This window comes from Amblyraja radiata, chromosome 4, assembly GCF_010909765.2.
Source record: "Amblyraja radiata isolate CabotCenter1 chromosome 4, sAmbRad1.1.pri, whole genome shotgun sequence".
Taxonomy (NCBI): domain Eukaryota; kingdom Metazoa; phylum Chordata; class Chondrichthyes; order Rajiformes; family Rajidae; genus Amblyraja; species Amblyraja radiata.
This window is the reverse complement of record NC_045959.1, coordinates 84,041,051-84,185,229: the sequence shown is the minus strand read 5'-3', so window position 1 is coordinate 84,185,229 and position 144,179 is coordinate 84,041,051. Positions and strand designations below refer to the sequence as shown.

General features: G+C 43.3%; 2 protein-coding genes and 1 long non-coding RNA gene across 3 annotated transcripts; 1 reads left to right on the top strand and 2 right to left on the bottom strand.

Annotated features, from left to right (window-relative positions):
* Nucleotides 1-25,378: 25,378 nt before the first annotated feature.
* On the top strand, nt 25,379-107,731 carry ago2 (argonaute RISC catalytic component 2). The gene is made up of 19 exons (XM_033019880.1): nt 25,379-25,672; nt 51,647-51,836; nt 52,620-52,740; nt 54,248-54,429; nt 55,198-55,334; nt 60,452-60,586; nt 64,957-65,044; nt 65,995-66,142; nt 68,555-68,674; nt 78,758-78,880; nt 79,516-79,649; nt 81,484-81,668; nt 83,796-83,955; nt 89,066-89,156; nt 90,021-90,215; nt 93,878-94,012; nt 94,704-94,805; nt 103,947-104,146; nt 106,986-107,731. The coding sequence occupies exons 1-19, from the start codon at nt 25,651-25,653 to the stop codon at nt 107,092-107,094; spliced, it is 2,577 nt and encodes an 858-aa protein (XP_032875771.1). The 5' UTR covers nt 25,379-25,650; the 3' UTR covers nt 107,095-107,731.
* LOC116972345 lies at nt 95,501-105,746 on the bottom strand. Its single transcript, XR_004411780.1, has 3 exons — nt 105,639-105,746; nt 98,687-98,691; nt 95,501-95,512 (listed from the first exon to the last, which is right to left on the bottom strand). It is a non-coding gene; the product is annotated as an uncharacterized LOC116972345 (long non-coding RNA).
* A 15,769-nt stretch (nt 107,732-123,500) lies between the features above and the next one.
* Nucleotides 123,501-128,336, bottom strand: chrac1 (chromatin accessibility complex subunit 1). Its single transcript, XM_033019879.1, has 3 exons — nt 128,148-128,336; nt 125,090-125,213; nt 123,501-123,974 (listed from the first exon to the last, which is right to left on the bottom strand). Exons 1-3 carry the CDS (start codon nt 128,313-128,315, stop codon nt 123,823-123,825), a joined length of 444 nt encoding a protein of 147 aa, XP_032875770.1. The 5' UTR covers nt 128,316-128,336; the 3' UTR covers nt 123,501-123,822.
* Between the last annotated feature and the right edge of the window lie 15,843 nt (nt 128,337-144,179).

Sequence of the window (144,179 nt, the reverse complement as noted above, 5' to 3'; positions counted from 1 at the left end):
CTATCCCTCAGTACATCAACATCGTTCTTCTGGCAGTGGTACAAAGGTAGCTGGGTTTATAGCAGGCGATTGCTGATACAGTAAGTACAGTTTGGGTGTGATAAAAGGATAACTTCATATCCTTCTAGCAGCTGTGAAATGCTGTTTGGCTGCAGTTCAATAATAACATCACTGCATAGGAACAGTCACTATCTGATCACACAGGTGATCAAAAACGATGGAGATTGATTTTTCTATCATCGTAGCTGTTGCCGCTACAGCTCGCAAGCAGGCTGGCATGCCATTTACTACAGCTGGGAAAGCCACGGAATAATAGGCTACCAGTCTTTTTCCCCCTCCATGTTCTTGAGCTAGGACCCCAGTTGCAAACCCCTTTGATTCTAAGGGGGCGATAGGGATCACTATTTTGTTAATAGCTCTCAGGTCCTGGACAAAACGCCATTCACTACGTCTTCCCACTTTCAGGATTGGCATAATAGTATTATTACATGGACTTTGTGTTTTCACTAATACTCCTTGTTGTAATAAAGACATGATGACTATACTAGCTATCCCTTCTTCAGCCTCCGGGGTCAGTCAATACTGTTTTAAACATGGCAACGCAGCACCCTTTTTTAAAGTCACTCTCCCCACATGATTCTTATGCTTTGCCCATAGCTCAGGGGGTACTTGGACCAGAGCCATTGGTAACCTTGGTGGATCTTCAGTAGGCGGCTGTTGCTTTTCACAAATAGCGTCTCATTTCTCTCTGAAGCATGTGATATTTCCTTCCATGTCATATTGTGCAGTAAACAACTTTGCAGTATATGCAGTTATACTGTGCAGTAAAAAAGCTTTTGACTATCTGCCCTATCTATACCTCACATAATTTTATATACCTCCGTCAGGTCTCCCTGTAACCTCCAGCGTTCTAGAGACAAAAATTCAAGTCTCTCCACTCACTCCGTGTGGTTAAAACCCCCTAATCCAGGCGTCATTCTGCCAAACCTCCTCTGCACCCATTACAGGAAGCCCCACATTCTTCCTGTAATGGGGCAACCAGAATTATGTGTAATATACCAAATACTGCACGCAATACTCCAAATAATGACCAGGGATAAACCATAAATTCTTTCTGTCCAATTCTAATTGAAAAGTGAATAGTAGGTTTTTGATCTGAATTACATAGGAGCGCTTCAGAACAGCATTCTAGGTCCCATAGCCTCTATGATGAGAAAATAATTTTAGAAACTGCTTCTGCAAATTATACAATTTTTGGCAATGCTGAACCTGAACAAAAGTTTATCTGTCCTGACCAACTGAAATGTGAAGATTGGGTTTACACTCACTAGTTTCTGTTCCCTCCGTGTTTTCAATCAGGTCAGTCTAACCACTCCCTGCAGCTAATACCCCCTCATCCAAACATAATTCTGGTGCCTTCAACCTGCAACTTGATTTCTCTTTCCACAGATACTGCCTGACCTGCAGAGTGTTGCCACCATTTTCTGCTTTTATTTCTTTACAAGCCCATCCTTCTTAGTTTTAGTTTAGTTTCAGCATGGAAACAGGCCCTTCAGCCCAGTGTCAGCCCACCGACCATCTATCAACCGTACACTAGTTCTATGTTATCCCGCTTTCACATCCACTCCCAACATACTTGGGGCAATTTTACAGAGGCCAATTAACCTACAAACCCACATGTCTTTGGAATATGGGAGGACAGCGGGGCACCTGGGGGTCACTGGGAGAACGTGCAAACATCACACAGAAAGCACCCGAGGTCAGGATCAAACCCAGGTCTCCGGCACGGTGAGGCAGCAGTTCTACCAGCTGGGCCACTCAAGTGGTTTCTGACTCAAGAAATTTGAATCGTATGTTAAAGTGATCTTAAAAGGCTTTATTGTGTTACGCAATATGGAAGATGGTAATTTATGCGGAAGATGGTAACCTGTGACTCTTATGTCTAAACTGTGTTCATCAACCTGCCTTGTGGAACCACCCATTGGCTTAATCTGGGTTTTAGTGTGTTATCATGATTAGGTGGGTTTTCATGAGTTGATTTCAAAGTCAACTGATGTGGAATCCACTTGAACCAAGTGCAATGGAGTTGGTGTTTGCCACCACAACCTCCAATTAATCATATATAGGTATTGAACATAACTGATTGTGCAACCCATGCCTCTGGTCAGCAAGGGTCCATACCATGACAGCATCCTCTACAATGGAGAAACAAAGCGTACTTTAGACAACTGTTTTGTGGAGCACCTGCTTTCTCTTTGCAACAGCCATCTTGTGCTTCTAGGTGCACGTCATTTTAACTCACCTTCACATTTCCATACTGACTTATCTGTACTTAGCCTATTCCATGCCCTGGTGAGGCCAAACATGAATTAGAAGAACATGTCATCTTGCTCTTGGGTGGCTTACAACCCTTTAATTTCCAATTTCAGGTAATGCAGTTCCAGTTTCCTCCCACACTCATTCACCTGTTCAGCTTGGTTTCTTTGCCCTTTTGATGCAGTGTTGTGACGTAAAACATTGACACACATCTTTTGCCTCCATAGATGCTGTTTAACCTCCTGAGTTCATCCAGTATTCTGCTTTTTGTACAAGGCTCTGTAATGCTGAGGCTTAATGAGGCACTGGTATGGCCACATTTGAAGTATTGTGAGCAGTTTTGGGACCCATATCTGAGGTTGGATGTGCTGGCTTTGGAGAGGGTCTAGGCTTACAACAATTATCTCAGGGGTGATTGATTTCATGTATAAGGAGCATTTGAATGCTCTGGGCCTGTGTTTGCTGGAGTTTATAAGGATGAGGGAGGATCTACCGAATAATGAAAGGCCTAGATACTGTGGACGTGGAAAGGATATTCCCAGTAATGAGCGAGTCCAGAACCAGAGGGCACAGCCTCAGAATAAAAGGACGTGCCTTCAAAAAGGAGGAATTTCATTAACCAGAAGGTGGTGAATCTGTGTAATTCATTGCCACAAACAGCTGTGGAAGCCAAAACATTAGGTATTTTTAAGGCGGAGATTGATGGGTTATTGATTAGGAAGGGTGCCAAAGGTTACAGGGAGAAGGCAGGAGAATGGGAAGAGGGAAAATAGATCAGCCGTGATTGTGTCAAAATAGACTTGAATATCCTAATTCTGCTCCTATGTCATATGGTAACACATCGAAAGAACTTCATATCTTAATAAAACTTCATATAAGGGTATCCAAGTTACTGCTTCTGTTTTGTAAGTCATCAGGTAGTAAATTATTATTTAGCTACCTGTTCGGTTAATTGTTAATTAATAAGAACATTGTTCCTTCTTGATAATATATTTTGTTGTGATGAAACTGTGAAGAATTCATCATGTTAAAATGAAGACTTTAGAATGACGGTTATACCCGGAAAAGAAAAAAAAATTGATGGAAAAATAATTTTGGTGGTTAAATGTATATGTTTACATAATATGTTGTAGTTACTGTATTCCTATTGTTGATAACAAGTAGAAAACTATGGGGTAATTTAATATTCATACTAATTTTCAGAGTTTAGTATACAATGAACATTCTTTGCTTTCTTCTAGTGCTCAACGTCGTGTCTCCAATGTCAAAATAATTACTTGCATTGTATTTTACAGGAAACCAATCCAATAGTGCAGAAACACCTGTTCACTGTTTGGACATAGTTACCATGACACAGCTATAAGTCGATTTCCTGTTACAGATATTGAAAGCATTTCATAGCAATGAAAAGGAATAATATGGCGTAATAAGGGTCAGACCAGTCCTTTTAAGCAAATTTTAGAAGACACTAGACCAAGTGCAGAAGGTTGGGTCTGCTCCCCCAAAGCAATATTCCAGCACTTACCCGTTCGCCCAACGCAACGCGTGGTGTGTGTGTGGGGTGTGTGGGCGGGGGGTTGGACGACAACAACTTTATGGCTTTGCAATGTTGGTCCTTCTCTTGCTCAGAGCAAATTTCTGAATTATGTGCATTGAAGTCACTATGGTTTCTGAGCTGTTGTCAGGAATGTGAAGTTGGAGAATGACCTTGCTAACTTTATCAGCAGCTGGTCTGTAAGTAGGATTGAATTCCTTTGCCACGGTGTTGAGAGTTGGCCGTATTACTTTCAAGGCATATTTGGTGGGAAGTGTGTGGGAGGGAGGGGTGGTGAGGAGGGAGCGCCGCGTGTGGGAGGGATAGGCGGTGACGAAGTGCCGCGTTGTGGGAGGGAGGCGGTGAGAATGGAGCACTGCGCTGTTGGAAGGAGAGAGGCAGAGGCCACGGACGGCGACCCGAGCGAGGCCGCGAGCAGGCGTGGACCTGAGCGAGGCTGCGGGCAGGCGTGGACCCGAGCGAGGCCGCGGGCTGGCCTGGACCCGAGGACCCAAGCGAGGCCGCGGGCGTGGACCCGAGCGAGGCAGCAGACTGGCGCCGACCCGAGCAAGGCCGTGGGCTGACCCGAGCGAGGCCACATCTTCAGTGCCACCAGGCGGGCCAGGCAAAGGAGCGGGGGGGGGGGGGGGGTTCCAGAACATTCCAGCGTGGCGTCCCCCACCCTCCCCTTGCGAAGAATCAGTGGTTTATGAAGTTAAAAAACCTTGGGGAGATGGAGAGGGCGGCCACTCTCTCCCCTTGTGCGGGCATTGTGATGTCATTCGAAATTGCTTGAAGAATCTGTGGCTGTTTTGGCTTTTTTTCAAACTTTAATGATGAACTAGACCAAGTGCAGACCCGTTAGGTCTGTTCCCCCAATGTGTGGTTGCGGGGGAGGGGAGGGTACAGCATTGATTCCTATGTATATATATCTAAGCTAAGATAAGATACCGTTTACTGTCATTTGAACCTAAGTTCAAACAAAATTACGTTTCTGCAGTCATACAAACAAGAAAAAAAACCAAGACACAATTAACTTAAACATCCATCACAGTGAATCTCCAAACACCTTCTCACTGTGATGGAAGGCAAAGTCTTGTCTCTCCCCTGTTCCTTATTCTTCTCCCGATGTTACCGCCGGACGATGTAAGGCCCAGCTCCGGGTCTTGATGTTGGAGCCCCCGGCAGGCGATGGTAAGTCCCGCGGCCGTTAAAGCCGCGCCGGGCGATGTAAGGCCCCGCTCCGGGTCGTTTTTAACCCCGCAATTCGGGCGGGAGATGTTGCCGTTGGGGGAGCTCTGAAAAGCGGTCTCCTACCAGGGACCCGCAAGCTCCCGATGTTACCATCCACAGGGCCTGCAGCTGGTTATGGGCTTCCAATCTCAAAAGTGACGCACAATCATCGCCCTCTGTCTCCTATTACCAAGCAGAATTTGGATCAATTTGTCAACTTATACTAGATCCCCGTGCTCTAAACCTTTGACCAGTCTCCCATGTGGAACCTGGTCAAAGGTCCCTCCATATAGGCGGCATCACTCACACGGTTCTTATCAATGTATTTCGTTAACTTTGGAAAAGTTCATTCAAATATATCAGACAGGTTCTCGCCCTAATAAAATCATGCTGACAATATTTGATTTGTCCCTACCTTTCTAAATGCAGATTATTCCTAAGAACATTTTCCAATAACTTACCTATCACAACATGTTAAGACTCACAACCCTTCTTGGTGAAGGAACCACATTGCTATTCTCCAGTCACCTGGTACTACACCTGTGGTAAGCAAAGGTACATAAATGTTAAGAAACTGCAGATGCTGGAACCTCGAACAAAAACTACTGGAGGAACTCAGTGGGCAGGTAACATCAGTGGGGGGAAATGGACAGATGACGTTGATTTGGGACCCATCTTCAAGACCATAAGAATTTCTGCCAGAGCCCCGAGAATCCCCTCTCAAATGGTAGCCAATATTCCCTTGAGAATTATCCACCTTTAAGTCGACTAAGGCTACAGGCTCCTTCTTTTAGGTATGTTACAAAACTTACCTTCAGCGGCGCTGCAGTTCTGTCACTGGCCATGTGCGCGACTTTGGCGCCTTTGAGTGGGGGGGGGGGGCGGGTTTAAAATGCCGTTTTTCTCCAGCCTGTTGAAATCGATCTTTGTCAGGTTGTTTGGCTGCTGAAGAATAATCGCTCCGACATCCGTTTTATCAAGTTTATTAAAAATAGCGCTGGATAATTTAATAGCAGGAGTAAAATATAAATTGTCTTCTAATGCCTTCAATGCCGACAACGTGACGATATGCCGTTTATTTTTACATATAAGCGTACTTCTTAGGATGCCTTTAATCAAAATTTCACGTTGTGAAAAGGTGATTTAGGCCCCATACGAACCAGCAGTGTTTTTCCTGCCGATATCTATATACTTTTAAAACTGTGTGTGTGTGTGTGTGTGTGTGGGTGTATGTCATTATTTTTGTCTTTGATTCGTTACTCCGTGAAAACTAGACGCAAAAACGCTGAGATTTTTACCATTTCGCTAGCGATTTTACTTTTACATTCGCTCATCCACTCCTCATTAAATTTAGTCATTTATCTGCACATTTTTAATAAAATCCTTTCCCCCCCACCCACTCATTTTTTTGCCTCACGCTGGCCACCTTCTCATCGCGTCTCCCGCGCGACCATAACGGCTGCTGCCACCCGGCTCTCCTCCACTACACTGCACTTGGTCTAGTGGGGTTTAAATCACCCCAAATGCAACGTTCCAATCGATCGCATTCCACAAAATCTCACTCGCAAGATGATTTAATTGGCCATTAATTAACAGGAATTAAACACTAAATTCCTTCCATTTTGCCTATAAATTAATGACAATGAGATTTAAAAATAATGTTATAGTGTGAATTCTTGTTTGAATGTTATTTGGACACTTAGGCTATTTAAAAATGTTAACCTTTTCTTAAGAAATGGATAGATGTTTAGATCTCGTAATTAAATTTTGTAATTGGCTACAATTAGGTAATTAACTAATTATATGCTTTAATTTCAGGTTATCCAAGTAAGATTGTTTCATATTTGTTTCAGAATGCTTCAATCTATAATAACTGAAATTTTCATTCAGTTCTCTTAATTTTTAAGAAAGTTATGGGCTTTTGACTGTCCTTGATCACAGCTTTTGAGTTAAGTCAATGGAAAAGCAATAGGGAACAAGATGCTAATTTCCGAGTATGAAAATGGCCATAGCCTTTTTAATACTGAAGATATGAAAGTGAATTAGGTGTCAAATTACATTTTTTATGCTTTATCTGATGGGATAAATTGCAGACTTGATTTTTAAATTCTCAAAATTTTGTAACATTGCTACTTCTTTATAACAATAACATGCTCTAGAATTTAACTATCCTCTCCTCTGAATTATTCAACAATTACGCTCCCATCTTAGTAAATACAAATTGCATCCTCACTTATGTGCCCTGGCACCAGATTGCCATTTTTGTCCCGAGTGTCCCTGATGCGAGGTTGGCTGATCTGCAGTTCCCCATTCCCCTCACCATCCTTTCTTAATGATGAAGTACTATTCCAGTGTGTGGGAACAAATGTAGAACTTACGAAATGACAACCTAACTCTACACATCAAACATTCAAACCTTTGTTTGGGACACAGGTTCAGCGACCTGCAGATTTATCCGCCTTCGCTCCCAGTAATTTATCTATCAGTGTAATTAAAAAAAACCCTGATGCATTTAGCGTAGTTTCTGGGAGTTTTTCTGTCTTGGTAAAGACAGACAACACAGAGACGTCCACATGTGCGCTCAACCCCTTTGCCATTCTAACCACCATTAGCCCGAGCACAACCTACGCCTCCGAACGCATGCGCAAATCCGACAACCCCTCATCTGTGCTCTCACCGCACGTGCGTATATCCTTCCGCATGCGCATATCCTTCCACCCCCGCCGCCTCCGCGTTCCCACCACGCATGCGCATATCCTTCCACCCCCGCCGCGTTCCCACCACGCATGCGTATATCCTTCCACCCCCGCCGCCTCCGCGTTCCCACCACGCATGCGCATATCCTTCCACCCCCGCCATGCATGCGTATGTCCTTCCCCATGCCTTCCCCAACACGCATACGTATGTCCTTCCCCTCTCTCTCCCCTCGCCGCCTCCGCCATGCATGCGAATATCTTTTCACACGCCTGCACCCTCGTCGCATTCGCAAATCCTCTCTTTCCCCGGGCCCCCGCCGCCTCCATCATGCGTAAACCTTTCCACCTCCCCCCTCAGCCCCCGCCCCCGCACATGCGTACATCTCTCTTTCCCACCCCGCCGTTTGGTCTCTGCGTCCCGGCCTATCAACGGAAATGCGTGGTCCCTATCTTTCCATCCCGCCTCCGCGTCACCATAGCACTCCTTTCTCCGCTCCTTCCTCCTCCACCGAGTAACGCCAGCTCTCCCTCCTTCCCTTCCCCACCAACCTATACCTACACCTAAGATAGACACGAAATGCTGATCTCACTCAGTGGGACAGGCAACATCTCTGGAGAGAAGGAATGGGTGACGTTTAAGGTCGAGACTTTTCTTCAGACTGAGTCAGGCGAAAGGGAAACCAGAGATACGGAAGGGCACAGCGAGCATGTAAGGTGTGAAAAGCAGTCGTTGATCAAGCAAATGTACAATGGTTCATTGTTGACTGAGTGGAAGGTGACAACGAGATCCATACCGACCAGTGAGACCATGGGGCTTTTGGCTCTCAGTCTGAGGAAGGGTCTTGATCCGAAATGTCACCCATTCCATTTCTCCAGAGATGCTGCATGACCCGCTAAGCTACTCCACATGTTGTGTCTATGTGTAGGAAGGAATTGCAGATACTGCTTTGCACTGAAGATAGACACAACATGCTGGAGTAACTCAGCGGGACAGGCAGTATCTCTGGATAGAAGAAATGGGTGACGTTTCGGGTCGAGACCCTTCTTCACTCATTTCTATTGAGGTTAGAGTGGGTAATGGGAGTAGGAAAGTTGAGATGGGTGATGTCACACCGGCAGTTAGAAATATGGTCTAAAGAGGGTCGAAGGCTGTCCGAGGGAGTCCAAGAGGAGGGGGACCGATGTAGACAAGAGAAGGGGTCATGGTGGCACAGCAGTACAGTTGCTGCCTTACAGAGCCAGAGACTTGGGTTCGATCCTGACCACGGGAGCTGTCTCCTAGTGTGTGGAGGATGGCCTACAGACTTTGGAAGCCGCAGACTCCGGTAGGAGGGGGCCGACTCTGGTGTCCACGCCGCTGAAGGACATCCCGCAGCCCCGACGTCGGACTTGTATCACCCCGGCGAGCGGTCCTGGACATCGGGCCGCCCGTAGCTGCAACTGCGGTGAAAACAGGGAGTTATAGGCCAGTTAACCTGACATCGGTGGTGGGGAAGGTGCTGGAGTCAATCATAAAAGATGAAATAGCGGCACATTTGGATAGCAGTAACAGGATTGGTCCGAGTCAGCATGGATTTACGAAAGGGAAATCATGATGACTAATCTTCTGGAATTTTTGGAGGATGTAACTAGGAAAATGGTCAAGGGAGAGCCAGTGGATGTAGTGTACCTGACCTTTCAGAAAGCATTTGATAAGGTCCCACAAAGGAGATTAGTGGGCAAAATTAGGGCACATGGTATTGGGGGAAGAGTACTGACATGGATAGAAAACTGGTTGGCAGACAGGAAAACAAAGTGCAGGGATCCCTTTCAGAATGGCAGGCAGTGACTAGTGGGGTACCGCAAGTCTCAGTGCTGGGACCGCAGCTATTTACAATATATGTTAATGATTTAGAGGAAGGGATTACAAGTAACATTAGCAAATTTGCAGATGACACAAAGCTGGGTGGCAGTGTGAACTGTGAGGAGGATGCTGTGAGAATGCAGGGTGACTTGGACAGGTTGGGTGAGTGGGCAGATCCATGGCAGATGCAGTTTAATGTGGATAAATGTAAGGTTATCCACTTTGGTAGCAAAAACAGGAAAGAAGATTATTATCTAAATTATTATCTAAAAGGGGAAGTACAACGGGATCTGGGGGGGGGTCCTTCATCAGTCAATGAAAGTAAGCTTGCAGGTACAGCAGGCAGTGAAGAAAGCGAATGGCATGTTGGCCTTCATAACAAGAGGAGTTGAGTATGGAAGCAAAGAGGTCCTTCTGCAATTGTACAGGGGCCAAGTGAGACCACACCTGGAGTATTGTGTGCAGTTTTGGTCTAATTTGAGGAAGGACATTCTTGCTATTGAGGGAGTGCAGCGTAGGTTCACAAGGTAAATTTCCAGGATGGCGAGACTGTCATATGCTGAGAGAATGGAGCGGCTGGGCGGCTTGCATACTCTGGAATTTAGAAGGATGAGGGGATCTTATTGAAACATAAAAGATTATTAACGTAACGGTCTGGACACGCTAGAGGCAGGAAACATGTTCCCGATGTTGGGGGAGTCCAGAACTAGGGGCCACAGTTTAAGAATAAGGTGTAAGTCATTTAGAATGGCGCCGACGGACGAGAAGCCGAAGCAAAGAAGTCGAAGCCAAAGAACCGAATGGAAACGAGGCCGAAACGCTAATAAACCGAAAGAGTACGAAGACGAAATGCCAACTAACCGAACGGATGGGATGCCTAAATGGAAACTAACCGAAAGGGCGGGACGCCTAAAAGCCAACTAACCGAAAAGCTGCGTTGCCTCAAAGCAAACTCACCGAATGGCCGCTTCATCGAAACGCCATCTACCTGAAAGGCGGGGTCGCCTACAAGCCAACGAACTGACTGCCGCTCAACACAAAAGTCCAATAACGGACATAACTTGCTGGGGGGCGGGACTTGTCAGCAGTTGGTCCAGACCCCCGCGTCCATCACATCACTGTGGAGGGATGAACATTGTCCCACACCTCCGCTCCACCCGACCCACAGCCCGCTGAAGGTGGCCGTGGGAGTGTGGGGGCTGTCCCGAGGGATGCGCACCTTCGGCCGCTTTCAACTTAATGCTTGGGTTCAGATTGCCCAGTCACCTATGGCTTGTGTGGAAAATTGACCCCCACACTCCAGTCTCCCCCTTCTCTCCACTCTTCGCTCTCCTCCTCTCTCTCCCCTTCTCTCTCTCCTATCTCTCTGCCTCTCTCCCTTCTCTCTCTCCCTTCTCTCTCCCTTCTCCCTCTTCTCCTCTCTCTTCCCCTCCTCTCTCTCTCCCCCTTCTCTCTCTCCCCCTTCTCCCATTCTCTCTCCCCCCCTCCGCTCTCTCTCTCCCCTTCTCTTGCCTTCTCTCTCCCCCATCTCTCTCTCCTCCACTGTCTCCCCCCTCTCTCTCCCCTCTCTTTCTCTCCCCCTTCTCTCTCCCCCTTCTCTCTCTCTTCCGCCTCTGAAAATATAGTACCTACCAACAATGAAGGCACTGTGAAACCAGCTGCCGCAAGCCCTTCCCACGGGACGGGGTTTTAACTCGGCATTAAAAATCAAAACAGAGCTACATTAATTTAAAACCAAAAATGTTACATGAATAAATCGTTCTTACATTCGGGAACCTGGTTAATTAACTATTTCCCTGTCCTAACGGCCTTTGCTTTAGCCGGTGGTCACATCCATTCCACCCCTCCCTTGCAAAGATGTGAGATTTCAATTTGAGCACACTTGTTTGAATAGATGCAAGCGGCATGTAAAGCGTCTCTTCTAAGCGCGCATTACACAAAGCTGATGAAATGAGACAACTGTCACACCAAAGGGACACAAAATGCTGGAGTAACTCAGCTGAACAGGCAGCATCTCTGGAGAGAAGGATTGGGTAGCGTTTCGGGTCGAGACTCTTCAGACTCATTCATCAGGTCTGAAGAATGGTGTCGGCACGAAACGTCACCCATTCCTTCTCTCCAGAGATGCTACCTGTTTTGTGCGTGGGAGCTGGTGTGCGTTCCGCAAGCAACGAGACAGTAATAAATAAAACAAGCTTCTTGTTGTCGGGGGGGGGGGGGGTGGGGGTGGAGACGGAGGAGAGAGAGAAGGGGGAGGAGGGGAGGGAGAGGAGGAGGGAGAGGGGAGAGAGAAGAGGGAGAGAAGGAGAGAGAGAAGGGAGAGAGGAGAAAATAGAAGGGGGAGAGAAAGAGAGAAGGGGAAGAGGAGGAGGAGAGAGAAGGGGAGAGAGAGAGAGGAGGGAGAGAATGAGAGGGGAGAGGGGAGAGAGAAAGAGAGAAGGGGGAGAGAGAAGGGGAAGAGAGGAGGAGAGAAGGGGAGAGAGAAGTGAGAGAGAGAAGGGCGAGAGAGGAGGGGAGAGAGGAGAGAGAAGAGGGGAGAGGAGGTGAGAGAAGTGGAGGGAGAGAAGGGAGAGAGGGAGGGGGGAGAGAGAGAAGAGGGGAGTGAGAAGGGGGAGATGGGAGCGTGGGGATCATTTTCCCACACAAGCCATAGGTGACTGGACAATTTGAACCCAAGCACCAAGTTGAAAGCGGCCGAAGGTGCGCATTCCTCGGGACAGCCCCCACTCTCTCACGGCCTCCCTCCGCGGGCTCCGGGTTGGGTGGAGCAGAGGTGTGGGACAATGTTCATCCCTCCACAGTGATGTGATGGACGCGGGGGTCTGGACCAACCACTGACAAGTCCTGCACCCCGGCAACGTCCTGTCCGTTATTGGACTTTTCTGTTGAGCGGCCGTCGGCTCGTTGGCTTGTAGGCGACACCGCTTTTTGGGTAGGTGGCGTTTCGACAGAGCGGCCATTCGGTGAGTTTGCTTTTAGGCGACGCAGCTTTTCGGTTAGTTGGCTATTAGGCGTCCCGCCCTTTCGGTTAGTTTGCATTTAGGCGTCCCATCCTTTCGGTTAGTTGGCGTTTTGTCTTCATACTCTTTCGGTTTATTAGCGTTTCGGTCTCGTTTACATTTGGTTCTTTGGCTTTGACTTCTCGTCCATCGGCGCCACATCCACACACGATTTCGAGCGGAAATGAGGAAACACTTTTTCAAACAGAGAGTTGTGAGTCTGGAATTCTCTGCCTCAGAGAGCGGTGAAGGCCGAGTCTCTGGATACTTTCAAGAGAGAGCTAGATAGGTGTGACAATATCCCTGTAATTTATGCCTATGAGCTCTGCTCATTCTCGCACATGCTCAGTAAATGTCAGTGACCTTTGACGGAAATAAATCATTCCTGTTTTTGATTCCAACATGAGTGTGTGTGCAGCCATCTCTCTCTGTACATTATGTACAAGTTGACTTATTAAACAGATATCAAAACATGGCGGCAGCGGTGAAAGTGAACATTTGTGAATCAAATGGACACTATGATGATGCTTTGAAAAGCTTTCAGGAATCAATGTTTCAACGCTCAGCGACCGGCCTAGCTGCATGCATGAATGAACGCAGGTCAGTGAACACACAAAGATAAGACGCTGTGTGTAAATCAGCGCTGTGGGAGTCGAAGTTTAAACAATGTGCTGTGGGAGTCTACTTAAAGATAAACTAAGCTAGTAAGAGCGAGGGAAAACGCTGATATTTCAAAATGGCGCAGACCAGTCCATCTTTCCACGTGGTTCCACCACCCAATCTAAAGCTCAAAGAGAACAGGGTGGAAGAGTGGAAAATGTTTAAACAAATGTATGAAAATTATGCAGTGATAACAGAACTGGAGAAGGAGAAACAGTATCAAAAAGCAGTATTCCTGCATGCTGTTGGACCGGAGGGCGTGCAAATCTACAATACCCTGACGTTTGAGACGGTAGCAGATGAGACAGATGTGAAAGTCATCATCGACAAGATGTCTACCATCATCATAGGAGAGACGAATGAAACCAATGAAAGATTAGTTTTCAATAAACGAGACCTGAAATCAGGGGAAAGCAACCTCTGTGAGTGCCTGAGAGAAAGCCTCATTCAAAATCGCATCGTCATTGGTATTGCAGACCGGTCAACTTGGAAGACAGTCCTTCAAAAGAGGAATGTATGAAAATTATGCATAATTTTGTGCAGGGAACTGTGGACATATGTAGATCCTCGGAGGTAACAGCGGCAAGAATGCAGGTCATCGGCGAAGAGCCGACAATACTCATGGTGGAACGATTCAAACCAAGGGAACAGATGGTTGATTTTCCTTCGCAGAGGAAGAATCAGGGACTAGTAAAGTGCAAGTTCTGTGCAAGGACGCACAAGCGTAGGAAGGAGGAATGCCCAGCGTATGGGAAGGACTGCAACAGATGCGGACAACAAAACCACTTTGCCTGCTGCTGCAAGCAGAGGAAGGAGAGCATGCAGAAACAGGGTCTGCACAAAGTCGTAGAGACATCTGACACAACATCCATTTCCGACACAGGGTCTGTGAGTTGCATTGAGATCAATGCAGCCGGAAACAATTACTCTCCAGGCCTATTCGCTGAGATGCAGGTCGGCACAGCAGCCATCAAGTTTCAGTTTGACTCTGGTGCCAGTGTTAATGTGATTCCCAAGCATCTTGTGCCCCACAAAGAGGACATTAGACGAGAGAAAATCACCTTAAAGATGTACAACGGATCCAACCTGCTGGCGGAAGGTAGGGCGAAAGTCGTACTCCGGAACGAGACAAACACCAAGAAGTACCGTGTTCACTGCATAGTGGTAGAGGAAGGCTGGCTCACACCGCTCCTGAGCAGCAAAGCTGCACAACGGATGGAACTCATCACGGTTCACTACGAGAACTTAAAGAGCCTGAATGCTGTTAGCGAGGCTGGCTCATTACTCAAGAAAGACAAAGATGTCTTTGACGACGAAAGACCTGGGAGACTGCGTGGCAAGGTCAAGTTGGTAACTAGAACGGAGGATGTGACCCCATCACAGTGTTCTGCAAAGCCATGAAAGAGAAGGTCATGAATGTTATCATGAAGCTGGTCGAGCAGGACATCTTGACTAAAGTCGAAGAACCAACTGAATGGTGTAGCAGGCTTCGTCATTACGGAGAAAAAGGACAGCACAGAGTTGAGGTTCTGCATAGATCCTAGAACCCTCAACAAAGTCCTGAAAAGGGCGAACCACAGACTACCAGTCATACCGTAACTTTTAACACATCTTCACCCTGGTACACACCTGCACTTCGTAAGCTGAAACAGACTGGTCGCCGACTTGAATGACTCACGAAGAAATCATCTCTCACAGTCCACCATGAAGCTTACAAACTCCACCTCATTGCCTACAAAGATGCCCTCATTGCTGCAAAATCTGCCTACCTCTCCTCCATATTCACCGACCCCTGCCTAAACCACAGAACCCTCTTCTCCACAGTGGGCAACCTCCTCAAGGCTCGAGCCAACACTCTCCCAACCTCTACTCCGGATTTCTGCAACTCATTCCTCCACTTTTTCGCTGATAAAATCAGCACCATCTATCAATCTTTATCCCCTGTACCCGACTCACCAGCATCTACTCCGCCACCTACCAAGGCCCCTCCTTTCAACATCTCCACTGACCTCCTTACCCCTCCTCCACACTGCTTCCTCTCCCAGTTTGACCTGGTCACCCCTACTGAAATCTCCAAACTCATCAGCTCTTCCAAACACACTACCTGCTCCCTCGACCCTCTCCCCACTCCCCTGCTGAAGTCCTGCCTCCCCGTTCTCTGCCCCTACCTCACTAATCTCTTCAACTCCTCATTGTCCCAAGGAATTGTCCCCTCCGCTTTCAAAACTGCTGCTGGCACTCTTAAAGAAACCTGGTCTTGATCCCTCCTCTCTCATTAACTACCGCCCAATCTCAAACCTCCCCTTTCTTTCAAAAACCCTGGAGTGTATCGTTGCGGCACAACTTCATTCCCACCTCCTTGCGTATAACCTATTCGAACCCCTCCAATCTGGCTTTCGCCCCCTCCATAGCACAGAAACTGCTCTCCTCAAAGTCCTCAACGACCTCCTCACCTCTGCTGACACTGGTTCCCTCAACATCCTCATCCTCCTCGACCTGAGTGCAGCCTTCAATACAGTGAACCATAACATCCTGCTTACCAGACTTGGGGACCTTGGCATTGAAGGTTCTGCACTCAGCTGGCTCTGTTCCTACCTTTCCAACAGATCCCACTTCATCTCTCTCCATAACCACACCTCTGCTACAGCCACAGTCACTCAAGGCGTTCCCCAAGGCTCCGTACTCGGCCCCCTCCTCTTCATCATCTACATCCTCCCCCTTGGTCAGATACTCTGCCACTTCAACCTGGACTTCCACTGTTACGCTGATGACACCCAGATCTACCTCAGCACCAAATCCCCCCACAACCCCCCCTCTCCCATATCAACTGCTGTTTGTCAGTTATAAAAACCTGGATGCAACATAACTTCCTCAAACTCAACAGCGATAAAACAGAATTCCTCCTCATAGGCTCCAAATCCACACTCAGCAAAATCAATAACCCCACTCTCACCATCGACGGCACCACTGTCTCCCCATCTCCCCAGGCCCGCAACCTTGGCGTGATCTTTGATTCCACCCTCTCCCTTGAGCCTCACATCCGCCATGTCATTAAAACCTCCTTCTTTCACCTCCGCAACATCGCCAAAATCAGGCCCTCTCTCACACCTCCCGCTGCTGAAAGACTCATCCATGCCATCTCCTCCCGACTGGACTACTGCAACTCACTTCTCCTTGGCATCAGCTCCACCTACATCAACCGACTCCAACTGGTCCAGAACGCAGCCGCCCGACTCATCACCCACACCAAATCCTGGCATCACATCACTCCAGTCCTCAAACAACTTCACTGGCTTCCCATCTCCCACCGGATCACCTACAAAATCCTGGTCCTCACCTACAAAGCCCTCCACCATCTGGCCCCCCCATATCTCACTGACCTCCTCTCCCCCTACCAACCCTCACGGTCCCTCAGATCCACATCAGCCGGTCTCCTCTCCATCCACAAATCCAACCTCCGCAGTTTTGGGGACAGAGCCTTCTCCAGTGCAGCTCCCAGGCTCTGGAACTCCCTCCCCCAACTGATCCGCAATTCCGTGTCCCTCACCATCTTCCAGTCCCGCCTCAAGACCCATCTCTTCACCTCTGCCTATCCTTAGCCCCACGTCCCCCTCCCTTTTCATCTGTGCTTGAACTGCCTCATATTGTGTTTTGAATTGAATTCTGTCTTTAATTTGTGTATTAGTCATGTCTCTACTATTTATTTCATCCCGCATACATGTTTTTCCTCTACTTGCTAAATTTTTGAAAGGTGTCCTTGAGACTCTTGAAAGGCACCCATAAATAAAATTTATTATTATTGTTATTATTATTATAGAAGATGTACTCCCTGAGCTGTCCAAGGCAAAGATTTTCTCCAAATTCAATCTGAAGTCAGGATATCTCCACTTCGAACTAGATGAGGAGAGCAGTTTCTTAACAACCATGAACACCCCTTTTGGGAGATATTGCTGGAAGAGGTTGCCATTTGGACTGAAAGTAAGTGCAGAGATCTTCCAGAAGAAGCTGCAACAAGCCCTAGAAGGATTAAAGGGAGTGGAATATGTTGCAGATAACATCGTCCTATACGGAGTAGGGGACACCAGAGAAGATGCAGAAAGAAATCACGATGCAAGATTGCAAGATCTTCTTCAGCGATGCAGAGACAGAGGCATCAAGCTGAACCGGAAGAAGTCGGCAGTAAAAACTACGTGTATCACATTTCAAGGACATATAATTGCAGATTGTAGCCTGAAACCAGATCCGAAGAAGATCCAAGCTATCCTAGAGATGCCCAACCCTACCAATCCAACAGAAATCCAAAGATTACAAGGCAGTGTGAACTACTTGTGTTCAAAAGGGAACTGCAGATGCTGGAATATCGAAGGTACACAAAATTGCTGGGGAAACTCAGCGGGTGCAGCAGCATCTATGGAGCGAAGGAAATAGGCGACGTTTTGGGCCAAAACCCTTCTTCAGACTGATGGGGGGTGGGAGAAATAAGGAAAAGGGGAGGAGGGGGAGGAGCCCGAGGGCGGGCGGATGGGAGGGTGGGAGGAGACAGCTAGAGGGTTAAGGAAGGGGAGGAGACAGCAAGGGCTAGCAAAATTGGGAGAAGTCAATGTTAATGCCATAAGGACGCAAGGTCCCCAGACGGAATATGAGGTGCTGTTCCTCCAATTTCCGCTGTTGCTCACTCTGGCAATGGAGGAGACCCAGGACAGAGAGGTCGGATTGGGAATGGGAGGGGGAGTTGAAGTGCTGAGCCACCGGGAGTTCAGGTAGGTTATTGCGGACTGAGCGGAGGTGTTCGGCGAAACGATCGCCCAACCTACGCTTGGTCTCCCCGATGTAAATCAGCTGACATCTAGAGCAGCGGATGCAGTAGACATCCTGCCTTTGAGGAGATTGACCCACAAAGAAGTAAAGTGGGAATGGTCATCAGAACATAACATGGCAATGTCAAAGATCAAGGAGCTGTTGACAACGGCACCTATCCTGGCATACTACCCACCAGACGAACAGCTGACCATACAATGTGATGCAAGCATGGTAGGTCTAGGTGCAACACTTATGCAGAAGGGACAACCACTGTTCTATGTGAGTCGAGCATTGACGCCAACCGAGCAGAGATATGCTCAGGTTGAAAAGGAGGCACTAGCTATAGTGTTTACCCTCGAGCGCTTCCATCAGTGCACCTACGGACAGAGAGTTATCGTTGAGAGTGATTACGAGCCATTGGAAGTCATAGTCAAAAAGCCTTTGCACAGAGCACCAAGACGTCTCCAGGGCATGATGATGAGGATGCTACACTACGACCTCGAGATCAAGTGCGTAAAGGGAAAAGACATGCATCTAGTAGCAATGTTACACAATTTTGAGATTTTAAAAATCAAGTCTGCAATTTATCCCATCAGATAAAGCACAAAAAGAAGTTTAATTTGAAACCTAATTCACTTTCATATCTTCAATATTAAAAAAGCTATGGCCATTTTCATACTCTGAAATTAGCATCTTGTTCCCAATTGCTTTTCCATTGACTTAACTCAAAAGCTGTGATCAAGGACAGCCAAAAGCCCATAACACTCTTAAAAATTAAGAGAACTGAATGAAATTTTCAGTTATTATAGATTGAAGCATTCTGAAACAAATATGAAACAATCTTACTTGGATTACCTGAAATTAAAGCATATAATTAGTTAGTTACCCAATTGTAGCTAATTACAAAATTCAATGACTAGATCTAAACATCTATCCATTTCTTAAGAAAAAGTTAACATTTTTAAATAGCCTAAGTGTCCAAATAACATTCACACAAGAATTCACAATATAACATGATTTTTAAATCTCATTGTCATTAATTTATAGGCCAAATGGAAGGAATTTAGTGTTTAATTCCCGTAAATTAATGGCCATTTAAATCATCTTGCGAGTGGGATTTTGTGGAACGCGCTGGTTTGGAACGTTGCGGTTGCGGTGAATTTAAACCCCATATTGGCAGGAAAAATACTGCCGGTTCATATATTTACATAATTACATTTTCGCAACGTGAAATTTTGATTAAAGGAATCCTAAGAAGCAAGTTTATATGTAAAATAAACGACTACGTTATGTTTTGTTCCCTACCTGAGATCCGTCCCGTCGTTGGCGTTGACGGCGTTAGAAGTAGCTTTATTATTTTACTCCAGCGATTTAATTGTCCCGTGGTCTTTTTTAAAAACTTCCGAAAACGGCAGTCGGAACGATTTTTTAGCATCAGGTAGTAGCCCGAGAAAATATATCTCGGACAGGCAGGAGAAAACGGCATTTTAATCCCGCCCCCCCCCCCCACCCCCTCAAAGGCGCCAAAGTCGCGCACATGGGCAGTGACAGATCTGCAGCACCGCTGAAGGTAAGTTTTGTAACATACGTACATCTAGCAGATATGCTTTCCCGAGCATACCTCCCTGACACCACAGGATCAACCAGATTCAATGATGTCAACGTAGTTGAGTCCTTGAGCATGGGACAGGACAAGGTCAAACACATCCAAGCCCACACAAGGGAAGACGAAACATTACAAACAGTTAAGAGAGTAATTCAAAATGGATGGCCAGATCACAAGGCAGACGTTCCAGAGGCAGCACAACCGTACTTCAACGTCAGAGACGAGTTGAGTGTGCAAGACGGACTCATTTTCAGAGGAGAGAAAGTTGTGATCCCTGTCACTCTATGTAGAGATATGAAGGAGACCCTCCACACCTCTCACCTGGGAGTGGAAGGAACCCTCAGACGTGCTAGAGGATGCATTTTCTGGCCCGGAATGAACTCTGATGTGAAACAGTTCATTTCAAACTGTGAAGCCTGCAGGACGTACGAACAACAGAATCAGAAAGAAACTCTGATGCCCCATGACCTCCTAGATCGGAGAAAGTGGGAACCAATATGTTTTGAGGGAAAGCACTATTTAATCACAGTGGACTACCTATCTAATTTCTGGGAGATAGACAGAATGTACGACCTGAGCAGCAGGACAATCATTGTAAAACTCAAGAGCCACTTTGCACGATATACGGAATTCCCAGCACTGTGGTAGGCGACAACAGGGCACAGTTCTCATCAAAGGATTTCACCAAATTTGCCAGGAAATGGGCATTTGACCACTACACAATTTCACCAAGGCATAGCCAAGCTAACGGAAAGGTGGAATCGGCAGTCAAGGCAGCTACGTGAGTGTTGATGAAAACTAATCACTCTAAGACAGATGTTTACTTGGCAATACTGGAATTACGCAATACCCCTGCGCAAGGAGTGAACAGTAGTCCTGCACAAAGACTACATGGAAGGAGAACAAGGACGACACTTCCAACGGCATCTAACCTCAAACCATGTGGTGCTGAGATACTCACAGAAGAGAGGATAAAGATGAAGGATTTGCAAGGAAAACAGTCAAAAATCTACAACTGACATGCCAAGGATCTGCCAATCCTGGAAGAAGGTGATGTCTTAAGACTCAAACCCTACAAACTAGGAGATACCAGATGGCAGAGAGCAACAGTTCAGAGACGACTGGATGAGAGATACAAAGTCAAAACAGAGTCAGGACTTCTAATCCGACATAACCGAGTAGATCTGAAGAAGACCAGAAAACTACCTCCACACATAACTCCAGAGAAACCACGAGATGTGGAGAAGACTGGGACACCTTTGCAACCTCAGCTGACATGGAAAAGACCAACACAACATGCATCACCGGAAAAAGAGGCAACTCGTGAAACTCTTAACACAGAGAAATCAAAACAAAAACAAAGTGACACAAGAGAAGAAACTAGAAGTGATGCACAGAATGTACTTACTGAAAAGAAAGACATTTCTGAAAGAAACACCATCACAAAGACTAGGGCAGGTAGAGCTGTCAGACCGCCGGAAAGGTACGGCCAGTATGTCATGAAGTAATGTGTTTTGCTGTGATGGACCTACCTGCTTCTGAGAAGAAAGCATGTTAACATTAGTTTGTGTTATTGAAATGTCACAAGTGTGACTATGATTGAAATTGTGAAATAAGACAGAACAGTTGTTTTACTCTGTTAAGTTAAACCATATTACTACGGTGTGATATTATGAAAAATGTTTAAGTTTACTTTGTTTTGGGATCGTCGGAAATGCAATTGCAAAATGTAAAAAACGATGTGACAATATCCCTGTAATTTATGCATGTGAGCTGAGCTCATTCTCGCACGTGCTCAGTAATTCAGTCGGTGATCTTTGACTTGGAAATAAATCATTCCTGTTTTTGATTCCAACATGAGTGTGTAGCCATTTTTCTCTGTACATTATGTACTAGTTTACTTATTTTATAAGCAGACAGATATCAAAACAAAAGGGCTCTTAAAGATAGCAGAGTCAGGGGATGTGGGGAGAAGGCAGGAACGGGGTAATGATTATGGATGATCAGCCATGATCACATTGAATGGCGGTACTGGCGGTACTGGCTCGAAGGATCGAATAACCTACTCATGCACCTATTGTCTGTTATCTCTAACCTAAACTACACTGGGTGGTGAGGACTTCTTCCATAAAAAAAGGCGAGGAGGCTGAAGCGACAGACGAAAAGGAGTTTGAAACATGGAAAGATAGAAAATAGGTGCAGGAGGAGGCCATTCGGCCCTTCGAGCCAACACCGCCATTCATTGTGATCATGGCTGATCGCTCCCAATCAATAACCCGTGCCTGCCTTCTCCCCATATCCCTTGATTCCACTAGCCCCTAGAGCTCTATCTAAGGGTCTCGACCAGTGATGGAAATGGGGGGGTACGCAGGGGTACGGCGTTCCTCTAGTTTTCAATTTCCAGCTCGGGTTACTGCAGAAAAATTCGAGCCGTTTCTCACTTTATTCAACTCAGACGAAAACGATTTGTTAACTGCCACTGTTAGCACTAGTTAACAGCCAGTAGTTAACAGTAGTTATACAATGTGTCATCAATACATCGATCCACATTCCTCAGTAAATGTAATTGTGTTTTAAGACGCGTTCCTTTGAATAAAATTCAAGGGAGAATTTCTTGAACTGTCAGGGCTCGTTAGTCACGTTATTTTATTATTCCATATTATTTTATCTGCCTCCCTGCCTCTCCCCCGCTCTCCGTGCCTCTCCCCCGCTCTCTCCCCCGCTCTCTGCTCTCTCCCCGCTCTCTTCTCCGCCCGCGCTCCCCCCTGCTCTCCGCTCTCTGCCCCGCTCTCCATTCTCTCCCCCGCTCTGCCCGCTCTCGAAAACTCGATGATGTATTTTGGGATGTATTTTGGAGAAAGGAGGCATAAAATGTGCACATTTAAAAAATCAGGGTTCAGATATACAAACCTTCAAAAGCAAATATGCTACATTTTCAAATGGGAAATAATGCTTAAGAAGTTAATATAAAACTTGGATAAATCATTGGTTGTGCCATAGTTAGAATATTGTGTTCAATTTTTCAGGAACGATATTTTCTTCAGCTAACAAAAATAATGAATAATTAGTCTGACTTAGTCAATTAGTTAATGGTGCAGTAACGCTTGGCTAGCAGTCACCGTTGAATGGTATGCGATATACTAGTTAAGAGGGAGAAGGATGAGTCAGAAAACAAGGCTCTAAATTTAAGTAAACTTTGGGAAAGTGAGGCAGAAGAGTAGACAATGCAGATGATTGACAAACAATGTGAAATGTTCCAAGATCTTCTTGGTAATAGACCTGTGCATTTTGAATTGAATTGAAATTATTTGTCATTCAAAAATGAATGAAAAGAAATTAATGTTATCCCTAACAACTAAGTTCAGGTAGACAGTAACATGGATAAGGGAGAGCCAGTGGATGTAGTGTACCTGGACTTTCAGAAAGCCTTTGATAAGGTCCCACACAGGCAAAATCAGAGCACATGGTATTGGGGGTAGGGCATTGACATGGATAGAAAATTGGTTGGCAGACAGGAAACAAAGAGTAGGAATTAACAGTTCCCTTTCAGAATGGCAGGTACTGACTAGTGGGGTGCCTCAAGTCTCGGTGCTGGAACCGCAGCTATTCGCAATATATATTAATGATTTAGATGAAGGAATTAAAAGTAACATTAGCAAATTTGCAGATGACACTAAGCTGGATGGCAGTGTGAACTGTGAAGAGGATGCTATGAGAATGCAGGGTGACTTGGATAGGTTGGGTGAGTGGGAAGATGAATGGCAGATGCAGTATAATGTGGATAAATGTGAGGTTAACCACTTTAGTGGCAAGAACAAGAGACAGATTATCATCTGAATGGCAGGTAGACACAATGCTGGAGTAACTCAGCGGGTCAGGCAGCATCTCACGAGCAAAGGAATGGGTGACGTTTCGGGTCGAGACCCTTCTTCTGTATGGTGTCAGATTAGGAAAAAGGGAAGTGCAACGAGACCTGGATGTACTTGTACATCAGTTACTGAAAGTAAGCATGCAAGAAACAGCAGACAGTGAAGAAAACTAATGGCCTTCATAATGATTAAGGGATTGGAAAGAGGAACAAGAGATATAGACGGTACTAAGGACAAATGAATAGGGGGGTTGCACGTAAGGTCACTGGGTCAGAGGGCTTGACGCACGGAGCCACTCAATCCATCTGGAGGACATCTGTCACTTCCGGTATATGTTATTAATACAAGAAACGTGTACTTTCCTACCTGTTAAAAACAGCCAAAATGTTGAATTTTTGCGCTGAAAAAAATTGTGGGAGTCGGGGTAAGTGTGAGAGACATGTACCCAACTTTAGAATTCCAAAAGTGAAGCGAAATGAAGGTAAAGAGAAGCGAGAACTGAAGGGACAACAACAGCTAAAGTGCTTGGCAAACATTGGCCGTGCAGATATCGGAATTGAAAATATTGGAAATTATTGCGTTTGCTCACTGCATTTCATCAACAGTAAGGCATTATTTGTGTTTTTTCTTGATTCCTTTGGTATCTAAAAAGTCTCAGAAGTGATAAATCTGGCTGTAATTTTTTCTTCAGATGCATTTTCATTTTGTATGTAAAAACCCACTTGGGAACCATGGGCGATTTAAAAAAAATTACAGCCAGATTTATCACTTCTGAAACTTTTTAGATGCCAAAGGAATCAAGAAAAAACACAAATAATGCCTTAGTTGATGAAATGCAGTGAGCAAACGGCCAATGTTCGCCAAGCACTCTGGCTGCTGTTGTCCCGTCAGCTCTCGCGTCTATCTAACGTCATTTCTCCTCACTTTTGGAATTCTGAAGTAGGCTAAATGTCTCACACGCTTATCCCGATTTCCATAATTATTTACAGCGCCAAAATTGTCAATTTCGGCGGGTTTTAACGGGCCCGCTACGCTGGAAACAATGGTAAGTGCCTACCTGCAGTTCATCGCGTGTACTCCATTTTGAGTAGCGTAGCAACAGTACGGGTCATGGGTCGTGACCCGACTGCCGTGAAACCTCCCTGTAAAAGATATGCCTATATCTCCCGTTTCACTTGACTGTCAGTCTGAAGATGGGTCTCGACCCGAAATGTCATCTATTCCACTCTATGATCATTGCTTTCGTCTGTCTGAGAGAGAGTTGCAAGAAAGCAGCTATGACATATAATACACAATAAACTATATTATAAATACGCAATAAACAAGTTATGCATTCTTGTACACTTACATGGGTATGACCGCGCATAAAAAATCCCACCCCCCCTTCCTACCCAACCTCAGCCTCACGGACCTTAGAGTACCCCTAGTTCCTAAAACCCATTCCCATCACTAGTCTCGACCCAAAATGTCACCACCCATTCCTTCTCTCCAGAGATGCTGCTAGTCCTTTACAGTACCAATTAGTTTATTGTCACTTGTACCAAGGTAGAGTGAAAAGCTATGGTGGCGTGCCATCTAGCCAGCAGAAAGACAATACATAATCCCCCAGAGTTACTCCAGCATTTTGTGTCCATCCTCGGTGTAAAGCTGCATTTGCAGTTCCTTCCAACTACACCAACATCCGCACCCACACACGCCTCCTCTCCCGCCCCCCTCAGTGCGCACGCGCGGCCCGCTCCCCGCCTCAGCGCCCGCGCTGGCTCCCAGTGGCGGGCGCTGGAGGCGCGAGGCCCGGGCGGCGCGATGACGTCGGCGCGCAGGCAGGCCTGTCTCCCCGCCTGTGTGTGTCGGGCAGGCGAGCGGCCAGTTTCGGGCTGTCTGCCTCTGTCTCCCCCCCCGTCCGCCTGTCCCCTTCTCTTCCCCTCTACCTCCGGACGCCTATTCATGTTGGGGGTTTTCCCTGCTTCTTTTTCTTCTCCTCCTCCTCCTCTCCCTTCCGTAGTCTTCTCATGCGTCTCATGTTTTCGCTCCCGTCAGTAATATAATTTCACACCCTAGCTCCTCGGACGGTTCCCCAGCCGCCTCCAACCGATCATGTTTTCAACAGCGGAGCCCGGTGAGTGACTGAGCGCTTGCTTCCACGACGCTTTCTATCGCCTTTTGCTTGGGTGGTTTAAGGTAGAGGGACGGAGGGAGGTGGTGACGGCGGCGGTGATGATAGCAGTGGTTTCCCTTCGGTCTCCTGGCCGGTTTTGTACTAGGCCTCACAAAAGCCTCGGACTTGGGCAACGTGTAGATGGCCAAAAGAGAGGAGGGTGTGTGTAAACCCTATTATGGCCTCTACCCGGAGGTATGCCGAAGTTTTTTCCCCAGTTTTTATGTAGAATCTAGAAGGGGTTTAAATTCATGGCTTTATTTCCCGGGGATTTAAATTATTTTTTTGTTTTCCAAAGGAGTATTGTGGGGTGGAGAGGTTCTGTTGTTTTCCATCAAAGAGTGCGGCGTGGGTTACTCAAGTGTTGCTATGATGATGTCTCTGCGCGTAAACTCTGCTGTTTACTGAATATATACAATTGGAAGAGTTGATATGAAAGTGAACAATTTTTCGCTCCCCCTGGTTAATTTAAGTATGAATGAGGAGAGGTTATGGCTGTATTGTATTGTGTTCTCGTGTGAGGGAGAGGAAAACGAGGAAGCGATGGTATTGAATTCACATCACTAAACGCTAATTTGACATTTAGTGAAAGAACGTTTAGAAAAAGGAAATTCGGTAGCATATAAGGATCCAATTAAATTAACCGTGTTTTTCAACGATGCCAGAGAGATTTTTCAGAATTTTTTTTACTGACCCCATTCAGAGGCAGTTTATTTAGATTATTATATCTGTAGCCCTCTAATTTTTACTTCAATATTCCTTTAAAGTAGGCTACTTAACGTTTAGTGTCATACACTATATCCATTTCCCTTTATAAATGCACATATACTTTGCCTAAACCATTGTTTCCAGAATAGTGTATTGAAACTAAAAGTTGTGGAACATTATTTGCTAGAAACATGGGTAATAGGAACAGACGGCCATTCATCACTTTAGTACTGCTCCGCCATTCAACACAATTATCCCTGATCATCCACTTCAGTACTCTGCTCGTGTCACCTTCCCATAGCCTTGATCCCTTGACATGAAGACATTATCTGCCTTCTATGATAGAGAATTCCTCGGGTACAGTACTCTCGAAGTGCAAAAATTTCCCCTAATCCTGATTCAAAATTCCTCACCTTGTATCTTGAGGCTGTGACCGATTGTAAATAGATGAGTTGGTTGGCTGTAATTGGGCACTGTAAATTGACCGTACACAAAATTGACCGTACTGAAGAAGGGTTACGGCCCGAAACGTTGCCTATTTCCTTCGCTCCATAGATGCTGCTGCACCCGCTGAGTTTCTCCAGCATTTTTGTGTACCTTCGATTTTCCAGCATCTGCAGTTCCTTCTTAAACACTGTAAATTGACCTCTGTGTAGACGAGCGGGGACAACTGATGAGAACGTGGGGGAGAATTTGTAAAATATGAGATTAAAGTGGGTGGGTGCCTGATGGGTGGCCCCAAATTAGCTGGATGTTTCCATGCTGTTAACTATTGTTCTTTTATTATTCAATCACTGAAATAGGTTATTGGTTACAAGCTACTGCTTTTGAACATCTGATAATGTTTGTTAAATATTCTGTAATAGCTGCTCAACTAAATGCTCAACTAACTGAAATATGCTTCCAGTTAACCTAAACCCGCATGGCTTTCCCATCTTTTAAAATATGCTGCCAAAACGGCAAAAGTTGAAAATCTTTAGAAAGCAATATTTGCTGCATGTTTCCTTTTACATTCTTTGTCTCCATTTGCAAAACCAATGATTTGGGGTCTTTTTGATTGCATTCATCGGAATCTGATCGACACCACTTTATGAGTGAAGATTTGTATCTGGATCCTTAATCATTTTTATTCAATATTGCCTACCTCCATAAATGTACTACTTCCATTGAATTGTTAAAGCACTTACAATATTTGTCAGCTGCAATTCTCGATTTTGTTCAGCCAACATCATAAATATTCGGGCAGATGGGGCTTGTCAGCCTGGGAAGGCAGTCCATCTAGGAGAGGAAAAACTGATTTAAAACCTCCACTGCCTTGTGGCTATATCCAGTCATGGAAAAGGCTCCAGGAGTAAACCTCACGAAAATCCGGAGTCGGAGCCCCTAATGCAGTTCGTCGTTGTCTACAACCTCGCTCTGCCAGCTCCTGCGACAGCGCTGGCGTCAAACTGTAACGGCCCTGCTGTTTCTTTGGATCGATCAGCGACGTGGAGAGGGGGGGACATGCTGCATGGGCAACAGCCTGTCCTCACTATGACATCGCCCAAGCTTGCACCCGACCACACATCACCTGAACTAGGATGCATCACCCATGGTCAGTCATGACCGAGGGGGGCCAACAACTACGTATGAAAAGAAAGGGCTTGCATCTTTTTGTTTTAACTTTCGAGGGATGTTCCACTAGTCGAATGCCATTAATTGCTTTTGAAGAATAATGAAGATGTACATGGGCTGTGTCCTGTCCACCAATCGGTTCTCATCTCACTCCAGTGCAACAAAACTAAAATCTCACATTTGTACTCCAATCTCTTCATGGCTTTAACCTCCCCCCCCCCCCCCCCCCCCCCCCCCCCCCCCCCCCCCATCCCTTGCTAAAATTCCTTCCACAATAGCCTTTTCTGCATCTGCTACTTGGTCCTGTGTAATATCCACTTATTTCTATTTTGTTGCAATAAGAAAATTTGACAGGTATGACCTGCCTTGAACAAATTTATGCTTGCTCATCTTAATTTAAGTCTTTCTAAGTGAGTATTTATCAAGATCCAGTAATTTTAACTCCTGCCAATACAGGCTGAATGTTTACCTGTTTTATCCTATAACATTTTTGGACCGTATATTAGATTAGTATAACTTCAATCCTTCGGTAATTTACACCTCCATGGACAATTGAACAATTGTCAATCACTACTTTCTATGTTGCCTTTTCTCAGTATGCTAGGATTGTTGCTTTTTCCACTGATGAGTTCCAATTTTTCTAGGTAACATTTCCTTAAGAATGGTAAAGCTAATTGCTTGCATTTTTCATTTTCACAATTTTTTAAATAATAATCAAGGTAACGTATTCATATATTTTTGATAAGATTTGCTGTTTTTCCCAAATCAGCATTGCTCCTTAGTTATTATTTCATTGGTCACTCAGCTTTGATTTATCTGGAACTATGAGCAGAGTTGATATATCCAGTACCCAAAAAGTTTTCATTGCCTGCTGTAGTGGAATTTCATGTGCAAAATGTCTCACAGTGGAATGTGTATGGCATACTTTAGTTAGCAGTCAATGTATTGGATGTATTAACCCACATAAAATGGATTGCAGTTATTCATATAAATAAGACTGTGCTATTTGGCATTCACTTTTAAAAAGAGCCAGAGACCTTGAAGAAGGGTCTTGACCCTAAACGTCATCTATTCCTTTTCTCCAGAGATGCTGTCTAACCCACTGAGTTACTCCAGCTTTTTGTGTCAACCCCAATCATACACTCTTTTCCCATTTTCCTTTCATCGATCCATTTTAGCCTGAATGTTCATGTAGTTTCCGACTTGGTCATTAATTTCACAAATCACTTGCGCTGCATCACACCCTCGAGGTTTATTTTGCTCTCTATGGAAAGTGATACATGTCTGTACTTGATCGACAGTGTACAGAAACTAATAGCAATGAGGAAAGTAAATTAGATGTTGATACATTCTGTGGTCAATAATGAGCTGAAATTGTGGAATAATCCTGCCACGTTATAAATCATTGTTTAAATACAAAATAGTATGTACAGGGTAGACACAAAATGCTGGAGTAAATCAGCGGAACAGGCAGCATCTCTGGAGAGAAGGAATGGGTGATGTTTCTGGTTGAGACCCTTCTTCAGGCTGATTCAGTCGGATGAAACGGTTCTGTCTGAAGAAGGGTCTCAACCCGAACGTCACCCATTCCTTCTCTCCAGAGATGCGGCCTGTCCCGCTGAGTTACTCCAGAATTTAGTGTCTACCTACGATTTAAACCAGCATCTGCAGTTCCTTCCTACATAATGTGTACAGGTCTGGTTACTAGTACAAATAAAATCCAGAGGAGAACACATGCAACTTTTAGAATTTAGACTTGCAGGATGGAAACGGGCCCTTGTGCACTCAGAGTCCACACCGATCATTGCTCACCCATTCCCACTAGTTCTATGTCATTCCACTTTCTCACCCACTCACTGCACACTTGGAGACAATTTACAAAGGCTAACTAACCAACAAACCTGCATGTCTTTGGGATATGGGATGAAATGGGAGAACCCGGAGGAAACCTACGTGGTCACGCTGAAAATGTGCAAACTCCACCCAGCAGTCAAGGTTACGATTGTACCCGGGTGTCTGGCATTGAGTCAGCAACTCTACCAGCTGTGCCACCCTGTGACGTGTTAGAAGGCTCAATTAATGGGAGTGATTTACTTTTCGATTACTTAAATTGGCATGATCTAATGGAAAAATAAAGGTTGAGGAGTGCCATGACTGCAGTTTTCCTTGGTCTAAAAAGTTTTCGTAATATATGCCATGGCAAGAGCAATAGGAATCAAAGCATACTGCCTGCGCTGAAACGTGCTAAATTCAAAACTAGTCCAGAGAGAAACTATTTTGTTGTGGGAGTGGTAAAAGTGGGTCCTAAGGGAGTTGTTAATAAAGCCACCTAATACACAATAGGACTCTTGGAAGTACTGGAAAACAAGGATCCCTGTAATCAGCAGTGGAGATAAATTGATTCAGAAGGTATACAGGGTACTTAGAATAAGTGAGCAGGGAAGTTATGGTTAAACTATATAAAATATTTGGTAGATTACATGTGGAAGAGTGTATTTCTGCTTGAAAGCACCAGTAAAAAGGAAGGAATGTATTTTTGTAGCTGTGCAAAACATTGTTGGGCTGCACTTGGAGCATTATATACGGTTCTGGTTGTCATGCTACAGGAAGGTATTGATGTTGTTTATTATTGTCATGTGTATTGAGGAACAGTTAAACTTTGTTTTGTTCTATCCAGGCAGATCATACCATACATAAGTACAAGAAAAATAAACAGAATATGATGTTACAGCTACAGAGAGAGTGCAGATATTTGAAGTGCGAGTGCCATAAAGAGGGAGATTGGAAGATGGGGGATATAACTAGCATATGAGAGATTTGCTTAAAACGCTAACAGCGGGGAAGAAGCTGCTCATGAATCTGCTGGCATGTTCTTTCAAGCTTTTGCATTTTTTGCCTGACAGAAGAGGGGAGAAGAGGGAAAGGCCAGGGTTCAAGCAGTTCTTGATTGTGTTGGCTGTTTCCCCACGGCAGCATGAAGCTTACATGCAAACAACTGGGAGAGGCTGATTTGTGTGACTGGGCCGTGACCACTTCTGCAGTTTTCTCAAGTTCAAGTTCAAGTTCAAGTTCGCATTTATTGTCACTTAACAAATTAAGGTACAGTGAAATTTGAGTTTGACTCTGCAGTCCTGAGCAGAGTACTTGCCACACTGTCATGCCTGCTGATATGATGCTCTTTTTTGTTCATCTGTGGAAATTGGCATGAGTCATTGGGAATAATCCTACCATAGTTTTCATTGAGTTAAAATCCCTATAGCGCATCATCCATGCCAACCATGGTACCTATTTTTGCTAATCTCATATGCCCAAATTAGGCCCATGCTCTTTCCAAACCAAGTAGCTGTCGAAATGCTTTTTAAATGATTTAGAGGCGATTTACCAGGATGTTTCTGAGATGTAGCATTTCAGCTACAAGGAGAATGTGGAGAGGCTGGTTTTGTTTCCTTTTGAGCTGCGAATGCTGAAAGGGTGACTTGAGATATAAAATGGAGGGATTGTGAGAAACCTTCCCCCCAGCATATGTGTCAATGTGCAGGGGGTGTAGGCTTAACGTAAGGGGTAGGAGATTTAAAGGGGATTTGAAGAAGAGTTTATTCACCCAGAGTGTGACTGAAACCTGCCAATCACTGTGTGAGGAAGTGGAGGAGGCAGGTACTTTCACAATATTTTAAGTACTGAAATGAGTATAAGAAACAGCATGTTATAGAAGGCTCTCGGTTGAATGGTGGTAATTGGGTTAACCTGGAGGTACTTGATGACCAGTGGTGACATGGTGGTCATTTCTGCCTTCTGACTGTTTTGGGATGCAGCCAAGTATTTTTTGACATGGTACATGATTTAAAAATAGGTTAGTGCTTATGTAGCATTGTTCAGCTCCTTTCGATATGTTGTAATCTACTCTACAGCAAATTATGTACTTTGGAATTGCAATCACTATTGAAATGTGGAAATTGCAGGAGCCAGTTTGCTCAAAGCAAGTTCCCAAAGTATTACATTATTCTGGCTGGATGTCTATGACCAGTGGTGTTCTGCAGTGACCTGTGCTGGGATTTCTGTTTGTGTTCTTGGATGTACATGTAGATGTGTTGATTCGTAATTTTGCAGAAGACACCAAAATTGATGGAGATACGAACAGTGTGGAAGTCTGTCAAAGAGTACAGCATGATATAGATATTGGCAGGGAAATTGCAGGTGGATTTTGATCTGAGCAAGTGTGATGAGTTGCACTCTGAGAGGTTGAATACAAGGAGCAAGATCCTTAACAGCATTGATATAAAGAGGATTTTGAGGTCCACGTCTTATCTTCCTGAAAGTGGCACAACAAGAAGATAGAGTGGTAAAGGCAGCGTATGGTATATTTGCCTTCATTGATCGCGGCATACAGTTTAAGAGCCAGGAAGTCATGTTGCAGCTTTTTTAAATGTCAGGTAGTCTGCTTTTGGAGTGTTGTGTGCAGGTCTGCTCACCCCTTTACAGGAAGGACGAGCAGGTTTTGAAGCGATTTACAGGAATGCTGCCTGGATTAGAGGGTATGAGGTTGGACAAGCTTGGACTGCTTTCTCTGGCGTGTTGGAGGTTGAGGGGAGACCTGATAGCAGTGTATAAAATTATGAGAGATATACATAGGATAGACATTTTTTCCCAGGGTGGAAATGTCAAAGACGAGAAGGCATCACTTTAAGTTCAGAAGGGGAAAGTTTAAAGGAGACATGCAGGGCAAGTTTTCTTTTACACAGTGATAGATGCCTGGAATGTGCCAAAATGGTGCTGGAAGTAGATATGGCAGTGATTTTTGGATAGGTGCATTAGGCAGGGAATTGAGTGGTGTGTATCACATCCAGGCCGAGATTAGTTTAACTTGGCATCGTGTTTGGCATAGACATTGTGGGCTGAAAGAACTATTCCTGTACTAGACATTCTATGTACAATCATGTGAATAGTTTGATTTAGTACTTTAGATGGATAATATTGACCAAGATGCTGGTGTTAGCTTTCCTGCATTTCAAAGTAGTACAGTTAAATCTGCAGACCCAGACTGGAGGAAAATGGACAGATGAAGTCTCAGGTTTGGACTCGTCTTCAGACAGTCTGAAGAACTGTCATACCCAAAATATTGTCTGTCCACTCCTCTTCACAAATGCAGCCTGATCCACTCCTTCAGAACCAAAGATAGACACAAAATGCAGTTTTTTTTTAAAACTCAGTGGGCCAGGCAACATCTCCAGAGAGAAGGAATGGGTGACGTTTCAGGTCGAGTCCCTTCAGAGTCTGAAGATCTTCTCTCTGGAGATGCTGCCTAACCAGCTGAGTTAAAACCCAGCATTTTCTGTCTATCTTTTGTTTAAACCAGCATCTGCAGTTCCTTCGGGTGGCGGGTGGGGCCGCGCGCAGCAGCCTCTCCAGCATTTTGTCCGTCATTTTACCCTTTTTATTGTTTTGAGTGTCTAAAAGTATGTTTTTGGAGGTTTCTTTGTCTTTTTTATGTGGGGGGTAGGAGGGGGGAAGAGGGGAAACCGTTTCCCAGTCACTACCTGGTCGAGGATGCGTGTTTTCTCCTCACGGCCTACCTTCTGGATTGGCGCGGCCTTTCCTGCCGGAGACCGGCCAGAGCGTTAGCAGCGGGCGCAGCACTGAATTCCATCGTGGAGCGGGCGATGTCTTGCCGGGGATCGCTGTGTTGGAGCTCCGGAGTGTTGGGCCTGCTGACTTTAACACCGTGGAGCTGTGGTATGCGGAGCTTCCAGCCGCGGGCGGCGCTGACTTTAACATAGCGGAGTCCTGGGATCCTTTGTCGAGGGTCGCCAGTGTTGAATCTCTGCCCAGCTCGGCCTGTGGACTTCGGGAGCCGCGGTCTCCGGTAGGAAGTGGCCGATTTGGAAACTCCATGCGCTGAGTGTGTTCTTCCGTTCCGACATCGGAGTTCCGATCATCCCGGCGAGAGGGCCTGAACATCGGGCCGCCGTAGCGGCGACTGCGGAGGGCTCAAAGTCCCCGACCACGGGTGAACAATGAGGAATATGACTGAACTTTATTGCCTTCCTTCACAGTGGGAAACGTTGATTCCTTTGTGTGGGGATGTTTATGTTAAACTCTGTCGTGTATTGTGTTCTTTTTTATTCGTATGGCTGTATGGTAACTCAAATCTCACTGTACCAATTGGTGCATGTGATAATAAATGTAACTTGAACTTCATATACATCCTTCAGCACTTTGCGCTATGAAATCTGCAGTTGCACAATGGAGCAGTTATGGCTTTTGTTTAATGTCTCAAGAAAGATTGTTATACCCATCAATTCTGTGCATGCTCCTGTCTGTGGAATAAAGCTTGAAGCTACAACATTGGGTGAGATTACAAACAGCTGAAACATAGTTGACAGCAGCAACTACTTAATTCTTAAGGAATGGATGATTGTTGATCTATGGTTTCCTGATACCGCACCTTTGGGTTTTTCTCATCTGCTGCCGAAAATGAATGATTGTGATAATTGACAGTTATTGAGCAATTTATTGTTTCATGTGTGGCTGGGGATGATGGAAGATGAACTGGATGGGTCTTGAATTTTTTAGATCTACTGATTCCTATTACACACTTATGTATCAGCGACTGCTTGTTCTAAACTGGAAAATGTGGTTCTCTTGGGCCTAAAATGATGCATTAGTTTTAAATGCAAAATCTTTGCAGTTTTTATACAGTTGGATTCCTGACTACAGAATGGGATCTATTTAGCTGCTTCTTATGTGCCCAGCATTGTATAGAATGATCCAAATATTTTATTAAGATTTTGTGCTTCTGTAGCCTCTGCTTTTTATCCACAACTATTTGAAATTACACCTCAAATGTTTAATCTTTTAATTTTGAGATCTGCTTCTAAAGTAATAAACAATTTGTTGGTGGAATTCAGCTGGTTGAGCAGCATCTGTGGATAGAAACGGTCGACATTACGTGTTGAAACCCTGCATCAAGATAAGGGTTTTGACTCGGGACATCAACCATTCCATTCCATCCATAAATGCTGCTTGACCTACTCAGTTTCTCCAGCAGATCGTTTGTTTCTTGATTCCAGCATCTGCAATCTCTCATGTCTTCTTCTAAAGTCCAGAGAACATGTTTTTCCAGGCTGCCTCTTAATACTCTTAATTGTGTCTTTATGCATGTTGAATTCCATCTGCTGATTTAAAAACAAATATTTTGCTTAATCAGTATTATTCATTTTTAGTGTTCTTTCTAATGTATTTTCATCATCTGTGTTATTTGCAGTTCCTCAGTGGAGCTGTATCCAATCATTAATACAAATTGAGAATGAAAGTTGTCTCATAATTGAACTCTCCTTTACCCAATATATTAGAGACTTCACCACATACTCCAACATAATGCTGAAGGGGTATAAATGTACGAACATACTCATGACTATGGTTGACAAAGCTTCTACTTAATCTAATTCTTGACTAATTTCTAATTTTGTTTTATATTCTCTTAATTCTGCACATCTTGATCTTGTCTTATTTAGTACAATGTCAAATGTACCGTATTTCCCGGCAATGAAGACGCACCTGCGTCAAAGACGCACCCCCAATTTAAGTTACTACATTTTGACAAAAGGATGGTGGGACATGATCAAGTGTTTAGTTTAGTCCAGAGGTCGGCAACATCGCTGAGGTGGCGGCTGTTTCCGCTGTCCGGTCCCGGCGGCCGCTCGCAGCTTTTCGAGCTACTTCCCTCCCCGGGCCAGACTCCCCACACGCTGTGAAAGGAACTCACCCCTCCAGGCCGTGCTGACCGGGGCCAGACTCCCCACGTGCTGTGAAAGGAACTCTTTCTCCCCCCTCCCCCAGTGGCGCTGCCCTTTTACAGCCGCTTCCCACTTTAAAGCCGCTTTCCATCAACTGCCAGCAAAGAGGGATAGACTTGGCTATCCCTCAGTACAGCAACATCGTTCTTGATGTTGCTGTACTGAGGGATAGCCAAGCCTATCTTTCTTGGCTAACAACCTAACCTTCGGCCTCCAAGAAGCAGGTACATTTTCGTGCCTTATTTTTGGGTAAAAAATAGCGTCTTCATTGCTGGGAAATACGATATTTTAAGTTTACGTTCCGTTACTTTTTTGAGACATATCCTACCTCCTCGAGCAGATTATAACCACAGGCCGATACTGAGTTATGAATGCCTGATTTATGGGCACCCCTGCATATAAGGAAGCTCCCGTAAAATTATTAAGTTCAACAGTCTGTTGTACATACATACAGCAAACAGCTGGACTAATTTTCTCCCTATGTCCACTTTTAGTAATCAGTCTGGTGTTCTTTTGATGCCATTAACTACAATACTGTGGAGGTGTAGTTACAATACTGATTTAACTTAAGGACAAAATCGACCTTTAGACATCTGAAACAATGGAACCCATTTGTTACCTGGAGTCGGCCCATAGATAAAAAAAATTATTGTTATTTTTGTGATTAATAACATAAATATTTCTCACCCCGCACACTAATTGGCTTGTACTTATTCTGGTTAATGTGGCTTCTCTTGAAAGAGTACTAGATTTGGGGCGAAATTACACCACCATATCTGGCGGTGAAATTCAGTAGTTCACCGAAATGTAATTTTTAGCATCCTGTTAAGTTTGTTGTATCGGTATCATCGCCCTCCGGATTGTTGGGTGTGCTCCATTGACCTGGGTTTATACTTAATTTTAGCTTAAATAATTTATACTTTATTTATGATACAACTTCCTTTCATTGTAACATCATTCGCCTTGTTTTAAACCAGTTAAAAACTTACCCGGTTAGAACTTTTTGTAGAAGACAACTATATAATTCTATCATTGGGTTTCTTCACCATTGTTTTACCATTCCTAGCCCCTCCCCTAATTCTGGCTCCATCTGCTCAGCATCCCACATTTATCTGATACTACCTGTTGCCTATCAGCCTCTGCCTTTACCACCTTCCTCCTTTTCCCCCATCTGGCTCCACCTGAAAACATTTTTTTTCATGTTTCTACCAATCGGGCTCTGTCCCAACTTCACCTCCCCCTTCCCTCCCTTTTTCCTCTTCTGCCTGGTTCCATCTGCCCATCGTTCTCCTCCTGCCCCTTCAGCGGGTTCCACCTATCGCCAACCAACTTCTGCCTCCACCCTATTTCTATTTTAAGATACTGACTATCTTTCCTCAACACTCAGTCCTGACAGACAGTCTTGACATGAAACATTAACCATCCCTTTACTGCCACAGATGCTGCGTGACCTGCTGATTTCTTCCTGAAGTTTACTTTTTGTTTTTGATACTCTGGCATATTTTCATCATCTATAAATTAATAATCCTCTTGATTCTCTCTTTAATTATTTTGTTGTTGTTTTGCAATATTTTTTCATAACTTTATAGGTATTGTTTGTGCCCTAATTTATTCATAAACTTTTGTAATATTTCTGTAATAATTGAGTTAATTGTGAGCTCTTATGGCAGCTAGGAAAGAAAATAATTCCAGCCCAGAAAAGGACCAAAGGGATAGTTTGTAAGCTTTATAATTATTGTTGTGTTACTCATGATGCTGTTTTTGACAAGAGCAATATCCATTTTTGACATGACTACTGCTGTAATTGGAGGAAATCCTAAACACAGGAAATATTGTTGACACTTTGCAGGTCAAGAATTGCATGTGGGAAAAACAATGGAGTCAGCTTCTCAGATCAAAGATGGAAGATGAAGTTACTCAAGCATCCTTTAGATATCATTGGAGCAATGTAAACGTGCAAAGATGGGGTCAGAATGAGTGGGGACTGGATTAACAAAACAGATGACTAGTAGTTCATTAGCATGTCAACTGTACTGAGGGGCCGGGGGAGATGAAAAGAGAGCTGAAATGAAAAATAGAGGATACAGAGTTGAGGCCATTTAAAACTGAGATGAGGAAAATATTTTTCACGCAGAGTTGTGGAATTCTCTGCCTCAGAAGGCAGTAGAGGCCAATTCACTGGATACATTCAATAGAGAGTTAAATAGAGCTCTTCGAGCTAGCAGAATCAAGGGATTTGGGGAGAAGGCAGGAACGGGGTACTGATTGTGGATGATCAGCCATGATCACATTGAATGGCGGTGCTGGCTCGAAGGGCCGAATGACCTACTCCTGCACTTATTGTCTGTATCTATGAGACCATGGTAGGGCAAAGTCTTGATTGAAGAAAAAGGAAGATATCTGAAAGGGAAAAGTAGACACAATGTTGGAGTAATTCAGCAAGACAGGTAGCATCTCTGGAGAGAAGAAATGGGTGATGTTTCGGGTCAAGTCCCTTATTCGGCATCAGTACAGACAGATACAAGGAAGACTAAGAAACTAGGAGAATTGAATAGTTGACCAGAGTTTTTTCCAAATAAGTATAGATTTTGCTTGCTAACATATTCTCTGAGATAGAGATAAATGTTAACAATAGACAATAGGTGCAGGAGTAGGCAATTCGGCCGTTCGAGCCCTAGCTCTCTCTTGAAAGTATCCAGAGAACCTGCCTCCACCACCCTCTGAGGTAGAGAATTCCACAGACTCACAACTCTCTGTGAGAAAAAGGCACCATTGGTGCCTCGAATAATAGTCGCGTCTTCACCAGGAAGCGGCTGAAGGACGGTATCCCCCGCACCGTACCCTCTTCCCCCACATCAAAACACAAAAAAAAAAAAAACACAAAAAAACACACTTTTACATAACTAAATAAACAAAAAAACAAAAAGATACCGGGCTGTAGGTGGAGGCTGCTGGCACCAGCGCCACCGGAAATACAATATGCGACATAAAGCTTTTCACTGTACCTTGGTACACGTGACAGTAACTGAACTGAAACACACAGAAGGTGATGCATAAATGCAACAAGCTGTCAGAGGGAGTAGTGGTGGGAAATAAAATTCTGATATTTGAAATACATTTGGACATAGGGAGGTGGAAAATGTTAGAAGGGATAGGGCCAGACTCAGGTGAGTACTAGCTCGGTTAGGCAACTTGGTCAGCATGGACAATTAGAGTGTAACTAGAAGACACTTGAATAATGGAACAGAATATTTTAAAAATAAGTCTCTTTAATAAACAAGGCAAATAGAAAACTAATGGCAGTAAAATACCATTATTGATCAAAAGAGACTAGGGTGCAAGATTTAGATTGGGACTAAATTGTTTGGTAACAATTGTTGCATATAGAAGATGGCTATTTTTTGTACGCAAGGACAAAAGGAGGCTGAAGCTTGTAGAAAGTGTTCTTAACTGTTTACAGTAAAACTTTGATAATCCACTCTACATCTATTTGTAATCCCTATGGTTTGATAACTGGCTCACCAGATGTTTCCGATGCTCCCTTGAAACTGACTGGGTCCCAGATCTCTGACTCCCTTTGACAGGGTTCACTGGAAAACCTATAATAATATTGTTTGTTGTGTTATAAAGTGATTGAAGTATGTTTGGGTATTGATAGGATTAGTCCATAAGATCTCTCAGTTTAGCCTCAGCAGAGATCCGAGTGCTGGTTTTGTTGAAGTTTTACTGCAATGATGTTTGGTGCTATTCTTCTGATTGTAATTGGCCATTTGTGTGCATACATCAATGATAATTATTTAGAGTCCAATATTTGTGAGATTTCTTCCAATTTGATTCACCCAATCTATATGTAGATTGAAGTCACCCATTATAATTGTTTTACCTTTGTTGCATGCATTTCTAATTTCCTGTTTGATGCCATCCCCAACTCCACTACTACTATTAGGTGGCCTGTACACAACTCCCACTAGCGTTTTCTGCCCCTTAGTGTTTCGCAGCTCTACCCATATCGATTCCACATCCTCCAAGCTAATGTCCTTCCTTTCTATTGTGTTAATCTCCTCTCTAACCCCATCTCCTTTTCCATTCTGTCTATCCCTCCTGAATATTGAATATCTCTGGATGTTCAGCTCCCAGCCTTGGTCACCCTGGAGCCATGTCTCTGTGATCCCAACTATATCATATTCATTAATAACTATCTGCACATTCAACTCATCCACCTTATTACAAATGCTCCTTGCATTGAGACACAAAGCCTTCAGGCTTGTTTTTACAACACTCTTACCCCTTATACAATTATGTTGAAAAGTGGCTCTTTTTGATTTTTGCCCTGGATTTGTCTGCCTGACACTTTTACTTTTCATCTTGCTACCTATTGCTTCTACCCTCATTTTACACCCTCTGTCTCTCTGCTCACACATTTAAGAAACCCACCACCTCTTATTCTCTGTTTATTATATTTTTCTTCTTTCTCCACTACATGTTGGGCCTGAGTGCTTCCCTTCTCTGCCTCCTGCCTCACACACTGTCTATTAGCTGTCTCTATTTGAGTCCCTCCCCCCAACCGTTCTAGTTTAAAGTCTCCCCAGTAGTCTTTGCAAATCTCCTCGCCAGGATATTGGTCCCCCTCGGGTTCAAGTGCAACCCGTCCTTTTTGTACAGGTCACAGCTTCCCCAAAAGAAAAAATGATCCAAAAACTCGAATCCCTGCCCTCTGCACCAGTCCTTCTGCCACGCATTTATCCTCCACCTCGCTCCATTCCTACTCTCACTGTCGCGTTGCACAGGCAGTAATCCTGAGATTGTTACCTTTGCGGTCCTTCTCCTTAACTCTCCTCCTAACTCCCTAAATTCTCCTTTCAGGACCTCTTCTCTTTTTCTACCTATGTCATTGGTGCCTATATGTACCACGACCTCAGGCTCCTCTCCCTCCCATTTCAGGATATCTTGAACACGTTCAGACATATTCCAGACCCTGGCACCAGGGAGGCAAACTACCATCCGGGTCTCCTGACTGCATCCACAGAATGGCCTATCTGACCCACTAACTATAGAGTCCCCTATTACTATTGCCCTCCTCTTCTTTTCCCTACCCTTCTGAGCAACAGGGCCGGTCTCTGTACCGGAGGCCCGGCCACTGTCGCTACCCCCAGGTAGGCTGTCCCCCCCCCCCCCCCCCCCCCCCAACAGTACTCAAACTGGAGTACTTATTGCCAAGGTGTACAGCCACTGGGATACTCTCTAGTCCCTGCCTCTGCCCCTTGCCCCTCATAACCATGACCCACTTGTCTGCCTCCCGTGGTCTTGGAGTGACCACCTCTCTATAACTCCTCTCTAAGACCTCACTCTCCCTGACCAGACAGAGGTCATCGAGCTGCTGCTCCAGGTTCCTAATACGATCCCTTAGCCCCATCTCGATGCACCTGGCACAGATGTGGACGTCTGGAAGGCTATGAGACTCCATAACTTCCCACATCTGACATCCAGAACAATAAACTGCCCTGACACTCATACTCGACTCTTGACTTGGACTTAAGCAAAAAAGGGTTCTTGGGGGGAAAATGAGCTACCTTAAATTTAGCTGCGTCTGGTTGGGTAACTATGGTAGGGTGAAGACTATTCCATGTTTTAATTGTGCGGGGGAATTCCATGGAGCAGCCAGCTCTGGATAGAAGAAATTGGGTGACGTTTTGGGTAGAGGCCCTTCTTTACACTCCCTTTGGTTTTAGTGTTTTTAGTATAATTTAAAGACACAGCATGGAAACGGCCCTTCGGCCCACCGAGTCCATGCCGACCACTGATCACCCGTACACTAGTTCTATCCCACACATTAGTGACGTATGTCAGGAGTCAAGAGTGTTTTATTCTCTCACACACACACACACACACACACACACACACACACACACACACACACACACACACACACACACACACACACACACACACACACACACACACACATTATATCCGCACGCACACAATTTCTTTCCTGGGATTAATAATGTTCTATCGTATAGTATCGTGTGTGTAGGAAGGATCTGCAGATGCTGGTTTAAACTGAAGATAGACACAAAAAGCTGGAGTAACTCAACAGGTCTGACAGAATCTCTGGACAAAAGGAAAATATTACGTTTTGGGTTGGGTCTGAAAAAGGATCCTGCACACCTTGGAATGTAGAAGGAAACGAGCACCCGAAGAAAACCCATGCGATCAAAGGGAAAAGGAGCAAACTCCATACAGACAGCACCCTTATTCAGGATCAATTCCGGGCCTCTGGCACTATAAGGCAGCAACTTTATGGCCAATGTACTGCCCCATAGTCTTGAACTGAATTAAAACATACATTAGCTGTAAAGGGGGACATAACGTCACTTAGAGATTTAAGACTGAAAATAGATAGTTTTTTTTTAGTAACCAAAGTTATCAACGTATAATTTTTTTTGTGTTGGAAAACAAAATATAGTGGAACAGCTGGTAGACTTGCTGCCTCACACACCAGAGATCTGTGTTCGATCCTGTCCTTGGGCACTGTCTGTGTTGAATTTGCACATTCTCCCTGCAAACGTGTGGGTTTCCTCCCACATCCCAAAGACGCATTAGAAACATAGAAAATAGGTGCAGTAGGCCATTCGGCCCATCGAGCCTGCACCGCCATTCAATATGATCATGGCTGATCATCCAACTCAGTATCCTGTACCTGCCTTCTCTCCGTACCCCCTGATCCCTTTAGCCACAAGGGCCACATCTAACTCCCTCGTAAATATAGCCAATGAACTGGCCTCAACTACCTTCTGTGGCAGAGAATTCCACAGATTCACCACTCTCTGTGTGAAAAATGTTTTTCACATCTCGGTCCTAAAAGACTTCCCCCTTATCCTTAAACTGTGACCCCCTTGTTCTGGACTTCCCCAACATCGGGAACAATCTTCCTGCATCTAGCCTGTCCAACCCCTTAAGAATTTTGTAAGTTTCTATAAGATCCCCCTCAATCTTCTAAATTCTAGCGAGTACAAGCCGAGTCTATCCAGTCTTTCTTCATATGAAAGTCCTGCCATCTCAGGAATCAGTCTGGTGAACCTTCTCAGTACTCCCTCTATGGCAAGAATGTCTTTCCTCAGATTAGGAGACCAAAACTGTACGCAATACTCCAGGTGTGGTCTCACCAAGACCCTGTACAACTGCAGTAGAACCTCCCTGCTCTTGTACTCAAATCATTTTGCTGTGAATGCTAACATACCATTCGCTTTCTTCACTGCCTGCTGCACCTGCATGCCTACTTTCAATGACTGGTGTACAATGACACCCTGGTCTCGTTGCATCTCCCCTTTTCCTCATCGGCCACCATTCAGATAACAGTCTACTTTCCTGTTTTTGCCACCAAAGTGGATAACCTCACATTTATCCACATTATACTGCATCTGCCATACTTTTGCCCACTTACCCAACCTATCCAAGTCACCTTGCAGCCTCCTAGCATCCTCCTCACAGCTAACACTGCCCCCCAGCTTCATGTCATCCGCAAACTTGGAGATGTTGCATTCAATTCCCTCATCCAGATCATTAAGATATATTGTAAATAGCTGGGGTCCCAGCACTGAGCCTTGCGGTACCCCACTAGTCACTGGGAGTTACGGAGGGAGCGGTCTCTGCGGCAAGCCGACGGGAGGAGATGGGAAGATGTGGCCAGTGGTGGGATCCCGTTGGTAGGCAAAAACACTGGAGAAAATCAGCGGGTGAGGCAGCATCTATGGAGCGAAGGAATAGACGACGTTGTGGGTCGAGACCCCCCATCAGACTGATGTCGTGGGGGGGGGGGGGGGGGGCGGAAAGAAAGGAAGAGACGGAGACAGTAGGCTGTGGGAAAGCTGGGAATGGGAGGGGAAGGAGGGAGAAAGCAAGGACTACCTGAAATTGGAGAAGCCAATGTTCATACTGCTGGGGTGTAAACTATCAAAGGAAAATATGAGGTGCTGTTCCTCCAATTTGCGGTGGGCCTCACTCTGGCCATGGAGAAGGCCCAGGACAGAAAGGTCGGATTCAGAATGGGAGGGGGAGTTGAAGTGTTGAGCCACCTGGAGATCAGGTTGGTTATTGCGAACTGAGTCGAGGTGTTGTGTGAAGCGATCACCAAGCCTGCGCTCGGTCTCACCGAGGTTGATCATACGCTGAATAATCCAACCACATTTTTGTTTGGAAGTGGAAAGAAATAATAGAAATTGCATTCATTGCAACGTGTGAAAAGAGTTGAGATACTGTATTATAATTTTGCTGCATTTCATTGTGGTATTTATCATGTCTTGATTGGTAAATATGTTTAGTTTGTGTCTTTATTTGACGCAGAAATATGTGAATGCTTCATTGAGCAATACTCCGACTGGTAACTACGCACTCGTCCGAGCACATTATCGCACGCGTCATGTAAGCCGTCTTAAAAGACCACCTAAACTGTCATTTGGCAACCTTAAAAAGCTGCCTAGGTTGCCCGGCTGACAACAGAGAAAAAAAGTGAGAGCCCTGAATAGTCTTCAACCTACCATAGTTACCCAACCAGATACACTAAATTTAAGGTAGCTCTTTTTTCCCAAGAACCCTTTTTTGCTGAAGTCCACCCTCCACCACCTCCAGTTTAAATTCTATTTGGAATATTTTTGCAGGAGCAGGAAACGAAGAAGCAAGAGTTACTCCAGGGAGTTACTCCAGCTCCAGGGAGTGATTCTGCGTTGGGTTTCAGCGGTCGCGGCGAGGCGGCGACCGGACAGCAATGGCGGCCAGATCTCCCACAATGCAAAGGGAGGGAGAAAGTGCCCGGCGCCGACCAGTTGCCATGGCAGTGCGCAGGTGCAGGGCGGTCGATGATGTGCTGGCCATGGTTGTGCGCATGTGCAGGGGAGGATGTGCAGGCCGTGGCAGTGCGCATGTGCAGGGGAGGATGTGCAGGCCGTGGCAGTGCGCAAAATAACACAGCATTTAGGTTGCCCGGCGGGACTTTAGGTGGTCATTGGCAACCGGGCAACCGTTAATTTCGAGCCCTGAAATGGCATGTAGACCTTCATAGTGAGACGATTTGAGTTTAGGTGCAAGGATGTCCTACTGCAATTGTACAGGGCCCTGGTGAGATCACACCTGGTGAATTGTGTGCAGTTTTGTTCTAATTTGAGGAAGGACATTTTTACTATTGAGGGAATGCAGCATAGGTTCTACTGAATGGATTGACTTGGCTTATATTCACTGCAATTTAGAAGGATGAGAGGATATCTTATAGAAACATAAAGATTGGGCAGGCTAGATGCAGGAAAATGTTCCTGATGTTTGAGGAGTTCAGAACTAGTAGTCACAGTTTAAGAATAAGCTGTAGGCCATTTAGGACTGAGATGAGAAAAACCTTTTTCACCCAGAGAGTTGTAAATCTGTGGAATTCGAGGAGGCCACTTCACGGGATGTTTTCAAGAGAGAGTTAGACATAGCTCTTGGGGCTAACGGAATCAAGGGATATGGGAAGAAAGCAGTTACTGATTTTGGATGATCAGCCATGTTCATATTGAAAGGTGGTGCTGACCTGAATGGCCGAATTCTACTTTTGCACCTATTTTCTATGTTTCTAAGTTCAGCACCCACAGGTTTTTTTAGCACTGAACAACTTATACAGAAAGAGGGATATAATGTTGAGGCTCTATGAGGCGCGCGTAAGGCCGCATTTGGAATACTGTGAGCAATTTTGGGCACCATATCTGAGAGTCCAGAGGAGGTTTACAAGAATGATCCCAGGAATGAGTAGGTTAACCTATGATGAGCGTTTGTTGGCACTGGGCTTGTACTCGTTGGAATTTAGAAGAATGAGTGGAAACCTCATTGAAATATACAGAATAGTGAAAGGCTTGGACATGGTGCCTTCCTCACCTTGGTGCCACTGTGTTATGTTGTGTTGTGGACTTTCAGTGTTTGTGCTTTTTTTTAAATTCTATTTTATTTTTAATATGTTTTATTATTTATTATTACTTATTTATTTTTATTTTTATGATATTGCCTGTAAGGGAAATTCATTTCGTTGTCTCTAACTGTGATGTTTGGGAGTGTCTAGGACTGGAGGTAAAGTTGGGAGAGTTTAGGACTGGAGGTCTTAGCTTCAGAATTAAAGGACGTTCTTGTAGGAAGGAGATGTACAGAAATGTCTTTAGGCAGAGGGTGGTGAATCTGTGGAATTATTTGCCACAGAAAGCTATGGAGGCCAATTCAGTGGATATTATTACAGCAGAGATAGATTCGTGATCGGTACAGGTGTCAGATGTTATGGGGGAAAGGCAGGAAAATGGGGTTAAGAGGGGAAGGTAGATCAACAATGATTGAATGGTGGCGTAGACCTGATGGGCTGAAATGCCTAATTCTACTCCTATCATTTATGACCTTATGAGTTGAAAGTATTTTCACACCTTGTGCTATTTAATTTGAATTGCCACACGTATGATTGCTAATATATTTTAGAATGGGTGATACAAATGTAAATATCAGGTGGTATATTTGCTTTTCCTTGACAGAAAAAATGTTTTGCAATCACTTCACTTAACCTTTTTTTGTGAACCAATTTGAAAACATGATATTCATCTCAATTGTCATAAATTTTTGTTTGTCTATTTTAAGAGAATGGGCCTTCGTTTAATATTTTTTAAGTCTCTTTCCTGTCACCTTTTAAAGATAATTACGTGTAGTTGAAATTTCTAAATATCTGTAAAATGCTTGAATATTATAAAGATAGTTTAAAACATATTTGGGGTCAACTAATTAGCTTTGATCTTGACTGAAATGTAAGTATGTAATATTTAGCCCTTTATAGCTGCTATCCTGATAATTGCAAAGCTGTGAAATAAGTATTGGACTTTGGCATCTAGCCTAATTATCTTTTAACGTCAACATCTTTGGAGAAAATTGTTCTTATAAAAGTTAATGGATTTGCTAATGACAAGTGTTTGACGGCTCTGCACCACTGCTCGCTGGAGCTTTGAAGAATGAGGGGTACTTCCTTGAAACTTATTGAAGAGTGAAAGGCCTGGATAGGATGTAGGACTGGAGGGCACAGCTTTGGAACAAAAGGACATGCCTTTAGGATGGAGATGAGAAGGAATTATTTTAGTCAGAGGGTGGTGAATCTGTGAAATTCATTGCCACAGACAGCTGTGGAGGCTGTCAGTGCGTATTTTTAAAGCAGAGGTTGACAGATTATTCATTAGAAAGGATGTCAAAGGTTATGGGGATAAGGCAGGAGAATGGGGTTAAGAGGGAAAGATGGATCAGCCACGATTGAATGGCGGAGTAGACTCGATGGGCCGCATTGCCTAATTCTGCCCCTAAGCCTTATGAACTCTGAACATTTATTTCCACACATGCGGAAAAATGTTGTTGAAAGTTCTTTGCATGTTTGTAAGCTGTTTAACAGATTGCGTTTTAGAGTGGTTATTTTTCCAGCTACATAGCCACTTTAGTTTTGTGATGAACCATTACATTTGGCGTTATATTACTGTGGACGGCTCAAATAATCATTATGAAATTCATGGTTTACATTAAAAATAAGACATTTCTAAATCATAAAGCATTCCCAGGATAAAAAGACAATTCTTGCAATTTATTCCATATAATAATTCCAATCATTTGTGCTGAAAGAAATTCTGTTCACAACTGAATACCACAGTGCTGTACATTTGATTGGGCCTGCTTGACATTATTGCACTGTAAATATCACTTTTCTGGTAATGTAGGAGAAAAGTACCATCTGAAGCAATAATTCCCATGTATAAACAGTGGCAAACAAATTCAACTTGCCATTTTTTTCTGCTTGCAGGAAAGGTTGTCCACTTTTTTTGTAATCCAGGCAACAGTTTGCCATTTCACCTTGCATGAACTTCTTGCACCTACCTTTCCATCTTGTCCCTCCACCACCACCATCTTCAAATCACAGCTTTGGATTCACATATGGACATTATGGATCAGAGCTTTTCAATTACTTTGAGTGGAGATGATTGAGTTTGCAGTTTATTTTCTATTGCACCCTGGTGTTTTGAAACTTTCTCCACCAGGCATGAGGTGGATCCCAGAAATAAATCTACAGTAGATATTGTTCTGTAATGTTAGTGATACTTTGTACTATTCATTAACCTTAATCATGGGAATGTGCTGAACATAAATTAACCACTTGAACAGTGGTGGAAATGAAGATTTGGTGTGAATTCAATTGGATACGTGTTCAAATTTATTGCCATATGCACTAGTACAATAGGGTACAGGTACAATGAAAAATATTGCTTGCAGCATCACAGGCACAGACTTGGACAAAAGGAAATTATACACAAATCACATACAATTCAAAAAGAATGAAGACTACAAAAAAAAGACATTAGTGCAAAAACATAATTAGAGAACAAACCCTATCCACAGTAGTGCAGGAGGTGCATTGAAAGAAAATTGAAAGGCTTCCCACCATGCCCTAAGAAATATGGTGAATGGGCTTCCTTTTGATGAATTGGGGAATGCAAGCACAGTACAAAACTTAAAATGAAGAAATGTAACATTAACAGTCTGGTAATTCTATGAGAAACAGTAAAAGTATTATACCATGAGGCATGATTTGGAGTTTCTTTGATTGGACATACAAATTTATCGTTGTGTATAAGACAAGGCACTGGCAGGAGGAGCATGCCTTTTAAATTAGATAAGGGTAATTGACGAATGCTGTTGAAGTAGATAATCCTTATTTATGTTGGGCAGTGTCGTAACTTGATGCATATTTTTGACAACTTTTTTGCTGGTCGCAGACTCTTTTCTATATTTTACACTTTTTAATAGTTGGTAAATGTTACTTTTGTAAAGGACATTTAAATTTTACTGAGCGAAAACAGCTTTTTTTAAAGCACGTTCTAGGTTTTGAATTGCAATTTAAACGAGGAGCAACCTCCAACTGGTTAGAAGGACTATGGGCAGAAAATGAAGTTCAATGATATTTGGCGAAAGGATTAGAGGAGAGATGAGAACATCTCGTGGCAAGTTATAATTTGGAATGGTCATAAAAGGATGATAGCAGCAAATTCACTTTCAAAAGGGAATTGGATGTATAACTTTAATTTAGTTTAGTCGGAAACAGGCCCTTGGACCCACCGAGACCGCGCCGAGCAGCGATCCTCACATATTAACACTATCCACACACACACTGGGAACAATTTACACATACACCAAGCCAATTAACCTCTTTGGAGTGTGGGAGGAAACCGAAGATCTCGTAGAAAACCCACATGGTCACGGGGAGAACGCACAAACTCCGTACAGCAGCACCCGTAGTCGAGATCGAACCCGAGTCAATAACAATAGGTGCAGGAGTAGGCCATTTGGCCCTTCGAGCCTGCACCGCCATTCACTGGGATCATGGCTGATAATCCACAATCAGTACCCCGTTCCTGCCTACTCCCCATATCCCTTGACTCCGCTATCTCTCAGAGCTCTATCTAACTCTCTCTTGAAAGCATCTACAGAATTGGCCTCCACCGCCTTCTGAGGCAGAGAATTCCACAGATTCACAACTGGATGAAAAAGTTTTTCCTCATCTCCGTTCTAAATGGCTTATCCCTTATTCTTAAACTATGCCCCCCCCCCCCCCCCGGTTCTGGACTCCCCCATCATTGGGAACATGTTTCCTGCCTCTAGTATGTCCAATCCCTAAATGATCTTATATGTTTCAATAAGACTCCCTCTCATCCTTCTAATTTCTAGTGTATACAAGCCCAGTCTCAACATATGACAGGGGTGGAAGATTGCAACCTTCACGTGGTCCACCCTGTTTCGACGAATGCAAGCAACCCGGCGTGCACAATCAAATAAGATCAAATAGAACAAGTTGTCCTACAACTTTAGGCTAGGCACGTCATACGCACGAAGAAGAAGAAGAACATATGACAGTCCCGCCATCCCGGGAATTACGCTGCACTCCCTCAATAGCAAGAATATCCTTCCTCAAATTTGGAGTCCAAAACTGCACACAATACTCCAGGTGTGGTTTCACTAGGGCCCTGTACAACTGCAGAAGGACTCTTTACTCCTATACTCAACTCCTCTCCAACGCTGTAAGTGCTGTGAGGCAGCAACTCAACCGTTGTGCCACCGTGCTGCCCATACCTTTAAGGGATGCATGAGTTCAGGAGAGATACTTTGGTAAAATAAAACAGAAATTGAATAATTTAAATAAATCTGACTAAGACCAGGCACATTGGCTTGCAAGACTTCAATTTATGCCCTAAGAATTGTTTTTGAAATTGCTCTTTATTACAGCCATTATATAACACTTGATTATAATTGAATCGTGCAGCATGGAAATGAACCTATCAGACAAACATGTACATAATGCCATTTTTGCTCACCTACAGTAATTCCATTTCCCTGCATTAGTGCCGTGTCTATTAAGTGTTTGCTTAAAGGTCTTGTAAATGTACTAATATCAAATTCCGCTACCTTCTTTGGCAGCATGTTCAAGATCAACTACTGTGTTTTTTAAAATAATCTTACCCCTCATATCTTCTTTTAAACTCCTTCCTCCCATCTTAAACCATGTCCTTGTGTTTTGGATAGCCCTGCATGCCAATGAGAATTGACATTCGAATCTCAGCTGCTTCTACTCCAGGGAAGCAAACCTGGAGTATCCAGTTTTCCCCCATAACTAAATTCCTCCAATGTAGGCAGCTTCCTGGTGAATCTCCTCTACACTCTCCAGCACAATCTCATCCTTCCTCAAATGTGGCAACTCCAAGAGTGCTCTAACTCTTAAGTTTCAGGGAACAATGGACTTGGACCCCAAGTTCTTTAACACTTTTTGAATCCCTGCCATTGTATGTCCTATCTCTATCTGTCTACCAAAAATGCAATATCTCACCAGTTTAGATTAAATTCCATCTGCCAATGCTTCACCCAATTTTTCATTTAATCTACAGCATAATGTAGCCTTGGAGAACCTTCCTCACTATGTATAATTCCTATTTTTGAATCATCCGTAAATTTCCTAATCATTCGTTCTACGTTGATATTCAAGTTGTTAGCGTGCATCACCAACAGCGATGGTCTCAGTATGGATTCCTACAGTATATCACCTGTCAAAGGCATCCCATCAGAAAAACATGCTTCCAGCGCTACCCTGCTTCCTATCACCAAGCCAGTTTTGAATCCAGTTAGCTTGGTTGTCTTGTGTGCCTTAAGCTTTTGGACCATCCTACTATGTAGGATTTTGCCAAATGCCTTGCATAGTCCATATAGATAATGGATGTTGTACTCCTTTCATCTTCTATCTTACTTCCATAAAAATAAACTAGATGCTTCCCCATTTTCAAATGTACATAAATCCTTTCTCTTTAGGATTGTTACCAATAATTGCCCAGCACTGAAGTAACACACACTAGCTTGTCGTTACATGACTTGGCGAAAGATAGTCACAAAAACCTCAAATAAAGATACACTACAGACCATCTTCCAGTCTTCTGACACCTCATCTGTCGCTAAGAGAGATACAAAAAAAAAACGCTCAGTAGCCTCGTTTTCTCTGGGAGAAATGTATCCACTCTGGGGATTTATCCACTCTTATGAGTTCCAACACAAACCTTTGTAATCCTGACTCCAGACTATCGAGGTATCCTGACCTGAACTCTGTCCACCATAACTTTGTCTTTGAATACAGATAAGATGGTCTCAGTAAGAATTCAAGTTTAGTCTTGTCGAGAGCACAAGAAATGTTGTTAACCATGATTAATATGTGCAAGCTCTTTTTAATTCTCATACAATTTCATTTCTCATCTAGATCCATCGTCCCCAACACCACCAGTGCAGACACTCTCAACTTTCAAACCTCCTATTAGACCCGATTTTGGCACAATGGGTCGACCAATCAAGCTTCAGGCCAATTTCTTTGAAGTGGACATTCCAAAAATTGAAATCTATCATTATGATATTGATATAAAGCCGGACAAATGCCCAAGAAGAGTAAACAGGTAATGTGAAATAAAGTTGCTTTCTTTTCAAATTAAATTTAACAAGATTCCTGAAATATTGATGAATTTGTTAGCTAATAAATTGGTGACAAGAGGGGAAATAGCAATGATTCAATGATACTTTATTCTCACATGTATCTAGGTACAGTGAAATGCTTTGTTTAGCATACAACCCAGTAATATCGTGTAGGAGACCTCACCTAGGCAGTACACAAGTGCCGCAACATTTCCGGCGTGCACAAAGTTACAAAATATATTGTATATATTATATCCTTGGACAGTCAGTTGATTTTTGGACAATATAATTAGAAAATAGTTTATTTATGGGGGGAAGAAACAGAGCTAAACTATTGCAACTTTCTCCTATAATTTTGCTAGAAAAGGTAGTGAGTGGAAGACAGTTTAAAACAAATTATGCATTAAATCATTAATATTCCAGAGTTACATTCTGGCTTTGAGACACTCAATGCTAACGTAAGTTTCAAACATTAACTTCCAAGACTTTTGTTTCAGAAATCTTGTTCAAATTGATACTTGGAAACTTTAGACAAAAGATATACTGGGCCAAATCATTTTGCTTATCACACTATCATTACAGAAATAAATTAAAATGTTATGAAAATGCCATGTAATCATCTGACAACAGAAAATGCCACATTTAATAAATCTTTCCAGGTGTAATTACATAGCAGTGTGAAGGGACCAAATTTAAAGTAGTTTATGGTTGTGTTCAGAATTTGTAAATTTGAATTGGGGATAATTTTGGAACTTTTTTATTTGTAGAGAAATTGTTGAACACATGGTTCAACATTTTAAAAATCAGATATTTGGCGACAGAAAACCAGTGTTTGATGGAAGAAAGAACCTCTACACTGCTATGCCTCTTCCTATAGGGCGAGACAGGGTGAGTACAATTACCATAGCTTCCACTAAATGCTTTATGAAGTCAGTTTGAATGTTGTCTTTCTTTATCTGGTTGTTTAAAAGATAGAGCATGTTGGCTTTCTATGGTGACAATATTGAAAATATAGTTTACATAGTTGGAAAATGGGAGCTTTAAAGCTAGTAAGATTTGTGAAGGCACTGTTATGAATTGAATAAAAATCTGTACAAAAATGCTTGAATTCTGAATGTAGTGTAAAAACAAACTACATCCCTCTGTTTTTAAAATATGTAAGTTTGAGAACTTATTTGCATCCAGATGTGGGTTGCTATATATAAAGTACTTTAATGTGATTTGAAATCTAAGGTGGAACTTGCGAGGTAGCAATAGCACAGGTTATGAGTTAAGTGTATGCATAATTTTATCTGTAATATATTAGCATTTATTATTATTTATTCCAGAGAATTATGCTTTGTTTAGTCTACAGTTTTCTGGAGAAAAAAAACCAGATCTATCTATCTGACCCAGCTACATTATGTAAAAATATTTATGCTTCCATGTCAAGGTAGCTACATACACCTTTTAGTAAACACTGCAATATGAATTATAGAGCGGAGCATGGAGTTTGGCCAAAGTGAATAACTTAGGACTATTTGGACATTGCAAAGCTTATATATTTGTTGTCGAGAGACTGAAGATATTTTAGCTATTCCATGATTGACACCAGTCAAGCAGTCTCAGCAAAGAACTTTGGCTGGAGTAATTGTTGGTGATGGCTCCCATGTACACCTGGATAATATTAGACAATGTGCATAGCAATTGTTTTTGCTCCACATTATAATTTGCCAACATGTTCCACCTTAGCTTGCGTTGCTCCTTTTACCCTTCTTTCCAAAGTAAAAAATCCCCAAATCTAATCATGGTAAGACAGCAGCAAAAATAAATGTGTGGCTTTCTGCAGATTTCACAAAATAATTTGCACTGAATTATTACCATGAAATTAGAAGTGTCACTGTGTACAGATTTAGGGTTAACATAGCTGAGGCTGTAAGTGTCAGCCATTCCAACAATTTGCAGTAAATATACTTGATGGAGTAAAATGTTCCCGTATTTCATATGAGCTTAATATACTACATTGGATTGTAAGCCGAATAAGATAACATGACGGGTGGGAAACAGCAGCTGAAGATTTGGCTCCCAGTGATGGTTCAGTGAAATTTAATGATAAATTCAACAATTAAAATTGGAGAATTACAGGTTTGTGGTGAAAAAAGGGGGGTGCTGTTCACATGTTACAGTTTCCTACACTTTGTTAATCAATTGTTCACTACTATTCATTGGTTTGTCAAACAATTTTGTATTTCTACTTGCATTATCAATTTACTCCTGATTATGAAATTTCTGTGCAGATGTAATCTCAATATGTGCTGTGACTAATGCTTAAGTATTTTTATTTACCCATAAGATATGGGTGATGTCTCTTGATGTACTGATTTCTGTTTTAATATTTTGTTTTATTTTTAAATAGGTGGAGCTTGAGGTGACTTTACCAGGCGAAGGAAAGGATAGAATTTTTAAGGTGGTGATAAAATGGGTGGCATGTGTCAGCCTCCAAGCCTTGCATGATGCACTTTCAGGTCGACTCCCATCAATTCCTTTTGAATCTATTCAAGCACTGGATGTTGTGATGAGACATCTACCATCCATGAGGTGAGGAAAAACATCTGTGACTTAAAATGGCATTTAGTAGATATGCTTGCATACATTTCTGTACATTAAAGGAAATCAGTAACACTGCAGGAATGGGCTATTGTAACGATTGATCACTTTTGAAGTTTTTTGATCCATGCTACATTCTCACATATTTAAATCTCAAGATCCCTTCAAGTTTTGAGGGATATGGACCAAGTGCAGGCAGGTGTGACGAATGTAGCTGGAACATGTTGGCCGGTGTGGGCAAGTTGGGCCGAAGGGCTTGTCTCCACACTGTATCACTCTATGATTCTATGACTCAAGTTTTAAAAAACAAGTCATTAAAATTGTTTCAAGGATTACACCATGGCCTGTAAGAATGGAAATATTAATGCAAGAGGTGCATATTTGGGTGGGGTGGGGGGGGACACGCTGGGAGGTGCGGATGCTAAGGCCTTTCTGCATTCTTTGGATCTGTTGACTCTGTCCCGTTGGCTGCCTGGAAAGTTAATACAAGCCATTTTGGTCAAGGAATATCAGCCTGTTCTGTCCTAGGCATGACAGACAGACTCTATTGTAGGAATCCCACTTCGTTTGAGGCTATCTTTGATGCAATCCTTGTATCGCTTTTTTTGGATGTCCCTGGTTCTGGTGGCCCTGTGCAAGGACTCCATAAGGGAGCTGTCTTGCCACAAGGGAGCTGTCCGTACCGTTTATGTGGAATGTGCTCTCGGAATCAAGACCGTGATTACCTTCTGTCCACTTAACGTGTACATTTTTTTTCAGGTACACTCCAGTAGGCCGTTCATTCTTCACACCTTCAGAGGGATGTTCCAACCCATTGGGAGGGGGCAGGGAAGTCTGGTTTGGATTTCATCAGTCAGTCAGACCTTCATTATGGAAAATGATGCTTAATATTGATGGTAGGTTTCCGAGGTTAGCATCTTGTACTAATTTATTTATTTTGGTTCGAGAAATACGGTTGCCGTTGGTGCTTTTTTACTTTGGAGACAGAAATATGCCTTTAGTAAATATATGTAGCACAAGGGTGTAGCTACTGCCTCATAGTGCCAGCGATCCGGGTTTGAACCAGACCTCAGGTGCTATCTGTGTGGAGTTTGCACATTCTCCCTGTGACCACATGGGTTTCATCTGCGTGCCCGGGTTTCCTCCCACATATCAAAGCTGTTGTAGGTTAATTGGCCTCTGTAAATTGCCCCTAATATGTAGAACGTGAATGCAAAAGTGGGGTAACATAAAACTAGTGTGAACGGGTGATCGATCGATGGTCAGCGTGAACTTGGTGAGCCCAAGGGCCTGTTTCCATGGTGTATACTTCAATCAATCAACGTGTCACATAATTGCCCCATTTCAGGGCACCATAATGTTTGGGACACATGGCTTCACAGGCGTTTGTAATTGCTCAGGTGTGTTTAATTGCCCCCTTAATGCAGGTATAAGAGAGCTCTCAGCACCTTGTCTTTCCTCCAGTCTTTCTATCACCGTTAGAATTTTTTACTGCTGTTTATCAACATGAGGACCAAGGTTGTGCCAATGAAAGTCAAAGAAGCCATTATGACACTGAGAAACAAGAATAAAACTGTTAGAGACATCAGCCAAACCTTATGCTTACCAAAATCAACTGTTTGGATCATCATTAAGAAGAAAGAGGGCACTGGTGAGCTTACTAATCGCAAAGTGACTGGCAGGCAAAGGAAGTCCTCCACAGCTGATGACAGAATAATTCTCTCTATAATAAAGAAAAATCCCCAAACACCTGTCCGATAGATCAGAAACACTCTTCAGGAGTCAGGTGTGGATTTGTCATTGACCACTGTCTGCAGAAGACTTCATGAACAGAAATACAGAGGCTACACTGCAAGATGCAAACAACTGGCTAGCCGCAAAAATAGGATGGCCGGGTTACAGTTTGCCAAGAAGTACTTAAAAGAGCAACCATTGTTCTGGAAAAAGGTCTTGTGGACAGATGAGACGAAGATTAACTTGTATCAGTGTGATGGCAAGAGCAAAGTATGGAGGAGAGAAGGAACTGCTCAAGATCCAAAGCATACCACCTCATCTGTGAAACACGGTGGTGGGGGTGTTATGGCCTGGGCATGTATGGCTGCTGAAGGTACTGGCTCACTTATCTTCATTGGGACAGCGGAAAAAATCATTGGGACTTCTCTTCCTTCCATCATGGACATGGGGTACAAGCGCTGTCTGATTAGAGCTAAGGGCATTATCAGAGCCCCCACACACCCACAATTTGGACTGTTTATACTGCTTAACTCTGGGAGGAGGTACCGCAGCATGAAGAGCGGGACAACCAGGTTCTGCAACAGCTTCATCCCCCAGGCCATAAGATTACTGAACAATCAACAAAACCGAGGCTAGAACTTTTTAAATATCGACACTTTAAAAAAAACTTTTTATATATATTTATTTTACAGAACCATGCACATGAGGCATTTTTATGGACGCACCTAGCACTTTTACTTTTACTATTTACCTGATTGGAGAGTCAAATGCAACGAAATTTCGTTCAAGGTGCACTGTGTCTAGGTGTATATCTGAATGACAATAAAGTTTTCATGCATTCATTCATTCATTCATTCATTGATGATACAACTGCTGATGGTAGCATCATAATGAATTCTGAAGTGGATAGACACATCCTATCTGCTCAAGTTCAAACAAATGCCTCAAAGCTCATTGGGCGGCAGTTCATTCTACAGCAAGACAATGATTCCAAACATACTGCTAAAGCAACAAAGGAGTTTTTCAAAGCCAAAATATGGTCAATTCTTGAGTGGCCAAGTCAATCGCCCGATCTGAACTCAATTGAGCATGCCTTTTATATGCTGAAGAGAAAACTGAAGGGGACTAGCCCCCAAAACAAGCATAAGCTAAAGATGGCTGCAATACAGGCCTGGCAGAGCATCACCAGAGAAGACACCCAGCAACTGGTGATGTCCACGAATCACAGACTTCAAGCAGTCATTGTATGCAAAGGATATGCAACAGAATACTACACAAGACTACTTTCATTTACATGACATTGTTGTGTTCCAAACATTATGGTGCCCTGAAATGGAGGGACTATCCATAAACGCTGTTGTAATTTCTACATGGGTGAAACCAAAACTTATAAAAAAATGTCCTTTATTCTGACAATGTGCACTTTAACCACGTGATTTTTTTTCTATTACAAATCTCAAATTGTGGAGTACAGAGGTAAATAAGTAAATGATGGGTCGTTGTCCCAAACATTATGAAGGGCACTGTATAACCTTTGGTAAATTTATGACATTCTCTTCATAACTTACTTTGCAATCTTACCTTTATCATCACAATTCAGTAGTTATATCCCAGCTAATTAAATAAGTTATAAAATAAATTGAGGCCCCAGTGCCAATCACTGTGGCAAAGTCTGTGTTATACCTTTCCAAATAAAAAAAATGATTAATGTCTGCATTTTCTTTTTCGCCTGTCAATCTTTTTTCCAAACCAATGTGTTCCTTCTGGGACCATGGATTTTTTATTTTCCACAGTAATGTGACAAGGCTCCTTATCAAATTTTTGGTAGAAATTGACATAAGGTGCATCCACATGCTCTCCTTTATTCACAGCGCATGTTACAAATTTAATGAACTTCAATAATTTGGTCAATCGGGATTTACTTTGCACAAAACCAGATTGTCTTTGTCTGATTACATTGAATTTTTAAGACCCAGTGGATGATATCTATTTTTACCTCGGTATTTGTCAGTCCGTTGCACCAACAATTTGCTTAGTACCATAACCACTGAGTAACCCCTTCCTTTAATTCCCAGTTTACAGAAATATCTGAGATGTAACATGTAATTTTGAAGGCTGGTGCAAAATCTGGGTTTGTCATCTGCTTTGAAATTGCTTTCCATTATTTCCTACAATCACTGTTTTAATGAGTGTTACGTAGAAACAAAGAACTGCAAATGCTGGTTTATACCAAAGATATAGACTGCTGGAGGAACTCAGAGGGTTGGGCAGCATTAACTTTTATATTAACTTTTTTTCAAGATTCAAGAGATTTTATTGTCATGTGTCCCAGATAGGACAATGAAATTCTTGCTTTGCTTCAGCACAACAGAATATAGTAGGCATGAATACAGAACAGATCAGTGTGTCCACATACCATTATATAAATATATACACACATAAATAAATAAACAGATGAAGTGCAAATAAACAGTTAATGGTCTATTAATGTTCAGAGTTTTGTTTGAGTTGAGTTTAATAGCCTGATGGCTGTGGAGAAGTAGCTATTTCTGAACCTGGACGTTGCAGTCTTCAGGCTCCTGTACCTTCTACCTGAAAGTAGCGGTGAGATGAGTGTGCGTCCTTGATGATGCTGCCAGCCTTTTTGAGGCAGCGACTGCGATAGATCCCCTTGATGGTAGGGAGGTCAGAGCCGATGATGGACTGGGCAGTGTTTACTACTTTTTGAAGTCTTTTCCGCTCCTGGGCGCTCAAGTTGCCGAACCAAGCCACGATGCAACCAGGGCAGTATGCTCTCTACTGTGGAAGTTAGAGAGAGTCCTCCTTGACATACCGACTCTCTGTAATCTTCTCAGGAAGTAGAGGCGCTGATGTGCTTTCTTTATAAATGCATCAGTGTTCTATTCAGGAATAGTCCGTTGTCACCTGAATAGTCTATTCTCACGTGCAGTTAATTTTCCATTTTAATTTTCCTGCTTGATATGAGCTCTTTCTTTATCTTTTACGTGAGTGTCAGGAGATCCTTTGCACAATTGAGTAATTTTACTGGTTATAACCATTTGCCAATCTTATTCCTTAAAAATTAAGCCACAGACCCAAAGTGCTAAATCTATCTTTACTGAAGCTTAGTTCTAAATGCATGGAAACAATTTCAAGCAGCTGTTATTGTGCCCCTGTATATGGTAGAAGGAATGTACCAAATACATGTCATAGTTTTAATTTATAATGAATGCAGTTTTAACAATTCTGTAAAGTTTACAAATTGCTACTATGGAAACATATTGTCCAGACATAATTGGCAGTTTGCCCACCACTTTTTGAGCTTATACATGTTAACCTCTCCCTACTTACAGATTTATCGAGTGCTTGTTTGTTGCCCATACTTTGGCTTACCTGATATTGCAATCTGTCTTCTTGGTTCTAATCATTGTTTCCTTGCTGTTGAAATCCATTATTTCTGACTAAGATTATGGATCAAACACTTTCAGTGATATGTACTTCAAGCATGCATTTGTTTTTGGTGAGAGAAAACTCAACCTTTTTTAGACTTTTTAATGTTCAGATTATTACATACTTATTTCCTGCACCTGATTGTTAGCTTTTAACTAATGATTGAGAGATCCTGAAGCTCATAAGGGAATAACTGTTTACCGTAGTTCCCGGCAATGAAGACGCTATTTTTTTAACCCTAAAAGGGGAGAAAGAGTCTGTCCCGAGTCAGCATGGCTGGGCCACCAGGGGTAAAGTTGCGGGGAGGGCAGGAGCGTTGAGAAGGAGGGGAATCGGTGATCATGCCAGCAACTCACTGCATGGCTGCGAGCGGCCGCCGGGACCGGACAGCGGAACTGCAGCTAGACCTGGGGCTCGCAGGAGACCTGGGAACTGCAGCTAGTCCCGGGCCTCGCAGGTGACCAGGGAACTGCAGCTAGTCCCGGGGCTCGCAGGCGACCTGGGCGCTACAGCCTGTCCTGGGGCAGGCGACCTGGGCGCTACAAAAAGTCCTGGGGCAGGCGATCTGGGCGCTACAGCTGGTCCCGGGGCAGGCAACCTGGGCGCTACAGCTGGTCCCGGGGACGCGAGGGATCTGGGAACTGCAGCCAGCCTTTTTTTCAAAATTTAGCAACTCAAAATGGGGATGCGTCTTCGACGCAGGTGCGTCTTCATTGCCGGGAAATACGGTAATTGCTTTCTGTTCCAATAGCTAATTAATTAGAGCACAGTATTTAAGTTAAAAACGAGAGTGAATGTTACTATCTGAAGAAATTCTCTTTGTTTTTAGTATCTGCTACAGCATTTTACAAGGCTCAGCCGGTGATTGAATTCATGTGTGAAGTTTTGGATTTTAAAAATATTGAAGAACAGCAGAAGCCATTAACTGACTCTCAGAGAGTAAAATTCACAAAGGAGATAAAAGGTAATTGTGAAAACAAAATACAGAATTAAACATTGGAATCTAACGGTCTGTTCATATTTTCTTCCTTAATTTTTTTTGCACAATATTAAATATGAATGAATGAGTTAATTTTTCAATTTGGGGATATAGTTATGTGACTATCAAGAAACTCCAGAGGTTAAAGCCCAATTAGCAGCTTGGAAACTCCTGCAACAAAATTAACCATATTCAGTAATTTATGAATCTTTACAAGAAGAAATGATGGTGAGAGCTCAAGATTGTTTTACAAACGATGTTATTCTGTAATACTGTTCACACTTAATCAACCTGGTCATATATGACTACTCGCTTGACTCCAGCTACACAGTTGCCAAGGCAAGTGTGGATGGATAATAAGTGTTACTTAAGTAGCATAGCCCAGGTTCCAAAGATAAATAAATATATTATTTTGACTCTACTACTGAAAATTAAAAATCGCATTGTTGCTGATCGATTCCTAAATAGCAGAAATTTGAGTGAGTGAGTTTATTTCACAAATACCTTTTGAACTAGAATAATAAGATGGTACTGCACAGAGAGATGTTCTGTCCCGTTAGCTTATGCCGGTTTATTGGTAAAGGTCACCAGTTCATGCCGCCTCCTGTTATTTTTCCTTCCATTGTCCATAACTTTTTGCACAGAGATTGACAAGTGCCTGGATGTACTTTTAGACAACAGTGGAAGCAAAAATCACCAGCACATTTAACACGTGTCTAAATGAGCATTTAAATTGCTTTGCACCGAAGCCTATGGGCCAAATGGTGCTGTCTGGAATTGATATGGGTGGGTCTCTGAAACACATGTAGAGTCGAAAGAAGGTGCATGGTCTGCTTGCCTTCATCGGGTCGGGTCATTGAATACAAGAATTGGGAATATATATTCAGTTTTATAGGACTTTGTTTTGGCAGCATTTGGAGTTTTGTGCACAGTTCTTATCGCCCCATCACAAGAACGTTGTGGAGGCTTTGGAGAGAGCGCAGAAGAGATTTACCAGGATGCTGCTTGGATTAGATGGTATTAGTTAGAAGGAGAGGTTGGACAAACTTGGATTGTTTTCTCTGGAGCATGGGAAGTTGTGGGAAGACTTGATGAGAGGCATAGATAGGGGAGAAAGTCATAACCTTTCTCCCAGCATGGAAACATCATTGACTGGAGGGTATAGCTTTAAGGGTAGGGGGGGAAATTTATTTGCCTAGAATGGTAGGTGCCTGGAATTCATTGCCAGGGTAGTGGTGGAAGCATTTACAACAGCTGCATTTAAGAAGCTTTTTGATAGGCACATGTATATGCAGGCAAAGGAGGGATCAAGATTATATGCAGATAGAGGAGATTAGTTTAACCTTTCATCATTTTTGGCTGAGTACTGTTTTATGTTCTCTGTGCCTTCCAGGTGGCTTGTATATGGTGGACTGAATGGCGTATTTCCATTTTATATAATTCTATCACAATTTCCAGGTCCCCTTAGAGTTACTATTGAGTCTGCTTTCATTGTACTTTAGCATTCCAGAGTAAAGTGTCACAATTTTTTGAAAATATTTTTTCATTATGTTTGATTCTTACCAACCAACTTAATTATTCTGCCACTGTAATTAATTTATCTAAAATTACTGCATTAAAGTTGTTCACTAGATTGAACAAATCTGTCCGATATTCTCTTAAATGTGTTGGGTCTGAAGGGCTCTTGTGAGAATACATGGAGCATGTGTGTGAGACTGTTGTAATCTAAGATATGGAAATAGCTATCGGTGGGTTTTGTTTTGGGTCTTACAGGAGTAGAGAAGAATTAATTGCTCACTCATCAGTACGGAAGAATGGGAAAGTTACGGTAGACTATTTCCAGATAACCTTTTATGACACTTAAATATGCAATGGCCTCATGGTCAACAATGTTGTTTTAGGAAGCTGTGTTATCTGAGAATCAGCAATTGACCTATTAATCCATGTTCACATTTCCCTGCTGTTCTTTAATCTGCATTCACAATGGGCTCCAATAGCAAACATTTAATTCCTGGCTGAAATACAAATTTGTTTTTGATTTGAAGCTGCAATTTTTGGCACCTTTGAAGTTAACATTTGCGGTCTGATCCAGCTGACCACTTTAACAAAGCACTTTGTCGCACTGTGTTGCAGAGGACAATTTCTTTCTTTGCCCATTCTCCTTTCTTCTGCTTCTCTCCCTTCTCTACCCTTTTCCGCTATCCTAATTACAAAAGCTTGTGTCTTCAAACATTTCCTGGTATCTTTGATTCTTGCCAATCATAGTTCATTACCAAGTTCCTTGATGGTCCCTTGCCATTAGAAACGCTTTAACCTTTACCGAATCAAAAGGATTCATGACTTGAAACAAATCATTAACCTCTAAAATTTAGTCTTTATCCATTTGTATTTTATATTTTGTCCTTATTTATCAATGCTGAGGACTTTATGAAACAACTCAAATTGAATACCAGCTTGGATTTTATTGAGAAATGCAGCAGTTTCACATAGAATCTAAGGAACATGCACAAGAACTTCCTGCCATGGTGACTGATAATTTTCCAGATAATCTCCAATACCAAGCTCCTTGTGGAGTGCAAACTTCTTGCAGTATCCTGGTGGTTCTAGTTAGATCTGACTTTGGTTCAGTGGAAATAAATGGTTGCAATGAGGTGATGTAAATTTCAGATATGTGCTTGTTTTCCCTGAAGGTAAACACATTTGGCAAGGTTTTTTCCTTGTATGTTGGAGGGAATTATTTTTTGTCTCTTTCTACATGCCCTCTGCTCTCTGGAGCACAAACATTTGAATATATCACTGCAAGATGCTGTTCAAATAGACTCTCTAGCAATATTGCCTCACTTGAGTGTGGTCAGGATTTCCTGCTTGCATTTTGGATAAGATGGTGTTGATGTGGAATTGGTTTTCTCAATAAGTGCCTGACAAAGAACCACTTGATACAGATAGTAGTAAAATTGTTATCTCTGGAATCAGAGACCTTGAGAGTTAAGGGCCTGTCCCACTTGACCGTCATTCGCGCGGCATTTACGCGACCTGCGAGCATGTGGGTAGAGGGTGGGTAGCGTGGGACGGGCGCATGGAGTGGTGTGGAGGAGTGTGGAGTGGCGTGGAGGAGTGTAGACTTCGTCCTGCACGAAACCTTCGCGCGCCACCGGCCTGTCGCGTAACTGACGGCTAAAGTGGGACAGGCCCAAGACCCTGGCGCGGTGCAACGTCTCACCTCCAACAGCAGCAGAAGCAGGCAAACGCTCGCCGAGCTTGGCCTGGGGCTCACTGCCGTTGCGGATCCAGATCTGCTCCTACTCCCAGAGCGGAGCCAAGACGATTGGATATAGACACAAAATGCAGGAGTAACTCAGCGGGACTGGCAGCACTGAAGAAGAGTCTCGACCCGAAACATCATCCATTCCTTCTTTCCAGAGATGCTGCCGTTCCCACTGAGTTACTCCTGCATTTTGTGTCTATCTTCAAATGACGTTACGCACTCCAGATGGCTGTTGCGGACGCATGATGACGCGTGTCACTACCGGCCTGTCGCGCAAATGACGGCCAAGTGGGACAGGCCCTTTATAGTCAAAAAATGATGTCTGTGCTGACGAAGGTGCTTTCCTGGGCTGATCCCATTTTCCTGCATTTTGCCCATATCCCGATAATTCCTTTGTATCCATGAACTTGTCTAAATGTATTTTAAATGCTGTATTTGTACCCACCTCCAAAACCTTGGCAGCTCTTTCCATTTCCCCAACAACCACTCAGTGAAGATTTTACCCTTTGGTTTCCCTTTGGTTTCTCCTTTCCCTTTTAATCTAGGCCCCTCTAGTTTTAAACCCTCGTACCGTGGGGGAAAAAAGACTGTGTCTACCTTATACATGCCCCTAATATGGACGAGAAGTATTAATATAAGACCTCGCCCATTTTCTCTAGCTCCACACAAACGGCCACACTGATCCTTCAGGGGACCAATCTCCCAAGTTAGAGTTTTGACAAGTTAAAGCTTGTGGAGAATATTGATAGAAAAATTCAAAATATGTGTAGTTTTGATAGGGAAGATATAGAGACATCTTGCATTGGCCAAAGTTGTAGATTTGCCAAGATAACAGGAAATCCTTTGTAGATAGTAAATTGTGAACTGCAATGCTTGAATGTGTGGAAACAGATTCATTTGTAACTTTAGAAAGAAAATTGGAGAAACACTTACAGACAGACCTATGAAGATGAAGTGTGGATCTCTCATAGTTAAGTAACTCTAAGGAGCTGGCATTGGTATAGCAAGTCAAATTCAGTTGTTGATGTACCTTGATATCTGTTGTATTAGTATTTAGTCTGTCACCTGAAAGACTCTTAATTCTCTTTAGGACTTAAGGTGGAGATAACTCATTGTGGACAAATGAAGAGAAAATACAGAGTATGCAATGTTACTAGAAGACCAGCAAGCCATCAAACGTAAGATATTTATGTATGAATGAAGTGCAATGTTGTATTTAAAAAAAAAATAAAAAATCTTCAAGCATAATTTATTCTAGAGGTTGAATTGGCAAATGTGATTTAAGTTAACCACTTGACTGCAAATATAGAGTAGTATTTGTTAAATTAAATCTCCAATGAATTTTGGATTAATGCAGCTGTATGATATACAATCTTAAGAACTGTGGTTAGACTCATTCCCTATACAGTGCAAAACTAAAATTGATCTTCCATTTCTTCCATCGAACGTGTCCAAAGACAGGCAGCTCGATTTGTTACTAACACCTATGAGAGAGAAGCGAGTGTCACCAAACTTCTGAATTCTCTGGGGTGGAACCCTCTCCAAGACAGACGTGAAGCTCACTGTTTGACCTGTTTTTACAAAATGTTAAATGGTCAGCTCGACATAGACTACAAGACCTACACCAAACCCAAACCAATTAGGAGCAGACGAGGGCATTCGATCCAATTTGTGATCCCAGCTACAAAGACAGATGTATACAGCAATTCGTTCTTCCCCCACACAATTAAAGCATGGAATAATCTCCACCCAACTATAGTTACCCAACCAGATGCAACTAAATTTAAAGTAGCTCTTTCTTCCCAATAACCCTTTCTGGCTTAAGCCCTCCCTTCACCACCTCCAGTTTAAATTCCATTTGGAATATTTTGGAGGACCAAGAAACCAAGAACCAAGAAGATCATAACCAATCTCTGGTTGGTGTAACAGACCATTTATGGTTTCACAGTTGAAGATAAATCTTTGGTATATTATTCTGAAAACCATTTCTAATTTGAAGATTGTTGTGACTATAAGCATGGTTCATTTGTAATTATCAAGTGCTTTTAATTTTTTTAAAAAACTTTTTTTTGTGAGGGTTTATCAATTGGTAAAATGTGAACTTTTTACTTTCCTTGAATTTGCATAGATTCCCACTTCAGCAAGAGAATGGGCAGACTGTTGAATGCACAGTAGCACAATATTTCAAGGATAAGCACAAACTAAATCTTCGCTATCCTCATTTACCATGTCTACAAGTCGGACAGGAGCAAAAGCACACCTATCTTCCTCTTGAGGTAAGGTGGCTATGACAATCACAGCTTTTAAGTAAAGCTTTGCAATAAAATGTACTGAGATAATTTACACTTAAGGGCCTGTCCCACTAACGCGACTTTTCAGCGACTATCTTCGACCTTCAAGCTGGAGGGCACTCGCCTGAAAATCCTCGAGCTGGATCGACCGTCAGCGATGAAACCGCGAGCCAGATTGACCATCTGCGCACACACACACACACACACACACATGCACGCACACGCGACAGAGGCCAGGGAAAGCGGGGGAGCGCTGTCTGAAATTCACACCCGCGATGAACAGGAAGGTAAAAGACGGCTGGCACAGTTACGGTAAGTCCTTTAGAGAGCGCGGAGGGGGGGGGGGAGAAAAGGGGGGAGAAGAAGTGGAGACACTTTTAAGAAGCCAGACAACTTTTAATAAAGTTTAGCGGGCATTTAACATTACCATCTGTTCCCAGGACGAGACATTTCATACCAGGGCATCGGAAATGTCCTCGTTCTTCAGGGAACGGGGATTCCCCTCCGCCACCATAGATGAGGCTCACACCAGGGTCTCATCCATACCCCGTAACACTGCTCTCTCTCCCCATCCCCGCACACGCAACAAGGGCAGAGTCCCTCTGGTCCTCACCTTTCACCCCACCAGCCGGCAAATACAACACATAATCCTCCGCCATTTCCGCCACCTCCAACGTGACCCCACCACTCGCCACATCTTCCCATCTCCCCCAATGTCTGCCTTCCGCAAAGACCGCTCCCTCCGCAACTCCCTCGTCAATTCTTCCCTTCCCTCCCGCACCACCCCCTCCCCGGGCACTTTCCGTTGCAACCGCAAGAAATGCAACACCTGTCCCTTCACCTCCCCCCTCGACTCCATTCAAGGTCCCAAGCAGTCGTTCCAGGTGCGACAAAGGTTCACCTGTATCTCCTCCAACCTCATCTACTGCATCCACTGCTCTAGATGTCAGCTGATTTACATCGGTGAGACCAAGCGTAGGTTGGGCGATCGTTTCGCCGAACACCACCGCTCAGTCCGCAATAACCTACCTGACCTCCCGGTGGCTCAGCACTTCAACTCCCCCTCCCATTCCCAATCCGACCTCTCTGTCCTGGGTCTCCTCCATTGCCAGAGTGAGCAACAGCGGAAATTGGAGGAACAGCACCTCATATTCCGTCTGGGGTCCTTGCGTCCTTATGGCATTAACATTGAATTCTCCCAATTTGGCTAGCCCGTGCTGTCTCCTCCCCTTCCTTAACCCTCTAGCTGTCTCCTCCCACCCTCCCATCCGCCCGCCCTCGGGCCCCTCCTCCTCCTCCCCTTTTCCTTCTTTCTTTCCCCACCCCCCATCAGTCTGAAGAAGGGTTTCGGCCCGAAACGTCGCCTATTTCCTTCGCTCCATAGATGCTGCTGCACCCGCTGAGTTTCCCCAGCAATTGTGTGTACCCCCCATTTAACATTACCGGTCGGTTTACTTACCTTTTTTCTCAACGAGCTTTACCTTCGACTACCCTCGATTACCTTTGATTGCCTTCGATTACCTACGAATAGCATGGCAACCTACCTCGACTAAACCTACGAGTAAAAAAAAATGTTTTTTTCCCCATGGCGACCTTTTTTTACTCGCGGGCATTTTTCAGCATGTTGAAAAAAATGGCGCGGCCTAGCTGAGGCCTCGAGTACGCGGGGACTACTCTCGAGCATGAAGGAGAGTTACAAAGACCTCCTAGGGCCTCGTGTCAACCATGCTGCGAGTATGAGTCGAGGGCAAACTCTTCTAAACTCACGAATTAGGTCGCCGCAGTGGGACAGACCCTTTGGTGTGATGAATGGATGATCTAAAATTGCAATATGTATTCAAATGTTTCACTTTAACTTTTGTCTCCTTAGTTTTCCTTGTCCTTCTTGTTTGACACTACTTTAGCCATCATCGCCAATTATATTTGCTTTCACAATGTTGTCTGTTCACATGTAATTGGGCACCTTGCAGCCATGACTCTCTATCTGACCTGGCCCCCAGACAGCACTCTTTTGATGCAAATTGTATTGAAAGTAAATAGAGCATCCTTTCGGTTCTGTAATGATAATTGCTCCAACTTTAAATTGAGTGTTACAGGGATGGAATTAAATTTGGCATAGTGTAATGAAATTTTAGGTGTTTGTTTCTGATATAATGAATAGATCAAAGATTTGCCATTTTCACACTCAATATTAATTTTCTATTAGTGGATCTTTATTTCCATTAATGCTGTAAAATTAGTCTTTGACCTGAACTTTTTTCCTGTACATTCTACTTCATCTGTGTAAAGTTTCAGCATTTTCTTTCTTTTCAGATTGCCAGCATCTGCAATTTTTCTAATTAACAATGCCGTAAACTTATTTTAATGGCATATTGATATTAATTGCTTTTGTCATAGGTGTGTAATATTGTAGCTGGACAGAGATGTATAAAGAAGCTGACAGACAATCAAACCTCAACTATGATTAGAGCCACTGCCAGATCTGCACCAGACAGACAGGATGAGATCAGCAAACTGGTGAGTAGGTAATTTTATTAAATTTGTTTTTATTTAATTTTGCTTCTGACTTCAGAATGGCTGAAGCTGTGCAGCACAGTGGCAGTCTGCTGACCTCTCTGTATACCAATTCCTTCATCCCTGGAATCAAATTTGTGAACTGTCTCTGCACTGCCTTCAATGCAAATATATCCTTTAAATAGAGAGACCAAAAATCTACACAAAACTGGAGATGCAGTTTCACCAGTGCCTTGTAAAGTTGTATCAAAACTTCGTCACTTTTATAACTGTCTCTTGCAATAAAGGCCAACATTCCATTATCTTTTCTAATTGCTGTATAACCATATAACCATATAACAATTACAGCACGGAAACAGGCCATCTCGGCCCTACAAGTCCGTGCCGAACAACTTTTTTCCCTTAGTCCCACCTGCCTGCACTCATACCATAACCCTCCATTCCCTTCTCATCCATATGCCTATCCAATTTATTTTTAAATGATACCAACGAACCTGCCGCCACCACTTCCACTGGAAGCTCATTCCACACCGCTACCACTCTCTGAGTAAAGAAGTTCCCCCTCATGTTACCCCTAAACTTCTGTCCCTTAATTCTGATGTCATGTCCTCTTGTTTGAATCTTCCCTATTCTCAAAGGGAAAAGCTTGATCACATCAACTCTGTCTATCCCTCTCATCATTTTAAAGACCTCTATCAAGTCCCCCCTTAACCTTCTGCGCTCCAGAGAATAAAGACCTAACTTATTCAACCTATCTCTGTAACTTAGTTGTTGAAACCCAGGCAACATTCTAGTAAATCTCCTCTGTACTCTCTCTATTTTGTTGACATCCTTCCTATAATTGGGCGACCAAAATTGTACACCATACTCCAGATTTGGTCTCACCAATGCCTTGTACAATTTTAACATTACATCCCAGCTTCTATACTCAATGCTCTGATTTATAAAGGCTAGCATACCAAAAGCTTTCTTTACCACCCTATCTATATGAGATTCCACCTTCAAGGAACTATGCACGGTTATTCCCAGATCCCTCTGTTCAACTGTATTCTTCAATTCCCTACCATTTATCATGTACGTCCTATTTTGATTTGTCCTGCCAAGGTGTAACACCTCACATTTATCAGCATTAAACTCCATCTGCCATCTTTCAGCCCATTTTTCCAAATGGCCTAAATCACTCTGTAGACTTTGGAAATCCTCTTCATTATCCACAACACCCCCTATCTTGGTATCATCTGCATACTTACTAATCCAATTTACCACCCCTTCATATAGATCATTGATGTACATGACAAACAACAAAGGACCCAACACAGATCCCTGAGGCACCCCACTAGTCACCTGCCTCCAACCCGACAAACAGCCATCCACCATTACCCTCTGGCTTCTCCCATTCAGCCACTGCTGAATCCATCTTGCTATTCCTGCATTTATACCCAACAGTTTAACCTTCTTAACCAACCTTCCATGAGGAACCTTGTCAAAGGCCTTACTAAAGTCCATATAGACAACATCCACTGCTTTACCCTCGTCAATTTCCCTAGTAACCTCTTCAAAAAATTCAAGAAGATTAGTCAAACATGACCTTCCAGGCACAAATCCATGTTGACTGTTCCTAATCAGACCCTGTTTATCCAGATGCTTATATATATTATCTCTAAGTATCTTTTCCATTAATTTGCCTACCACTGAAGTCAAACTAACAGGTCTATAATTGCTAGGTTTACTCTTAGAACCCTTTTTAAACAATGGAACAACATGCGCAGTACGCCAATCCTCGGGGACTATTCCCGTTTCTAATGACATTTGAAATATTTCTGTCATAGCCCCGGCTATTTCTACACTAACTTCCCTCAATGTCCTAGGGAATATCCTGTCAGGACCTGGAGACTTATCCACTTTTATATTTTTCAAAAGTGTCAGTACTTCTTTTACTTTGAAACTCATAGTATCCATAACTACTCTACTCGTTTCCCTTACCTCACATAATTCAATATCCTTCTCCTTGGTGAATACCGAAGAAAAGAAATTGTTCAATATCTCCCCCATCTCTTTTGGCTCTGCAGATAGCTGCCCACTCTGTTTCTCCAATGGACCAATTTTATCCCTCGTTATCCTTTTGCTATTAATATAGCTGTAGAAACCCTTTGGATTTACTTTCACCTTACTTGCCAAAGCAACCTCATATCTTCTTTTAGCTTTTCTAATTTCTTTCTTAAGATTCTTTTTACATTCCTTATACTCCACAAGCACCTCATTTACTTCATGCTGCCTATAATTATTGTAGATCTCCCTCTTTTTCCGAACAAGATGTCCAATTTCCCTTGAAAACCAGGGCTCTTTCCAATTTTTACTGTTTCCTTTCAACCGAACAGGAACATAAAGATTCTGTACTCTTAAAATTTCCCCTTTAAATGTCCACCAATTCTCTTCTACATCTTTCCCATAAAACAAAATGTCCCAGTCCACTCCTTTTAAATCATCTCGCATCTCATCAAAGTTAGCCTTTCTCCAATCAAAAATCTCAACCCTAGGTCCAGTTCTGACCTTCTCCATAATTATATTGAAACTAATGGTATTGTGATCACTGGACCCGAAGTGCTCCCCAACGCATACCTCTGCCACCTGTCCCGTCTCATTTCCTAACAGGAGGTCCAGCACTGCCCCTCCTCTAGTAGGTACCTCTATGTATTTCTGCAAAAAACTATCCTGCACACATTTTACAAACTCCAAACCATCCAGCCCATTTACAGAATGTGTTTCCCAGTCTATGTGTGGAAAGTTGAAATCTCCCACAATCACTACCTTGTGCTTACTACTAATATCTGCTATCTCCTTACATATTTGCTCTTCCAATTCTCGTTCCCCATTTGGCGGTCTATAATACACCCCTATAAGTGTTGCTACACCTTTCCCACTTCTCAGTTCCACCCAAATAGCCTCCCTAGATGAGCCCTCCAATCTATCCTGCCAAAGCACTGCTGTAATATCTTCCCTGACTAGCAATGCAACACCTCCACCTCTTATCCCTCCAATTCTATCACACCTGAAGCAACGAAATCCTGGAATATTTAGTTTCCAATCACAGCCCTCCTGCAACCATGTTTCACTGATCGCCACAACATCATACTTCCAGGTGTCTATCCAGACTCTAAGCTCATCCACCTTTCTTACAATGCTCCTAGCATTAAAATATGCACATTTAAGAACCCCCCCGTCTCTTCTTCTCTGTTTATTTCCTTTTTTTTTCTTTCTCCTCTTGTGTCCGAGTGCTTCCCTTTTCTGCTTCCTGCCTCCCATTCTGTCTACTAGCTTTCTCTATTTGAGTCCCTCGCCCCAACCATTCTAGTTTAAAGTCTCCCCAGTGACCTTTGCAAATTTCCCCTCCAGGATATTGGTCCCCCTCGGGTTCAAGTGCAACCCATCCTTTCTGTACAGGTCCCACCTTCCCCAAAAGAAGTCCCAATGATCCAGAAACTTGAATCCCTGCCCTCTGCACCAGTCTTTCAGCCACGCATTTATCCTCCACCTCGCTCCATTCCTACTCTCACTGTCGCGTGGTACAGGCAGTAATCCTGAGATTGTTACCTTTTTGGTCCTTTTCCTTAACTCTCCTCCCAACTCCCTAAATCCTCCCTTCAGGACCTCTTCACTTTTTTTACCTATGTCATTTGTACCAATATGTACCACGACCTCAGGCTCCTCTCCCTCTGATTTCAGGATATCTCGGATGCGTTGAGACACGTCCGAGACATTGGCACCAGGGAGGCAGACCACCATCCTGGTCTCCCGACTGCGTCCACAGAAACGCCTATCCGACCCTCTAACAATAGAGTCCCCAATTACAATTGCCCTCTTTTTTTCCCTACCTTTCAGAGCAACAGGGCCGGTCTCTGTGCTGGAGGCCCGTCCGCTGTTGCTACCCCCGGGTAGGCTGTCACCCCCATCCGTACTCAAACAGGAGTACTTATTTGCAAGGTGTACCGACATTGGAGTACTCCCTCGTTCCTGCCTCTGCCCCTTGCCCTTCCTTAGCGTATCTACATGTTAATGTTGTGAATTGTGTATTCGGATCTCCCCCACCCCAGGATTCTTGTATTTAGTGACATTTTGTAGTTTCATTCCATTTAAGTAATTTATTCCTTCATAAACACATAAACTAATTTTCCCACATTATGCATAAAGAAAACGTTCTTTCTACATTAACTCCATTCTTTCTTGCGTGGTTCACTTTGTTTCCACTTAGATCTGTGATACCTCTGCCTTCTGTCACTTCGATGGTTCCCTGGACTCAACTGGTTTATCTTTACCATGAACTATCCCTTCTCGCGCCCGGATTGTCTGAGTGCGCTCTTCTTCAAGAGATCCCCAATAAGCTCCCCTCCTGCAATGCGTTTCCTGTTATCACATTGCATAGCTTCTTCAGATGCTTACTATATGTAATGAATCTTGCGCAGATTCCAGTTAATTCAAACTTTTGTTGCCGATTTCTGCCCTGCTCCCACTCATATGATTCATTTCTGATTCTGCTGTTGCCTTTCTGGATATCTGCCCCCATCTGAGAGGATAGGTTAGTGACTGGCATCAATTACAGGTCTACAGCCATCCATTGCCATATCCACATTATTACCTTTCTCTCCCAGCAAGTAAAGACTTTGCATTCCATTCTATCAGGTTTTCTGATATTTGCTTTGAGGCCTAAAAAATGGGTGAAATGCAGTTTAATGTGGGAAACGTGAGATCTCACACTTCAATAAGAGGAAGATAGATTACCTTCTGAGTGCAAAGAGATTGTAAGCAAGTAAAGTGCAGAGGTGTTCTTATGCATGAATCATAAAAAGTTGGCAGGTGAAGCATGCAGTTATAAGGACATAAGTTCATCAGGCCGTTTGGCCCACCAAGTCTACTCCGCCATTCAATCATGGCTGATCTATCTCCCTCGTAACCCCATAACCTCTCTGACACCTGTACTAATCAAGAGTCTATATCTCTGACTTAAAAATATCCTATCCTGACTAAAATTATAAAATGGTCATTATTTTACATATATGAAATGTATATAAAATATATATAAAATGGCCATAAATAGTAAAAGCACGGGAGAATTATGCTTCCCTAAGAGATCGATCTCTTAGGGAGGCATAATTCTCCCGTGCCTTTCATCCGCAGTACATTTAAAACGCTACTCACGTGCCGTCGACGATGCTTCCAGCCATCAGTGGGAACGGTCCGTAAAGCCAGCTGAAATTCTGCCTTTACACCGTGGACTGCGTGCATGTGCTGCGCTGCGCACTGGCATGCACACCAGCCCACTGCGAGGCGCACGCGCAAGTTTCTTGGCGGGTTTTTCAAAGATGGATAATGATTACCTGAAGAGTTTCTCGAAGCAAACGTACGAGGAAAATACCAAAATAATTAAAAATGGCAGACGAACGCCGGAACTTAAAGAACTTCAACAGCGCAAAGGAACAGAAATAATTAGAAGGCACACAAAAATGCTGGAGAAACTCAGCGGGTGCAGCAGCATCTATGGAGCGAAGGAGATAGGCATAGTTTCGGGCCGGAACCCTTCTTCACGATGGGTGTTGGTGAGGCCTTGCATGGAACCGTGCACAATTTTGGTACCCTTTCCCTGGAAAAGATTCACCAGGCTAATATCTGGGATGATTGGCCTCACTTTCGGTATGTATTATTTTGAGTTGAGAAGAATGAGGGATGATATCCATCCATCCCTATAATTATAAAACTCTGATCTTGGAAGTGGATGTGTGTGTATTTATTTGTTTTTGTATTGTCGCATCTTCTCAAAAAAACGCCGAGCTAACGGTAACATTTTTACATATTCCGGTAGAGATTTACCCCCTGGAGTCCAAAATCGGCTTATCTGAGAATGTCATGCCTTATTTCTTGAGTTATTAATAAAAATATTCACAAATCCGATAAAACTTTGAAATCAAAACGCCTGTTTTTCGCTGATGACGTCACAATGGATCTGCCTGGCTGCTGAGTGACGTCACCCCTCCACCCCTCCCTCCTCCCCGTTATTCAAAAGTCGGCCCGTCGACTGAAGACCAAAGATCATAGCTGAAGACTGCGGCAGCCCAACCCGTGCTCCTTTGGTTGACGCATGCTCGCACCTCGGGTTCGGTCCCATCCTCTTTCCCTCTCTCCCCCCCCTCCTCCCCTTCCTTCCCCCCCTTCCCCCTCCCCACTCTCTTCCTTCCCCACTCTCTTCCCTCCCCCATCGGCTCCCCCTCCACTCCTCGGCTCCCCCTCCACCCTCCTCCAACCCACCTCTCCCCTCCTCCACCTCCCTCCAACCCACCTCTCCCCTCCTCCACCTCCCTCCAACCCCCTTCTCCACCTCCCTCCAACCCCCCTCTCCCCTCCTCCAACCCCCCTCTCCCCTCCTCCAACCCCCCTCTCCCCTCCTCCAACCCCCCTCTCCCCTCCTCCAACCCCTCTCTCCCCACCTCCAACCCCCCTCTCCCCACCTCCAACCCCCCTCTCCCCACCTCCAACCCCCTTCTCCCCACCTCCAACCCCCCTCTCCCCACCTCCAACCCCCTCTCCCCACCTCCAACCCCCCTCTCCCCACCTCCAGCCCCCCTCTCCCCACCTCCAACCCCCTCTCCCCATCTCCAACCCCCTCTACCCTCCTCCCTCGCTCCCCGCTCCCCACTACCCCCTCTCTCTCTCCCCTCATCTCTCCCACCTCCTCTCTCCCCACCTCCTCTCTCCCCCCCCTTCCCTCTCCCTCTCTCTCTCCCCTCCCCCTTCCCTCCCCCCCTCCTCTTCCCCTACCCCCTCTCCCCCTCCCCGTCTCCCCCTCCCCCTCTGTGTATGTGTGGGAGGTGGTTAGTGTGCGTGTGAAGCCGCAGGCCCCCCCCTCCCCCGCAACCGTACGTTGAGGGGACGGGGCACAGCGGTCTCCCTTGCCTCCCCTCTCCCCACCCCGTCTCACCGTACCCCCCTCTGCCCCCTCCCACCCCCGTGTGCGTGTGAAGCCACAGCACCACCCCCCTTCCCCCCCCCCCCCCCAACTACGCATTGGGGGAACAGACCCAGCGGGTCTGCACTTGGTCTAGTATATATACAATTCTCATCTTGTCCTTCCGGAGCAAATTTTTTAATTTGCGCAAAAACACAGTACCCGATGGCGCTATGATTTTTCGCCACCTTACTCGCCATTTTCCTTTGCTGCAAGTTCATCAAGTTTTATTCCGATCGGTGAAATATTACAAAGGTTATTGGTCTGTTACTCGCCGGGACGGCGACGCCCCTTCCGGCACCTGCTGTCAATCACCGGCAGCGAGAATAAAGCTGAAGGAGCGGAGTGCGGGCGGGGGCTGTGTGTGTCGCGAGCGGGGGCTGTGTGTTTTCGTGGGTGGCGACAGTGGCCACCACGACAAGCCGGGCGCCGATGTGTGTAACCGGGGCAAGGAGCCGCTGAGTGAGTCCGGAGCCGGAGAGTAGGGCCTGGAGCCACCGAGCCCAAACACCCCCCTCCCACAGTGTCTGTTGTGTGCGCAAGCTATACAATGTGTGGATGGACTACGGGGAGCGCAAGAGGAATAAGATGGAGCCTGCGAACATCTCCTAATCCTAACACTTTCTCAATCTTCCAAATAATCATCTTCTCCCCCTTCAAAGCCAATGCCAACCACCGTGTCCTTAAATTCTAGATCTACTTGTGCCGGTTTCCCTTCAGAATTTGTTCTCTCCCGCTCCTTATGCTCTCTATGATACCCACACCCCTTTCTCAAGGTATCTGGAGGTCGGTTTACTTGATCATCTCTTTGTTCTATTCCAAGTTTTGAAGCTGCCTCCTGCCAATTCGCCATTCTCACAGCCTCTCTACTCACTTTCTGCTCTTCATAGTATTTTCGCCATAATTCAATCAACTCCTTTGCTGCATCGCTATTACTACCTTGCCAAATAATCTTTTGATATACTTCACTCCCTTCATTGTTCCGACCACTCCTTCGGGCCCGCCGTTCTTCTAGTTCCTTATTCAGCACTCCTGAAAAGTTCTTTAATCTCTCAGTCTTTTGTGGGAACTCGCTACACATTAACTGCAGCGGGCTCTCGGGATCCTCCATTGTATCTCGTTCGATCTGATTTCCCATTGTTGCCAACAATGGACACAATCTCTCAAACGATTTACACAATATCCCAACAATTCACGGTCCACTCACAATCTTCTAGACTTATCAAGCTCCCTCCCAAACAATGGCCAAAAGTTCTGCAGTGGGTCAGTAAGTTTCTCACTTAAAACACAATCACACAATCAAAATCTTTCAAACCTGGGTACCTGGCAAGGACTCTCTATCTCTCCTTGCCCTCAATGCTTGCTAGACTACTGTTCTTGGATCTCGTTGGGAACCCCAACACAAGTGCGCGAATGATCAATTCGTCCTGATCAGCGAAATGGGGAAAACCGATGCGAAAACCGCACCGTGGCGCCAATTACTCCCCTCGCAATCTGGAACGACTTAACTCCCCGATTGCAAACTTCTGTCTGGGGCTCCGTTGAGATCCTGGACGAGCCCCCAATGTGATTATGCTCATACAGCTTACCCCCTTAGTCTAGTTCAGTAAAACACTGAGTCAAGCACTGGATCAACTAACTCTTTATTCTCACTCACAAACGAACTTCCTATACGATACCTAACCAATACCGTGGGTCCGATCCGTGTCTCTACTCGTCCAAGCCCTTCAGCCTCGTGCGAATAGACACCTCCAGACAGTGAACACAGTCCCAAGTGCACTTCCAGAAGATCGACTCCGATCCGTGTGGTGTCCCCTCTTTTATACTGTATCGGACCCGTGGCGCGAAAATACATGGGGGTGGGGTGGGGGGGGGGGGGCACCCCTACAAGCCAATCACAAATAAAGATCATATAATACATTTATTGACAGTTCCCTAACCCAATCACAAAGTACCCCCATTACATTGTTTCCACAGAAGGTTCTAGTTGGAAGACGGTTCACCAAAGTAAAGAAACATTTCCCCAGGTAGTATAAACAATTTGAACAAGACTCCATACTTTGACCAATCACAAGATAACAGCACAAAGACTGCAACATAATTAACAATACTTTACAACACCCCATTCTATAACCAATCTTAATCATGCATTTGCAACCCTGCTCAGCTCTTTCTGCAAAACCCTCATACATATTAACAATAGGGGGGACATCTGGACATCACCTTGTGCTTGACTTTCTCCCAGGGTCCAGACTCCTTGGAGCCATGATACTCATGCATTTGCAGCTTTTCGCTGAAAGAGAACAAGCAGGCTTTGCAAATGCAGAGATCCTCCATTTTGTGACATATTTATTTGGCCAATATTATCACAACAAGGTCAGTGCAGCAATGCTTCTACTTGTGGGAGAATCTCAAAAAGGTGACATAGATTCAAGATAAGGAAACAATAATTTAAAACCAATGTGCCTACAGATTGCTTGAAATATGATATGAATCTCTTGAATCCCTACCCTGCTACATTAAGGTGAAAAGATTAGATGTAATTGAAGTGGAGGTGGATAAACTTTGAACGATCAAGGATTTGAGAAACAAAGATCTATCACATAGGAGGAGTTAAGGAGTTGGACCAGCATTGATCCTATTGAAAAGGCTTGAGGGGCAGTACAAATGCAGTATTCCTATTTTCTTGTGTTCACCATCTAGGGACCCAAACAGTCCTTCCAGGTGAAGCAACAATCAATTGCACTTTTTTCAATCTAGTGTACTGCATTTGGTATAATAATGTGGTCTGTTCTACATTGGACCACTTCAACTCAACCCATCGTTACCCTGGGAATGCCTACACTAAGAGGACTGGAGGTACAAGAAGGTGAGTAACGTCACAGGAGAATTAGGGATAGGCAATGAATGATGGCCCTGCAGCAATGTCCAGTTCCCATATAAATAAACATTAGTATTGCATTTACACAGCAGTTAAAATGTTTTTATTGATTATCATTTTTTTTTAATCCTTTGGCATGTATAATGAATTTCTAACTTTTAGATCTGCAAACATCTGGTTCACTCCTGTCAAATGTACTTTTCCCTTTCAGATGAAAAGTGCTAGTTTTAATGCTGACCCCTATGTTCGGGAATTTGGAATAGGTGTGAGAGATGACATGACAGATGTTCCAGGTCGAGTTCTTCAGGCACCTTCCTTGCTGTATGGTGGTCGGGTATGAACTTCTATATTGTAAAATTAAAATGTCATCCATCAAGTAAATTTAAAATTGAGATGTTAACCTGGAAGTAATATATTTCGGCACAAGTGTGACATGCAAGTACCAGCTTTCATAATAAAATGGCCTTCGGTGACCGTCAAGGCTGTCTTTTCATGGAAGGCTTTTCTTATACTTTCAGCCAATGATTTTAAGTTAAACAAGTAACATGCTAGACTGGATAGATTATACAACGTCTTATGACGGTATCCTGTTCAACAGTGATGTCTAATAATACTGATGAAAGTCCTGTAGAATAAATCTTTTTCCCCCATTTCTTGTGTAGTGCTTGTAAAAATGGAATAATGCTGAGCAGTTTTGTGAGAAAGTAATTTATAAACAATTATTATTATTATATGATAATCAGTTAATTGCAAAGGATATGTTACACCTTCATTGTTGTCGAGGTGAACTTTTATTTCAAACATGTTTTGTTTTTGTTGAAATTATTTGTATATTGTATTTGGACCTTCCCATTTAAAAGGTTAGGATGAATAACAACCCTCTTTGCTCCATATCCTTAATCTAAGTACACCATTACATTAACATTGAAATATTTCCAATCTTATGGTTTCTAATTTTTTTTGTTACAGAACAAGACAATTGCTACTCCCATTCAAGGTGTATGGGATATGCGAGGTAAACAGTTTCATACAGGCATTGAAGTCAAAGTGTGGGCCATTGCCTGTTTCGCTCCACAGAGGCAGTGCAGAGAAGATACACTCAAGTAAGAAATAATGTTGATCCACATTATTTATAACTTGATTCTATAAAGTTAAGCAAAAGAGGAATGTAGGTGCTTGAATGCTGTTACACATTTTCTTTCCAGACTAATGAACACTGGTAAGTGTGGAGATCCAAGATAATGTACTCTGAGGCATGAATGGGATGGTGGAGGGAGCTTCCACCTAAATGTTAATGTTGGGTATACCTATTTAGGTCCATTTCTCATTAATTTGTGAGATTTACATAATCCAGTGATTTGTTTATCCACGTCAGGAGAGGAACTGCATTTATTTTCTGATTTGTCGGTGTGCTGAAAGTGGTTTAAGATTTAACCTCTGCACCATGATTTAAGCAGGAACCGTCAGCCAAGGTTTTTGCTCTTAGTTACATTCTGGGGCCAATTCTGTGACTTTATACATACATAGATAGGAGTTAAGGACAGGGCAGTCATTGGGTTGAGAAATAAAAATTTCAATAGCCTGGGAGAGAGGAGTTGGGAGAATTTTTGCAATTAATGTGTCCTCTCATTCCCTCCTTTTCTGCCAAGTTGACTCGTTTCCCCACTTGCCGATCGTTTCGCTGAACATCTCCGCTCAGTCCGCCTGGACCTTCCTGATCTCCTGGTTGCTGGACACTTTAACTCCCCCTCCCATTTCCACACTGACCTTTCTGTCCTGGGCCGCCTCCTTTGTCAGAGTGAGGCCCAACGCAAATTGGAGGAGCAGCACCCCATATTTCGCTTGGGCAGCTTACATCCCAGCAGTATGAATGTTGACTTCTCTAACTTCAAGTAACCCTTACTTTCCCTCACTCTCCATCTCTTCCCCTGGGCTGACTAGTCTTGCTGTCTCTGACTACATTTAATTTGTTTGCTTTGTTGTTACCTTCTCTCAACTAACAATGATCTATTCTACATTTTCCTTGATCCCCATTCCCTTTGCCCTGTTTTCACACCTTAACACTTCCTTATCTACCTATCTCCCCCCTGACATCAGTCTGACGAAGGGTCTCGACCCGAAACGTCACCCATTCCTTCTCTCCAGAGATGCTGCTTTCCTGCTGAGTTACCATCATTTTGTGTCTATCTTTGGTTTACACCAACATCTCCAGTTCCTTCATACACGCTTGTTTCCCCACTTCCTCCACTGTAAAGAACTCAAAAATAGGAGTTTGTTCTTCATGGGTTCCCCATTCCTTTGATCTTGTGTACTCAGGTGTTACTGATGCAGAGAGCCTTGGATCTGCCAAACAATGAATCATTTAATGGATACCAACCTTTGAGCAGTGGCAAGGCCTTGAATAATAATGTGGGCAATTCAAAACAAGTAAATACAAAACTCTTCTGCAAGCTTTTGGCAGGGAGCAGGAGTCCTCTTGCAACTGTGCTGTCACTCGAAGAGGTCAAGCCTTTCCACTGGCTCACTCTGAAGTATCCAAAAACTATGATTTTTTTTTTCAAATTCACTTATTTGAATTGATTTTTAAAATCCTTTTTAAGAAGTTCAGAATTTTATATAAAGAGCATTAAAGTTGGCCTATTTAAAAATGTCACCTACCTCAATTTTACTTATAGCCCCAGTATGCTCATGGTACAGAATCTGCAAGCAGAGAGTAGCCTGTGAAGCTCAATCAGTCATAACCTCTGCCAGTAGTTGTTCTATGCAGAACTGCGGCAAAAATCGAGACCAAGATGCTTTTTCAGAATTATTCATCATACTTAAGGGCAGAATGATTATGTTAACTTAATATTTTATCACTTCCCAGATAGTTTGCAACATGCATTTCAAAGTGGTGTCAGGAATGCTTGAATAACCAATTGTATTGTTTCTCTTAAGAGCATTCACAGATCAATTAAGAAAGATATCCAGGGACGCTGGCATGCCAATACAAGGTCAACCTTGTTTCTGTAAATATGCACAAGGGGCTGATAGTGTCGAGCCAATGTTCAGGCATCTGAAGAACACCTATGCAGGGCTTCAACTGGTGGTGGTGGTGCTTCCCGGGAAAACTCCAGTTTATGGTCAGTATATTTTTTGTTTAAGGGTTTGCGATTGTTGAAAAATAACCTTCAATTAGCAGCTATACAGCATTTAATGGACTTTATAAAAGTTCCATTGAAACATAACATGTAGACCTTTCAGAAAAGCCCCACTTTCCCAGCCATGCATTACTTCCTCTTTTGTAATTTCTCTCCACCAGCTCTCTGTTTAGACCATTAAGCCTGTGTGCTTGTTAAATTTTTGATGTCTTGATTGAAGGGCTGCCCAATGTAATTTAACTTGAAAATTTTTCTCAAGTCCAACTGAAGATGGCGTGTTTTGCCTTTTGTCAATTTTGTTCCTTCTAATGCATTACGGCTAAATGAACACTGGTCCAACTTATTTCTAATTCTCATGTGACATTAAACCCTCCAGATTGCATTACTCTAATGTTGCAGGTAGTTAGATGCCTTGTGCAACACGTGAACCCAGTTCTTCCTCAAAATGTACAAGTCTATATTACAACTAATGATTGTCTGAGATGAAAAGAAACTGTGGCATGGATTGTTAAATCTTTTGCCATTTTATATCAGATTAAAGTTCAGTTTAAACTGGATGAGATTCACTTTTCTCTGTGAAGTAGGTTTTTGTCATTTCTTGTCCAGTTTGAAGTAGACTTAGTCCGTTACATGAAACAGTTTTGACAGCATATGTTGACAATCAACAGTTTTTCTCAATAACAGGAGTTTTTTGAATTCTTGGGTTGAATATTGCAGCTGTTGCTTAAAACGGCTTCCCATGGCTTTCCTTCCTGTGTTAACTAGTCCAGTTGGCTCAATGAGTTCTGAACAACAGAAGCCTGAGTTGAGGGATCCTAGGGGCTTTAATGCATCGTGAGAGTCCTGCTCCCCGATTTGGCTGTTGAAAGCAGTGAAGATTTGGAGCTATTATGAAACAATTAAACTTAATTAAATTTAAGAACAATTTTAAGAATTAATAATTGAAATATTTCACTATTTTAAAATATTAATTTAATTATTTAAAAATAAATGAAGACTGCTTTTTTCGCCGTATTACTACAGCCCCAAAATCCCTATTGAAATCACTGAAGTAAAGTCTCTTGCTCTCCTTCCCTGTTGTGCACGTGGGACATCTCAGCGGATGAGTTCCATCTCTTATCTCTCAAGTAGGCTCCGTTAGTGGAGGGCAGTGATGGATGCTTTGCTAGCTGCATCTCAGAAAGTTTGGGACATTGGAAAGTTGACAACCTGCCATGATATGCTGTCAATTAAACAGCCGTGAATTGCAAAATTCATGTTAAAAAAGTGGTGAATACATAGACAATAGGTATAGGAGTAGGCCATTCGGCCCTTTGAGCCAGCACCGCCATTCAATGTGATCAAGGCTGATCATCCACAATCAGTACCCCGTCCCTGCCTTCTTCCCACATCCCTTGATTCCGCTAGCCCGAAGAGCTCTATCTAACTCTCTTTTGAATGCACCCAGTGAATCGGCCTCCACTGCCTTCTGAGGCAGAATTCCACAAATTCACAACCCTCTGAGTGAAAACGTTTTTCCTCATCTCAGTTCTAAATAGCCTACCCCTTATTCTTAAACTGTGGCCCCTGGTTCTGAACCCCCAACATTGGGAACATGTTTCGTACATCTAACATGTCCAATCCCTTAATAATTTTATATGTTTCTATAAGATACCCTCTCATCCTTCTAAATTCCTTCTAAAGCCCAATCGCTCCATTCTTTCATCATATAACAGTCCTGCCATCCTGGGAATTAACCATGCAAACCTACACTGCACTCCCTCAATAGCAAGAATGTCCTTCCTCAAATGAGACCAAAACTGCACACAATACTCCAGGTGTGGTCTCACAAAGGTCCTGTACAACTGAAGAAGGACCTCTTTGCTCCTATACTCAACTCCTCTCGTAATGAAGGCCAACATGCTTTCTTCACTGCCTGCTGTACCTGCATGCTTAAGAATAGAATTGATGTACAGATTAATTAAGACATAACTGAATGTAGAACACACCGAAGTAGTTGAATGTACTGCTGTTTTTGTGTTGCTTTACTGTACGACATTTATTGTTAAATTTGTATAACAACGACCTAAAATTGAAGTCATGTTAACAATTGGAATTTTCCACTAACAGCGGAGGTTAAACGTGTGGGGGATACGTTACTCGGCATGGCAACTCAGTGTGTGCAGGTGAAAAATGTGCTGAAAACCTCCCCACAAACACTTTCCAACCTTTGCCTGAAGATCAACGTAAAGTTGGGAGGTGTCAATAACATATTGGTGCCACAAGGAAGGTCAGTTGTACTTTAGTTATGTTTGTAACTCAAGGACTGTTTCCACAAATATTTATATTTTTGTAAAAGGGGCATTATTACACTTTTGTCTTTTCAATGGTCTCATGGTAATATAATCTTAACAGTTATTGTGGGAAACCAATTTAGAAATCATGATTTGTACTTGCATTATACCTCAATCTGACCATTACATTTGCATAATATGATCTCTTCTTCTCGAAAGTTATCACCATGATTTTACTCATTGGTACACTAAAAACAAGAGTTTTAGTCGTTTTCAGATTCTGCTTTAATACATCAATGCATATCTTTGTGAAATGTTGCTCACATTTTTAATATATAGCACTGTAGCAGTTTCTATCATAATTTGGGTTTAAACTTGTCGATCCCTACCTCGAATTTTGATTTAAGCTTAATAGCTGATGCTTAAATAGATTAGGCATTATTACGCTGTTTATACCGGAATATGTATGGTTTAAACTTGTCCCTCCCTGGTTTGAATTTTATTTGTGTGCATAGTAGCTGTCACTTACCTCTGAGCTGGCAAAAATAATCTGCCTTGGGTGCATTTACACAGCATCTTTCTGGACTTTATCTTTGTTTGACAGGGAATCAAATATTTTTAAAATATCTTCAGAATATAAAATGTAATCACAATAAGATCCGCAGAATAACAATGAGGTACATAACTGGATTTTGCTAGAAATTTTGCCAGGGCTCGAAATTAACGGTTGCCCGGGACATGAGAGCAAATCTCACAGATCATCAAAATAGTCTGAGGGATTTCTTGCCAACAATCAAGTAAACAAATGTGTAAGAAGGAACTGCAGATGCTGGTTTAAACCGAAGATAGACACAAAAAGCTGGAGTAACTTGATGGGACAGGCAGCATCTCTGGAGAGAAGGAATGGGTGACGTTTCGGAACGAGACCCTTCTTCAGACTGGTTAGGGATAAGGGAAATGTAATGGTTTAACATCTTATCTGAAAGAGGGTACCTATAATCATGTTGTGTTTCACTGAAATGTCAATTGCATTCTGCTGTTAATTTGACTCGAGTAAATGCTGTATCTGAGTGAAGGCTGACACTTGCTTCGATTAAGAAGATGCACCCAGATGTAATCCTAACATTTACAGTATTTGGAGGATATAACCCCAAAGAACAATCTCAAATTAAATGTTTTTAATGGTACCTTTTAATTTTAATTAACTTAATACCCAATTAATGTTTCCCACATTTGATCATTTAACAATCACGTTTTTTTTAGCATTGATTTAACTTTGTATTTAATATAAGTATATTGGAAGAATGCATTTGCTGTTTTATATGTTACCAACATAATAACAATTGTGGCTGTCCATAAGAATATTATTATACAATATTTTCAACAATTTTTTGTGGCAGAATGCAGCTATCAAACACTAATTCTTAATGAGCATACTATTAAATTTATCGTCAGGATGCTGAATCGCCAAAATATAACTCTTTTATATCACTGCCAATCCCCATTTGCACATGATTTGATTTAAAGTAAATTAAAAGTAAATAGCTTTACATGTTTTTGTAGTTTGATTGGAGTAATAATTGTGTTTTGAAAAATCATTCAAAATCTTTCAGTGTTTTGTATCTAGAAGGTGCAGCATAGTAGAACCATGTTGAAGGCCTGCAGATCTAAGGTCATTAATTTCATTCTGAAAGCTTGACAAAAGCTTCACCCTTTCCAGTGAAATATTTTTAAAACCATTGCAAAAGGCAGTAAGGGTGTGCTAAAATAAATTTTGCTTAAAATTCTTATCTTTCATTATGAGGGAGTTACATTGATAATTTGGATGGGCTGGAGGAAGGATAGGGGTGAGGAAGAAAGAATTGTGCTAAAAATCCAGTAGAATCAAATGGAAACTTTGGTTGAAGTTACTTTGACTCGTTAAACCTATGAAACTGCATTTCCAAGCAGTGATTATATCCATTCAATAGGTGTGCTGGTGACACAGCTAGTAGAAAGTGTACACACTGGCATCGGAGATCTGGTTCAAGCCTGACATTTGTGAACAGTGGGTTTTCTCCCAGTTGATTCATTCCTCCCACTCCCGAAAGACTTGGAGGTTAATTGGCCTCTTTTAATGGCCTAAGAGTAAATTGCCTAACTCAAGTGTGTAGAGAGTGGATGAAAAAAGTGTGATAACAGGGCTCGAAATTAACGGTTGCCCGGGTGCCAATTGCCAGCTGAAGTCCCGCCGGGCAACCTAAAAGCTGTGCCATTTTGCCCGGCTTGGCAAGCACCCGGGACACCTGCCGTTCAACTCTAAACGGGGCCCCCCTCTCTATGTCTCTCTGTCACTCTCCTTCTCCGCCCGCCATCCGTGTCCTGGCCGCCGGGCTCCGCTCTCTGCTCTCCGGTCGCTCCTCATCCGCCGGCATGGCCGGTCGCCTTGCACATGCGCACAACCATGGCCAGCACATCATCGGCCGCCCTGCACATGGGCACTGCCACGGCAATTGGTCGGCGCTGAGCACTTTCTCCCTCCCTTTATATTGTGGGAGATCTGGCCGCCATTGCTGTCCGGTCACCACCTCGCCGCGACCGCTGAAAAACAACGCAGAATCACTCCCTGGAGCTGGAGTAACTCCCTGGGGTAACTCTTGCTTCAGGGAGCAAGAGTTACTCCAAAAATACTCCAAATGGAATTTAAACTGGAGGTGATGAAGGGTCCACCGCCAAACTCCAAACTCTGAACAATAACAGCCTATTGCTCTTTATCTGTTTATTTATTGTGTATATATATGGTCTATGGTGTATAGACACACTGAACTTTTATCTCCTGTTCTGTATTATGTTTACATATTCTGTTGTGCTGCAACAAGCAAGAATTTCATTGTCCTATCTGAGACACATGACAAAACTCTCTTGACTCTTGACTTGGACTTAAGCAAAAAAGGGTTCTTGGGAAAAAAGAGCTACCTTAAATTTAGTTGTGTCTGGTTGGGTAACTATGGTCGGGTGAAGACTATTCCATGCTTTAATTGTGCGGGGGAACTCCATGGAGCAGCCAGCATCTCTGGATAGAAGAAATTGGGTGACGTTTTGGGTAGAGGTCCTTCTTTAGATCCCTCTGGTTTTAGTGTTTTTAGTTTAATTTAAAGATACAGCGTGGAAACAGGACCTTCGGCCCACCGAGTCCACGCCGACCACCGATCACCTCTACACTAGTTCTATCCCACACATTAGCGACGTAAGTCAAGAGTCAAGAGTGTTTTATTCTTTCACGTCCCAGTTAAAACAATTAAATCCTTACTTGCAGCAGCACAACAGAATATGTAAACATAGTACTCTGTAAACAATGTTATAAACGAGAAAATAAAACAGTGTTCTATCGTATAGTCTCGTGTGTGTAGGAAGGAACTGCAGATGCTGGTTTAAACTGAAGATAGACACAAAAAGCTGGAGTAACTCAACAGGTCAGACAGAATCTGGGTTGGGTCTGAAAAAGGTTCCTGCACACCTTTGGTATGTGGAAGGAAACAAGAGCACCCGGAGAAAACCCATGTGATCAAAGGGAAAAGGAGTAAAATCCATACAGACAGCACCCAAATTCAGGATCAATTCTGGGTCTCTAACACTTTTAGGCAGCAACTTTATGGCCAATGTACTGCCCCATAGTCTTGAACTACAGTAGCTGTAATGGGAGACATAACGTCACTTAGAGATTTAAGACTGAAAATAGATAGTTTTTTTTTAGTAACCAAAGTTATCAACGTATAATTTGTTTTGGTTTGGAAAACAAAATATAGTGGCACAGCTGGTAGACTTGCTGTCTCACACACCAGAGATCTGTGTTCGATCCTGTCCTCGGGCACTGTCTGTTGAATTTGCACATTCTCCCTGCAAGCGTGTGGGTTTCCTCCCACATCCCAAAGACGCATTGGCTTTGTAGGTTAACTTGTATCTGTAAAATTGCCTCTAATGTGTAGGGAGTGGGTGAGGAAAGTGGGATAACAGAACTTGTGTGAATGGGTAGACAAAAATGCTGGAGAAACTCAGCGGGTGAGGCAGCATCTATGGAGCGAAGGAAATAGGCGACGTTTCGGGTCGAGACCCTTCTTCAGACTGATGTGAGGGTAAGGGGGGGGGGGGGCGGGCGGGAAGAAGAAAGGAAGAGGCAGAGACAGTGGGCTGAGGGAGAGCTGGGAAGGGGAGGAGAAGGAGGGAGAAAGCAAGGACTACCTGAAATTGGAGAAGTCAATGTTCATACTGCTGGGGTGTAAACTACCCAAGCGAAATATGAGGTGCTGTTCCTCCAATTTGCGGTGGGCCTCACTCTGGCCATGGAGGAGGCCCAGGACAGAAAGGTCGGATTCGGAATGGGAGGGGGAGTTGAAGTCCTGAGCCACCGGGAGATCAGGTTGGTTATTGCGAACTGAGTGGAGGTGTTGTGCGAAGCGATCGCTAAGCCAGCGCTTGGTCTCACCGAGGTTGATCATTCGCTGAATAATCCAACCAAATTTTTGTTTGGAAGTGGATTGATTGGTGAATGTTTAGTTTGTGACTTTATTTGAAGCAGAAATAATATGTGAATGATTCATTGAGAATAATTCCGACTGGTAACTACGCACTTCGTCCGAGCACATTATGCACGCGTTATGCAAGCCGTCTTAGTTGACCACCTAAACTGTCATTTGGCAACCTAAAAAGCTGCCTAGATTGCCCGGCTAGCAACAGAGGAAAAAAAAGTTAAGTGAGAGCCCTGGATAACCTAGAAAGAGTTATGAATGTGTGATAGATGGTCTGCGTGGATTCAGTGGGCTAAATGCCTTTTTCCATGCTGTATCTCTAAAATAAACAGAATCAATTGTACGTTTTCCCAGTGTGGGTTTACTCTATCGCTCTGGTTTCCCTCCCACCTCGCAACGACGTGCAGATTAGTTGTAGACACTGTTGATGACAACGTGGAGAGGATGAATGGATGATTAGTAAAAATGGGTGTTTGATGGTCAGCATGGTCTCAGTGGGGTAATGGGTGTGTTGTGCGAAATGCCTCAATGATTCTGAGTAGTAAAAAATTCTGAGGGTAAAATTAGTTCCTGTCAGACTCATTTTTATTTCCCATTCCAGGCCGGCTGTGTTTCAGCAACCAGTAATATTTTTGGGTGCCGATGTAACGCATCCACCAGCTGGTGATGGGAAGAAGCCCTCTATTGCTGCGGTAGGTTATCTTATTTGTTAAGAAGAACGGCTAGAAACCTGAAATGTAAATAAAATCCAGCAGATGAGTCAACTTCATTGGAGAAATAGTATTTGTTTTAATTTTTTTATTTTTTTTATTTTATTAGAAGCATACATCTTAATCATAATATGCAACATATTACATTTCTTGTACAACTTATTTTTGTGTCAGAATGTTACCAGTGTTTTCTTATTTCATCCTGTTATAGTTATTTAGTTTATTGGTTTGAATCTGTATCCTGAAAAATAAAAATGCAAATCTATTTCTGGAGCATTTTATTTATTAAAAAAAAAACAGAATTTGCTTGTCATTCTATATAAAGCTTAAAATTTATGCAATTCTGTCGCATTACACCTGTTTTTAATTTTGAAAAAAATAATCCTTAAAGGCATATGCAATGCTGCAGGATATTTTCTAATAGTTTTGCATTTAATTGTAAACTAAACACTCATTTTTGATTTTCATGAGCATTACATTGAGGAACTTGGTGGAGAGGGGATAAATCAAGTAATATAGTCGATAAAAATGGACACTTTTGAACATACAAGTGTAATGGCTGAAATTGCTAATTGGTTACCATCCTAATGCTACTGAATTAACACATTTTAAGTGGAATGCAGGTTTCACAGTATTAGTAGCATTTTGAATAAAAAAATCTTAAAGGACGTGTTCTAAACAAAGCTCTATTGTACGTGCTATAAAAAGTACACTTAAATGGTCTGCTGCTTGAAATGCTGCTAAACTTTCTTTAATGTTGGTAGCTATATGAGGTACCATGTAAAGATTCTACATTGAATTCTGCTTTAAGTTTGTTTTCTGCTGTGTTCCTCTTTCTTATCATAGGTGGTGGGGAGCATGGATGCTCATCCAAGTCGCTATTGTGCCACAGTACGGGTTCAGCAACATAGACAGGAGATTATCCAGGACCTTGCTATCATGGTCAGAGAACTACTCATTCAGTTTTACAAATCTACCCGTTTCAAGCCCACACGTATTATATTTTATCGTGATGGTGTTTCAGAAGGACAATTTCAACAGGTAAAATATAGACCATGTTGAGTCACAGCAGTATGATGTTTATTCTCAAAAGAAGTGATGGCTTTGCTTTATAAAATTTATATAGTTGTAGTCAGTGTCTACTTTCAATGTCTTGAATTAGAATCTGAGATGTACATCGTGGTGCATCAAGTACACATTTTGCACTAATCCTAATCCATTTTATTTTCTTTTGCATCTATACCTCCATAAATTCTACCACTTGCTATATGCTAGAGGCAATTTACAGTTGCCAAGCAACTTACCAACCAGCTGGTTGCTTGGGTTGAGAAGCGGCAGGACTCCTGGTTGTGGTGGAAGGAACTGCAGATGTTGGTTTAAACTGAAGATGGACACAAAAAGCTGAAGTAACTCAGCGGGTCAGACAGCATCTCTGGAGAAAAGGAATAGGTGACGTTTTGGGTCAAGACCATTCTTGGTCTGAAGAAGGGTCTCGACCCGAAATGCCACATATTCCTTTTCTCCAGAAATGCTGTCTGATCTGCTGAGTTACTCCAGCATTTTGTGTCGATCTCCTGTTTGTGGAACTGTGCCATATAAAACTGAGTGGTAATACAACATTTTAAAAAACAACTCCTTACTTTGGACTTGACCTGGCAAAGATTAATCTAAAGGGACTGATTTAAATTATTTGAAGTTGTTATTTAATATTTGTCAAATGGGGACATTGTCCATGTATGCTGCATAATGTGTGTTATGTGTGCATAATGATTTTCAACAAGCTAACTAACCTGTTAAAAGCTGTTTAAATTAACGTTTATTACACCTACAAAGTGTTTAGGGAAGAGGGCAAAAGTTCTATATTATAAATAAAGAACTGTACTTAAAGAACAAAGTATACTTTTTTAGTTTACTGCAAATTTATAAACAGATAAAGATGCCTTCGTCCGAGTGCAAATTATTTGTGTATATTAAGAGAGGTAACACATTAGGCACTGACGAAGCATTGTGATTATTATTCCCTTAGTATATTTTCAAAAATACATTAGGATATTGCTTTTAAAAGTTTTCACTCTATGGGATAGATGTTATGCAGCACATGATTAAATGCCTTTCAAATATCCTTACAAACCATATAACCATTTTTCCTGTTGCACTACTTTTCTGAAAGCTCATTATCACTTCTGGATAAATATACACATATTATCAATTACCGACACCTTAAAACATACATTACGTCTATATTAAATCAATAGGTGTATGTTATTTATTTTTACATTGAAATTCTTTTGTAATCTATCCAAAAATGACAGAAATTTCTTCAATAACTTCCTTGATAATGAGTAGGTAGACAAAAATGCTGGAGAAACTCAGCGGGTGAGGCAGCATCTATGGAGCGAAGGAATAGGTGACGTTTCGGGTCGAGACCCTTCTTCAGACTGATGTGGGGGTGGGAGGGCTGGAAGGAGAAAGGAAGAGGCGGAGATAGTGGGCAGTGGGACGGCTGGGAAGGGGAGGGGAAGGAGGGAGAAAGCAAGGACTACCTGAAATTTGGAGAATTCAATGTTCATTCCGCTGGGGTGTAAACAACCCGAGCGAACAACCAGGGGAGGGGGTGGTTTGGGTGGGAAGGGACAAATTGACCAAGGAATTACGGAGGGAGCAGTCTCTGCGGAAAGCCGAAAGGGGAGGAGATGGGAAGGTGTGAGCAACTTTTTCTGTTACCGTGCGAAAAAAATTCAATTAAATCGAACATAATATCTTGCAAATTTCTTTGCTGGCTTTCCAAGTTAGCCCATACTTAATCGATGAAAGTTATTGGCAGATTTTCATTTTAGTTTATCTGAACCAATTCCTTCCTTATATCCTACAACTTGACTGGTGAAATTATTTGTTCATTAATACTGCTACACCTCATGCCTCTTTAATTTCCTAAAAGTGGGTCAGAGAGTCATACAGCATACAAACAGATCATTCGGCCCAACCTCCCCTCGGCGATCAAAATGTTCCACCTATACGTCCCACCAGCCCGCGTTTGGCCCATATCTCTCCAAACCTTTCCTGTCTGCACCTGTCTAAATGTATTTTAAATGTTATAGTACCTGCCTTAACTACCTCTGGCAGCTTGTTCTATATACACAGCACCCTTTGTGTGGGAGTAAAGGTTGCCCCTCGGGTTCCTATTAAATCTTCCCCTCTCACATTAAACCTATGGTTCTTAAATCCCTTACGCTGGGTAGAAGACTGTGCATTCTCCTGATCTAATGCACCTCTCTAAAATCACCCCTCATCCTCCTGTGTGCCAAGGAATAAAGTCCTGGCCTGGCCCTCAAGCCCTGGCAACGTCCTTGTATATTTTCTTGGCACACTCTCCAGCTTAACAATAACCTTCCTGTAGTAATGTGGCCAAAATTGAAAGCAATACTCAAAATGCAATCAGTGTATCTTTTTTAGGTTGACTTAACTATATTATTGACTTACCTGTGCTATTATATTTCTGAACTCCTTACCTTTCGTAGCTTTGTATTAAACAGCAGAGCGAAGGAAGCATGATAGGGCATACTTGCTCTGCTTGGTGATGCTCACCAATTGCACAATGCTGATTTTCATTTGGACCTCTGCAGTTTGTGCCCTTATGCCGTGTGACCTGAACATTGTTCAGGCTTGGGATAGTAAATAATAAGTAGCATTGGCCTGGAAAAATGAACTCCCAACAGCCCTCTCCCAATCCATCACACTAAACATTTGCTCCCTCCACATTTAGCATTGGCTATAGGATGCACCGCATAACAAATGGACTGCAGTTTGCAAAGACTTTATGGACAGCACTTCCTAAATATTCATTCTTCATGGATTTAGGGCAAAGTCAACAGGTGTGTGGGCATAGCACGTGCAAATTTCCTACTGATGCTCTCAATTTTTATTTATTTTTCAAAAAATAACCCTTTCAGAATAAAAAATATAAGCAAAACAATAACTGCAAAAACTTTCATACATTTTCAGTGTCTATACATTCAATAGTGTCGTACTCACACCTTTCCTTAACCAAAACTTCCCACTAATGCGGCCCATGAGGGTGATATCCATTCCCAGAGTCCAGAGGGATGTCCCCACCGGTCTCTGCCCCTAAATATCCAGCAGCGGAAGGACTCGGGACTGTGGTCCTCCTCCACAGAGTCTTCGCAATGGATGCACCAAACATCAGTGCGCCCCTCCACACGTGAGGATTGGAATTGGCCAGACGGCAACATTCCCTGATGGACATCTCGCTGTGCTGGGCGACCAACATGCTTTCAGTTAGAACAACGAGCATCTTTCACAGTGGTTGATCGCCCAGCAGGATTTGATGTCCGTCTCCGATGTCCCTGGGAAAAACCTGTAAATCAGAGAGTCCTCTGTTAGAGCTGTTAAAGATGAACCGTGACAAGGACCCTTGCATCATTCTCCAGATCCGTATTTACAAATCCACACTTTGCTTCATTGTCACTTGGACAAAGCCCTGAAACATTCTTCCAAGCAGCACTGTAGGGCTGTGGTAGTTCAAGATATTGGTTATCTTTTGGTAACTGGGAATTAATGTTAAATGTTGACCATGCCAACAACACTCATAAATATTTTAAATTATTGATTTGTGTTCCAATGTATTAAATTTTTTATCTCTGTTCTTCCGACTAAAATAACATTGATGTAAATTACATTTTAAGGTGTTGCATCATGAGTTGCTGGCCATTCGTGAGGCATGTATAAAGCTGGAAAAGGACTACCAGCCTGGCATTACCTTCATTGTGGTTCAGAAACGGCATCACACCAGACTGTTTTGTACTGACAAGAATGAAAGGGTGGGTGGTTTTCACTCTCAGGAAACTTATTTTGTTTCTACAGGTAGAATTTTATTGGGTGTGACAAGGTTTTGGGACAATAACAGAGCAAGGAATTTATGCTAAATATGACATGAATTCTTTGTACAGTTTTGATTTCACATTCATAGATGATGGGTTTGCGCTGGAGATTTATAATGATGATGTATGGTTAGGATCACTTCATGGATGTGGGGAAATGTGATTGCGGGTGTTTTTAAATGGAGGAATCCAAAGAAAGAGTTAATTGAAGTGTTGAAGTAAATTGGCAGGAACGTTTTGCATTCTCGGAGGAATCAAAAACCTGGAATAATGATAGATTTGAGTTACCCACTTGCCTAAGGTGATAGAGGTATGTCACATTTAAAAAGCACTTAGATGGCTATTTGAAAGATTGTGGCTAATAGTTTTCAGATTTAGTGTTGGAAAATGGGATTTGGCTTGGTAACATCTCTTCAACTGCGGTGCATACAGTGGGCCAAGTTCTTGAATCTACATGAAATTAGAACATTGTGTACATCACGTTATCTTATCTACCACAAGTCTAGATATTTTTCTGGTAAAGGTAAAAGTTGAGAATAATTCTGAACAGAATTCACCTTTAATCATTAAGTCTTTGGCTTCTTGTATTTTGCATCTTGTTCTAGAAGTCTATTGATTTTGTTTTTTGCAGGTCGGTAAAAGTGGCAATATCCCAGCAGGCACAACAGTGGACACAAAAATAACACATCCTTCAGAATTTGACTTTTACTTGTGCAGCCATGCTGGTATTCAGGTGGGTGTAAAATAAAATATATTAACGTAGTTTAAGAACAGAATAATAGGGCAGGGTAATTTCCTTTCAATCCATATGTTTTGTTCCCGCCTACAGAATATCCTCATGGTTGACATTACAACCTCTGTACATACGAGCTTGTGTTAAATTTTAATACCTAAAACAATATTTAGTCTGACAAAGATATAGGAGTGACTATAAGCTTGATCACAGAAATTGGCTTGATGAACAGTTCGATAGATGCTCGTTAATGGAGAGAGTTTCAGAGCATTGGGTCTGCCAGCTTACTGTTGTGGGCAAAGGAAAGGAATTTTTAAAGAGAGAAAGAAATTTACAATGGTTACTAGACTAAGTGGGACCCATTGGGTCCCAACATCACACGGGAGGGCTGGTCCCCCAACGCAATATTCCACCTCTCCACCAATTGCAATATTGGGGGGAGGGGGGGGAGCTTTCTGGAGCGCTAGTATGGGTGTTGTAGGCTGAAGGGACTGGTTTTGAGGGCTAGTATGGACATTGTGGGCCGAATGGATTCTTGGGCTGGCGGCTCAGTCACTCAAGCCTGTTGTGCTGACAGCTCACTCACGGCTGGTGGGCTGGCAGTTGACTCACGGCTATTCCTTGAAATTCCATTTTAAGCAGGGTGCAAGGCCACCAAATTCAAATGCAGTTTCATAACATTTCAAGCGAGTCGTGACCTCTCCCTCCTCCATCTTGCAGAGACTGAGCCACGCCCACACATCTGGGTTTTATAGTCCCCCCCTCCCCTCCCCCCCCCCCCACGAGAAGGGGCGTGGCATTCATGGCGTGATTGACAAGAGGGAGAATCTCAACATTTTTAAAACACTAATAACTTATTTTTCATCGATGGGGAAAATCCTCGGCACCTGATGAGCGGATGGGGGCCCTGAGTAAGATGGCCAAAAATCACAGCCGTACGTGGTAGCGTTTTTTCTAAAATCAATATAAAGCGCAAACAGGAAGTGGTCAAGATTAGGCTTTTAATTATATAGAAGGCAAGGCAACTTTAATTTGGCAAGGCAACTTTAATTTGGCAAGGCAACTTTAATTTGGCAAGGCAACTTTAAATAGGCAAGGCAACTTTAAATAGGCAAGGCAACTTTAATGAGGCAAGGCAACTTTAATGAGGCAAGGCAACTTTAATGAGGCAAGGCAACTTTAATGAGGCAAGGCAACTTTAATTAGGCAAGGCAACTAATTAGGCAAGGCAACTTTAATTGGGCAACACAGCTTTAGCATTTCCAAACCAAAGGCAACACAGCTTTAGCATTTCCAAACCAAAGGCAACACAGCTTTAGCATTTCCAATCTATATTTTCAAACCACATTAAGGGCACTGACAGGTCAGTAAAACCACTCACAGGTTAGTAGACATATGTTCAGTGTTATTTACAGCTCAGACTGAGCGACGTGACCCTCTCGCTCCCCCATCTTGCAGAGACTGACTGAGGCATTCAACACTTCCGGGTTTTATAGTCCCTGCGGAAGGGGCGTGGCCTTCAGCAGAAAATCTCAACATTTTTTAAACACTAATAACTCTTTTATTTTTCATCGATGGGAAAAATCCTCTTGTCCTGCGCAGTGGAAGAGGACTCTGAGTAAGAAGGCCAAAAATCACAGCCGTATGTGGCAGTGTTTTTTTCAAAAATCAATATACAGAATAACAGGAAGTGGTCAAGATCAGACTTTTAGTAATATAGATAAGACTGGTGCTCGAGTGATGATACACAGGCAATTAAGATTTTGCAGTCCGAAAAAAACAAATCACCCTCTGTTTCATACCATCAAGCCAATTATGTATTAAATTGAATGTAAAATAATTTCAGCTGCGTTTGATTGAGCGGATGTTGGAAATGGTTTATAGAATAGATTTTGGTAAAGAGCTATGTAACCAAATATATTAAGTGATTTTGTTCATTGTCACAGCTCCTCATTGGGCATACTTGTAACTCTATCGGTAGGTTCTTTATATCTAAAGTATTGTTTTAATAATTGCTTTAAACACATAATGCTAACTTGGTAGGCTCTACAAAGTGACTTCAAATACAATGGCTGGTTGGATGTTTCAAGAAAAGCAGTGACCAATTTAGTAGTTTTAGTGATACAGAAAGATTTACTGAGACACGAGAACATTTTGCTCTTCAAAAATCTTATCAGATATTTAACATCGATTTGAACAGACCAGATGCACTTTAAATTCATTTTCCAAAGGTGGCATCTCCAAAAATTAATACTTTTGTACTGATTTGAATATGAGAGGAAATTTTTGCTTTTTGTGGGCTTTTGTGTCTTTTGGGTTAACAGGAAGAGTCTTAACTATTGGTTTAATCTGACCAATTAACTTGTAAACTTTGCTTATGTATCAAAGTCTATTCTGAATTTATGGCTAGAAGAGACTTAGTGGTACAGTAACGTATATAATGTGAAATTTAAAAAAAAATTTAAATGCAGATGCTGTAAATTTAAAATGAAACAAAATGGTGGAAATACTCAACAGGTCAGGTCATATCAGTGTGAGCAAGATTAATGTTTCAGGTTGAAAGTTCTTCAGAACTGGGAAAGAGAGAAAAGCTTGATTGGCTGCAGACAGCATGGGGAGGGGATGTCTGTGATTTGAGTAAAATTGAGGTGATAGTGTCCTGGACTTATCACTTTGAAACTAGAGCCAATAAAGCGCACTGCCACCTCTCCTTTCTCAGAAGACAAAGGAAGTTTGGCATGTCCCCAACAACTTTTACCAGCTCCTGCAGATGACCATTGAAAGCATCCTATCGAGATGCATCACAGCTTAGTTTGTCAACAGCTCTGTCCAAGACCACACAAAATCGCAGAGTTGTGGATGTAGCTTCGGCTCGCACAAATCAGTTTTTGTCGCTACCACATACCTAATCCCCATCAACTCCATCTACACATTATGCTGCCTCGGGGAAACGGCCAATATAATTAAGGACCGTTTTCACCCTGCTCAGTCCCTCTTCTTCCCTCTCCGGTTGGATAAAGATACAAAAGCTTAAAAGCATGTACCACCAGACTCAGGAACAGCCTCTTCCCCACTGTTAGCAGACTACTGAATGGAACTCTCGTAAACTAAGGGTAATCCCGATCTCCCAATGAACCTCAATCTGACCTTTTTTTATCTGCACTTTCTCAAACGTAAACCCATATCAGTATATTCTGCACTCTGGTATTTTTCTCTTTGCACTACCCGTTGTACTTGTGTATGGCTAGATGGTGCTCACATATAATATAATTTGACTGGATCGCAAGGGTCAAACATGGGCAAATGGGACTAGCTTAGATGGACATCTCGGTTGGCATGGACGAGTTGGACTAAGAGCCTGTTTCTATGCTCTATAATTCTCTGACTCCATGTCGAGCCTCTGCATTGGAGAAAGCAAACGCGGATTGGGCGAGTGCTTTGCGAAACACCGGGATCAGATCACAAAGATAATCCTGACCTTCCTATTGCCTGCCACTTTAATTTTCCATCCTACTGTCATTCTGACTTTTTGGTTTGTGGCCTTCAGCACGATTACAGTGTGATCCAATGTAAGCTTGGGGAACAGCACCTCATCTTGCGTCTGCACAAAGTGTTAGGTCTCTGTTCAATTCTAAAACTTGGGTAACTTGTATTCTTCGTCTATATCAGTCAACCATCTGCGATAATGGCTCAACCTTTTAACTTTTATGTCCTCTTTTTCTCTGGAAGTAGAGTTTGTGCCCAGCCTAATCTGCTGGGAGCAAACTCCTACTGTATTTTGCATCTCTTACAGTTTATTGCATGTTGTTTAATCTGTATTGTCACCCTGTAACTGCTCCCATTCACTCATTGACCAGTTTAAAGCTTGTTTAAAGTTTTACCTTAACTTAGACATCCTCCTTCCTGCAACTTTACTAGCTTTTTTCACTTTCCCACTTCTGACAAAGAGCTTTCGACATGAAATGTTAAATGTTTACCTATTGATGTGGCCTGACCTGCATTTTTTTGCTTTTATTATGAAAATAAAAGTGCATAATCTCCCATATTTATTACTTCAAACAATTGAATGGAAGCATTGTCTGTCCAAAAGCTGTTAATGTGATAGCAAGTTTCCCCAAACATAACTCCTATGGCAGATTTCTGAATTTTGAGAGTGTGGCAACACCTGCTGGCTAGCCACGGGCAATAGCGAACCCTCGGCTCAGGAGGGAGGAGTTGAGCGTCTCGGAGTGGGTGTCGTTTGGTCATGGGGTCTGACCCTGGATATTTAAGGTCGGGTAACACCTGGTCACGGGGTTGGAGTTGGAAGCAGCATGGTGACAGTAATAAAAACACATTTCGTTCTCATAACTTTGTTTTTGACTCATTCTGGGCTGGAGTCCTGGAGTCCCCGCTACACTGGAGACCCCGCCAACCAGGAGTGGAATCCTGGGCAAAGTTCACGGAAAAATGTACAGCGCTCAACCTGCCGCGGCCGCCTACGAGGCCGAGCTCAACGTGGTAGCCCGAAAGCTGCCTACCTTTTGGACCTCGCAGCTGGGGGTATGGTTCCGCCAGGTAGAATCCCAGTTCCACGTCTGCGACGTAACAGTCGACGAGAAGCGATACCATTACGTGGTAGGGGCTCTCGACCAGGAAACGGCCGGTCGGATCATGCCATACCTCGATAATGTGCCTGAGGGGGGTAAGTACGCAGGTCTCAAGGAGCTGCTGCTCTGGATCTACGGGCGTAGGTTCCTGGTGGACACTGGAGCGGAGGTTAGTGTTTTGTACTCCTTCCGGAGCGGAAGTCCCATCGGCACCTACGGCGTCCGTACCAACCCCATCATATTGGGCGGGTGCCATTTCACCTGGCCTTTTGTTGTCGCAGACATGTTCCAGCCGCTGCTGGGCGCAGATTTCTTGCGGGTGCAAGAGCTCCAGTGGATGTGAAGGGCCAGCGCCTTGTCCACGCAAAATCGTTGGAGGCGATTTCCTTGCGCCTGCCCCGTCAAACAGCAATCCGGTGGCAGCGGTGGACAACGCCTGCGCCCAGGTTCTGGCTGAGTTTCCGGACATTGTCACCCCGAAGTTTGGCGCGGCCAGCCCGAAACACGGGGTCGAGCACCACTTCCTCACCTCGGGCCCACCGCTCCACGCCTGCAGCTTCAGATGGCCAAGGCGGAGTTTCGCAACTTGGAGGCCATGAGCATCGTCTGGTGCTCCAACGGCCCAAGGGCCTCCCTGCTGCACACGGTGCCGAAGGCTTCTGGGGCTGGCGGACTTGTGGGGACCATCGCCGCCTTAATGAGGTTACGACTGCCGACCGGTACGCGATTCCCCACATTCAGGACTTCACAGCCCATCTGGACGGGGCTAAGTTTTTCTCGAAGATAGACTTTGTCTGCGGGTACCACCATATCCCCGTGCGATCAGAGGATGTCCCTAAAACGGCGAACATCACCCCGTTTGGGTTGTTTGAATTCCTGCGGATGCCCTTCGGCCTCAAGAATGGCATGCAGGCTTTCCAGCGCCTCATGGACACCATGCGTCGGGGGTTGGATTTCATCTTCATTTACTTGGACGACATCCTGGTGCCGAGTCGCACGCGGCAGGAACACTGCATCCATCTTCATTTGTTGTGCCAGCACCTTAGCGAGCATGGCCTGGTGGTCAACCTCAGTAAGTGCCAGTTCAGCCTCCGGGCATTGACTTTCTAGGGCACCAGGTGACGCGGCACTGAGCAGTGCCTCTGCCCGACAGGGTTGAGGCCATACGCCGGTTCCCGCAGCCTTCCACGGTGCGAGGACCTCAGGAGTTCGTGGGCATGGTGACATTCTATCACCGAATCGTTCCGGCCGTGGCTAGGATCATGCGGCCGCTGTTCCAACTGCTGTTTGGCAAGCGACACCGTCGCTGTGGCAGCATTCGATGGGGCAAAGGATGCCCAGACTTTGGTCATGTTGGACGACATGTTGGTGCAACCGCGAACAGATGCCCCCATAGCTCTTACCGTGGATGCCTCTGACTCCGCGGTCGGTGGGGTCCTGGAGCAGTGCTTTGACGGTCAATGGCGGCCTCTCGCCTTCTTCAGCCGACAGCTGAATCCAGCGGAGTGTCGCTACAGTGCCTTTGACCGGGAGTTGCTCGCCTTGCATCTCGCTGTAGGGAGGGCTGGCACTTCGTGGCCTTCACGGACCATAAGCCCCTTACATTCGTGTTCACCAAGGTCTCGGATCCTTGGTCCGCTCGTCAGCAGCACCAGCTGACAGCCATACACCACCGACGTCCGGCACATCGGCGGTAAATGCAACTTGCTGGCGTACGACTTGTCAAACACAGAGATCGCAACCGTGTTCAACCCGGCCGCGGCGCAGCTGACGGACAAGGAAATGCCAGCTGACATTTCCTTGTCCGTCAGCTGCGGATTGGTGCTAGAACCAATCTTCTAGCACCAATCTCCGGATTTGTGCTAGAAGATGTGCCGTTGGGTCCCTCGGGTGGTTCGATTTTATGCGATGTGTCCATGGGACAGCCAGGACCGGCTGTCCCGGCGGCCTGGCGCCGTCGTGTTTTTGAGGTGATCCGCCTATCCGGGCCACGGTTGCCATGGTGGCGGCAAAGTTCATCTGGCACGGTCTGCGGAAGCAGGTCGGTCGCTGGGCACGGGCATGCATCCTGTGCCAGTTGTCCAAGATACATTGGCACGTCCGTGCACCGATACAGGATTTCTTGGTGCCACACCAGCGGTTCGACCACGTGCACGTGGACATCGTTGGGCCGATGCTGCCATCCCGGGGTGTGTCGCACCTACTGATGGTGGTTATACTGGGCTCGCTGAAGGTCCCTATTCAGCTATCTGGTATTTATAGGTAGGTATTTCTAGGAATAATACAGTAGGTGCAGGATTAGTTCATTACTAGGAGGAAGAAAGATTCCAAGGGGAGTAAGGGGCGACTGTGGCTGACGTCAGGGACAGTATAAGTACAACGTAGCAAAGATGAGCGGAAAGCAAGAGGATTGGGTAATGTTTAAAGTGCAACAGAAGATAACTAAAAAGACAATATGGGGAGAAAAGATGAGGTACGAAGGTAAGCTGACCAAGAATATAAAGGAGGATAGTAAAAGCTTCTTTAGGTATGTGAAGAGGAAAAAATTAGTTAAGACCAAAGTTGGACCCCTGAAGACCGAAAAAGGTGGATTTAGTATGGGGAACAGGGAAATGGCAGATGAGTTGAACAGGTACTTTGGATCCGTCTTCACTAAGGAGGACACAAACAATCTTCCTGATATCGTAGTGGCCAGAGTATCTGGGGTGACGGAGGAACTGAAGGAAATCCACATTAGGCAGGAAATGGTGTTGGGTAGACTGATGGGACTGAAGGTGGATAAATCCCCAGGGCCTGATGGTCTGAATCCCAGGGTACTTAAGGAAGTGGCTCTAGAAATCGTGGATGCATTGGTGATAATTTTCCAATGTTCTATAGACTCAGGATCAGTTCCTGTGGATTGGAGGGTAGCTAATGTTATCCCACTTTTTAAGAAAGGCGGGAGAGAGAAAACAGGAATTATAGACCAGTTAGCCTGACATCGGTGGTGGGGGAGATGCTGGAGTAAATTATAAAAGATGAAATAGCCGCACATTTGGATAGCAGTAACAGGATCGGTCTGTCAGCATGGATTTACGAAGGGGAAATCATGCTTGACTAATCTTCTGGAATTTTTTGTGGATGTGACTAGGAAAATGGACAAGGGAGAGCCAGTGGATGTAGTGTACCTGGACTTTCAGAAAGCATTTGATAAGGTCCCACATTGGAGATTAGTGGGCAAAATTAGGGCACATGGTATTGGGGGTAGAGTGCTGACAGAAAATTGGTTGGCAGACAGGAAACAAAGAGTAGGGATTAACGGGTGCCTTTCGGAATGGCAGGCAGTGACTAGTGGGGTACCGCAAGGCTCGGTGCTGGGACCGCAGCAATATACATCAATGATTTGGATGAAGGGATTCAAAGTAACATTAGCAGATTTGCAGATGACACAAAGCTGGGTGGCAGTGTGAACCGTGAGGAGGATGCTATGAGAATGCAGGGTGACTTGGACAGGTTGGGGGAGTGGGCAGATGCATGGTAGATGAAGTTTAATGTGGATAAATGTGAGGTTATCCACTTTGGTATCAAAAACAGGAAGGCAGATTACTATCTAAATGGCGTCAAGTTGGGAAAAGTGGAAGTACAACGGGATCTGGGTGTCCTTGTTCATCAGTCTATGAAAGCAAGCTTGCAGGTACAGCAGGCAGTGAAGAAAGTGAATGGCATGTTGGCCTTTATATCAAGAGGAGTTGAGTATAGGAGCAAATAGGTCTTTCTGCAGTCGCACAGGGCCCTAGTGAGATCACACCTGGAGTATCGTGTGCAGTTTTGGTCCCCTAATTTGAGGAATTTGCTATTGCGGGAGTGCAACGTAGGTTTACAAGGTTAATTCCCGGGATGGCGGGACTGTCATATGCTGAGAGAATGGAGCGGCTGGGCTTGTACACTCTGGAGTTTAGAAGGATGAGAGGATATCTTATTGAAATATAACATTGTTAAGGGTTTGGACACGCTAGAGCCAGGAAACATGTTCAAGGACTCAGTTCAAGCGGACGTGTTTATGCGGTCAGGCCGCCTTATTTGGCATCCCGTCCGTTTCAGTGCCTCCGGTTCTGGGGGGGGGGGGGGGGGGTCATGTGGCGGCACCTGGTGGCAAGTCACGGGCATTAGCGAACCCTCGGCTCAGGGGGGGGAGGAGTTGAGCAGCTCGGAGTGGGGGACGTTTGGTTATGGGGTCTGACCCCAGGTATTTGAGGTCGGGTAAAATGTGATAAAATCACATTTCGTTCTCATAACTTTGTTTTTGACTCATTCTTGGCTGGACTCCTGGACCCCTGGACCCCTGGACCCCTGGACTCCTGGAATCCTGGAATCCCCACTACAAAAGATTGATAAACTGTTACATTTAACTCAGTTATAAATTAAAACTAATTTATAGCTTGAATGGAACAGGGATGGAATGCCTGAACAGCTTGCATATTCCTCATGTGGTATTTCAACATTGAGTAGGATTTGGGAAATAACTTTAATCAAACTGGGTTTAATGAGTTTAATGTTTAATCTTATTTTCCAGGGAACAAGCCGACCATCTCACTACCATGTACTATGGGATGATAATCGTTTCAATGCAGATGAACTTCAAATTCTCACATATCAACTTTGCCATACGTATGTTCGATGTACGCGGTCAGTTTCCATCCCAGCGCCAGCCTATTACGCTCATTTGGTGGCTTTCCGTGCCAGATATCATTTGGTGGACAAGGAACATGACAGGTGTGTAAAACTCTTAATATTATTGTTTGGGCTCCACTATAAATTCTATGCTCTGCAAGGTGAGCATAGTTAACATGTCATCAGTTAAAAAAAATTGCATAGTTAGAAGTGGAGCATCAAAAAAATTTCAGCTCAAGGCAAAATTGAAAGTAAAACTTCTTTTGCATTCATTGTAAATGTTCCATTTTTAGTTTTTTCAAATATTTAAAACATGAATTATTGATTCAAATTAAGCAAAATAATTGACTGCTTTTGATTGATTAAAAGCCATTAAAAGGTTTACTTCCCACACGCAGTCAGCTGCAATTCTCGTCACATTCTTGCTGCAATTGTGGACCAAGGAGGTGAATTCCAATAGTGAAATGGGAGCGAGAGCCATGATATCAGTCTGTGGGCATTGAGGGAAATTGCTCCAATGAATGGAGTTGTCTTCACAGAGGAAGATGATTATAGTTGATGGAACTTGATCCTTCCTGCACCATGACTTTGGTGCAAGGCCCTCTAGGCACTTGGTACCGAACCATCTTAACTCCTAAATCATTGAATTTCCTTCTATCATAATGTCAGAAGTAGGGATGTTTACTGCTGTTTGGTGCAATGTTCAATTCCATTCAAACCCTCTCAGCAAATGAAGCTGCTCATGCCTGTATTCTCAGAACATCAATGCTGGACGATATAACAAGTAAAAATTGTTATGAGGGCAATGAGGGTAGGTCAATAAATGCCATTGGGCAATTGAGGAAAAGGGTATTTGGAGAACAAAACCTCAGACCTGGGTTAAAACTCATGGCCTATCAACCCGCTTCATATGCTTCTAGAATATGGATTATCTGCAATTGGTATTCTAAGGCACTGGAAGAATGGCACCAGCTCTGCAAAATCATCAATTTGTTGAAAGAATATTCCCCTCCCATCACGCAATGTTCCCATCTCTGGAACACTGGGCAATTATCACATGAGCCTCATTAGCAAGAATCTATAGTGGAATTAAATAATAATTGATCAGGGACTGATGCAAGCCAAATAAACATGGTCTAATTTTGGATTTAACTTGAACCTGGTAGAAATCTCAAAGCTTCTGATTTGGGATTATCGACCCAAATGTTTATCCATTTCTTTCTCTGCAGATGCTTCCTGATTTACAGAGTATTTCCAGCAATAAAACTCTCGGCCATTGACTTTATTTCCTAATATCTGTGAACAATCATCGTTAGCTTTTTGAATTTGTCTTCTGTAACTGAGGAGGTTAAATGGCATAACGATTTTAATATGGGAAGTGTGGTATATAATATGGGAAGAGTGGTATATTTTGCTTTTTTTAAGCATGCATCCTTTTGGGAAATCTAAAACGGGACAGAGGAGCAGTAAAATCAATGGGTACAGATAAACAAAACATTAAACTGTGCAGGCTTAAAACATTTTCAATATCATAAAAATTGATTAGAAGAACAGAATTCAAAAGCAGTCATATCATATTTACAGAGTATTTGACCTCCCTGGACAATTCTTCTCTTCCCACCCATACTACCCCCTCCTCGGGCACTTTCACTTGCACCCGCAAGAAATGCTACACTTGTCGCTTTCCCTCCCCCCTCGACTCCATTCATAGAAACATAGAAAATAGGTGCAGGAGTAGGCCATTCGGCCCTTCGAGCCTGCACCGCCATTCAATATGATCATGGCTGATCATCCAACTCAAGGACCCAAGCAGTCTTTCCAGGTGCGACAGAGGTTCACCTGCACCTCCTCCAACCTTATCTATTGTATCCGCTGCTCTAGATGTCAGCTGATCTACATCGGTGAGACCAAGCGTAGGCTTGGCCATCGTTTCGCCGAACATCTCCGCTCGGTCTGCAATAACCTACCTGATCTCCCGGTGGCTCAGCACTTCAACTCCCCATCCCATTCCGAATCCGACCTTTCTGTCCTGGGCCTCCTCCATGGCCAAAGTGAGCACCGCCGGAAATTGGAGGAGCAGCACCTCATATTCCGCTTGGGCAGTTTACACCCCAGTGGCATAACCATTGACTTCTCCAATTTCTGGTAGCTCTTATTGTCTCCTCCCCTTCCCAGCTCTCCCTCAGCCCTCTGGCTCCTCCTCTTCCTTTCTCCTTCCCGCCCCTCCCCCCCCCCCCCCAACCCTACATCAGTCTGAAGAAGGGTTTTGGCCCGTAACATTGCCTATTTCCTTCGCTCCATAGATGCTGCCGCACCCGCTGAGTTTCTCCAGCACTTTTGTCTACCTTCCTATTAAACTTCATTAAGTTTGGTCCAACTGCACACTTTTTTTACAAAAAAGAAATAGGAACAATGAAGATATTTAAAAAAAACTAATGTAATATCAAAATTTAAGTTATTAATATAAGGAGAATGATATAAGGTCTTTTCCTTTTAGATTTAATAGGGATCCTTAAGATTATGAATGGGTTTGAGTTAGATATTACCTCCTTAGAGAATCTAAAACTATGGGTTATAAATTTAAGGCTCGTATTACTAAATCTACAATGAGAATTTGGCGGATCTCTTGCCTCAGAAGCGGTTAAAATGCTGAACATTACCGAATGGAGTAGTTGGGGTAAATACCATAAATAAAGTTGACGGAGTCGGTAAAGTATACAAAGGATAATAGAATATAGGTTTAGAGATGAGGAATAAATACTGGCTTTGCCAGTGACCCCAGACCCTATGGAAATAAATAGATAAATTCAAAAGATGAAACAAGTGGTGATACTTGTGTGGACCTGCCATGGACAACTGACATGTTTCTGTGCTGTTAATGCAATATAATTTATTTGTTTGTTCAATTTCAACTAATCCTGTATTTCCTTTTGCTTTTCAGTGCTGAAGGAAGTCACACATCAGGCCAGAGCAATGGCAGAGATCAGCTGGCTCTAGCGAAAGCTGTACAGGTTCACCAGGACACACTACGCACTATGTATTTTGCTTGACAAGTGTATTCGGTTGGTGTTTCTGAACAGAGCTGGGCTAAGACAAGACCGGCTGTATTTTACCAGGCAATGTAGTGAAGAATGAGTTGCTAGTTGTATTGCTGTGTACACTGCCGTACCTTGCAAGTCTCCCTCAATTATGGGGTTCAGTGTTACACAGTAATGTTTTAATCAAGCCAAATGTAATGTTTTCCTTGAAAAGCAAAAGCATTAATATTTGGAGGTCTGTGGTAGTTGTATCAGTACATATCTCCACCACTGCAAGTTGAATAAATGCAGCCTAATTCTGCATTAGATTTAAACTTGGTAGAAAGCTTTTCAAAGAAGAGATATGTGGATGCATTAAAGTATGCATTAGCAACTGCATATTTGATTAAGGTTTGTTTAGGATGGCAAAGTAATGTAAGAATTTAGAGGATGGTGTGACTCTAAAGACAAAGTATCCCATTTGTTGGCTTCAAATGGCAGAATTTTGAGTTTCAAAATTGAACATTAATGGCATTCCTTTTATTAGATCTGGAGTTTTATCCAGTCAATTCAATTAAGACTACTGTAATACAGTACTGTGAAATATGGCAATCTTAAGTCAGAATGGGGGCAAAGGTCTTTTAACATAAAATAAATTTATGAACAGCAAGTTTCATTTTTTTCCTTTTTTTGGACAGACAGTATAATGTGTAGGTATGACTTTCTCAGCAGATTGCCAGCAGAAGGCATGCAGTCTTTTTAAGGTGTGTTCAGTAGAAAATGTTGTGTATTTCAAGCAATTAATCTTTGGAGACAATCTATAAAACATTAACTAGACCAGATGGGCACTATTTTATATATTGAGGTAAAGTCTCGTGATATTTTTATAAGATGCTGCAACTGACTAGTTCTCAACTCTTGATACAATAACGCTTGTGATACAAATCGAGTATTTTTATGCTATGGTTAGTTTGCCACTACTGTGGTCAGCAGCCAAATTGGATGTAGGGATTGCCATGCCAATTGCTTCACCTATTTGAATTCAAGGGCATATGAGAACTTTCAAAATGTAAATTTTGAGAATGAAGTAAATTTCTGAACTACCTCGTGGTTACCCTCACATCAGCAAAAACATAATGTGCACACAACACTGTCAATGTTAGCAGAGCAGTTCGAAGATGGTGCTAGTTTTTGTGCTAAGAGGCAAGATTTATTTTAATGGTAGTCACACAATTTTACGTAAAACTGATTCGTGGATAAAATTTGTCACAGACTGAAACTGAACATTTCTGTATGATATAAACATTTGTTTTGATGGCCAATATGCACTTGTTAAATGACAAAAAAATACATTTTTACATACCTCAACTCTTCAGCAAATCTTTAAATCTCAAAGAGAGGGCAACCAGCATAAATTTCAGTGTTAGTGACTTATTTATATGGCCATAAATGAAAACTAATATTGCACATAGATCTCATCTGAGCAACACATTTGCTTTTGAAGTTTTGTAACAAGTGTAGATAAGGCAACTTGGAGAAGAATTTTATTAAACTGTTTTCATATTTCTATATCTGGCTGGTACTATGTACATATGTGACAAGGCTGGAACTCATTACAAAAATGGGAATATTTTTGACAAGCATTAAGATTTTTGTGAATTTTAAAATTCTGTCAAAATATGTATCTGGGCAGACTGATAAAATGTGCTTAGTTACAACATGTAACTATTTTCCAAACTCAGTAATTCCTAAGATGAAGTAGTGATGGGCCCACTAAAGGTTGTGAGTTTAGTTTTATAATTAGTTTTAAAGTAGTGAGACTGCAGGATAATTATGAAAAATCTGAACACCTGCTGGGCTATATTTGTGATATTTCCTTAGTACGGACACTAAGCATGCAGTTTCTAACTTGGGAGACCCAAGTTCAATCCTGAGTCCTGGCTGATATTTCCATTTTGATTTCCTGTATTATTCAGGTTTTAACAGTACAAGAGGGGAAGTTTGCTGGAAGTGGAAATGTTTTAGTGAGAATAAATATATTCATCTGCTGTGTTAGATAACGAGGAGATAAAATCAGTAGTTTCAAAATTGTGGAGGATTAATCTAGAAAAATCAAGTTATTAAAATGTAATTGTTTAATGAGTGGCGATAGCATAGTGAATATGCTGGGCTTTAAAGGACACTACATGTTTTACAGTAGAAATATACTATTTCAAAATTAAGGCAGATGAGTCTTGATGATGTTGAATTTTAGAAATGACGCATTTCACTGGAAATCAGCAGACAAGAATGAATCAATTTTACAATGATCATTTTCAACACACTACTTATAGCAGCATGTTGGTATATGTTTAATCCTCATATTTGGCCTCAGCAGTTCTTACCAAAGATTTATCTTAGCTACTTGAACTGCTTGGCTTATTGAGCTATCACAAGATAAGTAAAGTTTGGGAAAATCTGCAATAGAACATTGTTCCATTATATTTAGAACTGCTTCTTCACATTGAGTTCTGTATTCTTTTGGGGCATAGAAACATAGAAACATAGAAATTAGGTGCAGGAGTAGGCCATTCGGCCCTTCGAGCCTGCACCGCCATTCAATATGATCATGGCTGATCATCCAACTCAGTATCCCGTACCTGCCTTCTCTCCATACCCTCTGATCCCCTTAGCCACAAGGGCCACATCTAACTCCCTCTTAAATATAGCCAATGAACTGGCCTCGACTACCCTCTGTGGCAGGGAGTTCCAGAGATTCACCACTCTCTGTGTGGCCTAGCACTTATTGAAATTGGTTACTTCTGGATCAAGCTTATGTATTTTAAGTACAAATTCAAGGAAGTAAATTGGCAAACCAATGTGTACAGCTTTAGAGATTATGGGAAATATATTGCCATAGATTTTCCGATTCTTGCATTAGCCATTGACTTTGATGGACTGGAACTGGACAATCCCTAGATCTATAACTCTGTTCTTGTATCCAGGGTAGATTTTAGTTATTGAAGTGTCCTTAGCTATTAAGCAATCTCTAACCAGCACTATTGAAAAGTTTACATCTTGCTTCAAAGTTATGGGTGCTACTGTGAACTGGCCCCTGCATTCTGTTTGTGCGCTGTATACTGACAGTGATATTGATAGTAAATCGGAGGAAAGGGATAATTATTAGAATGCATCTGTGCAAGCAGCAGCTCTGAGAATTTATTGCAGTCACTGCCATTTGAGAAGCAATTGAAGCTGCAATTGGGTGATTTAATCTGCCTTATAAATTACTGCCATTGGTGGCCAACATTAATTTTGGGATAGTTATTCTAACTATAAAATTGTAGATACGGAGCTAGGTTGTAAAATAGTTTAGAATTTTAAGCATGTAGCAGAATTCAACATGGGATGGAATGATAGTTAGCATTTTCTATTGTAAATGTCGTTGTGTTTAATTAAAAAAATATTAATGCTTAATTTTGTAATCTACAGTGTAAACTTGTGTAAACATAAAGATAACAAAAGTTAGATTGTTTTTAGGTGAGACTTGCTTAAATTGTTTTGCCACATCTTGGCTGTGGCATTTAAAAATCGTATTTACCTGAGGTGTGTAAAATGGGTTTCTGAAAATTAATTTGCAGTCTTTGTAAGCATTATATACTGTTTCCCTTTTGAGTCTTTGTACTAAAGACAATAATTAGCCTTTGTGGCCTTTCTATATGTAAACAAAATCAGATCACATGGATCTAGCCAGATACATAATTTAAAAAAATTGCAATTCTAACTTAATGGCTCCACTGCACGGCACAAATACAACAAAACACAGATCTAGCAATGCGTAATACATAATAGTGCACTTTGTACAAGCCTTTACATTTGACAGTGGTGCTAAAACGAAGCTGGGTCTTGTACAGTTTTGAGATTTTTAAATTTTTTTTATCAACCAAAATAACACGTGCAAATATCTTATGTGCTTAATAGATGTACCCTCTCTCCATGTAAAATGTAACTTACATAACTAAAATGGTGATCACTGACATAATCCAAAGGTATTAGAAATCATAGCCTGTTATTTAAATCTACAACCTATTCCAGAGTTTAAAGTCCTTGGGTTAATTAATATTAAACGGAAGATTTTATCTTAATTATGCATTTTAACAGCTACAATTTTAATAATACATACCGATAAAATTATATTTGTAGCAATTTGACTTACCTAGTCTTCATGAGTCTGATCTGGTATTGTCTGTGATGCTTCAATGAAGAATTAGTCAGTCCAGGTTACTTCATATTAATATAAACACTTGACATCATCCATGCAAAACAAACCCTCTACTGATAATTTGGGCTCAGTTTAAAAATATACTCTGCTTTGTAGAGGGAAGAAGAAATTATTCACTAAATGTATGGAAATACAGGAATCCTACTGATGTAGTCACAGGACAAATCTGAGATTTGTCTCAAGGCTATTTCTTGCAAAATGTAAATATCTTTGTATTATTACGTATAATATACCACAGTTAGACTATCACTTGACATTGCTGTCACTTGTTTTTAGATGCACCCCCTCTCTAAACTCCCTTTTTGAGATGTTAGTGGTCTTGCAGAAAGGTCCAGCTCTTGTGCTTTCTGCTCTGTTCAGAACTGTGGTGCTGCCAATTATTTTCATTTGTGAACTTTAATATTGATTTATTGTCCCATTGTTTCCAATATGGTTTTTAAAGCTTCGATCGTTTGTTGATGCAAGACAGATCAGATAGTACTAGCAGAGCTGTCAACTGAAACTTTCAATTTGGTTCTTAGAAAATAATAGATATTTAAAAAAAGAAAGCAGCCAAACTGTATTAAGCAGCTTATCATGTGTCATTGGGCACTTAAAAGAAAAAAAATAAACTAATGCAAAAAGGCATATCTTCCACCAAGCCATCATGCAAAATGAAAAAGGTGCTTTGGAAATAACTGAATTTTAGAAATAATCCAGAGTGTCACCTGTCTTCTGTTTGCCTGTGATCAGAATAAACCTCAAAATATTAAAGATTAGAAAACAAACTGTAAAACCACCTAAGGAAGTGATGACATTTCTCAGATTATTCCATTTGCTTCAAAGATTACTTCAAGTTGAAGTTATAATTAGCGATTTTTTTTGTTTAGATTTTTTTTGTGGGAGGTAAAAGAAAGCGATTTGGTTCCAAGATGGCTGTACAACATTGTATACTTTGAGTTACCATCCTTTTATTTATTTGGCCTATGTTTCTATAGAAATGTGAATCAGAATTCTGTGTTTAATATTTGGTAAATGGCTTTAATATTAGTTTATGTCAACACTGCACAAGAGGGGAACAGAAGAATACTTGTTTTTTTTTAATCCATATTAAGGTCACTTGGACCTATTCCTTTTGCTCCAAGACCAGAGAAGCCTTTTTCCAGCCAAATGTTTTCATGCTGTGCAAAGAAATTATCCATATTTTGGAGAAAAAGGCATAGGATCTGTCAGTTTGGTTTAAAAACCTGATCTTCCATTTACTTTTGTTCCTCTTCACCCTTCTCTTCCCACTCCCAAAATGAAATCTGGACCTACCTCAATATATTACTCTGCTGCATCCATAATTATGAAATGATATATTTCCTTGTTTCAAACCATGATAAACCAAAATAAATAATTTTTAGTTGAAATTAATTTTGATTTGATCTGAACTTGGGCAAAGAGTTTTTTCCCCCTTAAACTTTATTAATAGCGCTTTATTTTGTTCTCTGTGCCTTGTGTAATCATCCCATTGCATGTCAAAATCTGCTGAAGGGGTTAAATAGTAGTGTATGACTGTTGTACATTACTGCTTAAATGAACAAAATACGTTAAAAACTTAATATATTTTGAGAAATTGTAAAACATCGTTATTTATGCTGCATTGAATGATCAGTATTGTTGCACTTTCTCAGCAGTCACTTATGCCATATGACGGCTGTTAACAAAATACTGCGGAAAAACGAGGTGATCCTGGACAATAATTTTAAAGGAAAAGAATGCTACTTGTAAATCCTTAGGGTAAAAGAGGATTTAAAATATTTTCAAGTACCTCAAAAGCCTGACATATGCTGCATTGATAAAGTTTTGAGTATTCTTTGTTTTGCTGTTTTATTGAATTGCACAAACTCATCTACCTTCTGTAACTACTGCAATTTAAGATGTTGGCTTATTTCTTAGGGCACTGGTAGAATTGGGCACAAAGTGGACTTCCTATAAATTTTTCTTCATGCTTTTATGTTTTAGGATAGGGTAGCTTGGATCCTAATTGAAAGTTGTTTTCTAGATCTTTTAACCAGCACAAATAAGGTTTGTTACTTAACCTAGTGTTTGTGGTCCATTTGCGCGTGAATGAAGCAGTTTACACTCCCTGTGGCAATGAAAATTCACATTGCTTGCAGTTTGTTTTACTAATGTTATGTAAATACTTTAGGTTAAAATTGTCCATTCCTTTTTGGTCAATATTTTTTAATGAGCTGAATAACTATGCTGTAATCTCTTGACAAGTATCATTATATATGAATTTGTGAATATAAGATATCAATTTTTTTGACTAGCAGTATGGTATGAACATTTTAATAATAAACTTATGTATCTTTAACAGGATGTGTATATGTGATTAATTGACATGTGTTTTGTACTCTCCATGTTACCTCTTGCCTTTGCATTCAGCGTCTGGGTTGTATTTATGATTTCTAATAGAAAATCTATGATTGTCTAAATTTGTGGTAACATTGAAATGACAGTCTTAAACTCAATATAAGTCTTGAATTTATATTTATTGATGCAATCTTAAGACTTTGAAATTCCATTATAATTAGATTATCACGTATAAGTTATGTCATTGTTACCACAAATTCAGTTAGTCAAAAGAGAGCCGTTTGGCTTGTGCTTCTGCTAGCTCTTTTAAGAGCGATCCACGTTAGTTCCACACATCTGCCTTTGACCAGTACCCAATTCCTCATCCACAAGTACCTATTTAAATTCCCCTTTAAAGCTAGTTTGAAGAGGAGGCAAATCATTTTCTTCTTTCTTGCCCACCACCTTCCTCTCCCATTTCACTTTGCATCCTTTTGCATCCTATGATTATTGGTCTAATAACTCAAAAGTTTTTCTTTTTCTCTATTAAAAATGTGACTAATGAGTGGCCTCTCAATTCCAAGGAGAATGTCCACATTCTTTCCAAACTCATAACTAGTGTTTCATTCATGCCAACTGTCCGATGTATCCTGTCTAATGCCATCCCATTACTTGTGCCAAGAATTGTCCACATTAGGCATAACAAGTGAATTAAAAGTTTTTGCATAATATCTACATATAATCCATTCTGCCAGGTAACAGTGAATTTTAGCCACTTTATCAGTTTGTTCTACTTTCATAGATTTATGTAAGTGCATTTGGGCAACCTCCAGAGTCAGAGTGATACAGTGTGGAAACAAGCCCTTTGGCCCAACTTGCCCACACCGGCCAACATGTCCCAGCTACACTAGTGCCACCTACCCGCACTTGGTCCATATTGATCCAAACCTGTCCTATCCATGTTCCTGTCTGTTTCTTAAACATTGGGATAGTCCCAGCCTCAACTACTTCATCTGGCAGCTTGTTCCATACACCCTGCACCCTTTGTGTGATAAAGTTACCCCTCAGATTCCTATGAAATCTTTTCCCCTACACCTTGAACCTATGTCCTCTGGTCCTCAATTCCCCTACTCTGGCAAGAAACTCTGTGCAGCTACCCGATCTATTCCTCCCATGATTTTGTACACCTCTATGAGATCACCCCTCATCCTCCTGCTCGCCAAGGAATAGAGACCCAGTCTACTCAACCTCTCCCTATAACTCACACCCCCTAGTCCTGGCAACATCCTTATAAATCTTCTCTGAACCCTTTCAAGCTTGACAATATCTTTCCTATAACATGATGCCCAGAACTGAACACAATATTCTAAACGTATTAAACAATATTCACCAACGTCTTGTACAACTGCAACATGACTTCCCAGCTTCTATACTTTGACTGATGAAGGCCAATGTGCCAAAGCCTTTTTGACCACCTTATCTACCTGCGATTCGACCTTCAAGGATTCATGCACTTGCACTCCTAGATCCCTCTGCTCTACAACATTCCCCAGAGGCCTACCATTCACTGTGTAGGTCCTGCCCTTGTTAGATGTTCCAAAATGCAACACCTCACACTTCTCTCTAAATTCCATCAACCTTTCGTCAACCCACCTGGCCAATTGATCGAGATTGTGGATAGATCCAACTAACCGAAAGGGCGGGAAGTGGCCGAAGGAACGCATCCCTCAGGACAGCCCCCGCTCTCCCACGGCCACGGCCGCCCTCCGCCTCGTCTCCCCCGTGCGACCGCACTGTGACGGGCTGTGGGTCGGCAGCGCACACACACGAGGCCGGGTGGAGCAGAGTTGGGGACAGCCTGGTCCCTCTGCCCACACAGAGTCACTGACCGCGATGCAGCGCCACCGGACCCCGCGCCCACACCAGGGTGATTCACCCGACCCACACACAGGGTGATTCATCCCCCGACACCCACACACGGGGTGATTCATCCCGACACCCACACACGGGGTGATTCATCCCCCGACACCCACACACCGGGTGATTCATCCCCCGACACCCACACACCGGGTGATTCATCCCCCGACACCCACACCGAATCACCCCATGTTAATCACCCTGGTGTGGGGGCGGGGTCCGGTGGCGGTGCAGTGACTCTGGGTGGGCGGAGGGACCAGACTGTCCCGAGGGATGCGCTCCTTCGGCCGTTACAACTTGGTGATCGGGTTCAGTGTGCCCCGTCACCCTCCAGCCCAGGGCAGTCTTGTGTGGAAAATTGACCCCCACCCTCCCGTCTCCCCCGGCCAGTGATGTGATGGACGTGGGGGACTGGACCAATCGCTGACAGGTCCCGCCCCCCAAGCGACGTCATGTTATTTGGTTTTTCAGCTCAGCAGCCTTTCGGTGAGTTGGCTTCTAGGCTACGTGGCCTTTCGGTTAGTTGGCGTTTCGGCATAGCGGCCTTTCGGTAAGTTGGCTTTTAGGCGTCCGACCCTTTCGGTTAGTTGGCTTTTAGGCGTCCCGCCCTTTCGATTAGTTGGCTTTTAGGCGTCTGACCCTTTCGGGTAGTTGGCTTATAGGCGTCCCGCCCTTTCGGTTAGTTGGCTTTTCGGCTTCGTACGCTTTCAGTTATTTGGCTTTTCGGCTTAATTTCCGTTCAGTTATTTGGCTTCCACTTCTTTGCTTCAGCTTCTTGTCCTTCAACGCCATATCTGCACACAGTCCCAGCTACACTAGTCCTACTTGCCTGCGCCTGGTCCATATCCCTCCAAACCTGTCCTATCCATGTACCTGTCTAACTGATTCTTAAACGATGGGATAGTCCCAGCCTCAACTACCCCCTCTGGCAGCTTGTTTCATACACCCATCGCCCTTTGTGTTAAAAAGTTACCCCTCGGATTCCTATTAAATCTTTTTCCCTTCACCTTGAACCTATGTCGTCTGGTCCTCGATTCCCCTACTCTGGGCAAGAGCCTCTGTGCATCTACCCGATCTATTCCTCTCATGATCTTATACACCTCCATAAGATCATCCCTTATCCTCCTGCGCTCCATGGCTACTAAACCTCTCCCTATAGCTCACACCCTCTATTCCTGGCAATATCCTCATAATTTTTTTCTGAACCCTTTCAAGCTTGACAATATCTTTCCTATAACATGGTGCCCAGAACTGAACACAATATTCTAAATGCAGTCTCACCAAAGTCTTATAGAACTGCAACATGACCTCCCAAGTTCTATACTCAATACTCTGACTGATGAAGTCCAAAGTGCCAAAAGCATTTGTGAGCACCTTATTTACCTGTGACTCAACCTTCAAGGAACCATGCACCTGTACTCCTCGATCCCTCTGCTCTACAACATTCCCCATTCACTATGTAGGTCATGCCCTTGTTAGACGTTCCAAAATGCATCACCTCACACTTCTCTGTATCAACTATTCCTCCACCCACCTGGCCAATTGATCCAGATCCTGCTGCAATTGTTCACAACCATCTTCATTATCTGCAAAACCACTAACTTTTGTATCATCAGCAAACTTGCTAATCTTGCCCTGTATGTTCTCATCCAAATCATTGATGTAGATGACAAACAGTAACGGGGCCCAGCACCGAACCCTGAAGCACACCACTAGTCACAGGCATCCAGTCTGGGAAGCAAACTTCCACTATTACCCTCTGCTTGGTAGACTCACTGTGGTGAATGTTAAAGTGTGTGTTTTGTTATTTTATTCTATGTTATGACTGCAAGGTATACAATTTCGTTCAGACTGAAATGTCTGAATGACAATAAAGGATACTTTACTGTACTGCTTCCTTCCTTGGAGCCAATTTGCTATCCATTCAGTTATCTCTCCTTGGATCCCATGCAATCTAACCTTCCAGAGCAGCCTACCATGCGGAACCTTGTCCAACGCCTTACTGAAGTCCATGTACACATCTACAGCTCTGCCTTCATCAGCCTTTTTGGTCACACCTTGAAAAAAATCAATCAGATTTGTGAGACACGACCTCCCTCGTACAAAAACCATGCTGACTATCCCTAATCAGCCCTTGCCCATCTAAATGCCCATATATTCTATCCCTCAGAATACTCTCCAGTAACTTACGAACTTCAGATGTTAAGCTCACCAGCCTATAGTTCCCAGCATTTTCCCTGCAGCCCTTCTTGAAAAGAGATACAACATTTGCCACCCTCCAGTCTTCCGGCACCTCTCCTGTATTTAAGGATGACTCGTAAATTTAAACCAGGGCTCCCGCATCTTTGGACCGAAGTCCTGGAACTCCTTCACAGCAGCCATGAGAGTATGGTCACCAGGTAAACCAAGCCATAATAGTACAAGCCAAAGTATATAGTGCGACCTTAGTTGTGCAAAGTCCTTAGTGCTGAGGTCGGGTTGTGTAAGATGGTTCAAGAAACTGATGGTTTAACTGATCTTATCGAGATACAACGTGGAAACAGGTCCTTGGCCCACCAAGCCCGCACCGACCAGTGATCACCCCATACACTAGCACTATCCTACACACCGGGAAGAATTTTACCAAAGCCAATTAACCTACAAGTCTTTGGAGTGTGGGAAGAAACAGGAGCATCTGGAGAAAATCCACACTGTTACAGGGAGAACATACAAACTCTACAGACAGCACCCATAGTCAGGACTGAACCCGGGTCTCTGGTGCAGTGAGGCAGCAACTCTACCACTGTGCTGCCTGTAGAAGTGGCGGAGAACTCAGCAGGTCAGGCAGAATCTGAAGTGACTCAACCTGAAATATATGTCCATTCCCTCCACAGATGCTGCCTGACCTGCTGAGTTACTCCAGCACTTTTTCTTTTCCCCTTCCTGTACATTGTCTTTCAGTGACTTGAACACAATGGCACATGGGTCCTTTCGAACATCAAAACCAGACATCACCATTTTAAAAAAAAACTCTGCTTTTCTGTTATGTGCAGTAAAGTGGAACGTTTACAATTTTTCAATGTGACGTTTCATTTATCGGATACTTGTCCACTCACACAGCACATACATAACCACTTCCATTTTCTACATCCTCTGTCATACTCAATCCCGCCAAGTTTAGTAATGAACCCCACAGCCAAATGGCTGATAAAGATGATGAAAAGCTGATAGCCCAGCACCTTTCACTGCAGTGCAGCTTCTTGATTTGAGAAGGATCTCTTTATGTCCACTCCTTGTTTTCTGTCCAATAATCAATTTCCAAGCTATGCCAAATAGACCTTCAACCCAGAGACATTAGGTTAGATGAACTACGTACCAATGTCTGACTATGGGAGTGTGTAGGGGGTCACCTGAAATGAACAGAATTGGGAGTCTGCCGGGTACCACCCGCTGCGTGTATACCTGGGGGACCCCCCCAAGGGGCCAAACAATGGGTGCTAAATAGATGAGTGAGGTACCACTTAAATCCACTACCATGGTGTGCTCACTGCCACGCCTTTATTAACAACACAAAGGCAGTTGTTTCCCGCTGCAAAAGGCCTGCCAGACCCCCCACAAAGGGTTTAAAAAATGGGTTAGCATATAGACGAGCAAGGTACCACTCAAAAATAATGCCAAATGAACAAGTTGAGTTCATAGAGTACAAAATGGGTTATGCCAGACAAATAGTCTGCTGCGCTACAGGTACCAGACACCCCAGTTCCATATGCTCTAACCTTATTGACCAATCTCCTGAATATGAATATATGATTTTTGTATAATCTGCAACCTTTTATTATGCCCCTACAATTTGGGAATTAACGTTCATTAGGTACAAGGATGTGACCAAGTCAGAAGATCTATGTGAACAATTGATACAGGCTAACAGCCATCCATTGTGATCCATGAAGGGCAAGGCAAGATAATGGAAGAAATGGGTGTGCATTGGGGTGAGGGCACAGGGAAGAGAGGGACTTCAATGTAAGCTTCAAAGGAGCAGGAAGGTGAAGCAAGTATGTTTCATGTCATAGTGATACAGTGTGGAACCTTCGGCCCAACTTGCCCACATGTCTCAGCTACACTAGTCCCACCTGCCCCACGCATAGTCCATACCCCTCCAAACCTGTCCTATACATTTACCTGTTTAACTATTTATTAAATGTTGGGATAGTTCCTGCTCAACTGTGAAAATATTACCCCTCAGATTCATATTAAATATTTTCCACTTCACCTTAAACCTATGCCCACTGGTCCTCAATTCACCTGCTCTGGGCAAGAGATGCTGTGCATCTACCCAATCTATTCCTCTCATGATTTTATACACCTCTATAAGATCAACCCATGTCCCTCCTGTGCTTCATGGAAGAGTCCCAGCCTACTCAACCTCTCCCGATAGCTCAGACCCTCTAGTCCTGGCAACATCCTCGTAAATCTTCCCTTTCCAGCTTGACATCTTTCCTACTGCATTGTGCTCAGAACTGAACACAATACTTTAAATGTGGCCTCACCAACGTCTTATACAACTGCAACAGGACATCCCAATTTCTATAATACTCTGACTGATGAAGGCAATGTGCCAAAAGCCTTTTTGACCACCCAATTTACCTGCGACCACCTTCAAGGAACAATACACCTGCACTCCTAGATCCCTCTGCTCTACAACACTTCCTAGAGCCCTACCATTCAATGTGTAGACCCTGCACATGTTAAACTTCCCAAAATACAACGCCTCACATTTCTCTGCATTAAATTCCATCAACCATTCCTCAGCCCACCTAGACAATCGATCAAGATCCTGCTGCAATTTTTCACAACCATCTTAACTATCTGCAAAACCACCCACTTGTGTATCATCATGTGAGTTGACAGGATCATGGGAACCTGCCTCCACCTCCTCACCTGGCAGAGCATTCCAAGCACCTGCTACTCTTATAAGTAAGTAAGTAAATAATTTTTATTTATATAGCACTTTTAAATCAAATCACGTTGAAGCCAAAGTGCTTTACAGAGAAGAAATTAGATTTCCATACATCCATATAAAATAAAAAAATAAAAAAGACACAATACACTATAGGATTCAACATGAAACGTCCCCCCACAGCAGAATCCACTGTGAGGGAAGGCACCAAAAAGTCTAGTTCTCCTCCTCCTCATAGTCCACCTGAGGGCCTATTTGTGGCCTCCTCAGCCAGTCCGATGTTTTCAGGCCCTCTTGCCGGGAAGCTGTAACGCCGGCGTCGGGTGAACACTCCTCAGCGGCTTGGAATGTCTGGAGCAACCGCTCCTTCCCCGGAGACTGCGGCACCCGAAGTCCTTGGAGCTCCGACTCTGGCGATCTCGGTCCCAGGCTCCGCGGCGTTTTAAATCCAGCGCCGCCCGCCCGCCCGCGGCTGGACTCCGCGATGTTGGAGTCGGCGGTCACCGCACTCCAGAGCTTACCGCACGACGACCCGGTAAGGCATCGTCCGCTCCGTGTTGGTGTCCCAGCGCTGTGCCGCCGCCGAAGCTGTGATCCTGGCAGGAAACACCGCTCTAGTTCGATGGTAGGCCACACGGAAAGGACGAAGATGCGATTCGGAGAAAACCGCATCTCCGACCAGGTAGGACTGGGATGAATAGTTTCCCCCCCGCCCCGCCCTCCACATAAAAAGATTAGACCTCCAAAATAAAACGTTTTAGACAGAAAAAAGGGTGAAAAGATAGACTGCAATCTTACTCTGCTCTCTTCCTTCAAACCTTTCCTCTGACTTTAAAGATATGCCCTCTACTTTTCCACACTGGGAAAAGGGATATGTCTACTCTAGGCTCCTCAAGATTTTATATTCTTACCACATCTCCCCTCAGAGAAAACAATCCAAGTCTGTCCAACCTCTCCTTCATTAATGCCTTTCAATTCTGGAGGCATTCTGCTCCCTCTCCAAAGCCTGCACATCCTTCCTGTGATAGAGCAATGCAATACTCCAAATATTTCCTAACCAAAGTCCTACAAAGTTGCATCATGACGTCCACACACTAACTCAATGCCCCAAACGAATCCTGCACCCATGCAGAACTCATGGACTTCACCAACTTCCATCCTGCACTCAAATTTACTTGGACCATCTCCGACACCTCCCTCCCCTTTCTTGATCTCACAGTCCCCATCACCGGAAATAGACTATCAACTGATGTCTATTACAAACCCACTGACTCCCACAATTATCTTGACACTTCTTCCCACCCTGCTTCCTGCACACTCTATCCCCTACTCCAAATTCCTCCGTCTACGCCGCATCTGCGCCCAAAATGAGGTGTTCCATACCAGGACATCCAAGATGTCCTCATTCGTTATGGAACGGGGAGGGGCGGGTTCCCCTCTCCCATCATAGACGAGGCCCTCACTCGTGTCTCCTTGGTACCCAACAGCTCCAACCTTGCTCCCCCTCCCCCTAATCACAACAGAGACCCCATAGTCCTTATCTTTCACCCCATCAGCCGTCGCATATAACACATAATTTTCTGAAATGTTCACCATCGCCAAAGGGATCTCGACACTAGTCACATCTTCCCATCTCCACCACCTTCCAGAGACCGCTCCCTCCGTAACTCCCTGGTTCATTCATCCATTCCCACCCCCTCCCAGGGTACCTTCCCAGCACTCACAGAAGATGCAACACCTGTCCCTATACCTCCTCCCTCAACTCTGTCCAGGGACCCCATCAGTCCTTTCAGGTTAGGCAGAGGTTCACTTGTACCTCCTCCAACCTCATCTACTGTATCCGTTGTTCAAAATGTGGACTGGTACATCGGCGAGATCAAACGTAGACTGGGCGATCGTTTCCTTCAACACCTTCGCTCAGTCTGCCTGAACCTACCTGATCTCCTGGTTGCTAAACTCCTTAATTCTCCTTCCCATTCCAACAGACCTTTCTGTCCTAGGTCTCCTCCATTGTCAGTGAGGCAGCTTAGCCCTGCAGTATATTGATTTACCTAACTTCGTAACCCCAGCATTCCCTCTATCCCTCCCCCACCCAAGTTGCACGAGCTTCTCGTGTTTCACCCAACAAACAGCTAACAATGGCCTGTTTCCTTTATCATTACTTTTTTTGCATCTCTTTACATCATTGTCTATATCTCTCGTTTCCCTTATCAGTCTGCAGAAGGATCTTGACCCAAAATGTTACCCATTCCTTCTCTCCAGAGATGCTGCCTGTCCTGCTGTGTTTCTCCAGCTTTTTGTGCTCTATCTTTGCCCCTAACAATGAAGGCAAGCTTAGCATGTGCCTTATTTATTACTCTATTTACTTTTGTTGCCACTTTCAGGGATCTATGTCTTTGGACCCCAAGATTTCTCTGTGCATCAATTATATTTGGTGTCTTACCATTAACCGTATACTTTCCCCCGAGATTCAGCCTCCCAGTGAGCAATACCTCACACTTGCTTGGATTAATCTCCATCTGCCATCTTTCAGTATCAGATCTATAATCAGTAATTGATCAATATCTTGCTATAACCTCTGATGGCCTTTCTCATTGTATGTAACTCCTCCAAATTGTTATCTGCAAATATTTATAACCAAACCATCTACACTTACATGGAAACAAAGAAAAGAAGTTGCTGGTTTATACCAAAGATGGACACAAAGTGCTGGAGTAACTCAGCAGGTCATGCTGGGTTCCAACCCGAAATGTCACCCATCCTTTTTATCCAGAGATGCTGCCGGACCAGCTGATTTACTCCAGCAGTTTGTGTCTATCTATCTATGTCCAATAGATCCTTGTGGAACACCACTGGGCACAGACCTCCAGTTGGTACAACACCCACCGCTGCCCTCCATGGGTGCACCAATTCTGAACACAATCTACTAAATTACCATAGATCCAGCTGCATCCTAATCTTCTGGATCAGCCTATATTTCATCCACTTTCACAGTAATTAACCAAATTCTGGAGGGTAACATTTATTTTTCAAATATACAAAAGTATATATCACATATATACATTTTATATTGTTTGCCATTGTCATTAATATCAAACAAGAAAAAATCTTCAGAAAAAGACATCTTCCCTTCAATGAACGGAAGAAACTGAACACTAACCACAGACTTCCCATCTCCTCTTCATAGTGGCTAATTTTATGGAATTTAGAAATTATGCACATGTAAACTTGTGGCAAATTTGCTCAATGCTCAACAGCATTGTATTATTTTTAAATTCTTCTTGCTCTATACAATCTTGAACAAGTTGGTATGGTCAAATGGTATTCCTTAGGACTCGTTTTCTTCTTCATCTTCATCCTCTTCCTCCTCATCATCATCCTCATCATTTTCACCATCTGCTTCAGCACCACCAACTCCATCTTTCTCTTCCTCGAGCATCTTCAGATATTCACTTGCCAAGATCTTTTTTGGTAAAATATCTGTAACAATGACATTTGAAATATATCAAATGCATTTTATTATCACCAGATTAAATCTTAATTCACTTTTAGTGGTGGATCTTTATGAAACCTGACCATATGTAACACTACGCTTGACTCAATGTTTTTTGAAATATCAATCTTCTCATCAATTACAGGAAAGGCAATGCATGCAGTTTTATCAACATCTACTGCATCCTGGTAACCAGCTGCGAGAGACGGCATATTGCATACCTTTGTTGGCCAAGGCACTGAGTATAAGAGTTGGGATGTCATGTTGCAGTTATAGAAAACTTCAGTTGGGCCACACTTGTGAGTATTGGTTGCCACTGTGTGAAGAATGCAATACTCTAGAGAGCATATAGAAAAGATTCACAAGGATGTTGGTGGATTGGAGGGTTTGGGTTATCAGGAGAGATTGGCTGCTTTACATGGTGCAAAGGTGGCCGAGAGTTGGTATGACAGAAGTATTTCAAATTATGATACGGTTGAGACCTCATATTGTTTCCCATAGTAGGGGTATCTAAGTGGTTTATGATGAAAAGAATGATGATTAAGAGATCTGAGAGGTTAATTTTTTTTACATAGAGTAGTTGGTATCTGGAATAAGCTGCTAGAACAATAGTGCTTTGTAACAATACTCAAGAGGCATCTAGAAACATGCTTGAATGAGCAGGGCATAGAGGACTATGGAATTATTGCGGGCAAGTGGGATTAGATACAGATAAGCATGATGATTGTTATAGACAATGTGCACCAGAAGACTGTTTCTTTGACATACAACATCATGACTGAATTCAAGACATTAATGTAAAATAGGAGCAAGCTTCTTAACAACAATCCCCAGGACACCATTCATCGATCCACCATCATAGCAAAACTCCTTCTGAATAGGTCTCTATTGTTTTCTGGTCGTTCTGATAAATTCTAATCCACACAACTTTTCAACTGTTTCCCTTCTATCTTAAGCTTCTGAGCAGAAGTTTGTCAATTTTTTTTTGGAAGTCCAGGCAAGGGATGTCAACGTTTTTCCATGCTGAAACTTGCCCTTTAACCATGTTTCCCACTAAATGGATTTTTTCTCTCATATTTAATTGTTATAGAAATATACAGACCAGCTAGAAACTGGAATGTTTCACAGTTCTCCACACAGTCAGCTAGGTCATTGTAGGTGAGCTCCTTTTTTTCAGAACTGTTGCTCTTGTATGCATATGTGGCAAGATGTTGCACAAATAATTCCTGAAATGCAATAAAAAAAATTAAGGATGCTATAGGGTGATTTCACGAAAGGTCACTGGAGCGTAGATCCGCACCAACGTGACCGCAAAATTTAACTGGAGTACATACGTCACTTCCGGTACATGTTAGTGAATGGGAAAACTCGCACTTTCACACCCGTTAAAAACAAAAAAACGGCCAGTTTTTGAGCTGCAATTTACTGTGCCAGTCGGGGTGACCGTGAGGCACAGCTACCTAAATTTACAGTCCAAAAGAAAGATAGAAACTAAGGTAAATTCAAGAGGGAGCTGAAGGTGCAAAAACAGCTGAAGTGCTTAGCGGACATTTGCCGTGGAGATTTAAAGATTGAAAATATCGGGAATTATCACGTTTGCTCGCTGCATTTCATCAAAAGTAATATACACGAAACGCGTACCTGTTAAAAACCGCCAAAATGTTGAATTTTTGCGCTGTAAAAAAATGTGGAAATTGGGGTAAGCGTGAGAGACATGTACCCAACTTCAGAATTCCAAAAGTGAAGCGAAATGAATGTAAAGAGAAGCGAGAGCTGAAGGGACAACAACAGCTAAAGTGCTTGGCAAACATTGGCCGTGCAGATATCAAAATTGAAAATATTGGGAAATATCGCGTTTGCTCACTGCTTTTCATCAACGGTCAGGCATTATTTGTGTTTTATCTTGATTCCTTTGGTATCTAAAAAGTCTCAGAAGTGATAAATCTGGCTAAATTTTGTTTCAGAGGCGTTTTCTTTTTGTATGTAAAAACCCACTTGAGAATCATGTGCGATTTTAACATTTTACAGCCAGATTTATCACCTGAAACTTTTTAGATGCCAAAGGAATCAAGAAAAAACACAAATAATACCTTACTGTTGATGAAATGCAGTGAGCAAACGGCCAATGTTCGCCAAGCACTTTGGCTGTTGTTGTCCCTTCAGCTCTCGCTTCTATCTGCCGTCATTTCTCCTCACTTTTGGAATTCTGAAGTAGGCTAAATGTCTCTCACGCTTATCCCGTTTTCTATAATTATTTACAGCGCAAAAATTGACAATTTCGGCGTGTTTTTGAAGAAGGATTTGACCCAAAACGTTGCCTATTCCTCCTCTCCATAGATGCCATCTCACCTGCTGAGTTTCTCCAGCATTTTTGTCTACCTTTAATTTGTTCTATGTATTTTTTCATATTTCTTGGTTCCCTCTCCCCGACTATTAGTCCGAGGAAGGATTTCGACTCGAAACGTCACCCATTCCTAGGTATGTTGCAAAGCCTACCTGAAGCGTCGTTGAATATCTGCCGCTGAGGTTGTGCGCGATTTTGGCGCCGTTTAGAGGGGGCGGGTTTAAAACGCGATTTTCTCTAGGCTGTTCAAATCGAAGATGTTCAGCCTAGTTAATTATTAACGAAAAATCGCTGAAAGACCCCGTCGCAAAAGCTATTATTAGTTTTAAAGGCCTCGTAAAATAGTTATAGTAGTTTAAAAATCAATCTCTGAACCCGCAAACACCCGTACCCGCAGGGTCTCATAAAGCAAATATCTGAAGGTAGGCTGTATATTTTTACATTAAAAAGGGCTTCTAAAGATCCCTTTATACAAAGTTTAATATTGCGAGTAGCTCAATTTGGCCCCATTATATCCCGCAGTATTTTTCTGGGCATTTGGGGCACAAAACTACCGCAATGTGAACGTTCTAAACCAGCGCGTTCCACAGGAAAGGTGATTTAAAATGGACTTTAATTTACAGCAATTGAACACTAAATTCCTTCCATTTGGTCTATAAATTAATGTAAATGAGATTTAAAAATCATGTTTTATTGTGAATTATTTGTGAATATTATTTGGACATTTAGGCTATTTAAAAATATTAATCATTTATTAAGAAATGGATAGATGTTTAGATCTAGTAATTGAAGTCTGAAATTAGCTACAATTAGGTAACTAACTAATTATATGCTTTAATTTCAGGTTATCCAAGTAAGATTATTTTATATTTGTTTCAGAATGCTTCAATCTATGATAACTGAAAATTTCATTCAGTTCTCTTAATTTTTAAGAAAGTTATGGGCTTTTGACTGTTCACGATCACAGCTTTTTTGTTATGTCCATAGAAAATCAATAGGGAACAAGATGCTCATTTCCCAGTATGAAAATGGCCATAACTTTTTTAATACTTGAGATATGAAAGTGAATTAGGTGTCAAATTAAACTTATTTTTATGCTTTATCTGATGGGATAAATCGCAGACTTGATTTTTAAAATCTCAAAATTTTGTAACATTGCTACCATTCCTTCTCTCCAGAGATGGTCTGTTCCCGCTGAGTTACTCCAGCATTTCTGTGTCTCTTCAGTGCAAACCAGCATCCGCATTTCCTTCCTACAGACTAAAGATATGTCCTAGTGGAAACATCTCTGCACATCCACTCGATCTAGGCCTTTCATTACTCGGTAGGAGTATGTACAGCCAATATGGTCCCGTGGAGAAGAGAGCCGGAGGATCCACCGCAAGCCCGGGATCTACAGGTCAGAGGCCGGAGATGCTGCGGACCCGACCTCCTCTTTCCTCTGGTCCTCGACTCTTCCCACTAGTGAAAACATCCCCTGCTTCACATCCACTCTATCCAGGCCTTTCACTATTCGGTAGGAAGATGATAATCAACTGTTAACCCGAGGCCCCACCACAGGCCCGGGGATCAGACCCCGTTAACCCGAGGCCCCACCACAGCCCCGGGGCCCCTGTTAACCCGAGGCCCCACCACAGGCCCGGGGATCTGGCCCCGTTAACCCGAGGCCCCACCACAGCCCCGGGCCCCCTGTTAACCCGAGGCTCCACCACAGCCCCGGGGCCCCACCACAGGCCCGGGGACCGCCGCCCTCTGTGGACCCCAGGCCCCACCACAGGCCCGGAGCCGCCGCGGACCCGACCCCCTCCTCCCTCACCGTGGCTTTGGCGGTGAGGACGAGCGCGTCCTGGTTGATGCTCGACACGTCGGGGCAGCTCTTCATGATGAGTTTGACGCGGGAGAGCGGCAGCGCGAGGGGTGCAGGAGGGGGGCTGCGGCGCGCGGGGAACCGCAGACCCTCGCGACGCCGCACTCCCGCCGCCATCTTGCCGGCTCGGGCCCGCCCACCACCGCCACGGGGGGGGGGGGGGGGGAGAGCTCGTCACTACTCAACAACATCCCACCCCACCCCCAATCAAACACAAACACGAGACTACAAAATATCCCGCATCTGCACTGCACCTACTCTCCCGAAGAAAACCCCCGAACAAAGCAGCACTGTTCATCAACCATTAACTGTTCATAAATACTTCGCCTTCGCCATTAGCGTGAGTGAGTTGGTATCGTCCCGTCGGGTGGATTGTACCACTGCTGGAGATGGGAGGGGGGCGGAATCTATTCATAACTTTAAACTCAGCCTGATAACCAGTTCATGATTAACAAGACGAAACAGACTATTTTATAGTAAGTTAACAATAAGCGCACTTTTTGATTGTAATAGATTCTCCAAGAAGTTCTCAGTTATTATATGCTTTGGGTTTGGGTCTGGTAACGGGAACGGACAGGAAGGGGCGCTGCAGTTACCGGGGACGGACAGTGATGGCGCTGCAGTTACCGGGGACGGATAGTGATGGCGCTGCAGTTACCCGGACGGACAGTGGTGGCGCTGCGGGTCCGGGGACGGACAGTGATGGCGCTGCGGTACCGTGAACGGACAGAAGGGGCGGGGCGCTGCGGGCCCGGGGACGGACAGTAGGGGCGCTGCGGGCCGGGGGGCGGACAGTAGGAGCGCTGCGGTTACCGGGGACGGACAGTGGTGGCGCTGCGGGTCCGGGGACGGACAGTGATGGCGCTGCAGTTACCGGGGACGGACAGTAGGGGTGCTGCGGTACCGTGAACGGACAGAAGGGGCGCTGCGGGCCCGGGGACGGACAGTAGGGGCGCTGCGGTACCGAGGGAGACGGTCAGTGTTGAGGAAGCAGGGAGTTTGCATCCAGCACATTGTTGCTAAGAACTTATTCAACACTGCTAGCAAATTGTTTTTAAAAAATCCTCTCTTCCCTATGTTTTTGGATTTCCGCTTTTATTTTTTTTTAAACTGCTGGAAGATAGACACAAAACGCTGGACTAACTGAGCGGATCAGGCAGCAACTTTGGAGAGATGGAATAGGTGATGTTTCAGGTCGAGACCCTTCTTCAGTCTTCAAAACGTCACCCATTCCTTCTCTCCAAAGATGCTGCCTGACCAGCTGAGTTACTCCAGCATTTTGTGTCTATTTTCGGTGTAAACCAGCATCTGCAAGTCATTCGGACATATATAACTGTACAGCACAGGATAATACCTGTTCTTAAGGTCAGGGCCGGATTTAGATGAAGAGAGGCCCTAGGCTATTGCACTTGTGAGGCCCCTCCCAATCCCCCACCCCACGACGAGAGGAAGATGGAAGAGTCCACCAGATTGACACCGATGTGCAGCCGAGTGTGGCCAATGAGATAGGGCTGGAAAGCTGCGCTTTTTATTTATTGCCAGTGCTAGTGTCGAGTTATCGGCTTAAGACACTATTATTCTGAAATTGAGGGCAAGGAAAATTACTGAAGTGTTGTTTAGAGACTAGAGTGCGTTGTGACAGCATATGTTAGAAAGGCCTATGACAGTGTCAAAAATATTATACACCATACGAAGCTTTTCAAAAAGGGGGGTGGCATGGCAGTATTACAAAAAATGTATGTGAAATAAGTGCATGCAGCGCATATCACAAGCGCGAAGCTCAAATACCCTTGCGGCCAGGGTCCAGGGTCTGCTTAAGAGCCCTGGAAGCTCTGGGGTGTTAGATGCTCTCTGGTAGAGGAACCAACGAGAGAGCAGGCTATTCTAGATTGGGTATGGAGTAATGAGGAAGGGTTAGTTAGCAGGAGGTTAGTTAGCAGGAGGTTAGTTAGCAGGAGGTTAGTTAGCAGGAGTTAGCAGGAGGCAGCATCCGCCCGCCCTCGGGCTCCTCCTCCTCCTCCCCTTTTTCCTTCTTTCTTTCCCCACCCCCCATCAGTCTGAAGAAGGGTTTCGGCCCGAAACATCGCCTATTTCCTTCGCTCCATAGATGCTGCCGCACCCGCTGAGTTTCCCCAGCAATTTTGTGTACCTAGGGTTAGTTAGCAGTCTTGTTGTGCGTGGCCCCTTGGGTAAGAGTGACCATAATATGGTTGAGTTCTTCATTAGGATGGAGAGTGACATTGTTAATTCAGAAACAAGGGTCCTGAACTTAAAGAAAGGTAACTTTGAGGGTATGAGACGTGAATTGGCCAAGATAGACTGGCAATTGATTCTTAATGGGTTGACGGTGGATATGCAATGGAAGGCATTTAAAGACGGCATGGATGAACTACAACAATTGTTCATCCCAGTTTGGCAAAAAAAAAAAATCAGGGAAGGTAGTGCATCCGTGGATAACAAGGGAAATCAGGGATAGTATCAAAACAAAAGATGAAGCGTACAAATTAGCCAGAAAAAGCAGCCAACCAGAGGACTGGGAGAAATTCAGAGTCCAGCAGAGGAGGACAAAAGGCTTTATTAGGAAATGGAAAATAGATTATGAAAGAAAACTGACAGGGAATATTTTATAGATATGTGAAGAGAAAAAGATTAGTTAAAACAAATGTAGGTCCCTTGCAGTCAGAAACAGGTGAATTGATCATGGGGAACAAGGACATGGCAGACCAATTGAATAACTACTTTGGTTCTGTCTTCACTAAGGAAGACATAAATAATCTGCCGGAAATAGCAGGGGACCGCGGGTCAAATGAGATGGAGGAACTGAGTGAAATCCAGGTTAGCCGGGAAGTGGTGTTAGGTAAATTGAATGGATTAAAGGCCGATAAATCCCCAGGGCCAGATAGGCTGCATCCCAGAGTACTTAAGGAGTAGCCCCAGAAATAGTGGATGCATTAGTGATAATTTTTCAAAACTCTTTAGATTCTGGAGTCGTTCCTGAGGATTGGAGGGTAGCTAATGTAACCCCACTTTTTAAAAAGGGAGGGAGAGAGAAAACAGGGAATTACAGACCAGTTAGTCTAACGTCGGTAGTGGGGAAACTGCTAGAATCAGTTATTAAAGATGGGATAGCAGCACATTTGGAAAGTGGTGAAATCATTGGACAAAGTCAGCATGGATTTATGAAAGGTAAATCATGTCTGACGAATCTTATAGAATTTTTCGAGGATGTAACTAGTAGAGTGGATAAGGGAGAACCAGTGGATGTGATATATCTGGACTTTCAGAAGGCTTTCGACAAGGTCCCACATAAGAGATTAGTATACAAACTTAAAGCACACGGTATTGGGGGTTCAGTATTGATGTGGATAGAGAACTGGCTGGCAGGAAGCAAAGAGTAGGAGTAAACGGGTCCTTTTCACAATGGCAGGCAGTGACTAGTGGGGTACGGCAAGGCTCAGTGCTGGGACCCCAGCTATTTACGATATATATTAATGATTTGAACGAGGGAATTGAATGCAACATCTCCATGTTTGCGGATGACACGAAGCTGGGGGCAGTGTTAGCTGTGTGGAGGATGCTAGGAGGCTGCAATGTGACTTGGATAGGCTGGTTGAGTGGGCAAATGCATGGCAGATGCAGCATAATGTGGATAAATGTGAGGTTATCCACTTTTGTGGCAAAAACAGGAAAGTAGACTATTATCTGAATGGTGGCCGATTAGGAAAAGGGGAGATGCAACGAGGCCTGGGTGTCATGGTACACCAGTCATTGAAAGTAGGAATGCAGGTGCAGCAGGCAGTGAAGAAAGCAAATGGTATGTTAGCATTCATAGCAAAAGGATTTGAGTATAAGAGCAGAAAGGTTCTACTGCAGTTGTACAGGGTCTTGGTGAGACCACACCTGGAGTATTGCATACAGTTTTGGTCTCCTAATCTGAGGAAAGACATTCTTGCCATACAGAGAAGGTTCACCAGACTGATTCCTGGGATGGCAGGACTTTCATATGAAGAAAGACTGGATAGACTCGGCTTGTACACGCTGGAATTCACCCTCCCACGCAGTGAGAGGGGGATCTTATAGAAACTTACAACATTCTTAAAGGGTTGGACAGGCTAGATGTAGGAAGATTTTTCCCGATGTTGGGGAAGTTCAGAACTAGGGGTCACAGTTTAAGGATAAGAGGGAAGTCTTTTAGGACCGAGATGAGAAAACCATTTTTTACACAGTGGTGAATCTGTGGAATTCTCTGCCACAGAAGGTAGTTGAGGCCAGTTCATTGGCTATATTTAAGAGGGAGTTAGATGTGGCCTTGTGGCTAAAGGGATCAGGGGGTATGGAGAGAAGGCAGGTACAGGTTACTGAGTTGGATGATCAGCCATGATTATATTGAATGGCGGTGCAGGCTCGAAGAGTCGAATGGCCTACTCCTGCACCTATTTTCTATGGTGCATTCTGAGCCTTATTTTGGAGCATTTTTGCACCAAATCTATGACCAATATTTCAGAAATAATTTTGGTTGAGTCAAGAGTAATGAGTGGTTGGAATGATTGAGGGTCATTGTTGTATACATTTTTTTAAATCAAGAATTGAAGCTGTCCTTGTTTTAATAATCAAGTTGTACTGTAAAATGTTAAGTAAAATGTTATAAAGGAGCATGCAAACACTGCAAATAAAATACTGTGTAAATAAAACCTTTTTACAGAAAATGTTTTGTGTGTTGATTTGATTGGCTGTTACTGTTTGACTGTGTTAGTGTGTGCACATAATAATATGATGCAAAATGAAAGTTGCAAACTATGGAATACATATTTTTCTGTATTGCTATCAAGGAAAAGAAAGCAGTTCCAATTGTTTGTTATTATTCATATGGAGGAGAAAATATAATTGTTCTAAAACCTACCTTAATTTTGTAATCTCACTAAAGATAATCCCCCTTTCCCTTTCCCCCCTCCTCCTTCCCTCTCCCTCCATCTCTCTCCGCCCCCCCTTCCCCTCTCTCTCTCCCCCTCCCTCCCACCCCCTCCCTCGCTCCCCCTCTCTCCCCCTCCCACGCAGTGAGGCTCCGGCACCGCGCCGCAGCCCCACCCCCCCCCCCCCGCCCCAGCCTGGAGAAACGGGCACTCCCGCAACGCAATATTCCACTACTTACCTGGAGTAGACACCTGGGATCTTTGGTAGACACGAGGCATCGAGGTGATTGTGTGGAGTGCAAATGAAGATCTGAACCCGCCCGGGCCCACTGCGCATGCGCGGAGGGACAGGGTCATTTTGCGTCACTACTGCGTCACCGGCTTCCCCCAACTGCGCAGGCACGGATGGTCGCAATTTTTTTCCCCAAACTTCCAGCTTGTATGGTGTTGGTACCTGCTTGTATGGTAGTTAAAGAATGGGATATTATGTAAGAATCCTGGGTGGATATATACTGCATGGTAAAGTTTAGATTAGATTAAGATTAGATAAATTGGAAAGACATATCTATATTACTAAAAGTCTGTTCTTGACCGGTTTTGGCTTTCTGTGCTGCTGATTTCCGAGAGTACGCCGCCACCTACGGCCGTCATTTTTGGCCACCTCGCTCAGAGCCCCCCTCCACCGCATGTGTGCCGAGGATTTTTCCCGTCGATGAAAATTGACAGAGATATTAATGTTTTTACAAAATTCCCCATTCTCTCTGCTGCCCCTGCTGGAGGGAGGGGGAGGGACTATAAAACCAGGAAGTGGTGTGCCTCAATCAGTCTCTGCAAGTGGTGTGCCTCAATCAGTCTCTGCAAGTGGTGTGCCTCAATCAGAGCTCTGAATGACACTGACAAATGTCTACTGCACTGCGAGTACCCTTAATTTGGTTTGAAAATGAAAATATGGTTAGGGGTAAAAAAGCACTGCCTGCAAATGGTTGTTTGGGTTTGGGTTGAAGTAAAAAGGCACTCTCTCTCTCTCCCCCCCCCCCCTCCCTCTCCTCGGGGGGGGGGGGGCGGTAGTTAGCATGTGACGCTGCATGCCGCCTCCCCCCCACAACCGCATGTTGGGGAACAGACCCAACGAGTCTGCACTTGGTCTAGTATACTTATATAATCGTGTATATGTTGTGTTTTATATTTGGTTTTTTACTTCTTATGTCTTTTCCTGATTTCTTTCGACTTTCATTGGTGCTGGTTTGATAAATTCATATAAGAAAAGACAAAATATTATACGGTATGTAACTTTTTATGAGGCTCTACCAAGGGGGAGGAGCTCAATGTATAACAACATCACGGAGGACTATAAATTTTTTGCCATCATTGATGGCTATTCGTCTTTAAGGCATCTTTTCTTAGATACCTTAATAGCACTTTTTTTTTTAAGCACAATCAAGATCTTTATTTGTTTATTTTTTTTGTAATTAATTGTATATCACATTTTTTCTTTCTTTTTTTAAGGCACTTTACAAGAAGGAGATGCAATATAAATCTAATAACTTGGGATAATCACCCAACTCCCAGAATTCTGAGGTATTTGGTTGCACCATATGATTCAGGAATGCTATTTTGATTTACAATGCAAGACGATAGACAAATAAAGAATGGAGGAATTACATTCTGGAGTTGGAATATAAGGGGTGCCAACCAACCAATTAAGAGGGGAAACATTTTTGCCCATCTAAAATCTTTGAAAAGCGACATAATGTTTTTGCAGGAAACGCACATGAAACAACAAACACAAATGAGATTAAAGGCGAAGTGGATAGGCCAAACATACTACTCATTTACTTCTAAATCTAGAGGTACGGCTATTCTTATTCGAAAAGGTATACCTTTTAAATTAAAGAATACTATATCAGATAAAGAGGGAAGGTATATTATAGTTTCGGGAGAAATTTATGCAACCCCACTAACTATGATAAATATTTACGCTCTGAATTTTGACAACCCCCAATTTTTTGATAAAATTATAGATATAATATCAGAGTTTAATTACCAAAATGTGATAATAGGAGGACTTCAACTGTGTTTTAGATTCATATCTAGATAAATCAGCAAAACAAAGGAGGAGTAATTTAAAATCTAAGACTAGTGAACTTCTAAATACATATATAATAAATACTAATATAATAGATGTATGGAGATCTGCTAATCCAGTTGGAAGGAAATACTCGTTTTACTCTTCAGTACATAAAACTTATTCAAGAATTGATTATTTTTTAGTAGATATGAAATTAATGCCATATACAATCAATCCAACATACCACATTAGTAGTATCTCAGATCACTCTCCGTTGACATTTTCAGTAAAATTTGAGGGAATGCCGGGTAAAAAATCTTTTTGGAGGTTTAATACACATATTTTAAATGACTTACAAGGCTATCAATATTTAAAACAACAAATGAAACTTTTTTTTGATACAAATGATACACCAGGTACCTCGCCTTCTTTATTATGGGAAACTTTTAAGACATTTATTAGAGGAATTATAATTTCATATCAAAGTTTTCAAAATAAAAAGAATAAGAGAACAAATGTTGTTAGAACAAGAAATCAGACAGTTAGAGTTAGATAATGCTAAAGATTCCACGACAGATAAACACAATAAGATAATATTACTCAAACTTAAACTTAATCGAATTTTATCGGCAAGAGTAATAAGACTATTCCAAATTACAAAACAGGAACATTTTGAGTTTGGTGACAAACCACATAAGCTTTTAGCTCGCCAATTGAAAAAACAAGAAAAGGAAAATACTATAACTAAAATTAAATCAGAGAAAGGTGAATTACTAATACTACAGGTACCTAAAGATATTAATAATAGATTTGCTCAATTTTACCAAAATTTATACACATCTAAAATTAAAATAGAATAGTAAAATTAAAAAAATTTCAGATAACTGTAATCTTCCAAAACTGGACCTTTTGGAACAAGAGGAACTTGGAGCTCAAATTACAATCAAAGAAATAGGTGAAACAATAAAATCGTTGAAAAATGGTAAGACACCGGGACCAGATGGTTTTAGTAATGAATTTTATAAAAAATTCCATGAGATAACGACCCCTTATTTATTTAATTTATACTCCCACGCTTTTAAAGAAAACAAACTACCTGAAACACTAACAGAATCAACTATTACGCTTATTCCAAAAAAAGATAAAGATTTAGAAGATCCGGGCTCATACAGAGCTATATCACTTTTAAATACAGACCAGAAAATCTTAGCAAAGACTTTAGCAAGAAGATTAAGTAAATATATTAGTAAATTGATAAATCCTGATCAAACAGGGTTTATACCCAAAAGATACTAATTTAACAATTTGAGACGCCTGTTTAATATAATGTACTCGCATAAAGTAGAGGAAGAAGATATATCAATTATTTCTTTGGATGCAGAGAAAGCATTTGATCAGGTAGAGTGGCAATACTTATATAAAGTACTGCAAACATTTAATATGGGAGCAAATTTTATAACATGGGTAAAATTATTGTACGATAAACCGATGGCAAGAATTTTAACTAACAACATGTTATCTCAAAAATTTCAATCTATCAAGGGGTAATAGGCAGGGATCTGCTATTATCACCCTGCTATTTGCCCTTATGATAGAACCTCTGGCTGAAAGTATAAGAATTCATCCGAATATTCAGGGCTATAATACTAGGGACTCAAAGAATAAAATCTCATTATATGCAGACGATATACTTTTATATATTACAAAGTCACAAACGAGCATACCAAATTTATTAAATTTAATAGAGGAATTCGGGTCTTTTTCTGGATATAGAATAAACTGGAATAAAAGTGAAATCATGACATTAAAACCTCAAGAACCTACACACTTATTGAAGTTCCCCTTTAAAATCGCAACAGATAAATTTAAATACTTGGGTATTCAGATTACTAGAAAATATAAAGCATTATTCAACACTAATTTTATACCTTTATTAAATAAATTTAATACGCTGATTAAATTTTGGAAAACACTTCCTTTATCATTATTAGGTAGAGTAAATGCAATAAAAATGATCTTCCTACCACAATTACTATACCTATTTCAGTCTATACCAGTATATATACCAAAATATTTTTTTTTAAATTACTCTAATATTACTAATTTTATTTGGGACTATAGATCACATAGAATTACAAAGAAACACTTATGTAAACCAAAAGAGGTCGGGGGACTTTCACTTCCGAATTTTATGTATTATTACTAGGCAGTGCATATTAAGAATATAATTTATTGGCTGGATAGTTCTACCCAACAGACAGAATGGATAAAAATGGAGAAAGAGGATTGTCATCCTTGTAATATAGGAACGATCCTCTTCTCCCCGAAAAAACTGAATAACACAATATATAAGAAGAACCCAATTATATATGGTACAATAAGAATTTGGAAACAAATAAAATTATCTTTAAAATTAAGAAATTTATCATTGTTAATGCCAATAGCGAATAACCCTTTATTTAAACCATCTCTTATTGATAAAACATATAACCAATGGGAAAGTCTCGGAATTAGAAGGATCGGGGATATGTACGAAATGGGAAACCTACTATCATTCCAACAATTACAATTAAAATTTAAACTGAAAACACCAATATTTTAAATATCTTCAGATTTGCGATTTCATGAAAAAATATATACAAGGATATCAAAAAATAACTCCTGAATTATTGGAAGAAGCAATGAATATTGAAGCTGACTCACAAAAATTAATATCATGTTTATATAATAGTATTCTAAATATAGACCTACCATCGACAGAGGTACTTAGAGAAGAGTGGGAAAGGGAACTAATGATAAAAATTACGAAGGTTACATGGGAAAAGTATTTGATATATATTCACAAATGTTCGATTAATGTAAGACATAATCTAATTCAATTAAAATTTTACATAGATTATATTATTCAAAAACAAGATTGAACAAATTTTATCCAAATATATCCCCCATTTGTGATAAATGTCTCCCAAAACGCAACTATATCACACTCTTTAGTTTCCTGCATAAAACTTTATAGATTTTGGAGTGATATTTTTGAAATATTTACAAAATTATTCAAGATAAGAATGGAACCTAATACTGAAATGATTATATTTGGAGTAATGGAAGATGGGAATAAATTGAACACATCTCAAAATTTATTTTTTAACTATGGTTTAATAATCACAAAAAAATTAATACTTAAATTTTGGAAAAATACATCAATACCAACGCTTAAAATGTGGATTGCAAGTATGTTGGACACCGCACATCTTGAGGAAATGCGATTCCTCCTAATGGATAAATCAGACCAATTCATAACGAGTTGGTCTCCATTTGTCGTCTTTTTGGAATCATATGGTGCAACACAATTGTAAAAACTAACTGTTTCAGGACTGGACGAGGGTTGGTCAAGATTATAAACAATGATCTCCTTACCCTTTTTTAATTTTAATTTTAAAATTTTTTATGTCTTCTCTTTTATCTATTTTCTTTTTCTCAACTTTCTTCACTCATTCGTCTTTCTTCTTTTTCTTCACACACTATATTTCACGCTTTTCTATCCTTTACTATCTAATTTCTTTTTCTTATTCTAATCTTTCTTTAATATTGTAACGGGTATAGCTTGGACCCAATAGCAGCACAGAATCAGGCAGGTATAGTTGGTAATGAACTTTATTACGATACTGTAACACAGAGTAGTAACACAGGAATGGGTACACCAGTACTCACACAGAGGCTCAGGATTGATCGAGGGTTCCGAAGAGGGGCAGGCAGGATCGAATCCGTGTAGGCAGTCGGGAAATCGCTGGAGAGTCTTGCATGAATGCTGAGAACAATCTGGCACTGTGTGAACGGTGAGGAGAGTCTATATACCGGGTTAATTGGTGATCTGAGGCAACTGAGTGCAACAGGTGAGGAGAGTTGGGCTGATGAGAGGGGAGTGGCAGGCAGGCAGATGAGGAGAAGGAGGGACCGGTGGAAAAGTACTGGGAGGTGAAATGGATGAGAATGAGGAGAGGGCAGACTGTGACAGAACCCCCCCCTCAAGGGACGGCTCCTGACGTCCCAAAACAAAAACAAAAAACAATAAAGAAAAATAAACCCAATCCCACACAGAGTTGGGTGGGAGGAGGGGGACCGGAGGAGGGCTAATATTCGTCCGAGACATCCATGTCCGCATCCTCCTCCATAGCATCAGAGGAAAGCTCCGTCTCGTCGTCACTGGGCGCCTCAGACGGAAGAGGGGACAGAGTCTCAGGGGAGGCGACCCCTCTAGTAGTGGCGGACTTGGACGGCTGGTCGGGATGACGCCGGTGAAACTCCCTGATGAGGGAGGCGTCCAGGATGTGTCGAGCAGGAACCCAGGACCTCTCCTCTGGACCGTAACCCTCCCAATCGACCAGGTATTGGAGACCCCTCCCGCGACGGCGGGAGCGCAGGAGGCGGTGCACCGTAAAGGCGGGGCCTCCGTCGATGAGACGAGGAGGTGGAGGAGGAGGGACTGCGGGGACCAGGGAGCTCTCCCGGACTGGCTTTACTCTGGACACGTGGAACGTAGGATGGACCCGCATGGAACGAGGCAACTTGAGCCTCACAGCCGCTGGGTTGATGACCTTCTGGATCTCAAAGGGACCGATGAATTTGGGTGCCAACTTCTTGGACTCCACCCTCAAGGGAAGGTCCCGGGTCGACAGCCACACCTTCTGGCCCGCGAGGTAGGTGGGGGCCTGGGTGCGGTGACGGTTGGCAGCCGTGGCGTAACGGTCCACGGAGTGGAGAAGAGCCGCCCTGGCTTGGGTCCACGTCCTGCGGCAGCGACGAATGAAGGCCTGGACGGACGGGCAGGAAACCTCTTTCTCCAGCGCCGGGAACAGTGGAGGCTGGAACCCGTAGGCACACTGGAAAGGGGAGAGCCCAGTGGCCGAGCTTGTCAGGGTGTTGTGGGCGTACTCCACCCACAACAACTGCTGGGACCAGGAGGAGGGATGCTTGGACACCATACACCGCAGCGCCGTCTCCATCTCCTGATTCTTCTTTTCAGTTTGGCCGTTGGACTGGGGATGAAATCCGGACATCAGACTCACGGTGGCTCCCACAAGCGTGCAGAACTCCCTCCAGAAGAGGCAAACGGGGGTCGGAGACCACATCGACGGGGAGACCATGGAGCCTGAAGACGTGGAGTAACATGAGCTCGGCAGTTTCCTTGGCTGACGGAAGCTTGGGCAGGGGCACGAAGTGAGCCATCTTGCTAAATCTATCGACCACGGTCAGGATGGTGGTGTGACCACTGGATGGGGGCAGGCCGGTAACGAAGTCCAGGGAGATGTGGGACCATGGTGGATGGGGTACAGGCAGTGGAAGCAGATGACCCGCAGGAGCTTGGTGTGAGACCTTGTGCTGGTTGCAAACGGGACAGGCGTTGACAAACTCCCGAGTGTCCTCCTCCAGCGATGCCCACCAGAACCTCCGTAGCACCATCTCCTTGGTCCGCTGAATGCCGGGATGACAGGTGAGTCGAGAGCTGTGGGTCCACTGAAGGACGTCAGACCGCAGGGCAGAAACCACAAACAGGCGATCAGGAGGGCATGCGCTGGGTCCCTGGCTGGTTCTCCAATGCCGCCTTGACCTTCTCCTCCACTTCCCAGGTGAGGGAGGCAACCCTGTGCGAGGACGGGAGGATGGTCTTGGGGCCAGAGGCAGGCTCCTCCTTCGCCAAGAACTGTCGAGAGAGAGCATCAGGCTTCACGTTGCGGGACCCAGGTCGGTAGGAGAGGGAGAAGTTGAAGCGGGTGAGGAAGAGAGACCAGCGGGCCTGACGAGAGTTGAGCCTCTTGGCTGACTGGAGGTATTCAAGGTTCTTGGGCTCAGTCCAAACCAAGAAAGGCTGCTCGGTTCCCTCCAACCAGTGACGCCATTCCTCCAACGCCAACTTAACCGCCAACAGTTCTCGGTTGCCAATGTCATAATTCCTCTCAGCAGGGGTCAGGCGTCGGGAGAAGAAGGCGCATGGATGGAGCTTCTGGTCCCCGGCAGCCCGCTGGGACAGAACAGCTCCCACCCCCACGTCGGAGGCATCCACCTCCACCACGAACTGTCTCTCTGAGTCCGGAACTTGGAGGATGGGGGCCGATGTAAACCGTGTCTTGAGTGTCAGAAAAGCTTCGTCGGCCGCGGCAGACCACCGGAACGGAACCTTGGAGGAGGTGAGTGCCGTGAGGGGTGCGGCCACAGTACTGTAGCCACGGATGAACCGTCGGTAAAAATTGGCGAAGCCCAGGAACCTTTGGAGCTGCTTGCGGGAGTCAATACAGGCCAGGTGGTGACAGCAGAGACCTTGGCGGGGTCCATCTTGATGTACCCTTGGCCAACGATGTATCCTAGGAAGGAGACTGACGGTGAGTGAAACTCGCACTTCTCAGCTTTAACGAAGAGCGAGTTCTCCAGGAGCCGATGTAGAACTGCCTGGACGTGGTGTACGTGTTCCTCCTTGGTCCGTGAAAAGATGAGGATGTCATCAATATAGACGAACACGTACTTGTTCAACATGTCTCTGAGAACGTCATTGACCAAAGCCTGGAAGACGACCGGGGCGTTGGTGAGGCCAAAGGGCATCAACAGGTATTCATAATGTCCCGTGGGAGTGTTGAAGGCGGTCTTCCACTCATCTCCCTCTTTGATGCGGACCAAGTGGTAGGCGTTGCGTAGATCCAACTTCGAAAAGATGGTGGCCCCCTCCAGGAGCTCGAAAGCAGAGGAGATGAGTGGGAGAGGGTAGCGATTCTTCACCGTGTTGCCATTGAGCCCCCGGTAATCTATGCAGGAACGCAGAGATTTGTCCTTCTCCACGAAGAAGAACCCAGCCCCAGCAGGAGACGAGGAGGGATGGATGAGACCAGTAGCCAAGGAGTCGTTTATGTATTTCTCCATGGCGCCTCTCTTAGGGGCGGACAGGGAGTAAAGGCGACCCCTAGGAGGAGCGGAACCAGGCAGGAGGTCTATGGCGCAGTCATAGGGCCGATGAGGAGGAAGGGAGGTGGCCCTAGACTTGCTAAAAACCTCCCCAAAGTCATGGTACTCGGCTGGGACCCCCGTCAGATCTGAGCAGAACTGGAGCAGGTGGCCGGTTGAGGAGCTGAGGCTTGCTTCAGGCACACTTGGTGGCAGGAAGGGCTCCAACCCAAGATGACCCCCGTCCTCCAGTCGATGTTGGGGTTGTGTCGCCGAAGCCAGGGGTAACCCAGGATGAGGGGAAGATGGGGAGACTGCAGGATGTGGAACTGGATGGTCTCATAGTGATTACCAGACAGGAGCATGCGCACTGGGACCGTCTGGTGAGAAACAGTCCCCAGGAGATGGCCGTCAAGGGCGTTGACGGGAACAGGTTCAGGCAGGGGAACACAACTGATGCCTAGCTGGCAGGCTAGTTCCTTGTCCATAAGATTAATGTCACAACCAGAGTCTATGAAGGTGGCGAGGGTGTGAGAATCAATCAATCAATCAACCTTTATTGTCATCTTGCAAGCAACAGTTGTACAGTGCAAAATGAAAAGACGTTTCCCAGGGAATAGCGGAGCATCGCACATGAAATTTAAAACATTTGACACATAATAACACTAAAAACAATCCAGTCCCTGATGGAAAAGTATAAATAGTTAAAAGCAGGTAAAACACAATGTTAAAATACAATAACCCAATCATAAAAATGTCCGGGGCAGCTGATTTGAGTGGCCAGTGCCAGTTATTAAAGTGTCCGTGCCAGCCGCAGAATCAAGTGACTGAGTACAGAGTGACTGTTTAGCAGCCTCACAGCCTGTGGTAGGAAATTGTTTAGCAGTCTTGTGGTCCAGGCTTTGATGCTTCGATATCTCTTGCCTGATGGCAGGAGATCCAGGTGTATGTGGAGGGGGTGCAGTTTGTCCTGAGCAATTCTCTGAGCTTTTTTCAGACAGCGGCTCTGGAATAGTTCTTGTACCGAGGGTAGGGAGACGCTAATGATCCTCTCTGCTCCCCTCACTACCCTCTGCAGAGCCTTCCTGTCCGAGCAGTTGCAGGTGAAGTACCACATATTTATGCAGTACGTGAGTACAGACTCCACCGTACCCCTGTAGAAAGTCCTGAGGGTGTTGGTGGGGAGTGAGGCCTGTTTTTGTTTCCTCAGGAAGTGCAGTCGCTGATGGGGCCCGTTTGACGGTCCCAGTGGTGTTCCTGGACCAGGTGAGACAGTCTGTAATTTGCACACCGAGGAACTTTATGCTCTCCACTCTCTCCACTGTAGTGCCACTGATGTTGAGGGGTGTATGCTTTGGCTGCGCCCTCCTGAAGTCGACAACCATCTCCTTCGTTTTGTCGACATTTGGTTCGAGATTATTTTTGCCGCACCAGTCCACTAGTTGTTTTACTTCCTCCCTGTACATTGATTCGTCATCTCCGCTGATGACGAATCAGACAACAGCAGACGGGCATGACAAAGAGGGCGTCGGGCAGAGGAAAGTTCAGAGGTTCGACTCACCAGTAATTCCTCCGCTACTGGTGAGTCTGGCCTTTTACTGGACACTTGGAGATGTAATGACCCGCCAGACCACAGTAGAGACAGAGGTTCCCCCGATGCCGACGTTCCCGTTCCTCGGGGGTGAGACTGGTGTGACCCACCTGCATGGGTTCGGGTTGCCTTGACGGTTGCCCCGACGAGGGTAGTCCAGTCTCCTGAGGAAAACGAGCTTGGGTGGATAGCTGGCGGTCCGCCTGTCCCTGTCGCCTCTCCCGACGTCTCGCCAGGATGCGTCGGTCCAGACGGGTCGTTAGCTCGATAAGCCCATCCAGAGAAGAAGGAAGGTCGTGGGACACCAACTCATCCTTGATATAGGTGTGAAAGTCGATGGCGAAGTCAGCGATGCTCTGGCTCCCCTGGCTCAACCCCAGCAGACTTCCCGCAGCGTCCGGACCCATCGAAACCTCACCGAACACCTTGCGAAGCTCCGCGGCGAAGGCCTGGAAAGAGGAGCAAGCCGGCGTGCGTCGCTC

Bases quoted from the DNA above. Each gene is read 5' to 3' on its own strand.
- ago2 (XM_033019880.1), top strand. From the start codon at position 25,651: ATGTTTTCAACAGCGGAGCCCG. The intron at 25,673-51,646 runs GTGAGTGACTGA...TTTCTCATCTAG, and splicing joins GTTTTCAACAGCGGAGCCCG to ATCCATCGTCCCCAACACCA. The intron at 104,147-106,985 runs GTGTGTAAAACT...TTTGCTTTTCAG, and splicing joins GTGGACAAGGAACATGACAG to TGCTGAAGGAAGTCACACAT.
- chrac1 (XM_033019879.1), bottom strand. From the start codon at position 128,315: ATGGCGGCGGGAGTGCGGCGTCGCGAGGGTCTGCGGTTCCCCGCGCGC. The intron at 125,214-128,147 runs GTGAGGGAGGAG...ATTGCATTTCAG, and splicing joins TCCTCACCGCCAAAGCCACG to GAATTATTTGTGCAACATCT. The intron at 123,975-125,089 runs GTCTGTATATTT...TCATTGTTACAG, and splicing joins AACATTCCAGTTTCTAGCTG to ATATTTTACCAAAAAAGATC.